This window comes from Enoplosus armatus, chromosome 2, assembly GCF_043641665.1.
Source record: "Enoplosus armatus isolate fEnoArm2 chromosome 2, fEnoArm2.hap1, whole genome shotgun sequence".
In the NCBI taxonomy this organism is placed as follows: domain Eukaryota; kingdom Metazoa; phylum Chordata; class Actinopteri; order Centrarchiformes; family Enoplosidae; genus Enoplosus; species Enoplosus armatus.
The window spans coordinates 13,214,907-13,359,085 of NC_092181.1; the positions used below are offsets into that span (position 1 = coordinate 13,214,907).

Consider the following 144,179-nt stretch of genomic DNA (forward strand, 5'->3'; position numbering starts at 1 on the left):
ATTTAAGAATAGGTAATATTGAGGTAATATATGTAGAAGATTTCCAGTCTGATTTCTTGTCACAGTGAGCTCAGGATGGACAAAAGTCAGGAGTATATATTATATTATAGGCTATACTACCCTGCCAAGCCCGTACAACAAAACCAAACACAATAAACAAATTGTAAAAAAAAAAAAAAAGGTCAGTTAACAGATTTAGAGACATGTAAAAAGTGGTGTGTTAATAAAAACTTCATCCAGAGGCCAAGATATACCCAAAATAGCCATGCTAGCCTCTACGAGCTGTTCTTTGGCTTTGAACTAAATGCTAACGCCAGCATGCTAACAGTTACAGTAACGTGCTCACCATGACAACGCTAACCTGCTGATGTTCAGGAGGTATAATGTTGACCTAGTTCACATTCATAATTTTGCGTGTTAGCATGCTAACATTTGATAATTAGCTATAAGCTCAAAGTACAGCTGAGACTGATTTTGACAAAAAAAAAGTTTACCTGTTGGTGTTGCTAGAGGGAAAGTCTCCACCCTCAGTAAAGGGGATCACTAATACAATTCATCCATTTGAAAACATCATGCATCTAATAGTTGTTGGGGTATTTCAGTCTGGACCAAAGTTGTAGACCAACAGATGACTGCATGCTGCTAGCACGGCTAAAAATGAAGAGAGAGCAACTTCCACACAAGCTTCATGTAAGAAGAATACACAGAGTTAGCCGGCAGTTGCAGGCAAAAGCTTTTACAGCTGTGTCAGAGTCAAATTCCTTTATGTATACACATAACTGGCCAATGAAGCCGACTCTGATTCTGATTCTGAAATAATAAAGGCCTTAAAAGTAGATTTTAAATCAGGGCACCTGAAGAAAAGAGGGGAGATTTTGTAGTATGTAGGTGTCACCTTAAGTCCCCCATTTAACCTTTTTTAAGCAACATATAAACATTTAGCAATTAAAACTTACCCTATGAAGACATAGTTTATATTATTACAACTGTGTTATATTATATTCGCATTCATTATCTCTTTATATACCAGCCTCCACCTGCTGTATGTGTACTCACAGGAGGAGTTATAGTTGTTGACAAATACATTAATGAACACTTATATCTCCTCACAACTACATTATAGCGTGTTATAAACCAACCTGTTTTCTAACAACAGTCAACAATTCTGTAAAAGAAAAGTGTGACAGTGCTTCCTGACTGACACTGATTTTATTTTAGGTCTGCAGTGTTGATGTTATCCTGGGATCGACGTGCCTCTCACTTGGCCAAAACTTTTTGCCAAGGAAACTCACTCTTTCAATTATGGAAATAAATCGGTGTTGTCCTGTCAGATATCCTTTAGTCGTTCCAACGTTGACCTCTAGATACATAAGACAAAAGAGATTTCATTAAAAGAACTTCGCACTTCTGTTGTCGCTGTCAGACAGCTCCACAACCGTAAAGTGTTATTTTGATTTAGGCCTTTAAAATGCCAAAAGGGCAAGAATAAAGTTGTGATGTTTAGAAAGCAGAGCAACTGGTGTATGTGACTGGATTTCATGTGTGAATACCAGTTAACATTGCTCTGGTTTACTTTACGGAAAGTGGATCAGAGATCAGCATGCATTTTACAGAGCTAAGGTGAAAGTGTTCTTAAATCATATCTACCTTGCTTTTTGTGCATACATGGCTGTATTTTTCACCAGACTTTAATTTTAGCATCTTATCAGAGACAGATTTACATCCAGGGCTAGTAGTCTTCTTCCTCAAAAAAGATAGAATCAGCTCTCCAGTAGCTACCAGTTCTTCTCTTCTGCATTTGACATGTGTCATTGTCTTTGCTTGCCTGTACATATTTGTTTGTATAATGCATGGGAATGACACACTTCAACGAGCTAGCACTTACAAAACATGATTCCTCAGAAGAGAGTTTAGAAAGAAAAAGTAACAAATGTTTTTAAAAGTTGTCCTGTTAAACCCAGTTTCCTTACTAAGCATAAACTCTGAAAGGCAGATGATGTGTTTTTAAAGGTTTTAAAATGTTGTTGCAGCGTTTCACTTGATCACTCTTTATGAGAGGAGGAAAAAGTGATCGGCAGGGCACTCAAGAACTTGAGAATATTTTTATGATTAGATTTACTATTCCTCTACAACTGGCTTTACAGTCAATGAAATACTAATAGAGCCAATCTTCCTTTTGAGGAATTAAAATTGACATATGACTCTTCATTTTGCTGGGTGCCCAGAAGTTCCCAGAGTAATGTTCCCAGAGTAATGTTCCCAGACTAATCCCCTCTCATCTTTAGGAATATTTACCACTTTGAGATTGAATTTAATTCACTTTACTTTTCTCCTTGATTTCCTGTCCCTCTATTGTGCAAACTAAACTACTTCTGCTTCACAGAGATTCAACGTCAGAGTTGTTGATACGGTTTGTAAACATCTTGTTCCATCTAACAGTGACCTAATTCCTGGTCACTATTGGTGACTTGGTCCAATTCCTCTTTTCTTCCATCATCTGCAGATGTTGCTGCCACAAACTTCCCCCACACTTTTTTAAGCCTACTTATTTTTGCATAGAAAACAACGGACTCATATGTAGACTCTAATAAACTTGTTGTCAGGACACTTTTTCAAAAGAATGCAGAAAATACACAGAAAAAACTTTTCATCCTTTGTGTTTTGGGGAGATGCAGGCCAGTTTGTTGAACTCTGCATTTAATATATGATAGTATTTAGTCTTTATTTACTTTATTGTAACAAGAAAAGAAACAAAAGAAAATCACAGAAAATGAGACAGGGCAACATTTTTCTCGCTAATGTTGAATTTAGGACAGCTTTAATTTGATAAAGGTGATAGGGGACATGTGGCACTGGATGTTGAGCATTAATGTCTTTCTCCATTAATGTGCTGACACAGAAATATTCTCATATTCTCATCATACCACACATCCGACCAGTGAGCTCCAAAAAAGGAAGTGTGTTTACAGGTTCAACTTCCCCCATTGCTCTGTCTTCAAGAGGATGTCATACATATTATGAAAACAGAGAGAGAGAGAGAGAGAGAGAGAGCAGCCCATACTTGTAGGTGCTTTCTTCCTCCAACCATTCAGTCTTCTTCTTGTGTCAAAGATGCAGGTTGTTCGTGGTGGACAATCACTTTGGATATACACTCTGCTATTTACTTCTCTACAACATTGGGGTAAGTATCATGCTATAGGTGTTTCCAAACACATTGTTTCTTTTGTTTCGTCTAACAACCAAAAAATGTCCAGTATATTTCCACTAGAAATATTTATTTACTGATAGTTTAAGTCAAGTAAACAATGGTGACATTGTCATAAAATGTATAATCATTAACAATTCTGTCTGTTGTAAATTTGTGAAATATTTACGTTGAAGGCGTTAAATATCTCTATTTCGAGTTCCATGTTCCATTTAAATTGATGAGTGTCACCACATCACAGCAGTGTTTTTACACGCCTGCTGCACAGCTGCAGTCGCTCCAGCTCAAAAAGGAACTCAACTGATTCCTGCTGCATGTTATACCTTTCTCTCTCACTACCTTGTCTAGGAAGACTATCGGCCTCCACTTTCTCTCCCCCTCTTCCAGCACCTGAACTAGACATCTATTCCAGGTCAAAGGACTCAGTGGTTCTGGTGTGCCGGGCCCCAGAGGGCAACCGTGGGCTTCAGTTCATGTTGTACCGATTCAAAGACAAGGTAATTGTTTTGATGTGTGTGTTTTCTGTTGTGTCTCATGCTACCACTGGGCTCCTGTGGTTTTATTTTTCTCTATATTGCTCTTCATTCATTGAGGTGGACTCTCAGGAGCTGCAGTCTGGTGGTGAGCAGGTTGAGTTCACTGTGAGGGTAAAGGAAGTGGATTCAGACCAACATGAACTCTTCTGCTGTCTGTACAAGGACCAGGACGGTCGCTACAGCGCGTTCAGTTCCTATTTGCAACTGGAGAGTCAAAAAGGTGAGTTATTATTATTGTTTGTATCTCAACCTATTACACACACAAAAGAAAAACATATCGCATAAACCATTATTATAATAAATAGAAAGAAGCAAGACACTGGTCTAGGCTGTCTTGAAAGTGGAACAAAAGAGTTTGTAGAGATAATCTGTTTAATCTGTACCCAGTCGTGATTCTACATGTGGTATAAAATAATAAACACTCCCATCCGCTCCTCTCCAACCCCCAAAACACACTGCTGCATGCAGGTGCTCTCTGTGGCCTCTTATTGTCCTCCGCTCTGTGGGTGTGGAGTGGTAGTTACATCCTGCACTTCATATAGAAACCACACGCCCACACACACACACACACACACACACACACACACACACATAAAACACAGTGTGTACTGGCTTCCAGTGTTGACGGTTACAGAGGGAAGTTTGGTTAGCAACTGTGGCAAACCAAGGTTGCTAGCGTTATCAGAGGTTTTACATACATGTTGTGCCAAAGAATGAAATATGTGTAAATAAAATATAGCGATAATTGTTTCCTCTTCCTTTCTGAACATCTCCAGATGCTGCCCCCACTCGCTCCATACCCTCTTTCCCTGCTCCAGTCTTGTCTGTGAAGCCCCCCTCTGGTGTGGTAAAACGTGGGGAGACGCTCTCCTTCAGCTGCACAGTCCCCACTCTTTTATCCCGGTCTCGGTCCCCATCTAGCTACAACAACAAACCAGTGACCTTCTTTTTGCTAAGGACTGCTGAGCGAACAGGGGCGACATCGATTGTCCTCCAGCCTCTGGCCAGTCTGGTATCGAACCCTGAACCCCAGCTGGGAGTCTTCACTGTGGGGCCAGTGAGGGGAGGAGAGGAAGGCGAGTACACCTGCCTTTACCAGATCACCAAAAGAAGGGGATTGGTTAATTCAACTGTCAGCAACATGGTTAAAGTCACTATTACAGGTGAGGATGTCCCACAAGACGTTTTGCTCCCAGGGCCCGCAAACTCTGGAACAGCATCAATGTTATATATCAACCTCATTACCATTGACTTCCTTTAAATCTTTGCTAAAAACGAATGTTTACACTTTGTTGTTTTTTCTTTTGATTAATTTGATACAGCTCATCTATCAAACTAGTTTTTGTTTGCATTTTTCAAAATTAAAATTAATTGTTTTGAGTTTAGGAATTAATTCAATATTGTAACTATTATTAAGACCCAGGCTGAAAAATATTCGATGTATGCATGGATAAGATTTGCAAAGGAGGTAAATGTTGATGAGCATTTGTAAACAGAATTTAATGGTTAGTGTGACAGTGTTGACAAGAATTTTGAAAATGTTGTAACTACGGCTCCAGCTAACAATTATTTTCATTATGTATTAATCTGCTGATTTTTCTCAATTAATCAATAAATTGTTTTGTTTTTAAAATGACAGAAAATAGTGAAAAATGTCCACCCTCACAGTTTCCCAAAGTCCAATTTGACATATTATAATCGATTGTTTTGTCTGTGACCAACAGTCCAAAAGTTTACTATCATTTAAGACAAAGAAAACCAGCAAATATTCACATTTGCAGCACCTTTAACTCTGGCTAATGTTTCCTGTGATTTTGTCTGTTGCCAGACGCGCTGCCAGTTCCCACCATTGTTCTCCAGCAGCAGACAGACGTGTGGCACTTGCTCTGCACAGGCTCTCCTGCATACCCCGGCGCTGCGTTTTCCCTCTACCTGGCTGATAAGGAACTTCCTGTTGCCACTCACCATGCCACCTTGATCCACCATCAGGCCATCTTCCAAGTGCCTGTCCAGGACACTCTAGTGGCTTTGTACCAGTGCCAGTACAGTGTCCTCCTTGGAGGGAAATGGAGCAACTCTGAGCGCAGCCTCCCTTTGGCTGTAACCAGAGGTACAGATGCGATTGTGCTGTATGTGTGTGGTTTGATTAAAATGTAATTTAACACAAAATGTGACTGTTTGCTTCTTTTCTTATCTTCCAGGAATTACCCCTCCATCATCATCATCAGGTAGACCTACAATAGCATGTCATTATTTCATATGTAGTTTTATCTAATGTGAATTTTGAGTGACAGGAAGTAAATGACAAAAGAGACAAAATGTAACACAATCTCACAAACCTTTTTGTATCTCACAATAATGTCAGTGTGATCTCTGCAGATTTGACGAGTGTGGACTGGCCTCTTGTTCTGGGCTCGTTCTCGGCTGTGGTATTGATCCTTTGTTCAGTGGCACTTGTGGTTGTGGTGGCACACAGGAAAGGTATTTCACATGTTACATTTACTCTGTCCTGAATGTCTTCCTTTGTGAAACGTATTATATCCTCTTTTTTTCTTCTCTTTTCACCTTTCTTTAAAGTAAAAGCAGCTGCCGAGGAAAAGAAGAAAAGGTAAAGAAAGCAAAGTTTAGTCCAGTAAATGATCACTGTCTCTCCAGAATAATTGTGTCTTCCTAAAGTTATCATAAACGAGTGAGATTTATATGAGCACTGTGACGGCCGTGACACATGAGCAACATTTAGAGGCAGTAACGCTGCCTCTAAACTGCAATATTTCTCAAGGTAGCAACATAATAAACATTTTAAAATTGCTCAGACTTTGCTGGGATATGAAATACAGTTTACGAATGTATAATGGCCAGCTGAGAAAAGTAGTTACACAATTCAGATTTGGGGTTATCAAGTTTATTTTTTTGATATAACTTGGTGCATAAAATGCATTATCGCATTGCAGCATTGGTATTGCGGTATAAACTATTGCTGCATTGAACTGTTTCAGACAGGAAGCACAGTTCTGGACTCAAGTTCATGCTAAGGACCATGTTGTTGGTGAGTTCGCGATCATACCGATCACAGATCATGTTTATAGCTAGTTAATTAATTTCCTCTAATTTATTTGAGGCAAATTTAATAGCTCTGCAGTATATTGTGTGGATATTCCAAGTAAAGAGATATGCATATGGATCCAAACCACTGCTTGACTATGTGCTTGCTTGTTTTTTTGCTGTTGCAGACCTTACACTCAGGCGGCGTTCAAGCTTCACCTCTCAGGTAGATGCAATGCTTTAATGTCCAATTGCTTATAAAAACTCTTGGATGATTTATCAACTATGATTAAACTTTTAAGTTTAAGGATAAGACTGGCTGGCTTTTTGTTATTGTCAACAAAGCCCATGAAATGACCAAAACTGACTATCTGTCTCTCAATACTGTATGACTTCCCCAAACTGTCTGAAGCACTCAGCCTCAAGCCCATTGGTTCCTACAGAATAATATTTAAAACATATCAAAAATATGTAGATTCATCTTTAAAATATTTTTCCTAAAACAGCTGGACTTGGGAGTTCCTGGCGAACAGTACTCAAATAGAAGTGTGTGTGTGTGTGCGGGATTAACTCAAAATGAAATGTAGTACAATAGTAATTAAGGAATCTGGCTTTGGATGCACAATACTTGTTAGAAGTATTAATTCATCGCTGGTTTTGTTGTTTTCATGGGATTAGTTGACAATAAGAAAAACACAGAATATCACCAGACTCATACTTAAAACATGTTAAACTTTGCAATAGCATTCATTTTGACACAGAAAAGAGGCTGTGTGTGCAGTTATTTAGACCGCCTCTTACTTCTGGTATTTCTGGTATTCCTATGGCCTCTATGTTTTTCCTGTAGATTCACTATGACAAACAACTGTAAACTGCCCTGATCCCTTTGCTGTAAACACACACACACACACACACACACACACACACACACACACACACACACACACATGTGTGCGCACACACTGCCAATCACCAAACAAACTGTCAACCCACACATATTACTCATTAGTGCTGTTGCGTAGGGTTTGGGTCCGCCTCTCATTAGTTGTAATCACTTTCATTAATTAGCTTGATGAAGGGTTCTCATTAGACTAAAGGCTCTCTCCAGGCTCTCTCTTCCTCTCTGTTCACTGTTACTGAACAGCCATCTTAGAGGACAGAACGCTGTCATCACCAGCTGACAACCAGCTATCATGAAACAGCCCCGACAGCAACTGAATATTTAACATTGGACGTGTCTCCATCTTAGCAGCAGCGATCTGGAGTGTCCTTGACTTACCTTTTACTTTAAGAGCTGTAAGAATTGTACACATTTTTGGGGTATACATTGTTTATATTTTTTTAACATTAGTCCAGTAAAGAGAGATCAGTTGGAAGAGTAAAACAATAGTCATTGAGGTTAGCAACAGAGAAAGACTTTGGTGATGTGAAGCATCTTCAGTAAGCGTGGGCCCACATGAAGATGGGAGATGGGGCAGGATCTAAATGACCTCTGGATGCTGGTGGTGGTAGAGTAGAGCCTTCATGTGGTTTCAGTTGAATCTCCTTGGACATACTGGAGGTCATGGTGGTGATGGGGAAGTCAGAAAGAAAGAATAACAGAATTGCAATGATATTTAAAAAGCAGCATCCAGGGACTGATCTGGTCTCTATGAACAGGGTCAGAAACATCATCATACCAGAAATTCACCCTCAGAGGAATAAAGGCAGAACAGAGAAAAGATCTTCCTTATTTCACTTTTGCTTAATAGTTGAGAAGTAGATTCTTTATTAGTCCAAAGACCTAAAGCAGATCTTCATCTACAAAAGAAGGATGAATGTAGACCACTCTCATGTTCTGGGAAAGTCAGAAAAAAATGTGAATAATGCATTAGGAGTGATGAAAGTGATACTAGGTTCTGAAATATATAATACCCAAGATTTGGGTTTGGCTGTATTTAGGTACCCAACACAAGGAAACTTATTTTAATAATGAAAGCTTGTGGTATGATGTGAATTATGCCACAGGAAATTACATTATGCAGAGATCTTTAACAGCTTGTACATGTCTGTTTGTCTATATTTATGTGCAGGAACGGGCCAGTGTGGACACACCTACAGAGACAGTCTCCAGATCCCCTTTATGGAGCTCGCACTCCACATTCACAGCCCCGATCCATCCCTTCCATTAGAAATGTTTGTTTCCTCTCTCTCTCTCTCTGTTTATACTTTATCTGAGTTTATCAATGTAGCATCAGTTGGAGTTACACAGCAGGACAGGAAGGGCTATTTCCTCAGTTCCTATTTCATGTGTAGCAGTAAAGTTGTACAATTTGACAGGATACGACGTTTGTTTGATCTTACATGTTACTGAGCCAGCAAACCTAAATACAGATTTGATCATTATACAGTTTGCATGTGTTTTGTGAATAACTTACCCTTAAGCTTCAGAGTTTATCCTTGACCTTGGAAGAAGCAGATCTCACCACAAGGTCCTTTTAGTCGCTGCTCTGGAGCTTTCCATTATATTACAGGATCTTCATCAGCAGGCGCAGGTTGACCAGATGACGTGGAATTTAGCAGCAGCAGCTAAATGGACTTTGAAGTGAGATTGTCAAATTATTTACTGTTTAGGCTTAACTAATATTACAAATTATTTCATAGTGCTATTTGCAGATTTGAAGTTCATCCCAGAACCACTTTACATTATGTAAAAACAAACCATGTACACTTTTTAACTCTATATGGAGCTTTTTGGATCATTTTGTTACATACTAATAATGATAATAATACATAATAAAAGTTAATTTACAAAGTACTTACTGTATCAAAACCAAGTGTTTAACAAGGAAAAAATAAAAACATACAACACATATGAAGTCATATACACATAAAACATAAGAATATAAGTTATTAATTCAAACAGACATGTTACAGACGTTTAACCTATGTACATGTAAAAACAAATTACCCTAATTATATAGGGTAATTAAAGTGTTTCGATTATAAATGCATTTTCAAATCAGCTGAGGTTCCCTAACTGCAAAAGAGCAGTTCTTTTTGGTCTTGCACCTTCAGATGGAAACAGCAAACAGGTCCCGTCCTGAAGACCTCAGACATGTGCAGGTTGATAAGGCCGGAGCCATTCAGAAATATAATCTGGTCAGGACATCATGATGTGTCTCACAAATTGAATATGTGCTACGATACAGTGTATAGTGATGGTGGAGGAGAAGAAAACACTTACTGAAATCGGCCTGCTGTAGTTTTGCTAAATGTTCTGCAGAGGGCACTGTTTAGATATAATTTACCTACAGTACAACATAAAAAACAGGTCCCGTGTTCAGTGGAACAATGTGACGTGCATGAAGCCAAGCAATCCTGGTGTATACACAGGAATACACTAAGCTCTGATAAGGGCTGCAGCTGACTTTTTACCATGTGATCATGGGACAAGCATCAACCCTTATGGCATTATGTTTAAGCCCTCATGCTGATATTTGTTTTGTTTTTCTTCTACATTGTAAGTGAATGTGCTGAGACTTCAGTTCTGTATGAAAGTAAGAAAGCAAAAGGACCCAGGAGGGCTATACTCCTCCCATGTGTTTATGTGGTTTTTATGGTGGACAATAACTCAGCAGAGAAGGGCTGTCATTGTACTTCAGAAAGCAGCAAACCAACTTTTATTACATTTTACTGGCCTCTATATGGAACAGGGCTTTCTATCAGTAGACATGCACATGGTGAATGTATTTATTAATTTCTCTTTCATACACACAGATACAAAAAACAGATGAAAGGCGAGAATAGACATAGATGAATTCAAGGCTTCAAGATGTCTAGCTCATATTCATGTCTGAGTCATAGTTTACTCTTCCTGTGTGGTCACACGCAACCACACAGTGAAGATATTCAGCTCCAGATAATGGCATTAGGCTGATCTGTTTGAACAAGAGGCACAGTAACAATAAGAGGCCTGAGCGATGTGAGTTCGACATGCTGATGAATTTAAGTGGCACCTTAATTTGTAACCACGGCACACTGGCTTGTGGCAGCCTCACCCTGCGTGTCTCTGTGTGTGCATATGTGACACACTAAATTATGAGTCAGGTCTATATCAAGTGACATTCCATCTCGAAACTCGTGATAATTGGCCTTTTAATGCCACCCCATGCTGTGTCTCCGATGTATTAGCTAAAGGAGTGTATGCAGGGACCGTATATGAAGGTGTGTGCTGAAATCTGACTGTGTGAGGCGTTGGCATTTAATTACACCCTGGAAGTTTGGGCAGACAGTTTCGGTTCATAATCTAATTTAATCTGATGCAATGCACTTCATTAATTTAGTAAGTCATGACTTATGAAGTGAGGATTTAGTTGGGTAGCATCAATCATCTCATGTGATTATTTTATAGATTAAGGCAAAAAAAAAAAAAAAAAAAATGCTGTTGCTTTGTCCATTTTTCTGACCACTTCAGACACATTAGCTCAAGGCCTTTTTGATTGTTGACAGTTCACCTGTCTCCGTCTCCACTCGGTAACATAAGTCAGACAGTCTTGTAAATAATCATTTATATTTCAAGGGCAAAAGCAAATGTGAACTATTGAGTGTAATATTTTTCAAGCAAACACACAAAGCATGAAATGTGAGCACAATCTTTAAAAGTAACCTTTTTGCCATCTTCACTAACTGAATGCCTGTATTTGGCAAAACATTCAGGCAATAACACAAAACAAAGCCTGCATTACAGTTGCCAGGAAATCCAAAGACAGCTGTGTTTTTGGCTCTTACAAGAGTCATTTTGAAAAACTGTCTGGTAAAGCAGGGGCTTTTAGAACTTTCCTCAACCAATTATTCAGTTTAATTTAAGACGCAAAAATCACTAAAACTGGAATTACAGGTGTTCTAGCAGCGGCAGTATGCAACCGGGTTAAATAATAGCAGGCTGGAAGTACCTCCAATTGTAATCAGTGATAGTTTGGGATAAAGGACTGCTTGCTGTTGCACTCAGAGGTAATCAGTGATGAATATTGCAGCTACCTCCATCTTAAGAAGTCATTTTGTTTCTCATGAGTCTGTTTGTCTTATTATACGAGTGGAATTAAGTATCATTATGGAATTAAGTATCATTTTTCCTTTTTTAAAGTTCTCTTAATATCTGGCTTGTTTAAAGATACTGGCTCTAATTACCAGAAAACATCTTCACACAAACTGATTTGGAACAGATACTCTCCACAACCAAAAACTTTTGTCACTTGTTTTAAGAAAATATTTTTTTTAGGACACAATAATTGACAAAATAATATATCAATAGACACAATGCTATGTAAAGATGAAGATGTGTGTTTGCAGTGAACGAGTATTAAATCGGTGCTCTCCTCCTCTCCGTACAATAAAACACAGACTGCATGAAATTTGCTGTCATGGATTTATGTTGATTCTCCGTGACTCAGCACTGCCATTTTGTTCCCCCTTCTCTCGAACATCAAAGCAACACAACACACACACCCACATCAAGCGTCATGAAAAGCAAACGGCTCATACAGTATGTGAGGAAATCAAAAGAATAATCTCTCAATCTGTTTTATTGTCTGTTGACAGTACACACACATATGACACATAGTGACTGGAGACTGGAGCATCAAACACACACACTGTAGTAACTGCATGAATTGTGATTGCATAGACATATGTGAAATTGGCCGATTGGCAGATAAATGAGGGTATATTTTACACACAGTTCTTGCTACAGTGTTGAGGGTCATCTAATACCACAATAAAATCACGTTAAGTCCTGATGCTTTTTTATATACTATTGGGTAGTTTAATCTACAATAATGTAGTGTATATTTCTAAGGTATTCATATATTGTGCATGGAATTTGTGATCTGTAAGGTATCTGGTAACTAATGTAGAGGAGTAAAACAGTACAGAGGTAATAAGTGAAATATTTGAATAAAGCATTATTTCTGTCCTGGAAGTTTCCTGGAAATATCTGTTATTTGATACTAATTATATGGAATATAGAAAAGGTGTTTATTGGTTACACTTCAAATGAATCAATGAATTCCTAGAAAGTCTTTTCATCAGTGTGCAGCAGGTCAGCTGAACATGCAAAGACGAGACATTTCCTAAGAGGCAATTGTACAATTCAACAGATATGAGAGGTAAAGTTTTCAATGATAAATGAATGATGAATGAATATTTTACTTGGGTTTAATTTGAGCTTTTACTTCAAGCAATACTATTAACTAGTACTAAGTATTACCAATATTTCTCTATGAAATGTAGTGAAGTACTCAAGTATGTACAAGTACCCTAAAATTATACTTAATTATAGTGCTTGAGTGAGTACACTTAAATACACTCCACCACAGTGAAGGAGAGTTTATTTCTACACACACACGACAAACACACACTCATTTGCGTGCACATGCCACATTTCATGCACTCACATATCATACACATATTACAGAAAATCTAAAAATGACACAAATGCACACACACACACACACACACACACACACACACACACACACACACACACACACACACACATCCCCTTCACCTCCTCTCGTACTTTTGTCCTCTTGACAAAGAGGCATTACAAGAGCAGCTGCTAATCCTCTGAACGCCGACTGTCTCACACAATGCTGCTGCGTTGACTTTGTGCCTGCAGGACTTTGGAAGACAGTGATAATGAAATATCATGGAAATGAGTCTGGAGTCGAGCAGGCGATTGACAGGTGTGCAGGCTTATTTGTGGGTCACCACATTTGAAAAGCAGCAGATTAGATATCAATCGACAGAGATAACTGTTGGAAAGTACAGTTGCCTTGAACTGCCTGGACGGGTTGCCATGTTTTATGGTCTTAGCATGAAAAATAAATCTTTGATCTTTGACTGACATTATTCCTCAGAAACATAACAGAAACTATACAGTGTGTATATGTGTCTCCTCCTCAGTGCCAAGCTTTGGTCTTGTAGGGAGTGTAGTTAGTTTGCTATGGTTCATTTTCAAATATGTTGAAAGGCCATACATCACTTTCTGTAATACCGAAACTTTTGGTGAGTTGCCCAGTGAGGAATGAAGCTTATTAATAATTTTGAGCACTTAAGTTGCTGCGGCTCCACCATAATAATGTAGCGGCAATGTCACTGGTCTGCGTCCAGTCAGAATGAGGTGATGAATTATTCACAGGAGATTGGGAGGTCACTAATTCGTGGTCTGCTGATCTCACCTACACGCACGCAGCAAGAGAAAGGTCCACTGGGACATTTATGCTGCTTGTAGCACAGAGCATCTTTCAAAGCTGTATCCATGGTGACACATTTCCTGGTGACCACTGACAGTGTGAGGGAGCCAAATAGAGACAGAACATAAAGCAGATAATTGTTCAGTGGATCTGTGGCATTTATGTTGTGGCCAAAACACTGTGTCGGTGCTGACAGGTCAAGCCCTGAAGGAGACGAATACAGGTAAAGAGAAACTGGACTGACATGGTCCCATTAAGGGGCTGCAACCCACCTTAACTAGTTTAATTGTAGACTGCTGTGGTACATGAGTTAGTAGAATAACACTGAAAGTATCACTGAATTGTATATTATGTCTGCCTCAGTCAGATACAAAAAAAAGAAAGAAAAGAATAAAGGAGAATAAAGGAAACAACATTAATTATGTTTATCAAGTTTCATTCCAAAATACAATAATAACTGAGTCATTTGAAAAATGTTACAAGTCTAACAACAGAGCAGCTATTACTTAAGCATTAGGTGTGTATTATGTAGCATCACTCAGCTCTGAAATCCAGATCAACTTTGCACGTTTTAAAGAAAGTGCTTTATTGCACGATAATCCAGCTTTCAGCAGCGGAGCATGAAAATTACAAAAGAAGTAGCTATTCATGGATTAAGACTGGGGCAATTATTCAGATCACTGGCCTATATACACTGAGTTACCAGTTTATCAGTAACACCTCAACAGCGTGATCAAATCCAATAAAAATGTATGAAGCTGGTAATTTTGCTGGTCTTTCTGTCTCTTCATATATATAAATGGATTAAATATTAAAGTTTTCAATGCGGTCTTATGCGACCCCAACTATAGCCTATAAAGTGACCACTAAGTTAATCAATGACTCTCTGATAAAAAAGTGAGCTACACGAAGGTAGGATTTATTGCATGGCTATTATATAGGATTGCATTAGACTGTACAGGTGTAATAAACTGGTAACCCTGTGTAAGACATCATTAAAGGCATGAAACTGGTGATGACACATTTTTTGTTTTCAGTACACCGGTATACCGTACCACTTAATCTATTTTCATCAACAAAGAATAACTCTTTTTAATCCAAAAATCCAAGAAGAAGTTCATTATGGTTTGAAAATCCAATTGTTACTAAATTTACATTTTTTCTTTTCACCAGTGCAGTGTTATTGTTATTTTGTGCCTTTTTACATTCATTAGTCTCAGAGTTTTGCAGCACCAAAAGAAGGCCAAGTGCTTATCCACTAATAGGTGGCCCTCCTCCTCCTTTTTCACTCCTCCTCGCTGAGGGATTCTTCAGGGTTTTCAGTCCACCACCAATCCTTTTCCTTGCTCCCAATCCTCCTGACCCCCTTTGTAGCCTCAATCCCTGACCTCTTTCTGGCTTCACATTCTCTCTTTCCTCCTCTTGTCCGTTCCCACTTTTCATACACTGCTCTCCTTTTTATCTCACAGTCCTCCACTTCAAAAACTAAAGGTCTCGGTTAACCTTCCTCCCTCATTCGCCCTGTCAGCGTCTCCTCAGTCGTCTTCCTCGTTGTGTCCGTTGACCAGGCCTGACTCCCAGCGCTGCACCAGTGGGGTCTTCTGTCTGGGGGACCGGGGACTCTGAAGGACCTGGATGGGAATAAAGGACAGCAGGAGTAAGTGGTGACTGCAAGGTAGAAGAGGAGGGAGGCAGAAAGTTGTATGTGAAAGTGGGAGTAGAAAAAGAAAGAGAATTAAAGAGTAGAAACATCAGATGTGTGGGAGCAGGAGACAAGACCAATAAGCCAACATGGGAAAAAGGAGCAAAAAGATAAAAAGAGAAGGATGAATTTATTTCCTCTAGAGGACATCTCTTTCATCATTAGCTCTGTAAGTGAGAGGGAGGTTAATGCGACTGATCCAAGGCCATGTTCAGTATGACTAAGTCAACAACTGGGGCCAATTTCTCCCGCAATCCTCCGTTTATTCCTGAACTGTAATCAGGAACCTGGTCTGTGCAGAGAGCAGATAACCAACCAGCAGAGAGAGAGAGAGAGAGAGAGAGAGAGAGAGAGAGAGAGAGAGAGAGACGCATGAGGCGGCGGGAGGAAAGAGAGCAAAACGTTACTAATGCTACCGTCAAACTGAATCGTGCAGCTAAAACCCAGCATATCAATGCCAAACTGAATTAAAGTGCTAAAGCCACGGAGCAGCACTCAACTCTAATCAGAGATACCACAGTTTCAAAGAGATGCAAGACCCACAAGGCAGGTAACGGAAATCAGTGGGATTTTCAATTGACTTTCCTCTTTCTCTGCTATTGACTACAAACACACACACATACACTCCCGCCCACACACACAAACCCACTCCACAGACTCGGTCTCTCCCTCCCTCTCTGTCTCAGGGCTGTTTGCCTTCTTCCCTTATCTCTAAAGATAAGCTCCTTACTGTGTGTTCAGTATGTTATCAGATGTTTGTGGCCCATATTTGGTGCAAAAGAGATGCTGACATCCTCCCAGGAGCCTTTCTTCATTGGACCCTTTACAATCCAGTGCAGTTTTAAACATGCGTTCATATTCATGCTGCTGAGAAACTAATTGAACCCCCAAAGCGACACTGCAATTCATATACAAACTCTAAAGAAGCTTTGCGATTGTGGAACCTGATATCTTCTTAGCTGCATTCGAGACTCAGGAAGGTAATTTGCCTACATTTTCATGTCCTATACCGAGTGTGCCAGACAGGTAGGGTTGGTGTGTTAATTCATAGAGCAAAAAATACTTAATAAATGTCACTATGAGGCCTGGTGTTTTCAAGCATGGTGAAATTTTCAGGAAGTTGTAGCAAGCAGCAGTATAAAGGAAAGTGTGATGTCTAAACTTCATTGCAATGAGGCGGCTGGCAACGCTGACTCACCTCTGGCCTGTTAATCTTCTCCTCTACGGCTGGGGGCCACATGCCGAACTTGCCAACTGAGTGGTGTGCTGCAAGAGAGAGAAAGAATAAAAAAGTGGCTTAGAGCACAATGAGCAAGAGCACGGTAGCAATGAAGCAAAGGTGCTCCTGTGATTTTGTTTGTCCTCGACACTGTGAGCAATAAAGCCCCCTTGAATCAAATTACGAGTGAACGTGGTGAAGCAGCAGAGAGAGATGAGAGAAGACAGAGAGGAAAGCAGAGGGAATTAAGGGAAAGAAATGTGTCTGATTGAACGTGAACATAGTAAAGTAGGAGTGAAGGAATATGACAAAGGCTAAATAACTCATTGTCTATTAAACAATACATGTTCATTTCCAAACACTAAGTCATGGTCCAGTGGTGGCACACCCTGGTCACTGTGTCACACAGTTGTTGAACCTACGATGACTGGTGAAACGTTGATTCACATACAGTCACAAAAACCACATTGGCAACCCTTCCTGCCAACAAAACAAACACAAACATACACTCAAACATACTGTACAGCAGTGGTTCCCTTCATCGACACCACCCATCATGTTCCAAATGTATTCATTTGAATTGAGTTTAAACTGGATGCTATTTAACACTATCAATTATATAAAAGCTGACATGGTTTCATACAATTCAACTGTCAATGTTTATGTCAGTTTGCTCAAGTTAGCATTTGTACTACACTTGGAGTAGCCAAGTATTTCAACCATGTATCACTTTCACTTTTATCTTTTTCCCAATTGATCCGATACTTTTTGCTGAGTATTTCAACAGTTTATTCATTACTTCATGTTGCCATTACAGTGCTTTTGGCCAACTAACTGTACGACTTCTCTGCTCACTGGCTAACTACAGTAGCTTTCACACAACATGTGTAGTGTTCAGGCTGACTCATTTGTTTAATCACACTGTAGTATAATTGTAGTATAACTATATATATATATATATATATATATACATATATATGTATTGAGGATGAGTTGGGAAACACTGCTGTACAGTTCATGCAAACAATGGCAGCAGAGTTGAAATCAACAGACACACATTAATAACTTGTCTTCTCAGCAGGCTGAATAGGCAGCACTGTATTTCACATTTGCTCTTGTTGTCATTAGTCTGTACACTGACTCTATATCACCACAAGAATTAAAAAAACAAGTTGCATGCACTTCTGAAAATTGCACTCGTCCAACGTGCTCCTTTCTTGCTGACACAATAGTGTGTCGAGATATGACTCAGGACCTTTCCTCACCTCAACTTTTGCAATTAATGTGACAGACTAGATGCTTTATTTATTGTGGAGTTACAGAATTTTATTTTCTTGTCGGCCAGCCTATGGTCTCTGGTGCAAAATTATTGCTCATAACCGCTAACAATGGTTTCCATAGCTGTTTGAGGTTTTCCACTGACCATGAGAAAAATGAAATAATGTGCTCGCTGGGCTGTTTCAGGGGGTTTTCATCATCTCACAGCAGATATAAAAATTACACACATACCCACACACAAGCATCCATACACACAAACACAGTGTCTGTGGGTGCTTGGGGGTGAAGGCAGAATCAATTATACCCTGCACATACATTTATAGCCCTAGACCAACATTCAGCACTAACTAACCTGCTGGGGGTCCAGTTACCCCCCTGGATGATGATCCAGGTAAGTCAGGAACAGCCAGTCCATTCAGTGAAGAAGAAGACAACGTGGGACTCTTTCTTTCTATGCTGACTGGCCTCCCTTGTCCTCCTCCTCCTCTTCCTCCAACCCCCCCTCCTTTTGCACCTTCCGTGCCCCCATACACACTGATCCTCTGCTTTTGAAGCTCCTTCTCCCTCTCCTGAGCCTCTCGGATGTCCTGTTCCACCTTGACTAAATTTGTTGAGGAGCGCAGCTTGAAAAAGGGGTTCTCCTTGGATGCCACCTCCTCCTGTTCCTCCTCCTTTTCCTGCTCTCTCCTATTAATCCCACCATGTCCTCCTGTCCTAGATGGTGAGATGTTAGGACTTCCAGAGTTGACTGCAGTGACAGGCTCTGCCTCTGGTTTGGCGCGGTAGAGCTTCTGTGCTGGGACACTCAGATTGTTCTCTAGGATGATGACCTGATGGCCTGGTCCTGGGGGAGTCAAAGAAGTGGAACCCCCTTCTTTGGCTGAATTTGGGCTCTGTGTGGAATTCCTCTCCACATATGAGCCTCCTATGGTGGATGTCTGTGATGAGATGTCGTCGTCCTGATTCTCCAGGGTTGAAATGTCACTGGCAGAGGACCAGGACATGACCTTACTCCTGGCTGACACAGTCAAAGTTGACTCATTGGGTTTCTGAAAATCCTCAAAAAGCTGTTTCCTCTCTTTGAGTTGGCGTACCGTGCCTTTGTCATAGAAACCTGGAACTTTACCAAGCTTGACCAGATCCAGTTCCCTCTGGACCTCCTCGTGGATCTCATGCTGCATCTTTTTGCCTGCAAACTGCTTGTCTTTGCCTTGACACTTCTCAGACTTGGCAGTTAGCGACTGGCAGAGAACAGTTTTCCTTAAAGGGATTTCTACATACTCTGGCGAAGTGGGTGGATTCGGAAGCCCTCTGGACCTTCTCAGGCTTTGTTCACGCTCTATAGCCCGTCGGATCTCTCTCTCAATGGGAGTCTCTTTAGACCCAGCTGCTGGAGTCCCTGTAGAGATGGTGGCATTGCCCTCCAAAGTGCTGCATGGGGAGAAGTCCGCTGAAACTCCACTGTCACTCTGGCTATCATCACACCAGTCACTCTCCATCCTGGCGTGTTTAGAAGACACAGATATGTATTTATCTGTCTTAAGCTCTTGTGTTTGGACAGTTTTTGAAAATTTTAACAGTCCTCTGCTGTGTTGCTGCCCAACCGTCTTGTTCCTTTCAAGTCCACACTCTTTCTGTTCCTCCTCTCCACCTGTTTGCTTGGTTTCTCTCTCTGTCCTGTGCCCCGCCCTGCTGTGCCTTTCTCTGACAGCTACAACACAACCAGAGCCTCGAGAAGCTGCCCCGCTCTGATTGGACAGCTCCATGGCAACGGTCGACAAAGGTGGAGAGCCCTGGCCTAGCACCTGTTGTGCAGCTTCCTGGTTTGCTCCCCTGGGGGCAAGTTCACATTGGCGCTGGGACATCAGCTCCTCCTGCTGCTTGTCTGAGGCAACTGCAGGCAGGGTTGAGGTTGGGTCTTGTTCAGTGGAAACTGAGATATTGGCAGAATGTGAGGGCTGGAAAAGCTTGTTTCTGATATCTGGTCCTGTCCATTGCTGTTGACAAGACATAATATCACTACTCACTTCCTCTTCTTCCTCACTTTCATCAGCAAAAGGAGGGGAGCACACAGTATATACATCATCTGAGTTGTTTCTGTCAGAGGAAGTACGATCAGCAGCTGCAGCCCCTGACATATTATTTTCAGGTTCACTGCTGTCAAAAGCATCCGGTAAGAAGTTCAGCTGTGTCATCTCCTCAGATGCTGAATCTACCTCTCCATCAACTGTCTCAGTGAGAAGAGGTGGCCATTCTTGACTGTTCTGGCTATCAGGAGACGTAAGGTCTTCTGTTGGGTCTGAGATGATCTCAGCATCACTGATCCACTCAGCCACCTCCCCCTCAAGGCAGGAAAAGCCATCTTTCTCAAAACTTTCTTCTGTCAATAAAACCCTGAGTGGAGGAGGAGGTGGGGAAGCATCCTCCCATAGATCAACGGACTCTTCAGATTCCTCTTGAGCCTGTAATGCTTCGGATAGTTGGGCAACTTCTTCTAATTCTGTCACCATCTTTTGTGCCCCCCTGGGGGTACACAGACTAATTCCTGTTGACTCCTGATTTTCCAATTTGGTTGCATCACCCATTTCGGTTCTTGAGAGTGTTTCATCTTGAGGCTCCTGGATGTCTATGTCCTCCTCCGGTTCTGCCCTGGGAGCCTTTTTGTCTTGCAGAGGGGAGTTGTGGCTAATGATTGCGGGCACTTCACCTTGTGCCCAAGACTCACTGACCCACTCGTCTGGTGAGTTGACAGGACCCTGTTCCTGCTGGGCCATGGGCTTTGTTGCCATGGTGACAAGTCGGCTGATGTAAAACCGCTTGGAGCAGTCAGGATGTTCGGCCTCCAGCCAGTCGGTCTGAGTGAAAGCAGAGGGGAAAGGGGAACAACAGAGTGATTAACGGAGTTCAACAACAAACATGGCCGCCCTTTTCATATTCCAATATTACTCGCTATGGTATTACCAAGACAATAAATCATCCTACTGTGTTTACTGTGACATTTACTGTAGAATAGTTTTGAAATGCTAAGTGTGTGTTATGTTTTTATTTCTGCTCTCATACCTCATTCAGCCTGTGTTGCAACACTACAGCTAATAAAAAGGAACTCACTTTTTAAAACAAATGAAAAAACACAAAATGAATAAAAAAATAATACAAACTTTTCTTTTCATCTTGTCTAGACAACTGGCATTTGCAAAGTGCATCCCATGCATAGCCTTGTGGTAGCCCAATACCTTACTATGACACTTTTCATTTGTCACCCATTTGTGTATTTGAGCAAAGTGTGTATGGTAGCTGGTGCAGGATTTGGAAAATCTAGTAGATATTTGTGTTCTATCTTTTTATTTTATGGAAGATACTGAGTGCTCTTCTTAGCGTTTAACAGGCAGGCTGTTCATAACTTTGTGCTTGGCTTTGGCTGTAAGGTAGTAGCTCTACTCCACTGTGCAACGTATAAAGTTTTCTGCTGAACACACCTTTCTTTAATCAGCTTACAGGCTGGGGAATGGCTGAGTACCACACACACACGCACAATCTGAAATAACAATAGGATTGTCCGCAGGGTATACTGACCAAAGGGGAGTCCAGCTCTTCTAATATCTCTTTTTCTTTAATACACACTCTCTGTTCGCTACTTCAAACTTGCCCTGCATCAATATTATTGCCCTCCCCAACCTCTCTTATACACACAAAACACCTCCATCGTCTTCTGTTCAGCCCGCATCCTTACAAACTCCCATTCCCATCCACTCTGATTCTTGCCAAGCCACTCTGGCTGGACTCCAACACCGTGACTGATCATTAAGGGGAATGTAGATCACAGCACTGGGGACGACTAGTCTCTGATGAATTGGGACAGATACGATAGATAGATAAGTGGTTAGATAGATAGTTACAGTACATTCCCCCTTCATGTAGAGATAATAAGGACTGACAGCATGACATGACTGGATGAATGGGGGACACTGTATTCATAATGATGGCAGAGCATGTACGCACCACGGCAGAACAACGTGGCCTAATGTGGGTAAATTGGGATGAGAACAGGGAACAGTGAGTCATGAGAGCTCTGACAGACACTGTTTACAACCACCAATGGTTGGTGTAGGGAACCACTCACCAGCTGCACACCATCCCTGTCTTTTGGCTGTCATTGGTACAATTGTGTGCCGTACTCCACCTGCCACGGCGGTAGGCATAGTGAAATACTATCATTTCAACACTGTTTTCTATTCGAAAAATATTTCAGATAAAACAGCTTGTTTTCTGTCCTATGTCTACACGATGAACTGCTTATTAGAGTGAACTCTGTGCCACAGACTTCATTCAGTATCCATTATGAAATGCACCCTGGCTGCTGTCAGCCGTTTCCTCGTGGGACGTGAGTGGGAGGGGGAAAGGGATAGTTGGCATTCCCACAAAGTTACCACTGTGTCTTAATGAGACCGAACCTCCTCCGCTCATTAATTGACTTTATGCATACTGCACCATTACAGATTCCAGACACAGAAAATAACTGGAGAAGACTATATATTTTCAGGTACTACTTGGGTAAACTACTGCCGCCCCTGTTGTACAATAGACCGCATGTCAACAAACTCGCTCTCATGCAATTCATAAAGGTAGCATAATATGTCACTCATTGGCTGAGAGTTCTCAACATGAAGTTTCATTGTTAAATGGGGCATGAAAATTAGTATTTTGTCACAGTGCGAAGGTGATTGTTGTAATGGTTTAAACCCTCTTAAGAAATCTATTGCAAATCTCTGCTTAAACTGTTTTATTCACCCACACCTGCTGATTCGGTCGAAAATCCTGCTGAAGACAAGCAAGCTTAGATCAATTAATACAATGATCCTGCAACACTACGGTAGTGAAACAATCCCCTCATTTATAGTGTGGCATGGTGTGGAGTGTAAACTCCGCCATGCCCTAATGAGATATTTCCCTTGTGCACATTTGCTTCAACAAACTAATGGCATTATATATCTAATATGACATGCTGTTTTGTTTTATTTTCTAAGATGCTCAGAGAAAGCTGGCAGAATTTAACCAAAGCTTGTCCAACTCTCTCGTTGGGTAAGTAAGGTTGCAAGAGATTGCGGATTAAAACTCCATTACATAACAGACTTATGTTTTGCTCATTATCTACAAAGGGGCTCACTTTATCAAAAGAACAGCAAAATCATGATCATCATTAAAAATACATCTGCGATGGGCCTTACAAATAAACTTGCCCTCCTTTTGGGGGTCAGCAGTGTCCTGAGGTAGTTTAAGATCTAAGGGCATGAGGCAAAAATGCAAATTAATTTAAATAAATGCAGCCAGCTTCATCCCTAATTAGAATTAGTTCTGTTGCTATCTAATGGTTGCTGACATAGTTCTTGGCACATTTTACAGTCACTTACTTTGATATGCTTTAGTCATTGTGGCAGGAAGTCACACCAGGAAAAGCTGTTCCCTGCAGGCTTGGCTGTTTAGAATGACTTCTGCAATACAGTTGTTTTCTATTGTAGCAATTATTTACCTGATTGGAAAATAATTGATGTATGTTTACAAGAATTTCAAGTTCAATAAAAGCAGAATAAACTAGTATATACAGTTGCACATACCTGTTAACAAAATGCTTTGAAGATGCCCTCCAAATGACAGACATACATTTCTGAGAATACAAGTCACTGATGGTTAATCATTACAAAAGGAATCTCTTTGCTCACAGCTCTACCGTCTTGCTGCCTGTACCTCCTCCCTTGTGCACACTAACACTCTCAGTACGCCGCTTGTGCACGCCCACATTTGCACACCATGCTCACACCAGCGACCATTCACTAATACTTACACGAGAAGGAGCACGTGTGCATGCCCAAACACATGTGCTCGCGGCTTACCCCATTGTTGCGGATTTGAAAATGTATAGTGCTAATCCAATTAGTGAGCAACACACATTAATTATTACACCATGCAAGTGAATGAAGAATGTACCAGCGGGATAAGAGGGTGATTATACCACTGCACGCTTTAATTTTGTCCTCTCATATCTGAGAAAAACTAACAAAGTGATTTTATTAAGCAGTACATGCTTTAACATTTTCTTTACATTACATTTTGGAGCAAAATCTATGTGTCCTGAGAAGGTTACCAAAAATATCAATTTCATTTCCATTGAGAGTTAATGGACAATAAACACAAGCGCGCCGGTGTCCACGTATTGGAAAAAACAATCACTGATTATTCAAACTGTCTTCTACTGCATTACATCAGGGGTCTGTTAAATGATTACACAGACATAAAACAGAAATAGACCTTGCAACAAAATAAATCCCATCATGCCATGCTGCTTTGGCAGTGTCCAAGGGTTGATTTCGGGCGAGGTCTCTCCATGATGAAAAATATTCATTGCGTTTATTACTCTGAGTCAGTTAGATAATTAACTGAGATAATTAGACAAATACAAGGAATGTGCAAAATAATTCAGTCTGTACAAAGCACCCAGTAATACTGTCATAGATGTTTGTCCATAGTGTGTGACTGAATATCATGTACCAACGTGCCAGAGTGCCTCAGGCATTTTGTCCCTCCGTTTTCTCCTCAATCTGAGCTGCTGCTGTTGGTTGGCTCTGGGGTTGTTCAGGACAAAGCTCCTTGGTAGGCTCCATCACAACAGGTTCAGGCTGCTGAAAACACTTCAGCTGAGCCCTGAACTCCTCCATCTCCTTCTGCTCCACCTCCCTCCTCCTGCTCAGCAGGTACAAGTCTACAGACTGCCTCCTCTTTGACCTCACGATCCACCGCATCACGACACAGTCTGGACAGGACGTGTAGAGGAAAGACCCGTTGAGGTCGAAGCGATTCCCCACATCAAAGGTGAAGGTGCTGCCTTCTACTGAGATGTTGTAGGGCAGGTACTGGCATTGATCACCAAAGCGGTTGATTTGGGTATAAGAGAAGGTGGAAGTTTCACTGGAGTTGGAGAAGTACATAGTGATGCTGTCTCTTAGTCTCAGGGCCTCCATGGATGGCAGGTAGTTGATGCTGCCTGCAACTAAAGCCCACCTGCCCTCCAAATAACGAGGATCCAGCTTATACAAAGGGTGGACCAATTCTTCACAGGCCAGAGGAGCTGTATGGCTCACAGACATCAAGCAGAAAAGAACAATGGCACACACAGGAAACATGTTGAAACTATACTGATTCTGCGTCGATTTCTAGTCTTCAACTTCAATCTGTGGTGTCGGTTGTTGTTTCTCACCAAGAGTGGAGCTGGATTAGGAAGCTTTTCCCTTTTTATAGAAGAAATTGCATAGAGAATTTCCAGTCTTACAACATATGCAGGTACAGGTTCAATACCCCTTATCTTATTGTGTATTCCATGATTGTGCAATGAAAGAAAGTTTGGTTATTAGTTGTTTTGTTTGTTGTTCTCTCCCACTTGAGATGTTGTTGTGGGTTATTTATTTATTTAAATATTTTATGGGAATAAAACTGGTATATCCAACCTAGTCTTTGCTTACAGGAATTTTACAAAGACAGCAACAATGCGTACAGTAGTTATACATAATCAAGTTCATAAACACAATAAGAGGGTTAGGGTTTTCTAATTCGTTGGATTTAGAGATAAGAAAGAGCACATGCATGTCACTTCAGGCAATGAATTCTGTGATTCCGTTAATATCATTCAAGGACTTTCTGTTGTGGAGGAAAATATGGGATGAGATTAGATTAAGACTTTGTTAAAGATATTTGCATATGAATGTGTGGATGTGTAGGCACTCCAATGATGTATGGAGAAAACATTTGAATAAGAGAAGAAAAGAGAACAGACGTCTCCAGTTTGCCTCCTTGGCTCCTAAAAATTACATTACCATTTACTGTATACACCATAACAGGTTGAAGTTACTCATAAACAGTATTAACAACTTACTTGCCAACACAGAATAACACGATAATAAGGAAACATATAGTACCGGGATAGATTTTATTTGAATTGCACACACAAGTGAAAGGATTTGTTGTTTTGTGGATTATGCTTCCTTGTGACAGAGCCAGGCTAGCTGTTTCCTCCTGTTTCCAGTCTTCGTGCTAAGCTAAGCTAACCAGCTGCTAAATATTCACTGTAATACCCAAATTAACTGATGATATTTGGGAGAATTAAAAGGAAAGGCCATTTCTCATCTCACAAAGCACCCACTGTCATTAACATACAGTACTGTAGTGCTGATTTATTTACACTATGCGATCAAATATGATAAATTAATGAACCAAAGTCTTTCAAGCCTTTTGTCCCTCTGTTTTGTCTTCAGTTGGAGCTGCTGGATCACCGGCTGGCTCTTTTGGACAAAGCTCTGTGGCAGGATCCATCACAACAGGTGGAGGCAAACTCAGACACTTCACCTGGGCCCTGAACTCCTCCATCTCCTTCTGCTCCACCTCCCTCCTCCTGCTGAACAGATACAAGTCCACTGACGCCATCTTTTCTTTCTCCAAAACCCAGTGCATCACCACACAGTCTGGACAGGATGTATAGAGGAAGGACCCGGTGAGTTTGAAAGAATTGTCCAGATGATGCGTGAAAGTACTGCTTTCTATTGAGAAGTTGTAAGACCAATAATAGCAGTGGACACCCAAACGGTTGACATGGTTGTAGAAGTAGACAGAAGTTTCGCTGGAATTGGAGAAGTGCTGGGTCACGCTTCCTCTAAGTTTCAAGTCCTCCAGTGTAAAGGGGGGGCTCATACTGCCTGCAGCTAAAGCCCGTGTGCCCTCCAAATGATGAGGGTCCAGCTGATCCAAAGGCCGGACCAATTCTTCACAGGCCAGAGGAGCTGCATGGCTCACAGACACCAGGCAGAGGAGAGCGACGGAAAACACAGCAAACATGTCTCTGTATATTCTTCACCCCTTTATTAGTTTTTATGCCTCACCAAGAGTGGAGCTGGTTTTATAGTACAACTTTCATCAAGTAATGACGTACGTTTTGCAGCACTCTCAGTAAAAAGTCCATCATTGATTATCTGGCTGTACACGCCATGATTGTGCAATGCAAAACTTTTGATTATTTTGGGAATGATCAATGTTTGGATTGCATACATTAGTCTCTAAACATGCAATGTCCAGTTGCCTGGATTAGAGAGCGTTAGACTGATACACACAGAGCAACAAGCAACAGCGTATATAGTTGTTATTGGGGTCAGGGCTACAACTTACACTATTGATTAATACAGACATTTTTTTTTGATTAATTATCTTGAATAATCTCGGCTGAGTTTGGAGACTAAAAATCTCAGTTACAAACTGGACATGTTGAGTTTAAAAGACACCATTGAGTTGTATTATTGGAAGTGGAAGTGAAACATTAGTTAAAACATGAATAACACTAAAATGCATGACAATGCATTTTTATTCAACTCTAAATCTTACAGGTTGTTACAAATGTATTTCTGGGAAACAATAACTTGCAAAGTAACAAATACAAACATGCTGGTTTGCTTCCTCCTGCATTATATCAAACATATGTCTGCTTAAATGACAAGAGAGACATAAAACACTTTCCCTAAATCAAGTCAAGCCATTTTATACAGTGTGAGCCAGAGTCTGTTAGGCCTTTTGTCCCTCTGTTTTCTCTTCAGCTTGAGCAGCTGGATCGCTGGAGATCTCTTCTGGACAAAGCTCCTTGGTAGGATCCATCACAACAGGTGGAGGCAAACTCAGACACTTCACCTGGGCCCTGAACTCCTCCATCTCCTTCTGCTCCACCTCCCTCCTCCTGCTGAACAGATACAAGTCCACTGACGCCACCTTTTCTTTCTCCAAAACCCAGCGCATCACCACACAGTCTGGACAGGATGTATAGAGGAAGGACCCGGTGAGTTCGAAAGAATTGTCCAGATGATGCGTGAAAGTACTGCTTTCTATTGAGAAGTTGTAAGACCAATAATAGCAGTGGACACCCAAACGGTTGACATGGTTGTAGAAGTAGACAGAAGTTTCGCTGGAATTGGAGAAGTGCTGGGTCACGCTTCCTCTATGTTTCAAGTCCTCCAGTGTAAAGGGGGGGCTCATACTGCCTGCAGCTAAAGCCCGTGTGCCCTCCAAACGATGAGGGTCCAGCTGATCCAAAGGCCGGACCAATTCTTCACAGGCCAGAGGAGCTGCATGGCTCACAGACACCAGGCAGAGGAGAGCGACGGAAAACACAGCAAACATGTCTCTGTATATTCTTCACCCCTTTATTAGTTTTTATGCCTCACCAAGAGTGGAGCTGGTTTTATAGTACAACTTTCATCAAGTAATGACGTACGTTTTGCAGCACTCTCAGTAAAAAGTCCATCATTGATTATCTGGCTGTACACGCCATGATTGTGCAATGCAAAACTTTTGATTATTTTGGGAATGATCAATGTTTGGATTGCATACATTAGTCTCTAAACATGCAATGTCCAGTTGCCTGGATTAGAGAGCGTTAGACTGATACACACAGAGCAACAAGCAACAGCGTATATAGTTGTTATTGGGGTCAGGGCTACAACTTACACTATTGATTAATACAGACATTTTTTTTTTGATTAATTATCTTGAATAATCTCGGCTGAGTTTGGAGACTAAAAATCTCAGTTACAAACTGGACATGTTGAGTTTAAAAGACACCATTGAGTTGTATTATTGGAAGTGTTGGCCTTTTGAATTTGAACCACATAAGGACATAATAGTCGGGATACCTTGGCCTCTGTTGCATCGAATTTGGCCTTTCTTTTTTAAAACCTGTCTGCTGAAAGTCAACCAACTTTATGTAAATGAAATGATAACTTGCTGAAGTGGCCCTTTTGTGACTTGGCATCAAGCAGAATGATACAGAAATATGGAAAGACATAAGAAGTGCCATGATCAATTTTATTTGAACTGCACACATGAATTAATTTCTTGAATTAATACATCGCAATTTAGATTCTTAATGGTTCAACTTGACAATGAATACAGCTCTATTTTAATAACAAAGGAATATGCTAGCCATCCGAGGATTGTGCAAACTGAGCCTTATTCTAAAATTCTTCTTTAAAAATGTTATTGTGAGGTTGTGAGGAAAAAAGACCATTTCCCACTTGAAAAAGCGCCCACTGACATTAACATACTGCACTTTATTGACATGATGTGACCCATACATGAACCATCATGAACCAAAGTATCTCAAGCCTGTTGTTTCTCCTCAGTCTGAGTAGCTGCTGAATCGCTGACGCCCTGCTCTGGACAAAGTGCCTTGTTAGGGTCCATCACGACAGGTAGGGGCATGTTCAGACACTCCACCTGAGCCCTGAACTCCTCCATCTCCTTCTGCTCCACCTCCCTCCTCCTGCTGAACAGGAGCAAACGCTGGAGTTCCTTTGACTCGTTGTCAAAGCGCAGCACAAGAACAAGAACCATGTTTCTGCAGTCCAGGGGAGCTGAATGACTCACAGACATCAAGCAGATGAGAGTGATGGCACACAAAGCAAACATGTCTCTGAATGCTGAAATCATATGACTGTGCATCTAGATTCAGTGTCACTTAAGTGTGTGATTGAATGCTGCTAAAGAGCCTTGTCTGGTTTTATAGTTTACTTACAGTTTCATAATACTGGGAACACCAGAGGGCCCCTTAGTCCCTTATCCACCTGTGGATTCTGTGATTGTGAAATAATAAATGTTCTAAGTACTGTGACTCATTTGTACCGGAGTTCTACTTGTTTTTATGTGTCATTTTGAGTTCACTAATAGTCAAATAGTAAAATAAATAATAAATAGTTTTCCTCTGAAATGTGTGTGCAATGTAATTTGTGATAGATAACACCGAGAAGAAATATGATTGCAATACACATTACAATGCAACAAAAACTGAATGAAGAGGCCCTCTTAAAAAATCATTTTTCATTTTGATTTATTATTAATTTACAGACACACATTTGAAGCAATTGCGTGTAATTTCATTACAAAAATCCATTTCTGGATTAATTAAAGATTTTGTGTGTAGCGACATGAGCATGCAAAGTTCAGATGTGTGGTTTCAAATACACTGATGGCATTAGTCCTTTCTCCACATCTAATTTTCTATCAATTGTCCCTTCTATTTTTACATTAGTTAAAACATGAACAACACTAAAATGCATGACAATGCATTTTTATTCAACTTTAAATCTTACAGGTTGTTACAAATGTATTTCTGGGAAACAATAACTTGCAAAGTAACAAATACAAACATGCTGGTTTGCTTCCTCCTGCATTATATAAAACATATGTCTGCTTAAATGACAAGAGAGACATAAAACACTTTCCCTAAATCAAGTCAAGCCATTTTATACAGTGTGAGCCAGAGTCTGTTAGGCCTTTTGTCCCTCTGTTTTCTCTTCAGCTTGAGCAGCTGGATCGCTGGAGATCTCTTCTGGACAAAGCTCCTTGGTAGGATCCATCATAATAGGTGGAGGCATGTTCAGACACTCCACCTGAGCCCTGAACTCCTCCATCTCCTTCTGCTCCACCTCCCTCCTCCTGCTGAACAGGTAAAAATGCTGCCGTTTCCCCGATTCTACATCAAAGCTCAGCAGTATGCAGTCGTGACAGGATGTACGGATGAAGGTTGTGGTGACGTTGCCATCGTCAAAGGTGAAGCTGCTGCCCTCTAGGGAGATGTTGTAGGATGCATAGTGGCACTTGTTATCTAAACGCATGCTGCGACTGAAGAAGATGTTGTTTTCACTGGTGTTGCTAGAGAAGTTAGCAGTGGCACTTTCTCTACTTCTTAATCGGTCCATGAACGGCAGGTGGCTGAGACTGCCTGCAACTAAAGCCCGTCTGCCCTCCAAATGTTGAGGATCAAGTTGATCCAAAGGCCGGACCAAGTCTTCGCAGGCCAGAGGAGCTGAGTGGCTCAGAGACGTAAAGCCGAGGAGAACAATGGCACACACAGGAAACATATCTGTGCAAGCTGAAATCATATTCTGCTGTCTGTTGTAAAGTTTTGCGGGCAGGTCTCAGTTGCACTGAAGTGTCTACATTATATGGTTGTTTTTCTGGTTTTATAGTTGTTTCAGAAACCTGAAGTTTCACAATGTTGAAAATACCAGAGAGCAGCGTCCCCCTTTACACCTGTGCTTTCTGTGATTGTGAAATGAATGGCTGTTCTGAGTACTGTGACTTTTGATTGTTTACACCAGGGGTTTACTGGTTGGCTCTCTCTTATCTGTGGTAAAGTTGTGGATTCACTGTGTCAATAAAATGCAACAAAACTTTTTTCACTTTTCCTGGATTGAAGTTCTGGGAAGTGTTTGTACAGGAATGATGGTGGTTCAATAAACTGCAGATTTAAGTGATAACCACTGTAAATAGATTTTTTAAGATCTGGATTTTGTAGAACACATTTAGGAATCTGCAACTTCAAGAATTGCTTCTGTTTCTCGAATAAAGAATCTCATATGAAAGTCAAAAAGAGCTGACAAGTGCTTTTCAAAATGTTTCATCTTAAAAACTCATTTATTTTTAGCTACAGATTAGCTGAAATGTGAAATACAGTGACATAATGACCTGTGCAGTACAAGACAAAAAGGCACTTTAACATCTCCACAAAACATTCACTGACACTAACATACACTTCAACACTGTAGGGCTAATTGTCTTTTCACTGTCTCTCTTCAGTTTTGTCTTCAGTTGGAGCTGCTGGATCGCCGGCTGTCTTTTCTGGACAAAGGTCCTTGGTCGGATCCAACACGGCCGGTGGAGGCATGTGCAGACACTCCACCTGAGCCCTGAACTCCTCCATCTCCTTCTGCTCCAGCGCCCTCCTCCTGCTGAACAGGTAAAAATGCTGCCGCTTCCCAGAATCTGCATTTATGCGCATCAGTATGCAGTCGTGACAGGATGTATGGGAAAAGTTTGTGCTGAGGTTGCTTTTATCTGTCCCATCATATGTGAAGGTGCTGCCTTCCAGGGAGATGTTGTAGGTATTGTACAGGCACGCGTTATCTAAAAGGATGGTGCTAGTGTAGGAAATATTGGTGTCACTGGTGTTGCTGGAGAAGTTTACAGTGGCACTATCTCTTTGTTTGAATCGCTCCAGGTACGATGGCTGGCTCAGACTTCCAGCAACCAAAGCCCATCGCCCCTCCAGATGACGTAGATCCAGTTGATCCAAAGGCCGGACCAAGTTGTCGCATGCCAGAGGAGCTGAATGGCTCAGAGACATAAAGCAGAGGAGAGCGATGGCGCACACAGCAATAAACATATTGTATGGTTTGAAGGCAGTTGCCGGGATGTACCTCTGTCAGTCACACTGTAGTGTCAAACAGAGAATGTGGCCGGTGAAGAGGTACTGGCTGGTTTTATAGTTATTTCAGAAACCTCCCATTTACACATTACAGAGAGCAGAGTCCCTTTTCCACCTGTGGATTCTGTGATTGTGAAATGAAATACTATTTGGAGAACTGTTTTTTGACTATTGTGATGTAATAACTGTAGTTTGATAAACTGCAGACATTAGGACAGTCTATGAATGCAAGCTGCACACACTCATTTTCTTATGGTATTAACTCATTGTGATGAAAACAAAAAACTATTTTGTGAGGCATATTGCAACTTTGTTAGTATATAAGTATACAACTGCTTCAAACTGAATACAATTATAATTTATTTTCACTCTCAACTTGATTTGAAATGAATTTTTCTTCATCCACATTGAGCTGTCTGAGACACTGCTCTGAAAACAAAGGACTTCCCTGAATGAGAGCTTTGGCGCACACAAGCAAACATATATCTGCAATCATGTAAATATTGTATATTGTACATGCATGGAGGTAGTGGTGAGGATGTTTACTCTCTGTTGTACCATGTGTCCAAATACCTTGTTGGGTCAAAAACTTGTGTTGCAAGAGGGCAGAGTCCCTTCTTCACCTGTCGATTCTGTGATTGCGAAATGACAAAATGTTTTCACAAATCTCGTGTCAAATCAAAGTCCAATTTAATTATAGATTAAAGATGCGCACATTCTGTAATTACTGATAGTAATGAGGAAAATAAGCCCATGTATTGTTCATGGATAAAGTCGTAGGGTATCTTTATTCATTTAGTGGGATTGAAATATCAGTCATCATACTTTAAAAAAATATTTATTAACAAGCCAAATATGGACATACATATCACTATGAACATATACATTCACAAATACATATCCACACTTTTAATAAAAAGTATATAATTAACAAACATTTCAATGTTTTCTTTGCACTGAATTAAAAATGGCGACCTCTCTCGCCCAATTTCAACTGGGGTTGGCTCTAACCCACCATGACCCTGCAAAGGATAAATACAGCAGGTGCCTGATATTGCATTTGCAAGTAAATTTGGAGCCTTTCACTGTTGCAATACAAATATAACAGTGGGTATTTTGTTAACGTTTAGCTAAACCTCACAAGAGGCTTTGACAGAGCAAAGGGTGGTGGAGTTGTTGAATGCTACACTCAAAAGTTAAAAATATTTACATCTAACATAACTTACGATACATGTGATTTATATCTTCATTACGTGTTTCTATTATAATTTTTTAAATTATCATTTATGTTTCATCTCAATTACCCAGGACAAAAAACTCAAACAGCTCATGTTTTGTAAAATCATTTATTTTTGGAATATAATACAATTGAAATGACAACAACAATTATTCACACTGTGTGAACAGACATCATATAACAAAGTCTCTTAAGCCTTCTGTCCCTCTGTTTTCTCTTCAGTTTGGGCTGCTGCTTCACTGGTAGTCGGTTCTGGACAAAGCTCCCCGGTAGGATCCATCACGACAGGTGGAGGCATGTTCAGACACTCCACCTGAGCCCTGTACTCCTCCATCTCCTTCTGCTCCACCTCTCTTCTCCTGCTGAACAGGTAGAAGTCTGATGACTTATAATTTGGCGACTCCACGTCCAAGGACAATGCCACACAGTCTGGACAGGATGTATGGAAGAAGGTCCCAGTAAAGTTAAAGGTCAGCACCTCTATGTGAAAGATGTGGCCTTGTATTGAGATGTTGCGGTAATGATACTGGCACAGGCCACCAACATGGTTGGCTTGGACGTACGTGGAATTATGTAAGTCAATAGTTACGCTGTCCCGTCCTTTTACGATTTCCGCCACTGCAGTGTCTTTCAGACTGACTGCAACCAAAGCCCATCTTCCCTCCAAATGATGAGGGTCCAGTCGATCCAAAGGCCGGACCAAGTTTTCACAAGACAGAGGAGCTGAGTGGCTCACAGACATCAGGCAGAGAACGGTTGCGAATACAGCAAACATGTTGAGATATTTATATCACGTCTCAGTTGCTCTGTGGTGTCCAACTGAAAATGTGTCTGGTCAAGAGGCTTTGTAGGTTTTATAGCTGTTTCAGAAACCAGAATCTAATTTCACAATACTGAAAATACCAGAGCAGATAGTCCCTTATCCACATGTGGATTTTGTGATTGTGAAATGAAAGGACATTTTAAGTACTGGGCTATTTATTGTTTACACTGGATGTTTACTGGTCTCTCTTACCTGTGTTCATGTTGTAGGTTCACGGTCAGTCACATATTGTTAATCAAATAAATTGGAAAAAAGTTTACGAAGTTCTGTGATAAATACACATTTGAGTGTGGAAAGGTTGGTTGATAAAGTATGAAGATTACAGTGAACTCCGGATTTATATCCCTTAGTGGATATGAGCAAAACTGAATGTGAAACAAATGTCTTTGCTGTTCAAAATATTCACAAAAATCTAAAATTATGGAAAAATGTTGACATTAAAAAAATATATATTTTTCTCCAAAACACTGTATGTGCTGAAATCATAATACACTGTTATTTGCAGGTAATAGTTCAGATTTAGTTTGTATCATAAACCTTCAGTTTTGCAAAAATAACTACTCCAGAGGGCAGAGTCCCTTCTCCACCTGTTGATTCTGCAATTTTCACACAGTAGGTAAAACACAAGTGTTACTTCATAAAAATAAATGATTTCATTATTTACACCTGTTCTTTTCCTACTGTCCTCTGTGAAAAGGACCTGTTGTGAAACTCACTGTGTCACTGTGCCTGGCCGCTGTTGACCTAGAAATAGTTACATTAGGCCTTTCTCAATAGATCACTACACACACTTTTTTGAAGACAATGAAAAAAAAAAAAAGAGACCCCTAATTTCTCTCTGATCACTCAGGTTTTGACTTTCAACTTTTTTTTGTATTTTTAATATTTTATCTTGATGGATCAGCAGAAAGGTTTTCTGAAGTACTTAATCATGAAATCTCACAATTCTCTCAGTTGCGGACAATTTACCATCTGCACAAAAGCAAACACAGACACAGTATGTATCAACATGTATTTTATTGGCTCTTCTTCAGGACAAGCACTCCCAGCTTAACGTGCCTGACCCCACCTGCAGGTGGACCATTTCCTGTCTGACGAGAAGCAGCACGTGAAGCTGGGGAAACACGTCTCAGACTCGCGGACGATCAGCACCGGCCACAAACAATGCTGGTTCACTTCTACACTGCCATCATAGAGTCCATCCTCACCTCCTCCATCACTGTCTGGTACGCTGCTGCCTCCACCAAGGACAGGTGCAGACTGCAGCGTATCATCCGCTCTGCAGAGAGGGTGATCGGCTGCAACCTCCCATCTCTTCAGGACCTGTACTCCTCCAGGACCCTGAGGAGAGCAGGGAAGATCGCTGCCGACCCCTCCCAACCCAGACACCATCTGTTCGACCCCCTCCCCTCTGGCAGGAGGCTGCGGTCCATCAGGACCAAAACCTCCCGCCACAAAAACAGTTTCTTCTCCTCTGCAGTCAACCTGACAAACACGGCCCCCCCCCCCCCCCACCACACACACAAACACAAGTTATACGTCATATTAACGTACACCGCCCTGTCCCCCCTACGTTACATTAACGCACGCACCCCCTACTGGACACTTTATTTTTGTCATTGCATTGTTTGTTATTTATCTTATCTTATTCTTTTACCTTTATATTTTTACATGCTTGTTGTCTGTCAGATTATATGTTATACGTTAAAAAAAAGCAGCACCATCAGACCACGGCAAATTCCTTGTAATGTATGTTACTTGGCAATAAAGAGTTTCTGATTCTGATTCTGATTCTGATTCATGCTGCGAACAGAAATCATTCTTTGCCTAAACATGTTCAGACACTCCACCTGAGTGATGAACTCCCTCATCTCCTTCTGGTCCACCTCCCTGTTTTTGCTGAAAAGCAACAATTCCTTTGTCTTATAATTTAGTGACTCCACGTCAAAGCTGAACACCACAGTCTGCACAGGTTGTACGGAAGAAGGTCCCACTGGAGCTTAACATCCGTCCAACCTGAAAGTCAAAGCTATGGCCTTCTAGTGAGATGTTCTGGGACGCATACAGGCACACGGCTCTGTAACGATTGGCTTTGGTGAACGTTGAGTTGTAGAAATCAATAGTTATGCTGTCGCTTGGTTTAACATGCTCTGGAGATTCAATGATTTTCAGACTGCCTGCAACCAAAGCCCACCTGCCCTCCAAATGACGAGGATCCAGTGGATCCACAGGCTGGACCACGTCTTTACAGTCCAGAGGAGCTGCATGGCTCACAGACATCAAGCAGAGGAGAGCGATGGCGGACACCGCAAACATGTCTCTGTATGTTGAAATCATTTGACTGGACGTATAGACTCAGTTGCAGAGTCTGTCTTAAAGTGGTACCAGTATAGCTGCTTGTCTGGTTTTATAGTTGCATCAGAAAAGTCCAGTTCCACAATACTGAGAGAGCAGAGTCCACCAAGTTCTCTGTGATAGTAAAATAAGAATTCATTGAATACTTGATTATTTACACTTTTCTCACACTGTCTTTCATGTAATATTATAGTGAGTTCACTGTAGTTATTGTAAATAGCAGGAAATAAAACCATCTTAATCTTATTGGCTCAGATTAACTTCAATATATGTATTGTGTTTGTTGAAATCACTATAAATCCTGATGCATATTTCTACCTACTCTCACCTGCACTGTAAAACTAAAATGATTCAGTTTCACGTGGAAAATTGTATCAGAAAGTTCCAGTTTTGCAATACCTGGCATTGTTTTTGCAATGTTGAAAGAGAGCAAAGGACGATTTCTAGGATTTTTTTAGCAGAATAACTCTGTGTATCTTGGATGTACACCGATGTTAATATGCAGCCAAAACCGCAGTATCATCTTTGCAACAGTACACACAATCTGCCCCGTTAGATTCTTTGGTTTTATTCTTCCAATTAGACTCACTGAAGAGAACTACACTGTTAAACTCATAGTCAGTATACTTTTTGGTAGTATTTATCTGTTTGGCTGATCAAATAGATTAAGAGTGGTACAGGGTATGAACTTTATGATTGTTTTCAGTAGCATTTTTCCCTTCCCTGTGCAGCAAAGACCTGGGTTTTATAGATGTGCATATAACCTTTTAAAATAGTTTTTAATTAGTGATTGTAGAAGTGTTAAGCAGAGTATGCTTCTATGAGTCTGTCATCTGTGAATAGAAGCAGCAAAATCCGATTCTTCTGTTCTCATAGTACGTTAGAAATTGCATTATGAATAACTGAAAAAAAGAGTTTTTGCCTTACAGACACGTTTTACTTCACTTCAATGTAAGAAACATTTAAAAAACATGACCAGAATCCACTTCCTGTCGAGTGTAGAGGTATTGTTGTTGGACAGGACCCCCCTGGGAGCTCTCAGCTCAGCAGGACTTATTTTTACAGTTACAGGTCCCACTGCTGCATCCCTTTCTCCAGGGTCTCAGGCTTTGGTCTGGCCCTTGACAAGCTCCATGTACTTAACAATAATAATTTTTGAGACTTGTTGCAGGGGACAGCAGGTCTTCGTCTCTCCAGAGGAATATTTACCACAACTAAAGCTGCATGGATAAAGGAATACAAGTTATCAGAGACGGACTGCATACTCTCACTCCCCTATTCTTAAGAGTGCTAAGAGAAAGTATGACAGAGAGCTGTGCTAAACCAGTAGTCTCTGATTTAGGAATAAAAAATAACATTATGAAACGAATGGTTAAACATTATCCAGTGTGTTTCTTTTGCATGAAACAATGTTGTGGTTTTGGGACAAATCCACTGTTTGAGGAACAGAGATGCCAGATGAACATCAAGTACATCAAGCAATGCATCACAAATGTCAGTTTAATCATTAAACCATTCATCAATCATTTCAAAGCTGACATCTCTGACACTCTCAGTTCCACATGTCTGTGTATACAGTATCCAGCATACATCCATGCACAGAGCTAGCCAGGAGCTCCTGTCTGTTCTCTTCTCTTCAAAAGCACATCTGGTAAAAATACAAAATTCATACTTTCAAGTATTTCAAAATAATTTCTCTTTTAAAACTGACAACAGCCCCCAAAATACACAGTTGGTACATGCTGTTGTTTATAAATTAGACCATTTCATACTATTAGTCTGTGTATTGTCAATACCTGTATTATAGAGTGAATAAAAATGTTCAGGCCCCATACTTAATTATATCTCTAATAAAAGACCAAAATCAATAAAATAAGTCAGCCTTAAAGTCATTAAGTTAGAACAACATCCTCCTTAACTTTTCCAGTTAAATCTCATATTTAGATTATGAAAATGACCCAATGAAATATAAATGTGGATACAACAGTTTAAAATAATAAATCTTCAGTCTGTTTTTGCCTAACTGCATCTAATATGTGGGTTTTATGATCCTATATAGATTGGCTGGCTCATCTGCCAACCAGGAAAATTAAATCAAACTCAAACAGCGTAAAAAAAAAAAAGAAGAAAAAAGCACACTGTATATTTTGGTCCATATTGAGTGAAGAGAATTTAAAAGTGTAGTCCTGGGTACAAAGTTCATCAAGGCACTTAAACACTGACAAGTCCAAATCCATACCTCCCCTGTCTTCACGTTGGAGAGAGCTCACTTCCTCTTGGAGTATCACAACTCAAGGAAGTGTCAAGATGAATGAGGGCAGAGATTAGGGGGAGGAAATGGAAGTAGCTTGTGGACATTAGGATTTGAAAAAAGGATGGGTGCATAAAAGAAAGAGATGAAGAAAGGAGTGTGTTATGAATTGAACAGCAGAGAGACAGACTGAAGAGGCAGAGAGGGAATGAATGTACGTTTACATGACAGAGCAGCACTGGCAGGTTTTGCGTTTGGGTGCCTCAGTCTCCTCTCCCTGGCCGGCCCTGGTCGGGCTGTGTGTCTCTGTGTCGGCTGGGCTGTTAGCTGCTGCTGGCTTTGCCTGGGTGTCGGGGGCTTTGGCCTGCGACAGAAGGGGTTCCTGCTCCCCTGGCCCTGCCTCTGTCCTCTGGTTCTCCTGGGGATCAGCCAGGGGCACCTCCTGGAACTGGCCAGGCAGAGGAGCAGGGTCCTGGGCTTTTAATGCTGCCTCAGCTCCCTCTGGTGAGATTGCAGCTTCACCCTCGGCCTCTAGCTCAGGGGTGAGAGTGGAGGGTTGCGCCTCAGAGTAGACGGGCACCAGAGCCACTATGGTGCCCTCTAGAGCATTGGCTGGGGACTGCACCTGCACAGAGGTTGGATCTTCTGATTGTTTGTCCTGCCCTTCAGCTTCCGTCTCTCCATTTCCATTTTCGTTTGTCTTTACGTCTCCCTGTATGTCTCCCTGTATGTCTCCCTGTATGTCTCCCTGTATGTCTCCCTGTATGTCTCCATCTCCAGCTGCTGGTTGTGCCTCTGCAGTGGGCTCAGCTGCCTCACTCTTCTCTGGTTGCGTGAAGGTTTCTGGAGCTGCTTCCGTTTTTACTACCTCCTCCACAGCCTCCGCTCCCTCTATGCCAGCTTCTGGATTCGACAGAGGGGTTTCCTCTGACTGCATGGCCTCCTGCTGATCTTCCAGGGGTGTAAGAACCTCAGGTATATCATCCCCTTCATCTGTGATGATCACACGCTCTGCTCTCATCACCAGAGTGCCTTCTTCCTCCTCCTCCTCCTCCTCATTAATGTTGACATTTGGAACCTGCCCAGGCTGTGCCTCAGAAACACCCAGACTCAACTCCGGTTCAAACTTCATGCTAACAACACCCTCAGAGGATACAACTGGTCCGTTGGTGGTGGACTGATTACTCTGCACTGAAGCATCGTGATTGGTGTCTGCCTCTAGGTTTCCTCCGCCATTGGTTAGGACAGATACAGTTTCACCCAGTAGTGGGCTTTGGTTTGTCTTCCCTTCACCTTCCATTGTTTCTGAAGAAAAAAACATCAAATAAATATCACTGTCAGTAAAGGAGGAGACATCTGCGCAATCGCATTCATTAGAATAGTTAGTGCTCTTCATGCATCTAAATGATATTGAGTGAATTTGCAATCAATACACCATGATGTCATTAACCCTGATTATTAGCTTTCATTATAATTAGTGGAGATGCATTGTGACTTGATTGCAATTAGAGGTTGCTTTGTCACCAATATGTCAGTGCTCGAAACAGCTAATTTATGTATTGTAATGCATTTAACAAAAGGTTCTACCATCTATGAATCTTAATGCATCGAAAAGTAATTCACGTCTGCTTTAATATAAAACACAGAATCTAATAAAAAGGACAGCACTGTTTTAGTTACAGGCCATAAACTATATACTAATCAATGGAGGCTTCTATTTGTTACAGAGCAGAATGTAACAACCAATGTACGTGGATATTTATTGTACCATCATGAGACAAGACAAGCATTTTAATCATAAACATTTTAAGGCTGTGACACAAGACGAAAGTGAGGGGCAGATTAACTAGCAACGAATAAAGAGCATGCATTAGATGCAAATTCAGATTCTGCAGTCTGAAGTCGAAGACCCTGGATGACTTAAATACAAATGGACGGGTCAATTACATTTTCAGAACTCTCCTGTCCACTTCAACAGCTTGAGCAGCATCCCTGCTGACATGTCTGTGTGCCTGCTGCCCTCTAAAAATGCAAGTTATGCACTCGAGTATCCATTAGCATAAATATATATGCAAAAACTTATTCAACAAGCGTAAATATTCAGCACAGCATGTTTGAACTTTTTGTGAAGTCTAGGGATGCCTGTGCCACTCCCTCCTTTACAATGCATATATCTTCAGTATATACAACACATACAGACAAGTATTTCTATAGGGGATTTCATGGTGCGGTAAGATGATTAGATAAAAATTACCAAGAGAAAGAATGAGGAAATAAGATATTTTCAGGTTCAAGAGTGATGAGAGAGATGTTGACATCAATGATGCTAAAGATGTGATATAATGTATGCAGGATTTGTTTCTGGATAATTGGGGTTTGCACTCCGCACGTGAGCTTTATGAGATTATTGTGGTGTGTGTCTGTGTGCATTTGATGACATATGAGTCAACTCTATACCCACCCATTCCTGATGCATTGTTTTCTCCGTTCTGCACAACAGCATCTTGGACTATTTCTGAGGAAGAAATCATTTGTATTCATTGCAACGCTAGCAGGTAGCAGTGTTTCTTTCAGACATGCAGTGTAGAAATCATGAAGAGATCATGAATTTCTGTACAATGGAGTATTAACTAATTAAGTATACTGTACCTTTAAAAAAATATATAACTAAGATGCGCCTATAACTGTATTATGAGGTTCACACTGAAGACAGAATTACAACCTGTCTTAATCAATACACCTGTGCTTCTTTGGAAGTTTAACACTAGAAGACAACAAAATCTTGGCTAAGAACATGCTTCTTTTCTAGTCCGAAAATTAAAAAAATGAAATTTGATCAATATGTACTGATGTAATTAAGTAAGAGTAGCATTAGAGGCGCAACTTTGGCTCACAGGTGGTGGCAGCTAGAAAAGCAGTGTGTGTGCACACATTGGTTTTAACATGATAAGAGTGCTACAGGGTTGACATGTATTGGACAGAACCCAGTGTTGAAAAAGTGTTGAAAAGGGCAGGCAGATGGATGAGTGCAAAGCTTCTCTCTGCACTCTGTTACATACTGTGGATGTTAGAGCTTGTCAAATTGCTTGAAAATTCTCATGTTAACTCCTCTTACCGTGTGAAATTTGCATCAATGTAGCACTTTCACTGATAAAAATAGCTCATGGAAATGCAATTTTCTAAAATGTCCACTGTAACTTTAACATTTCTCTGTGCCAAAAGGTTTATCGGATCAAACTTACCTGCTCCGGCCTCTACCACTTTCATTGCCTCCTGCGGGTTAAGAGGGACAGGGGAGAAATTAAACTTACTGTGACTCAACCGGTGAATCTGTTTGTGTTGTGTTGCCTGAATCTCAGGTGTATTTTGAAAGGAATATGAAACAAATGAAATGCAAATTCTGGAACATCACACACGCCAGAATATTTCTGAAATATTTTTACATGTTGTCTATCCTATGCTCTAATGTGTTCACTATGGATAGTCAGGATTTCTGCTGTTAAAGGGCCATTACATTCTGCCTGGTCACATGGGGGAGTGATTGAGCTAAAAAAGCCCTGACCTTTGAAAAGTTGACCTGTTTCCACACTTTGGTGTAGCATTTACTTAACTACATCAGCCCTGCATAGATTATCAGTAATAATGTGTATGTGTGTACTTTACAGTTGAAAGCCCACTTTCAAGGACCTGAACACATCATCACATCACTAGTCTCATCAGAAAGCATTAGGCTAACAAAGTGAGAAAATCTTCTTCATGTGCCTGTGCGAGTTGCCAGATTAGCTGTCACTCACTCTCTGTCTCCCCACTTCACCAAAGCTTTGCTGCCAGCATGGTTAATCGGTTGTGATAGCTATTAAAAATGGAATTCCCTGTATCTGTCTCCAGTTTACTTTAGCTGAAATCCGTGGTTAAGATGAATATATGATAACAAGGAAAAACCTTGGTAAAAAAGACCCTGGAGCAGACGGTAGAAAAGGAGGGACAACTCTTTTGTTCTACTATAAAGACCTTGAGCGAGATGAGGTAAACATACTTGCGCTTGGCTTGAGGTGAAACAATAATTCCAGAGTGGGTCAAGTGCTGAATTGTTTATGTAACAAAGCTGCTTACATTCATAAAGTTCCTGCTTTTGAACAAGAGGTGCTACATCAAAGGTACATTAAGAGATGAAATACATTATTCATGGCAAAAAGCCACAGACAGAAGTTGTGGGAAATTTTCTGCCTAATGGAAGATGATGGAGCAAGCTTGTTCAACACATATTCCAACCCCCTTTGTGTCCACAGAGTGAGTGGGCGAGTGTGTGTGTGTGTGTGTGTGTGTGTGTGTGTGGGTGTGTGTGCATGTTCCTCACCGTTTGGCCATCCTCCATCTGTTCCTTCAGCTTCTCTTCCTCCTCTGCCAACCGCTGACTCTCTGACTGCAACCTGAGACAGACACACAGTTGTGCAGAGACACACACAAAAACACATCACATCTATACTAACAATGCACTCTTAGATTATGATGCTTTTAAAGGTTCAAATTTGATGCTTAAATGTGATTACGGCCTTATTTTATGATCCTAATCAAAAGTAACTGTAACTACTGAAGGCACATTTTTTTCTAAAGCAGTATGTTTAAATTCCCCGAGAGGCCATGTGCAGTGTGTGTGTGTGTGTGTGTGTGTGTGTGTGTGTGTGTGTGTGTGTGTGTGAGGAGTTGTCTTGGAAAGCGAGGCAGAGCTGTGGACCTTTGCAATAATAAGATTGGGATCTTGGGAGTGTAGTCTTCAGGGACTTGACAACATTGTCCACTGCAATAAAGAAAAGTCTCATCCTGTCTGGCAACAGTGCTGCTGTCTGGCAACTGTGCAGGCTGGATCACTCTCTGCCTGCGAGTTCAGCACTGGTGGAATTAAAACTCAACTTTGCCAAAGCATACATAATGTACGACAGCAAAAATTACAAGAAAACAAAAATAGAAAATGCAATGCTGCAACGATCAATTATCCATGAAGTTTCAACAACACAAATACAACAAAAACGTGACACTTCTCTCATGCTCTGCCAGCTCTGCTAACTGTCTCAGGGAGTGACAGTCTCCTTGTCTCCTAGCTCTAACTTGCGCACACAACCTCACACACTGTGGCTGTACTTGTCAATGTGCTTTTCGGTCTCCTGGGCCTGGGAGCCCCACAGAGGGGAGCGCGGGCTCTCGGTGTCCGGGGAGGTTCGGGACGAGGTAGCTCCTTCCATCAACCACTGGTCTCTCAGAGACTTCCTCTAGAGTGGGAGAGAGGAGGTGAGGAAGACGAAGGAGGAGAGAGGAGAGCGAGTCAATTTTCAGTAGTATTGTATTGTGGTGATATGATTATGTTTTGTTATGCAAGAAAATTTGAATTAAAACATACAGTATACTGTGAGATGCTACAAATGTGTCAACCGTTACAGATGTTGCTACACGGTGCTGTTTATACCACAGTAGCTTTCTCTAATATCTCTGGTTGTATTAGGCCGTTGTGGGCAGCGCTGCAAATCAATGAGCAGAAGTGCTTATTGGCAATATTGGACTTTTTATGCTTTTTGCATCACTGTGATGGACTTTTGTGATTTGTGAGGTACTTCATTTGCTGGATAAGCCAAAAACAGACAGACCCATTTGTTTATTTTATTCATGAACAGTTTATGAATCGATTTTCCAGAAAACTTACTATACAATGATATATTGATATCAAGATATAAAATTACATATGCAGTGGGAGAGGATTTTATCCTTAATGCCCACTCACCAACAGTGGAACAAACTCTTTGAACTGAACATCAATTTGATTGTTTCACACGCATATTTTTGTCAGTATCTTGATATTGATTACAACTATATCAGTGTAGGTGGTCTTTTTTTTACTGGGAGCAGTTGTGAAACTGTAAAAACAGTTATTTGATAAACATAGCAAGTTCAATGACAGCTTGACCAGTATTTCATTTTTGAGGCTCACAAATATCGATATTTAAGCTGTAAAAAATCTGATAACAATATTCTGGCTGGATTTGTAAACATAAACACATAACATAAACATAAAAGTTTTTGATAAGGATCCTTGAAATGTGTTACTTTTTTATTATGACATTTTACAGTTGTAAAATAATTCGTCAATGCTCTCTGGTGGACAAACTATGTAATGTTGATAATGATATTAAATTACCTTTAGCATTGCTGTAAGTTACTACAATTTCTGGTTACCTATCGGCAGATACAGATATATCTTTGATAAGCTAATATCGTCCGATAATATCAGCCCGTAAGGCTCTAGTAACAACACACAAAAAAGAAATACAATAAACACTTTACAATAAGAAATTGTAGCACCGACTTGAATTACATTTGTTTTTACAATGAGCACTTGAAATGATGAAGGCACTTGCTACCTCTAGAAAACTTCTGGAGAAAAACTATAAATCTAGTTAACGTCCACAAGAGAAATAACATACAAACCATCAACAGTAGGCCAACAGTAAATTAACAGTAACTTAACTAGGATGTTGAATTAGGAACAGCCAGCTAAGCTCGCTAACTAGTTACTACGGTTTGGTTAGCCTGGTTAGCACTTGGCGTTAGCTGATCAGAAAAGCTCACTTAACTTGGATCGAAAAAATATAAATATCATAAAGGGAGTACCTACAGATGATGTTCCAAAATGGGTATTTTAAGAGTAGCTAGATAAAAGATGCCTGTGGCTAAGTTAAATGAAGATAACAATCTCAGTGCAACTCCAACTGCTATAGAACTGTGCCAGTAGTGGTTGCTACTAGCAACAGAATGTTCAACTGAAACCAACTGCTGAGAGAACTGTGTCCATAATCACTCCTGATTTGCTAACTAGAGCACTATGTTTCCCCTCTACCATTTTATTTTAGTGTCCAAAGTGGTCTTGAGTTTGTCACTTTTCCAGTAATAAATGAGTGATTGAGGTGGTGATTTTGGACACAGTCTCAGAGAAAGAGTAAGAGGTGGAGAGAAACAGGAGACGTAAGATGCATGGAGCAGTGACATGGCCAGAGCGAGGACTGAGATGGGAGAGGTAAATGTGCGAAATGTGGTTATTTGAGGGTGGTGAAGGTGAGAAAAAAGGTGAGAGACAGAAAGTGAGTCCATGTCACCAGTCTTCATCTCACCTATGAAACAGAGAGAATGCTAGCATGAATCTATATCATGTGTGCACTTTTTTTTATTCTCACCCTATTCCTACACCACTTCAGTAAACAGACGTGACCCAGTGAATGAGTAAGTGAATGAGTAAGTGTATTTTATGCAGATTTTGGCAAACTTTGTCATGTTTCCCTGAGCTGGACTAAAGCAAGTAAATCAGTCTACATGTACAAAGAAAAAGGTGGAAAGTTATTCAGGGTCAACGAAGGTTGGACATATTTTCATGCTACATCCAGAAATCAAAACAAAGAAATGTGGTACAACCTGCACAACCAGGAAGAGGACCCGGGAGATGAAAGTGACATGAAAATAATATTGTGATGATAGTGGTTACAGCGCCATTTGTCAGGCTTATCAAACCAAGCCTGCCATTATTTACTCAACAAATGTGTTTCCATTGCTATTTGCAGAACTTCTTCACAGACAAATAAATTACACTTTAAGGATTTGCTAAAAATGAAAGGAAACTATTTGAACCATTTGAAACTCTTCAAATGGTTGTGCAATGTACATATTAAACACTTCATTGAATTGGAAGTGGTAAAAAATGCCAAGAAGGAGAAACATAAAATAAACCAGTTGTGTTCCCCTGTACGTCAGGACTAATAACAGTGACTGCAGGGTGTGGCAGTCAGTTGACCTTGCTGAAACGAGTTCAATGCTTGTTTCGGCAAGCATCTACGCCGCTAAAGTGCCCTTGAGCCAGACAGTATTCTTGCCAGCTCCAGGAACGCTGGTCTGTAGTTGACCCTGACGAGTGGAAATAAATAGTCTGTCTGCAGGGAACTTTTTAGTAAATCTAATCTAGCAAAATAGCCAGGATTATCATTTCTAATCATAATTATGGGGCTATATGCACTGTAATCCAGTACAAAGCACTCACAGCAGCTATACTTTCTCTCTTACTGTGTAAAGCCAGGTGATGTCTGCATGCTTCTCACTTACTACTGAGGTGAAAGCATCTGAAAATCCACACCAACATGGGGCCATAGCTCCAGTCTATGGCCCCATGTTTTCAAAATCTGGCCACTGTTAGCCAGTAGCTACCTACTTAACTATAAGCGTCACAAAAACATCTCTGTGTTTTCTCCTGCAGCGCAGAACAAGCCCTGCTCTGTTCCCCTCCCCATGCCTTTGGCTGGCTGGGCCCAGCCCTCTCTAAACTTTCCTGCGGGTCAGGAGCTGTGTATAAACTGCTGCTCCCTCCTATCACATCCTTACATCTACCCTGAGGTTGGACTCAATGTCAAAGCTAATGAATGTACGAAGAGCTATGATGATATCGCCTCCTGTGAGACAGCAACTATTGAAATAATCATTAAAAATTAATCTTTGAAGCCTCTTGCAACTTTTTTTAATCTCATAAATGTCATTCATGTTTGGTGCATTCTGCACAAACTCACATGCACACACAAGTGTGGAGAGCGTATGCAGATTAGTCTCTTGTATGACAACACCAGCACACACATGCATACCTGTGTGCACACAAACCCAGGCTGCACAAATTTCACACAATTTGAGGAATGTGCCCCTGGGCAGCGTAACACAGTGGAGTAGGAAGTGGGAACGCCAATCTGGAAATGATGTGAAAACAATAGAGCAGCTCTGTGACTTGCAGAGCATGTAAACACGCACATAAAAACTGATTTCAGCAAAGGAAGGCTTGCCTCTAACCTTGCGAGACACTGACAGAACCAGGAAGTGTGAAAGGTTGTACAGTTCATCTGTGTGTGTGTGTGTGTGAGAATAGGAAATAAATGTGTCTATCTGCCTGCTAACAAGCTCGAATGGGTCTGCAGAGGATTTTAGCTGAGTTAAATTAAGGCTGCGCGAGTGTGTGAGTACATGTGTGAATGAAGGAGACAGGTTAGATCATGCTGTGCATGTTTGTCAGACCTTGAGCTGCTGTAGTCGGAGCTTCTCATCCTCCATCTCTCTCCTGGCTCTGTCCTGCTCCTCCTGCAGCCGACGCTTTTCCTGACGGAGGAGAAGAAGGAGGGAAAGAGGCAAATTGCAAAGAGAGAGAATGAATGTGGACACACATAGTTAGTGGTAGTTTGGTAGAGAGGGTGTGAGAGCAAGAGGAGTGCAGTTTTATTCAAATAAAGACAAGGATAGACTTAAAGATAACACACACATAAACAAGCTGGTACAAATGAATAAACAGGAAAGAAAGGGAAGAGACGGCAGTGAATAAAACATCATTGCGAAAAAGTAAAACAGGGACACCTGGTCAACCATCTGTCACAAGGACACTGTCACCATAGACATCAGGTACACTCTATATCCCATAATGCTCAGAGCAGCTGTCCCCATGGCAACCTTGCGTGGTTTTCGTGGGACCAGGCAGGGACACCACATTGTACATTCAATCAATTATTTAGGAGTCATGGACAGCTGAGAGAGCTTCGTCTCTTTACCCTCTCTTTCTCTGTAAAACTGCTCACCGCTGACCGTGATGAATGCAAACTTGCTTCACAGCGCAACATACACGTCAGCCGCTGGATTTGTCTATATGCAGATAAATGCATGTGTGTGTGTGTTTGTTAGTGCATGGAGACTCACAGCAATGGCCTCCAGTCGCTGTTTGTACTTGTCTGCCTCATCCATCCTGGCACCTGTGACACAACAAGACAGTTAGGGTTAGGGATCAGAGGTTAAACAAATGCTGAATCCGAGATGACTGTGTTGACTGGTTTGAGAGACTGAGCCCAGGCCATTATTTCAGATATATCCTCTGCACTGCGAATGTAAAAGTTGTCTGTGGTCTAAAGAGTGTGTGAAGAAGAGAATCAAACAGCATATCTGCATTAGTCCCCAAACTCCTTGAGTCCCATCCCTGCTACATGAAAGGATGAGGAGGCAGCTGATGAGTAGCAACTTCAGCCTTTGCTATTTGTGAAGCATGTAATTGGACAAATATCTCGGTAGCATGTTCCTATGTCTGCAGAGCCTCCATGACCCACAATCCTCCACACCATTCCCACCCTCACCACAAAAGTCTCCCCCACACCCCCATTAAGCCTTTTGTGTCTGTCTTGACACAGCCTCAGGCATCTCGAAGAAAATGAGCATAGGCATTTGTTTTCCCCTGCAGCTGACACTAAATGGGACAATATTTGAGCTCCACAAAACTCAGAGATACATGAGAGAGCATAGACTAGTCATAGCAACCAGCTCAGAGCAACTCAGTCATTAGTGAGTTCCTGCCATCACAAGGCATAACTTTTATAGAAAAACCTTCCTCCTTTAAAAAAATAAAAACTTCTCAGGAGAGAAACAACACTTATTTTGGTCCCACATGTAATTCTGCACTGGGTGGGTTCAATAAAAAAAAGGCTTTATATGATAAGAATAATTATTGTGAAAACACTGTTATTGGAAATTGTAGGTTTTTACGCAATGACAACAATAATCTTCCAGTCACTGACATTCCCAAGTGGTGTGTAAAGACTTCTGTCCTACACCTAAAACACATTAAGCCATCACAGCAACTGAGATCTCACATTTGGGGAGATCTGAGCAATACGGCGCCCTATTTCTGTAACAAATGCTACGCTGTCACAGGCGTTGTCGCTAATCGCCATCACAGAGCTTTGAAGCGCAAAACGTGTCCTTAACAATGCACACACACGCAGAACACTTTCCAGATGCATAACCTGCAAAACCTCAAACAAGCTGATGATGAACGCCAAGAGGAAGGTCAAACTTTAACGGCGAGCTCACCTTTTTTTTTAAGATTATTTTTTGGGCCATTTTCACCTTTATTGGACAGTGTCAGACGGGAAACATGTTAAGAAAGAGGGGGTATGACATGCAGCAAAGGTCACTGGGCAGAACTGAACCGGTGACACTGCAATTATGCGGCATGTAACCGCTCGGCTCCCAGGACGTTGTGTGACCTCACCTCTTACATAGAAATCCAACTGTACATTGACACTTTGGAGAAAAAACATCACGTGTAAACTTCCAAAATGAGCTTTGAAACATCAACCCTCAGCCACATTACTCATCTCTCCCCTCCCCATCCAACACTCACATACTCTACTACAAATGAGGTTTCTCATTTATGCCTGAAGGCACCTCAGAAGAGCTGATGCTATTGTTGCTCCTTCAATATGGTAGATCTTTCATGGCCTTGAGGGTGTTAGTTAACATTGTGAGAAACTTCTCCTTACCAACACCTAAAGGATCCCTTCGACGCCCTCAAGGTGAGGGGTGGGTGGGTGGGGGGGGGGTCACAGGGGAAAAGGGCCCACATAAAACAATATAAAAATGTAGGTGTACTGTGTATGGAGGGGAAAACAAAGGGATGAAAGAGGAAGAAGGAATGTGAAAAAATGTGATGGAGAAACAACCTCTAGCATGCCTTTCATTACACTGGAGTTCTCTCAAGAACTGAGGTGGAGAGACAGATAGGAAGGATCAGCTGAAAGACACATGAGAATATATATATATATACACAGAATATATATGGAGAGATTGAGAGACAAGAGAGACCCTTCAAGAGAAACAGAGGTGCGAAGAGACAAAATCTCATTTTGGCAGTGTTTTGAATGACTGGAGGTGCAGTGACAGCTTACAGTATAAGCCTCCGTAGGGAGTGGAGGCTTGTGTCTCATCAGGGCTCCAGGAGAGCGCCTAGAATAGCAGCCAGAGATAAACAAGCAAACACAAACAGAGGCTTTGATGAGGAGGTATTGAGGAGCTCCCCATAGACACACACTGACTTCGATAATTAGACATGATACAGGAGGGTAGAGACGGGAAGGCTGACAAAGTCAAAAAGTTAAGAGACAGACAAAGTCAAGATGTTTGGAGAGAAGAGCGGCAGAGAATGAGAAGACGAGAGGGGAATGAGGTGACAGCAACTGTAGCAACTGGTTTGAGATTCAGATCCCCAAATGTCCAAAAAACAGGGGACAACTTGTGACACAAACGTTACAACAAATGTTGCACCGGACAGACAGAAAACAAGAGATTGTTCAAGAATCAGAAGTACAGAGAAATTATAGATAAAAATGTACTCTGTTTCCTTTAAGACCCTGATCATTTTCAAGCAAACTCAGGTCAATCTGCTCTCAGGTAAAGCCAAATGTGATTTTGCAATCTTGGATAGTTTCATTTAAAGGATTGTCGAAAGCCCAAAGAGCCCAAACTACACAGCTCTTCATTTTAATAAAATATATATTGTACAGATCTTTCTTATTTTATCTTTTTATATTTTTATTGCAAATGTTTCTATTTTCTACTTGTATTCTTGCTTTTTACAGTACTTGATTTGTATTTCTCTCCACCGTACTTATTCATGCACCAATATACAATATAACCTTGTATATGAAAACCTACTTGGCAACAAACCCGATTCTGATGTTTTTTTTTATTTCTTATTCCTTGAATCATCTTGTATCCCCCTCAGACTTTTCTTGGGACCCCCTGGAAGGAACCTCAGGAAGAGCAACAGAGGATATTTAAAATCATTCAGGATTTGCTATAAATTTTCTCTTCTTTATTGGGCAGTGTCCACATTACAAAACCAATCAGAAGTGTTATAAATGTGAAATCTTTACTTTAACCAGGAATCTTTGCACCTTAACTGTGAATTTTCACACGACTCCCACAATCCTCTTGTGGTACTCAGAAGGCAGAGCAACCCACAAACGTCCCAACATGGACCCAACAAAAAACTGCACTTGTTCACTGCACTCTTGCTCCTGTTAATGCACAATACATACAATAATCTCAGAACCAGCTAAACAGCTGTAGTAAAACACCAGTATGGCACATGGCCATGAACACAGCACAGACACTGGTTCACCTGTAACAAATGTTAAATGCCAACCCAGATGGATGAAATGACTGAAGCCTCAGTTCCATTGAAACTGACAGTTTCTTGATTCTCAAGGCAATAATGTGTGTCCTACACAAACGCTTGCTAGTTGAGCAATTGTAGGCTGTCTGACCTCAGTGGTATGACCTCCCAAACACTAGTCTCTCCCAGTTTACATCTCCCAGTCTCTGTCTCTCCCTCCACATACCCCACTCACACTTAGTTACACGATGGACTGAAGGTGCTACGGCCAAAGACAAAAGAGAAGAGTAGAATCAGGAGGAATGGAAGAGACAAATACATTGTATATTAGTGCTGCAATGATTAGTTAATTAATTGATTAGTCAATTTGCATACATTTTAATTTGTCATATTTGGTGTAAAAGCACAGGTGTTAATAACATTAATGGTGGCTCTGTCCCAGTAAGCCGGGACAGTGTGACGGTGAGCCAGCATGTACAACACCAGGACCCTGAAACTGAAGCAGCTAAATGGAATTTAGCCATCATTCATTTTTCCTACTGGGACATGTCAAAATGTCTTCTGTGAAAAACACCTATTCTCAGGAAGGCCTTTTCCAGTATTTTCAAACATGTTAGACTAAACAATTAACTAATGATTATTTTATTCTTTTTTTTAACAAAATGTCAGAAAATAGCAAAGGATGCCCATCACAATTTCCTAGAACCCAAGGCGACATCTTCACATGGCTTGTTTTGTACGACCAAAAGTCCAAAATCCAATGAGATTTAGTTTACGATCAATTGAAACAAAGAATTCAGCGATGCATTCATAGAACACTGCCGGACTCACGATAGACAGTTTAAAAAATACATCTTAATAGTGTGTAAAGGAGGGTCAAGGAACTTTTTACTAAGTCCAGCTGCCTCTCAGTCACTCAGCCTTACCGCAGACTGTCAGCATTGTTTCTTTGCACACATTCCTCTTGCCTGGTCCAAATGTATATTTGCCTTCGGTGTATATTTGCATGTTTATATAACAATGTATATTTGAGTAGTGGGGTGCCATGAAGGCTATATGCTGAGTGCTGGTGTAGTGACATTAGCTCTGTGGGAACAGATGGAAGAACAGTGGGGTGCCTGGAATGAAAAACTATAAGAATCATTTAGTATCACAGCTCACTGCTAGTGGATTTCTCTGACACACACACACACACACACACACACACAGTGCACAACTGACTGTATATAAGAATGAAAATGGGAATCGTAAGCACTACTACAACAAAATACCAACAGACCTTCTCCACAAACTGTTTTGGAGTTCAGCTAGATCCAAATCACAGTGTGTGTAAAGTCTTCATTATTTTCAAACTGAGCAAAATACCACAAAAGCCAAAGCATTAGCATTTCATTTTCTGAGGGCTTAAAAAGAAGGTCCCTGGAAAGACTGTGGGTGAGGCAATCTGTAAAAATCAGTGTGATCTGATAGGTAGCATTTACATACCACCAATGCCTGTTTTGCTCTGTATTACCTGGCATGTAGAGCATATAACATCAGAGGCGGCATACAGTAGCTAAACCAGATGAGAGGTAGATATGTTGTCTATATGCAAAGCACGTTTCAGAAATTTAAATCCTATTTCACAATACCCGACAGTATGGAATCAGGAACCAGCTTTTAAAATACAATATTCCAGCATGGATACGGGTGCCCATGTTGTTAGAAAGGTACAGGGTTGTTGACTTTGACTTCACAAGGAGGGACAGGGGCTGCAGTGGAGCATGAAATCTGTGAACTGTCGGTCATGAAACTCTAAGTCTGTGACACAGGGCACCTTTCAGTCCATTTCCATCGATTAATTGGTTCATTGCTTTGTCTATAAGATGTCCAAGTAAATAGTCAAAGTGCCTGTTATAATTTCAGCCCAAAGAGATCTATTCAAATTGCTTGTTTTATTCGACAAACAGTCCAAAAGATATTCAGTTTACTGTCATGTGTGACCAAAAAAAATTAAATTAAATAAAAAAAAAAAAAAAAAAAGGGAGCATACAATCCTCACATTTGAGAAGCTTGAACAAGCCAATGTTTGGCATTTTTGCTTGAAAAAGAAGTAAAACAAGGAATCAATTATCAAAATAGTTGTCGATTCATTTCCTGTCAATCAAATAATCTATTCATCTGGTAATGGTTGCAGCTGTAATTTAGATGCACTTAAAGTCAAGAAGACTTGTAGAATGATCAAAGTGCAACCGCCCTCTGAATTGGCAGATTCTGTAAATACTGGCGACTGAACACACAATGTACACAGAGTTGCTAAAATAGCTTCAGGTCTGTAAGGGGTGGGGGAGGGGGCGGAGGAAGTCATTAAAAGGCCACCCAGTGACATTTTGTTTTTGTGTGATGATGCAATTACATTGCTGTTAGACCACTGGCCACCCTGCTCCTCTGCACTTTGAAGTTTCTGCTCCATTTCTTGGAAAGACGAAGCAGGGGGGGGGGGGGGGGGGGCACGCAGAGGTAGGGTTGGAGTATCAGATTGTGTGCCCACAATTACATAGTCCTGTAAGCACATTTGAGTACGAAGATTAATAGTTTTATTAAGTTCTAATACCTGTATTAGTGACACTATGCCGGAATCATCTTTGCTTTGAAGTGCAGTTCATCTGCTTGAGGCTCGTTTACAGTGCTTCTATGTGTCCTATTATCCTGCTTCTATTCAACATTGGTGGATTTTCAACTCTTTTGAAAAGAGTACGGCACTAGAGTTTAGCATTTAAACTGCAGAACTGAGAAGAGTGCAACTGGACCAGATAAGAGAAGAGAAGGAGGTTTTACTTTTACATGTTTCATATTTCCAGGCCTGTGAGACAGGGAGAAACAGAAAGGGTATTCCAAGGCCACTGCAAGTTGGAAATATCCTTCCACCCATGTGTTTGGGAACAGGATGAGTACAAATATCGCTGTCCTCCAGACGATTAGAGGCAGAACACGCAATCGCAACAGCCCTGATCTCTGAACTTATGCATCCTCTGCTGTCGTCACTGGCCATTGCTCAGGAAGAGCATGACTTAAACAAACGGCTAACTAACTGTAAAACAAACCTAGATAGAACTTCAATCGGAGATGGGGCAATCAAAGAGGCAATCGCTCTCTAGCTGGAGGGATGGACTGAGCGGATTGTTGTAAAGTGCTTTTTCATCAGCTATTGATTTTCAGTTGCTTTACAGACTCTGCAGCAGCAGGAATTGCATTATTGAGGTTGGATATCCTGCTTATTTACATAGAAATAAATCTGACATACAGTGGGAGGGTGTGGGTTTGTGTGTTTATGTGCATGTGTGTGTTGTACGTACGTGTGCGTGTGTTTGTGTGTGTGGGTGGGTGGTATGGGTGGAATTTGTGTAGCTTGGATGGTGCTGCCGCAACAGCACACGGCCAAGTTCCTCTGATTGACAGTCCAGGTCGGGGGAATGAAAACACTACATTCCACTACTGTGTGTGTGTGCGAACGCGTCAGTAAAGGACAGAGGGTTAATGTGTGATATGCGTGTGCCTCCTACGTCACAGAGCTAACAGTGTAGCAGACTTCGGAGCGTGTTGAGGATTATCAAAGTCAACAACATACATCACAGATTTACTACAAGTCATTTATCAATGCTGCACTTCACACAGGCACGACAGTCCTATTTCAGCCTAACCTCTGAAGTAACAAAGAGGATCTCAAATAATGTGTGTACTTCAAAAGAATCAAAAGATGTCATGAACCTACCAATCCCATATTTATCAGGGCATTAACTTTGCAGATACGTACAGTTATCTTGCACAAATGATCACAACGGAACACGCTTGAGAGCATCAAAGGCATCACTGTGAGAGAATATCAAAAGAAATCTTCCCGGTGTTCAGTGCTTAGACTAAAGCAAGTTTAATGCACTGACAATTTGACTAAATCATGTTGAGAGAAGAGACTATAATAAAACAATAACACCTCAAAGGAGCAAATTCCTTTGCTCTCATTTTGTCTCTGTGTTACACAGGCATAAAAAAAGGGATTGAGGGGGATCAATGGTATTCTGTCAGGTACCACACACACACATACACACACACAATAGAGTCTCTGTTCAGCAGGAGGTAGGCTGGCCTCAGCCTTTGCCTGGCTCTGCCCGCAGTATCCCAGTGCGGTAAGGGAACACATATACACGCCACACACCCACAGCACTCCATCTGATCTCTATTTGGGCTGATCCAGACAGTAATGTGACATGGATGTTTGTAAGTTTAACTGTCAAGGTTGAAGGGGCTCCTAGGTTGCTTTCACGCCTACAGTTTGGTCCATGTTTGCCTCTTAGTTCTTCTCTATTGACAAATGAAAGGTGTCAAAAGGTGTAAAAATGATGTTGCATGGACTGACAGGTAAATCGTTTATTTGGCAGTGATGGACAGCAAGTCATGCTGCACTTCAGAGGGCTTTCCAGAATCTAAACATGCCTGCATGGTTGTTTCAGGTACCAGTGAGACATGAAATATGATTCAAGTCCAGTTTGAGGAACAAATCACTGAGTTTGAAGGCGAATGAGACACCAAAACACTGGCCACATCACAGTGCGCATGATGTGTTTGATTAAACGAGTATTAATAAAGAGTATTATGAGTCGAGACAAACGGACCTCATATAGATCCCTGCAGTCACGTGCTTACGTGTTACCATAGCTACCAAACAATTAGCATAATTATATATGTTGCTTTTTCAAATCAGCAGTTTAATTATGTACTGTCACAACATCTTCTGAGTGGTTTGCTTTGCTTTCACATTACAGACAAACTTCACCAATTAACTGGACAGAGACCAACCTTTATTTACTCACCTTTTTCTCATTTCAGATATCTAATCGGGGCACCAGTACAGTGCCTACTGACATATTCTCTACCGTCAGAACAGTTTGTGCAGCCATTATCTCATTAGCCAAACACACAGATGGTTGACATAAAGCTAAATATTGTATATTGCTGCCTACTGCTTGATATTGCCCTCTGAGTGGTTCCCAATATGGGCAAGCTTCTGATCACTAGCCATGACCAAATCACCATCTGCCGCACACATTTAAAATATGAAGTCTGGAAGGATTTTGGGTGAGAAAAATCCGTTCCACAGCCATTAAGATGAGCAACAGATCAAAAGTGACAGCATGGTGAAGACTTTGTAAAACGTTGTCATCCACTCATCAAATCAGCAGAGGGGCTACAGAGATTAACACGGTCATCCGGAACATACATATGCATGCTGAAGCTGAAGAATAATGTGCCATGCAGCTTGGATGAGTCATCTTGGCTCACTGAGTATGATTAACATGCAGGATTATCTATTTAATCCGGCTGTGAAGACGTCACATTGTTGCATGGATCAAACTGTATGCATTTCCTAGAATGGCTCAGTTTTGACAGTGTCAATCAGTTAAATTAGACCTGCCTGTTACATCACGCTTAGGGAGGGGGGAGAGAATTTGGCTGAACTGACCTTTCAAACCGAGAAGCATGCAAGATCATTTTTTTGGGTTTTGTTTTTCATATGGCAACAAGAATCTATGTGGTTATGTGTACAGCTCAAAAAATAATTTAAAGTGAAGTTCCCCTTTAAAAGGGAAGTACGTGAATTCAAATTTCGGGTGTTGGTTACTGTTGTTTTTGCAGTAAATTTACATTCAGTGTGTACATATTATTCAAATTGATAGTCTACAGATGGAAGGTATCGCATGTTGTACAGACTGTAAATACCCCTGAGACAAATTTGTCATTTTGAGCTATTTCAATAAAAAAAAAACAATGCTTTGGATATATACATACACAATGAGAAATGAATACAGTTATAATCTTATATATTAAATACGATCTGCTGGAGGTTCAGATTTTACTTTGCATTTTAAAGGGGACAGTAGGGCAAGGAGGAATTGTGATATGATTTGATATGACTTATTTAACAAATGCGTTTTGTATATATTAAAGTTACACCGAACCTTGTTTTGATACCATTTATGGTGGACATTTTTTCAACAGGAGCCATTTAATGTATTTACATTCTGTAATTACCTCTCTACATAGCAGTTTTCATCATTAGTCTGCCATTCATACATGGTAAAATATTGTAAAATACCGTTACCAATATCTTTTCAATCTCATCAGCCAGACCTGGAAGGGAAAACCGTTAAAAGCACCTGGAAAGTTTTGTACGGATCATACCAACATGACAGTATTAGTAAATTGTTGGTTTACTGCCCAGCTCTACTTACAGGTATTGCACACAGTCATGACTTGCATGACATGCTGGAGACAATGGGTTATCAACTGTCACCCTCACGCTGCAAGAATGACTTAATCACTGTGGTGAACTCTTCAATCTACAGCTTTATCTCCTCAAACATTGTGCACAGACAGTTGAGGCACGTATTAGCGTTCATGATAAGGGGAGAAACACTGGTTTTTAACCCTGAGGTGGAATTCAGAGTGTGTGTGTGTGTGTGTGTATCACACTTTGGAGAGGAGTGAAGATTACAGGCTGGCTGAGGCTTCATAGGAAACAGACACAGTTTGACTGAGGGCAGAGTTGCCCTGAGCCACTAACTGTATGTCATTATAGCCTTTTAACAATATATTTGAGTTTGGTAAAGCCAGTGTCATGTATGGCATATGCTGTATATGGAATGTCTCAAGCAGTGTTGTACCTGTATATGTAGGGAATCTCAGAAAGTTTGAAATAAGTCAAGTCTCTGTGAGATGGCATCAAAGGACGATGACATTGGAGAGAAAAAAAAGATAAGTAAAAGGTCAACACTGTGGACTTATTCATAGAGTCTCTGTTCAAACAAAACCCAGTGCAAGAACCTGGACTGACACAAGACTGAGTCCTCATGACCTCACCTGCCTTACAGCTGACTAATCATGAAGAGCAGAGAGAAAGCTTCAGAAATGAGAAAACGTTGAGGGGAGAATGAAAGAAATGAACACTGATAAGACACAGAGACATCATATAAATGGAAAATCCTGCATGGGCCCAGAGGGTGAAATGAATGAGAGAGCACGAACTAGAGGAAGTGATGTGCAGAGGGGGACCAGAGTTAGCGACACCTGTTCTGACAAGTCCTGACAAGACACTTGAGGCTGTGATACAACATAAACATTCTGCCTGCATCTCCGCCAAAACCCAGCTCAAAAGACACACATCAAGTTCACACTGAGACACCTTACAAAACGTGTCAGGCTCCATTTTGTCTCACATGCTGACACATGCAGGAGTTTTCACAAGAACCACGGTGTGACATTAACTTAAACCGCAATGGTGCATCTACAGTCACAACCTCGTCAATGCCATTTCTCCCAAAAGAAGAGAAGTGATTTTGCTATCAGGTCATTAATTATTGAATATCTGCTGATACTTATCTCTATCCAATATAGTGGATACTGTTCTACATAATTGAGCTGCACAGCAAGCCCTTAGGTCAACCTTTAAAAATGCGTAAACTCAGTCGACTTTAGATATGCTTGATAAGAGAATACAACCAGCATAACCACTTGGCTTTACTGTACTATGGCGTTAATTATTCAAGCAATTATTCAAGAAAATTAATTGTCACAATGACAAACATTTGCTGTTCCAGCTTCTCCACTGTGGATATATGATGCTTTTCTGTCTTTGATGGTAAAAAAACAAATAAAGACAACTGGATATCTTTGGTATTTGGACAAAACTAGCAATTTGTCACCATGGGGGCTGGGAAAATGTGATAGGTGGGATTTTCACTATTGTCTGACATTTTATATGCTACGGAATTCATTGATTAAGCATAAAAATCATTGACAAATTAATGGATAAGGAAAATAATTGTTAGTTGTCTTTTGTAAAGCGTCACTGTGGAGCTGCTGTGACAAGATTTGGATGCAGCTCGTCCCTTTCATGAAAAAAGTGTGGTTTTCATCCAACGGTAGCAATTTAGAGGCATAGTGCACCTGCAAAATGCCACTGAAATAAAGGCAAAGCAACCTTTTTTTCAACCAAAGTGGCTCTGCCTCCTGTGCTCACTGACGCACGCTGTCAGTGTGGATCGTCATTGAAACCGTTGGCTGCAGGTTATTCGTTGGTGCTGCTCTGTGGTTTAATCACTCACCACGCTGTGCATTAGGAAGAGGTTCGACTGTGTTACTGGAAAGCAGGTTTTGACAGGTGGCAGTCCCACAGCACAATGGATTACAATAAACAAGGTGTGTGAACTGGATCTGACCAATTAATTAAAAAAATACCTTGTTTGGCGATACTGGTCTAATAGTGCTGAAGCAGCACCTATAAACCACATGGAAACTCACTCATTGAGATACTTTTCAATGATTTGGCCTCTTTTTGATAGAACTATTTTTGCATTTCTACTAATAAGTTGTCCAACCCCTCATACACTCACATGCAGACACTTCTTGTTGTTAAGTGTTCTCTTTGCACTTTGAACAAGCGTGTGTAAGACATGTATTGGCTTGCTTCAGTGATTTCACTGTCTGTGTGCGCAGGATTAGTGTGTGTGTGTGTGTGTGTGTGTGTGTGTGTGTGTGTGTGTGTGTGTGTGTGTGTGAAACAGGTTTGGAGAGGAATGCAGGACTGGCGTAATCCGGTCTCGGTTCATTTTTGCTATTGTCATGGAGTCAAAAGCCTGTAGGCCTGTGTGCCTCGGGGCCTCGTAGCTCAGTCACGATTACACACATCATCTCACATAACACAGTGCAGCCTAAATCAGAACTAAAGCACATCAGGACATCAAAGAACAACGTAACAGATACAAATACATTCGTAGGTACATTCATTCTTAACAGATATGATTTACCCTAAAATGTCTTGCTTTGAGAAACAACAACTCATTCACTACCAGCTCACAAGACCTTGCAAAGTTAAGCCATAGATATTGTGTAAATCTAAGCGGCAAGGACGTTCAGTCACCTTGTAAATGTCTAGTCAGGCAGCGTAATGTTTAACTTCTCCTCCTTAGTCATTATCACTGTGGACAAACAAACTGAATTCCAGCCCGTCATTAAAGAAATTGGAGACAATACGCTTGTCTTTCAACCCGCAGCTGTTCACAATCTCTGAGATTATAGTTGACAAGGAGGCGATGAAGGATGAATTCACATCAAAATGACTTGTGAAACATAAATGTAGGAAATGTTTATTGCAGCAGTGATGACACTGAGGAGTATTGATTTAAGAGACATAATGTAAACAGTATCAGTGCGATGATTTGACTTTATCTCAATGTCAGTGGGGCAGAGATTTCTCTTCTTTAGGCAGCAAACTCAGGCTTTTGTTACCATATAAATGAGAATGCCTGTTTGATAATTTATTTAAATAAAAGTATCCTTCCTGACAAGCTCAAAGGGGTGGAAAAAAAATCATGACTGCTGCAACCTCTGATTAATATCTTGCAAAAGTACTCGAAACTCAGTTAACTTATCTCTTTGGCAATTTCTAACGGAGTTATATTCCATTTCAACAGACCTGATGATCTCTTTATATTCACAGTTTTTATTAAAATATTTACCTCATCATTCTCAGGTTTGCCCTCTTCCTCTGCTCTTTGCTGTCTTTCATTTCTCTCTCAATTACATCTGCTCTCATCCATTTCTCCCATTCTCTCTTTAAAAAGGTGGTGTCTTTGTTAGTTTTGCAACAGCCCTGTCTGTAACTTTCTGATTTTCTATTGATTTAAAATCTTACCTTGTTAAAGTAATATCTGACAGTAATGCCAGCCTCTCACAAATTAAGTACAGAATACGCAGCAAAATGTGTTCATGATACATCCCCCTCTTATATATGTAAAAAACAGCAGGAACACTTAGTAAACTAACTAGTAAATTTGTCAGATGGACAACTTCATATCGAATCTTCCACGGAAGTTTTAAAGTGTCTGGGACGTTATACTTAACTGATTCAAATACCTGAAATTATTTATCTAATATAAATTTTTCACCCATGTCCAGTTCCAAAGCCATTTGTAGCAGGGTTAAAGGTCTTGGATGGTTTCCTGGACCCAACACTGTGGGTTAACCAGGGGTCAACAGGCTGGTACAGAGGAATGCTTCCTCTCTCTCTCTCTCTACAGCAACATAATGTGTTCTTCAGGTTTTAGTTAACATACCTAAAGGTCATAAACACATCAAGTAAACTCAAGATACACTCCCTTGACCTGGGCAGGCAAACAATATGGCCAGAGCATCACGACTGAAAAAGGACATTCAGCATTTTACTAAATCACAGATGCAGAATGAAGCTGACAGCAAGACTAATTTCCTGATGCAGGTGATGATGCCTGGTGTACAGCTAGAGCATGCACACTGGATTTGGATATAATACTGCATACACCGCTTAATGAAAATCAAACAAAATAGGACAGGGACTGCAAACAGTGTTCAAAGCACACTTCAGGATAACAGTGGGCATGACGCACACGTTTCTTAACCAACCCATTCACTGTCTTTAAAAATCAGTTTATCAAGGACACTATTATACATAGAAAATTGGGCTATAGCAACTTAAAACATCATACTGGTCCTTAACTAATGCAAAAGAGTGATCCTAAACAGTCTGACAAGGCGACATCTTAATGTGGCAAGGCTTCCAAATATGGACTACTGCTCCTCCCTGGGTACTTTAATGTGTGATTGACAAATTCATTAATGAGATTGTCAGTCTTGAGAGAATGGCACTGATAAAGCGGCAGTGCAACATGAGTTGGGATATTTTGTTGAACTGAACACCAGACAAAAAGCATGCCTGTAAGAAAAGTATGCCTGTAAGCAGCAAAAGAAATGGTTAAGAAATTTCAAGCCTCCTTTGATGATGAAAAATGTTGTTTGTACTGTATATGCGGTGTGCATTTCTGCCAGGACTGGCAGGACTCTGCTACCAAAACCACACAAACAAAGCAGGCTTGGTAAATCAGTTGATTTGATTTGTGTGGGATGTAGATCTGTCGTTGGCATTTTGAGCAATTCAGCAAAAGGTGAGTTTCTTCCAGATGAGTTGTGAATTGGCAGTGACGAGACATTCTTTTTTCCCATTTAATTGACTAGGCAAAAACATCACACATTAGCTGCAGCTTTGGAGGGACGTGTAGGACATTAGACAGCTTGCTGGCATCGCTGAATTGTGACAACACCTCCTTCTCTTCCTCTACTCCCACCGCATACATACAAACACCAAAAAACGTGGGCCTAGTTCTGCCATTCATTAATGGTTTGCTGAGTTCAATCAATTTGGTGCATGTAACATAAAGCAAATCCCATTTATCATGTGCACTCATGCTTTGCCAGCATTTAAAACACATACCCACACATCATTCAGGTAATTGTTTCCTACAGTGTGCAGCAGTGGCAATCTTCTGTAACCTCTGTGCTATGCTCTACGGCTAACCAGACATCGTAACCTAGTAACCGCAGCCATGTGGATTTGTTTTTGTGGGACATCTTGAGGTTGCATTAGTTATGTTGTCTCCTTAAATAGGATCGTAGCATGTGGATGTCCATCAGAAAAGCCAGACTAAACTATATGCTGGTTTTCTAACATTTTATTACGAATTTATTTATAAGATTAGAAATCTTACCTTTATGACGGTTATAATGTCCAGTTTTTGAAACTTACTCATATTCACAAGCCTCTTAAGTGCAAGGAACAGACTGCAATCTTGGACTAGACTTAAAAAAAAAAAAAAAATTAATGAGAAAGACGTTGGTAAATTCTGGGAAGCTAAGAAGCTAAAATATTATCCTGTCAGAGGCAGCTCAGGTGTTCCTTGAAGTTATCTCCTCAGACCATTACCTTCAAAACCATAACACATTACTTAACCGTCTAATCCTTGTCTGCTTGATTAATACATTGTTGCTGGTGTCAAAAGAAGGGCATGTGTACTGTGTACAACAGACATAAAGTAAACGGAAGACGGTAAATGTTTTTCTATCCTCCTCCTTCTCTCACCAACTGTCAGCCGAAATTTCTGAGAGGCTTTAAGTCAACAGATTATTGCAAATGAAAGGAACACCACGCACAGGCACACAAGCAGAATGATTTAAGCAGCGCCGTCTAAAAACCGCCTTCTGTGTCTAAATAAGACACAAAGACACAGGAAAGAAGGACGGACAAAAGGACGTGTCTGTGAAATTCAGACTATAGTTTAAACTTGAATGTTGGGGCGTGGCTGGTATCTCAGGTATGTTAGGACTGACATGGTGACATAATGCAGGAACCTGCTGTAGGTAAGACGAGCCTTTTGTCTCAATTTCAATGTTTCTCAATATTGAAAATGAACCCATCGCACATTACGCTAACACAGACTGCAATACTCCGAGATTAACCAATTTAAAAAGTGGCACTCCACCTATTTAACACATGAATATCAGTTCACTCATCATTGTGAGTACAACACAGTCAGATACAACGGTTGTGTGGTTCGAGAGAAGCTTTCTAGAGTCAGAAAACAACCCTGGTGATGTCACTGGGGTGTCACCAGGGTTATCTCAGCTTGGGCAAAGAGACGACAGGCATTTACTAATGAAAGAGGCTATCAAGTTGCATTGTGGGAAGTGTTGGATGCACTATTTTTGGAGCTTGACCCATTCAAGCGTCTAAAGAGATATCTCTGCCTCTGGTGCATTTTGAGCTTTCTTTTTTGAATCTCTCTTCACATGTCTCCCAATTTTATAGAAATTCAATACTAAATTAGTGGAGTAGCTCTTTAAGATGCATCTCTGAATAACCCTAACCAGAACAAAGTGATAGTTAGAACAAGCCTAGAGTTGCAGAATATTCCACATTTAGCTGCATTAACACAAAGGATGCTACATACTGTACACATGAAACCATGACTATTGGAGTTTTCTTAGCATTTGGTGCTGAAGTTGGTCCCCTAAGAACAAACTACTATTTATCACTTCCATTGTTCCTTCACTTGAACGATGAGATCTCTCTACCACTAAAAGGAAAAATAAAACTTTCTGTGTGGCCAGTGTCTGAGTGATCTGTTGTTTCCAGGTGAACCATATTTGTGTATGCTCTGCTGTCTGAGTCTAATCTTCTGCACAGCCATAATAATAACAGCCTGAAGCATGTTTGTGCAATCTGCACACAAACAGCCAGGGCAGTGGCAACATGACATAAAGAGAGTAAAGTGTGAGGGAGAACTGTGAAACTCTGACATTGTAACGTGGGGGCATCATTAATCAGGGTATGTTTCACAACCCATGTAAACAGTTGATATATGGAAACGTACAACAACCGATGACTGCTGATCTATTCTGCTTGATTAAATTTGCCTTCGTCTTATGCTCTGGCATCCGCGGCCTTTAATGTGAAAATATAATTTTACTTAAACATTACAGCCTATAGGCTACTCTTCTTCAATTGAACAAAATAAATCACATTGAGATCTTTGCAAAGCAATAAGCTGTAAAGACAGGCTGAACAGCTGTACAACACTATTTAAAAAAAAAAAAAAAAGAGTCTGATGGTGTCAGATGAAGGATGGCTCTGCTTGCAGCCTCCAAATGAACAAACAGGTGGGAATAACATAATTATGCTATTAAATGATCAGGGTGCACAAATGCACATACAGTTCTAGTTCTCAAATATGATTTATGAATTGACGTTGCTTTTCAGCACGAATCAATCAGACAGCAACCACTAAAGGCGGCTTCATTGTCATTTTGTCGGAAATCAGTGCAAAAAGAATGCGCATAAGATGACCCGACTCTGACTGCTAGTTCCTATTTGTGCATGCTTAGAATTGCGCTTTACAGGTTAATTATTTACCGGGTTGAATTTTCAAGGAGGCAGACCATTAAATTAGCAAAATAAAATGACAAAACCGCCAAAAACAAAAAACCAAACACAACCAGTGATGGACTCAGCAAATCGTGATAACCGATATCTTTGTCCAGTCGCCTAACCCTAAAAACGTACTAAGAGTCACAGTGGAGTTCTGATGACAATGCTACACTATGGAAGTGGGGAAGAAATGTGAAAATCCAGTATCACTTAAACTGAGGATGGACAGACAGACAGAGAGATATGCTGGGGGCCATGTGGCAGTGAGGAATTTCCCTCCTGCTGAAAACTCATCCATCACCCACTTTGCCAAGCAAAGAACTGGTGGATTTCATCACTCCCAGCTACTCTTTTGTCTCCTCCCCTTTATCTTTTTGTTTTTTAATCTCCCTCCACGTTTTCAAGAGTCTGGCTCTCTCCTGCTCTCTTCTACACGATTTGAAAAGATAAAACTCTTGCTGATTGGTGGTGCTGACGACCACACAGTTTCTCCTGCCCTTTTATCTGTCTTTAACAGCTATCTCGCCCACTCCCGTTTCCTCTTTGGGTAGATTTTTGCAGATTCATATCAAAACCAAACTGCTTTGCAAGTGACTAGCACATCAACATCTATGCTACATTTTCTTTGCACCAAAGAGAAAAGATTTTTCAGCTGAACAGCAACAATCAGGCCAGCAGATCAGACAGAGACATTACTTATTCTCCTTGCACAAAGCAACACAGGTGTTGGTTACACATGGAATATCTTCCATTTGATTGTTGCACTAGAGAGATATGACCTCAACAAGCTCTGGGTTACACTGCATTCAAGACAGCATTTTATTATAGCCTGACAGGTACAGGATTTGTGAGGTTGATACTGATGTTTGAGAATTTAAAAAACCTGATAATGACAGATGATTTACACACGATTTACACCGGATGTTGCACAAACTTGTTGCCGTTGCTCTCTGGTGGACTGACTATAGAACGATGACACAGATTCAAAACATATCTTTGGCATTTCTCTACTGACACATACACAAAAAAACATCTGCAATGAGCTAATATCGACCAATATGTATTGATTATATATATGTTGATTATAATGTGTTTTTATTTATACAAATACATTTCATATATATATATATATATATATATATGTATATAGCATCTCTGACATGGCTGTTGTGTCTTTTCTTTAAATTTGTATACATCCTTAAACTGAGTGTTTTAGAACCGGAGGGCTTGTCTGAGGGTGACACCAGCTAAAGTTTATTTCATACTTTTCCTAGGACAGTGGTTGTCCTAGTTATCGTGTCATAAGACAGCAGTGCTGATCTGTAATCAGCTTCTTTGGCTGCTGTGACATTTATATTTCCATGTATCCTGTGCCATGATCCTTTATGTGCAACTTCTCTTTGAAACCTAAGGCGTACACACGCTTGTTAACAAACCCTCAAGAAAGTAACTCTTTCCTGAGACTCAAATTAAGCCAGAGGTGAGTACACCCCCTGGATATGGCCTCAAGGCCCTCAGCTCCTCAGCCTGACAGAAGAAGAGCCATGTCAGGAGCTCCTGCTGGGATCTCTGCTTGTAAATCAGTATGCTCAGCTGCATGCTAAGCAGCTTTTGTTTGATGGGACGTAGGGTAGAAATTGGCTTCTTTTCTAATGAAGCTAAAGTACAGATCTAGCATAGTGTGGTTAAAAGTGATGAAACAGCAGTGTGTTTTACCGTTAAGTAGATGAGTCATACATGTGAGAGTTAGACAACAAATGTGTGGTTGATACAGAATGTGAGATCTTGACTGTGTGTTTTGTAAGTGTGTGGGGCGTGTGTGGGGCGTGTGTGTGTGTGTGTGTGTGTGTGTGTGTGTGTGTGTGTGCACGCGGTGGTGGTGAGATGCAGCTGCAACAGCAGCTAGGAAAGTGTCAAAACGTAGCCCCACTATCTTAACCACTGCATCATAAAACTGGTGTAAATGCCCTGCAGACTTGAGGCTTTTGGACTTTATTACTCATAAAACTTGGTACTGACAAAAAACCCTTGCAGAAAAAAAGTAGCGACAACTACTCTTACACTTCATGCTGAAAGAAATGCAGCACCTACGGGCTACTGTATACACATCATGGCATATCTTTAAAGATAAAAACTACAATAACTATGATAAGGTGGTTACTGTAAACTCACTGTCTGTACCCAAGAGCAAAATCCAGTTTTTAAAAAGGTCAGTTGAGGATTTAAGAAGCCAAGGAGTGTCAGAAAATATCAATAGTGACGTTTGACCAGTCAAATTATATTTCAGAGGGTTTTTAATCAATAAATAACTCTTTGGTTTGCAATGCTTGACAGAGGTCAGACAAGTCACCAGCTGCTGGGGCTGTCCAGCTCCGGCTGGGCTCACTTCCACATCTTGGCCCAGTTTCAAAAGGTGTCAACCGACCACGTAGACCGAAGTTGTGTTAAAATTCATGCAGAAAATAAGCCAAAATACACTTACCTGTTCAAACTCGACCACCTGATGTTTTAAAGTCCAAAAAAAAAAACTTTTGAAGGAAAACGAAACCAAGTAAAAACGTGGAGCTACAGGACACGCGACAAAAAGAGACAAAACCTCCTTCCAGCTCGATTAATTATGTGGCGAGAAGAATAAAATACGACACAAACTTCCCCGTGAACACCTGAGTCGCCTCTGCTCCGGGCCAGCTCCCAAACGCGACGCTCGTCACATGAACTCCGGGCGACACGTTGTTGCGTTCATCACACTTTTACAAGTCTGTTAAGTTGTTGTTTCAGAGAGAAAGTCGCGGCATAGTTTGTAAAAAAAAAAAAAAAAAAAACGAAGTCAAACTGTTCCGGGAAAGCCGCTCTCACAGCCTCCCCTCGTGTCTAACGCCGTCCGCGAGGAGGAGTAGGGTCGGTCTGTCCGGTGGTTACCTGACTCCAGTCATTACCGTGAGGCCAGCCCTCCAGACTGCAGCAGCAGCAGCCTCATGTTTCCTGTTGTTGTCGCCCGGAGTGACTACAGAGCAGATAAACAGCTTTCCTCAGGAGCAACAGGTTGAGATGCATTCTACTCACCAATATGACATGCCATCTGGTGATTTAAAACAGTGTTGTAGAGAGAAACTTAAAAGTCACTGCAGCATTTACTTTTCTATTTTGCTCCTTCAAGCTGTAAAAACAAAGATCAAACTCAAAGTATATTTGCACAGAATTAGTTAAATCGTTATGTTTTAATGATAGACTTCATATTCAGGGCATGTTTGGGTGCTCAACCTTAAAATTAATCTCAAACATCAGTCTCTCCATGTGCTGTGTTTCTTGCAGTTGCTGGAGGCCATGTCATGTAGTCAAGTGATTTTGATTAAATGAGGCATCCGTGCAAAAAAAAAAAAAAAAAAGGTAATATTTGCATGGAACCTGCTGCACTATGTCTCACGAATAAAAGTCAAAGTAGATTAGGGGGTTAAACTATTAGATGTGATGTAACGTTCCCCAGAATGACAGCCCTTTCATTCACCCTTCAGAAGTGTAAAATCCCTTTCAGCTCAAATTAAGGATTCCACGTCCTGCCTTTTAACATGAAAGGGGAATATGGGTGTAAAACGATTGCCTTACATCTCTAATAAATACAGTGCTTTATGGGGTCGATCTCTTGTGTTTTTGTCTGCCTTTCTACACTTCTGAAAATGTCACCCATTTTAAAAACAATAACAAGCACTGTTAGTTCACCCTACATTCATTTTTCAATGGAAATTAAGGAGTCTCAAAGGTTTAAAACACCTCTACATCACTTTAGAAGACAATAAAACTATATATTGGATTCTAGGCTATTAATGACTGGAGGATATTAATTATTGATTGTATCTGCTTATAGCTGGATGAAACAGTTTAACCTCTGAGTGAATGTCAGATGTAAACAGCTAACTAAAAGCTGTGCATTTAGTCGTTTTCTGGCATATTTTGATGAAAATATGAATGGCTGGTTATGAATTGACAGAAAAGAAGAGATGCAGTGTCACTGTTGTAAATCCAAGTTGGCTACTGTAGTTGACCTCTGTGAAGGAGCAAGCTCCAAAACTATAAGTCCCACCTGTCAAGCTTTATGCTGGGCAGATGTTTGTCATATTCTTAAAGTAGGTTATTGTGGAGTATTCCCTTTTTTTTTTTGCTGGGATGCAGGATTTCAGTTCCAAATGTGTGTTTTTTCAGTATGCTTTGTTGTGTTCACGGCTTTGCTTCCTCGAGTTTTATTTGCACAGTATGTTAAACCATTTAGTTTTGTGAGATTAGTTAGATATAGGTAGGCATGCTCTCTGGAAAGTCCTTTTGAAGTTTGTGATTTACAGCTATACAGTGCATTAGCATGACTTTCTGTGTTTGAAACGTTTTACTGTGGTTACATTTACTCACGCAAATCCACCCCTCTGCTTATTTTACTTTGCATTCAAGACAAAGAGATCACTTGCAATATTTATTTAGAATGAATTTATTGGTATGTTTTGTATTTTGCATGTAACTGTAACCATACTTAGGCAAACCATACAAGTTTACCTTTATACTATTCAGACCCAAAAAAGGAACAATTTCTTATTACCGCATGTTACATAACACCTTCGTTGACCCTGGAGTGGGAAGGATAAAAAGTTTTGTCCATGAGTGGCAGGAAGGACAGACCAAAGGCACCATTCAGCTACTCTATAGTGTAGCTCGATGAAATAAAACTAGGCCAAGCTATTTTTATGTATATTTCATTATAGCTTACTCATATTTCATTTATATCACAATATACTTCAGGCTCATTTTCTGGCGATTAATTGCTTTTTTAATATGCCCAAATCTGGGGTATGAACCCCTGAAGTACTAGCGTAACAACGTCTTTAGAGATGGTCAGTATTTTAGCCACATGAATTACAGCTTAGCTGACCTCTGCTGTATCATCTTTATAATCCAATTTTGCTAAAAATCTGATTAATTCTTTATGGCTGAAATTCCCTAGCATAGCAATTTGAAGCGAGAATGTCCTTGGCTGTGATCCATAGTGATGGTGTATGAAATGAGCACATCCACTGACTCGGCCTACTTCTGATTCCCCAAGACAAGAGGGAGTCTTCACATGAACAGCCAGATAGTGGGAGTGCACAGGCTCATATCACACGGTTTTCCCTAAACAATATGGCCACACAGTCTCACTGTCTTTTGTGTGTGTTTGCAGGGGGGGTATTTGTGAGTATAGTATCCTTAACAATACTGCATGCATGTGCTTTTTGTACCTGTGCATTCATGCACGCGAGTACCAGCACCTTCTAAACACTGCTCTTTTGTTATCTTGTGTGTGTGCTTGTATGTGCTTGTGTAGCACACTATAGAAAGAGCCCCATTTATGCCTGTGCGTTTGTGTGCATACAATACACATGTAAAAAGGGGACAAGATTAGTGGTTTCTGATGTGAGGTGAGTGAAAATGTCACAGAAACCATTAACAGTGCAGATGCTTGTTGACTAAAGGGCCATGAGCTTGCGTTGACCAGCTAAAGGACAGTTTGTCTAACCACTCAGCCACCCCAGTGCCATATTAGTGAGTGTGAAAATACTTAATGTGAATGCTAACTTGTATGTGTATGGTTGTGTAAGGAGGACTGCAACCCTATGACCAGTCAAGAACGTCAATATTGGACGTTGGACTTTGATTTTACAAGACCTCGGGTTACGTTCGATGCCAATTCTTTTTATCCAATCGCAACGATTTTGAAATTCTCACTTTTACGATACCTACGCATGGCAACTATGGTACAGTATGGTTAAGGTTTGAGAAAAATCGTAGCAATGGCAACTAGAAAGTCTCCTGCCTGAAAGTAGGATGTGCCATATGCCAACCCACAAGCCCAACCACCACACCCTTGTGCCTCATTTCCACTCCATGGTACGGCACGGCTTGACCCAACTCGCTTGGAACTGTTTCCACCTGTTTCCCAAACCTTTTTGGGTTTCCATTGTCAAAAGTTGTGTATAGTACCTGGTACCTGGTATTTTTTTGGTGTCACCTTTGTCGAGGTTCTAAGTGAGCTGAGCTGACACTAAATGGTGGAGTTAAAACACTGCAGATGCCTGATTGGTCAGAGAGAATCATCACCAGAATCAACACTTGCGTGACACGGGACATCCTACAAAAACCCTCCTACCATCAATAATTGCCGCAGTTAAGAATCCTGCCTACATTGAGGAGGTACTACTTGCAGTGGAAAACGAAATCGAGAAAAGTACCTGGTACCAAAAGCGAGTCGAGCCGTACCATTCAGTGGAAACAAGGCTTTAGATTCCACCTCACTACACATGGATATGGGCACAATATTTACTGCATTGGTATTGGATGTAGATTGTGAGATGCAGAATTGTCCAATATAGATGTAAATCCCAGAGATACTGGGCTGATAGGAGTGTGTAAAAAATGAAAGTCAAGAGAGGACAGGTTTACTGCGTGTGTGTGTGTGCGTCTAAATGTTAGTAGGCTACGCATGCCCACCTCTGTGTACTTGCTCTATTTAGTCCTACAGCGTCTTGTTTCCCTGTTTTGCCCTTGACAACTCCTCTCTCTCTTTACATTCTTATAATGTATGAAGCTACCTGAGTTATTCTATTGCATGCATCACTCTATAAGACCAGACAGGCATATCTAAAAGGCATCAACCATCATGAAAGAGATGCTACTGAAAGCTGCACACCTCCAGAGTAATAAGAGTTAAAGTGATGGGGCGGATAATATAGATGTCCTTTGGGAGGCTGTAAAAGACAGATATTAATATAGTCACTGAATTAGACTGCAGTTGTTTCTTTGTCCTTGCAGCAACCAGGTGCTGTTGTTACATAAAAACCTTGTATCTGTGGAAAATTATCTCATGAGCTTTTAAAGGCCTTCACTTTATTAAAACTGTACAATGGAGGATGACATTAGTGGGTTTGTTCAAGTGGCAGTAAGAGGAACGGACAGAAATTACAGCGCCTTAACTTGCTTGACATGATACTGCCTTGATATCTAAGTTTTGAGCGTTTGATCACAACGTCAGTGATTAAAAATCACTGAGTCGTTTTATTTGACATTTTTGCTGTTTGAGCTTATATTCTTTTATGTCGTCTTTGTCAACTTCTCTACACTGATTTATTTGTCCGCCTCAGACAGCATTGAGTCCGGCTAGTTACACTTAGGTGTGTTTTTGAGAGAGTTTGTGAGAGTGTCATTCAGGTATGGGAGTTCAATGGTTTGGAAGCAAGGCCATTTTTAAGAGGGACTTGTTTCATCTGCATTGTATGTGCACTATTAAATGTGTAAGAGTGTGTGTATTTCCGCACATGTGCATTTCCTCGCTTTTCATTCCACTCTATGAATGTAGCGAGTTGCCATGGGAACTATGACATCTGTGACACCACGTGATTTTATCATCCTCAGAAAAAAAACACTTTACTGTGAGTGGTCCGTGGTCCCTCTCCAGCTGTGAGTGATTTGTTTGAGTGCAGCAAAAGGGTGGGCAGTTTTTTTTAATGCTATAATTTGGCTAAATATCCTTTTACAAGAAATGTATTTGGACATTTGTATTGGCAAGAGGGATGCCGTACCCTTTTCCATGTCCACCCAAGCTCCTGAGATTTAAATTCTGTTAATGGCATACTCTGACTTTTTACTTTACCATAATAGCCCCATCAAACTAGATCAAATGGATGGGGATGTTATGACCCTAGTTAGTTTGTTATATGTTTTGGGGTAAAATATGAGAGGAAATAATATTTACTTTCCTAAAATGTTAAATAGTTTTTACGTTTTGAGATTTCCCTCATGTGCTTTCTTGCTAAAAGGTAGATAGAATATGTATACCACTCTCATGTCTGTACGGTAAATACTACCTCCAGTTGCTGGGTAGCTTAGCTTAGCATAAAGACTGCAAACAGGGAAACAGCTAGCCTGGCACTGTCTGTGGTTTTAGGGGGGGGGTTATGTGCTGGACTATTGTTGTTGTCCAGCTGAGACTCCAGGAAATGACTGCGTCTGGTCAAGAAAAAAAAGAGTATGAAATAAACAAGCAAGATAATATGCTAATTGGTGCTGGTAGGCAGATTTTTGTTATATAGACAGAGTCAGGCTAGCTGTTTCCCCCTTTTCCTAGTTCTAACTGTCTGCTGGCGGTAACTTCATATTTACTGATTTTCTTATATAACTCGATAAGAGGGCGAATAAGCACATTTCCAACAGCGTCAAACTATTTAATTAAATTTGAATAAATTTCACATACATAACAATATTGAAGATTATAATATGTGCAGTAAGTGAGATACTTACAAGCAATTTGTGGACAATGTTATGGACTTGCATATGTTCTTATGTTCCAAGGATAGACCTGTGTGGCAGTGCCTGAGAGAAATGTCCCAGTGTCCAGCAGTCCACTGGTGCCATTGTAACATGTCCAAACATGTACCAATACACATCAACACATACATGTATACACATGTACAGGAACACACACGGTCTTTGTGTTAGCCCTGAGGGAGGCAGAGAAAACCCATGCAAGTATACACCAATGCACACACACACTCTTACACAAAAACAGCCAAAAGCTGCTGGTGAGCATGCACCTGGGGGCCTCTGACCCACATAGGGCCATGTGCAGGATGCGTCCCACTTTTCCTCTCGACGATGCATCATTAACCCACTGTCTGCTGTCCAAAGGGCTGAGCTGGATTGTGGTCCCAGCTCACCTGAGCTCACATCGTCATTATTGTCATAGAGTGTCACTGCTCACAAAACACTGACACCATACCTTCACATTACTCATGGCTTTTTATCTCCTGCTCTGGATTTCCATGATCCCATAATTGCACACACACACACACACACACACACACACACACAAATACAACAGAAACATACACCTGTGCACTCACACTCTCCCAGAGCCCGTGGTGTCTGCCAGTATCAAAGTGGTTTCCTGAGGTACTAAAGTGCACAGTGTCTACCATTTTAGCCACTGTGTTGCCTCAGCTTCTGACACACATAGTCCCTCCCCCCTGCCCCCCACCCCCTTTCTCTCTCTCTGCATCTCTCTCTCTCTCTCTCACACACACATGCTGGCTCCTTTCTGCTCTCAGTCTCCACTCCAGCTGTCTCATTCTCTTATTCCCTCTTCCCACTCTCTCTTTTTTCCTCTTTGCCTCTTTCCTTCTCTTGCTCTCACACACAAGCATACAGATGCACACACACACGCACACTCTTTCTCCTCCTCTCTCTCTTCCTCTCCTATCCACCGGCAACTGCGCTGAGGAGCCTCCCTCACCAGCCTGTGGATCCCTTCACTTGACTAATTAGCCTTGAAGTGCTGTTGAAGATCATCATATTTAGCTTAGCGACCTAGCGGCAGAGTGCAGACAGATATAGACTAGGCTGGCTGGAGGCTGGGTGCCTGGCAGTGTGGCAACCTCTCTCTATCTCTCTCTATTCACACTCAGTGCCGAGGGCTTCTCAGTGGCGGAGCGGCGGAAGTGAGGGGTGGTTTTTGCTTTGAAAGAGACGAGAAGGGGGAAAAGAGGAAGAAGCGAAACTGAGACCACAACGCAAACCACAGAATGGGAGTCCGCTGCAGGAGCAAATCCTCCTAGAGACGGAGAATCAGAGGAGGCAGCGGTCACTGTGCAGCAGCACTGCTTCCAACATACAGAGATTTAAGGTGAGAGTTTTTCAAACTGCACTGCTTTCTTCTGCTTCTTTTGGGAACTGTGTTCCTGAATGTGTGTGTGTGTGTGTGTGTGTGTGTGTGTGTGTGTGTGTGTGTGTGTGTGTGAGAGTGAGATTGTGCATCTCTATGACCCACATTGTTGAACCTGAGGTGCAGCACAGCAGGGATTTTGTGCAGGATGCTTTCTTTCTTTCTCTCATATTCAAATTCAAACAAGCTTTAGTGGCATGACAGATCAGAAACCTATATTGCCAAAGCAGTACTAGAAAAGTATTAACATAGGGGATTACCAATGAAAATACAATAATATGCAAATATCAACATGTCGAATACAATATAATATAGGCATTAAATAACAATTCAACTTATGACCATACAGGACAGAAAAGTTGTCCGTAATGTATGGAAGGAATGAGCAGATAGAACATCTCTGTGTCACACTCACACACACGCACACACACACACACACACACACACACACACATAGGCATCAGCTGTGCAGCACCACTTGTTGGACTGACATCCAAGTTGACATGAAATGAATGCTGGGATGATGGTCTCGTGTGTGTGTGTGTGTGTGGCAGCGAGATAGTGAGTGGGTCTTTTGTTGCCGTGGTGCCAGAGCGAGGCTTAAGGATGCACATCATAGTGAACGACATGGACAGCAACACAAGAGACAATCAGTCATGCCAACCTTACGCCTGATCGCTTCTCACTGCTTTGGGAGATGGGTACATAAAGGAACACCCAAATATTGTATTTACAGCGGACAACCTCCTGTGTGTGTGTGTGTGTGTGTGTGTGTGGGTGTATATTTACAATCATTTCATCTTCTGCAACAACTTGTACAACCTGTTCTCTCTTTGCTTAGCGTCAATGAGTGCTGTTTCACCAATCAAAGCCACTTCATGCTGTAGCTGAGGCTCGACTGTAGTGGAAGCATGTACTTATATTGGAATAGTGGGATAGTGTTTCCCATGAGGCAGACAGGCGATAGTGGAGGAAGAGGAGTGAAAACGAGTATATAGCCACAGCATGAATAATTAACACACTTAAACTCAGTGAGCGTAGGCTGTACTGCTGTGTGTGTGTGTGTGTGTGTGCGTGCGTGTACATGTCAATCAGCCAAACATTGCACGACGCGTAGACAGAAATACATGTGTACTGTATGTGTGGCTTGTGCAAATACACATAGCGAGGTTTTTGCAGAAAATGTTTTTAGATTTCAACCATTTTGCGGCCATAAACAATGTCTCATGTGAGGCTATAAATAGAGGGCCATGATGATAAATCTATGACGTGGACCAGAAACTGCCAAGAGGGACTTCATTCCAAGATAATTGAAGTTCAAGTTAGTGGACAGCACATGAGTGTGTGATTTAGCAGAAATTATGACTTCTAATCCCTCTAATCCTGCATGTTTAAATTGTAGGGACCATTACTCACTCGCTGTGTGATACAGACAGGTGCATACCTGGCGTGTAGGTAGCTTTACATTTGTATTCACACTCTTTGAGTCTGAGCTTGTCGCCGGTTCAGAAGTCTCGTAATCTTCACCAACAGTTTTCTGTTCCAGATGAGAAAGCTTTAGGTTTCAAGGAGCATTACATGTTTAATGCTTTAGTTATTAATGCATATACTATAGAGCTCTTTAAAACACGTTCCAGCAATATTTGATAGGAGTCTTTTCCCGTTCCCTTTGCATGCAAATATACACTCTGTATTTTCATTGCGAACGTCAAGAGGGCATATTTGTATGTGTTTGTGTAAACAGGACTTAATCATTCAGCATTTACTTACTCTTTACTGTTCAAAATGTGCTTTGAAGAATTAGACTCATTTAAAGAATTAAAATTTTGGTCCTTGTTTCAAATGTAAAATTTTACTATATCATTGATAGGTGTTCAGGTGCACTATGAAAACATGGACGCATTCCAACCTTATGAAGTGGCTTCCTCCCCTCTCACTAAAAGCGACCATTGGCTGTGGAAAGGGCTGACACGGCAGCAGAGATTTGCCCTCAGCCATAAAGTCAGCGAGATAATTGTTGTCAAGGAGATGAGCGAACAGGCTCGATATCTGAGAGGAGAACCAATTGGTGTTTGAATGAAAAAAAAAATGATATTGAAGACAGCTGAGGGCATTTGCTTTATCATTGATAAAATCGTGATTTCAAAGTTCCCAGTTCTTAGAAAAATGGCGTTTGCTGTTTGATTCGAGCTGGATATATTTGAGGCATCCCTACACTTAAAAGAGCAGCAGCTGACATTATTTAGCATGAGTGCAGTCATTTGCATGTCAGAAAGCCCTGAGCATATCATAAGCTGGCCTTCTTGCTCTAACTTTCCTCACTATCTCTTCCCCTGTTTCCTCCAATTCTCACTTTGGGGACTGGAGCTGTTTTTCTTCAACTTCTACCTGTTATCCCCCCAATCGCTATTATTTCCCATTGCTGAGTCTGCTAGCTTTCACCCCACCCTCTTTACTTCTGAAGAGTCTCCGAACGTCTGCATCATGACTTTGTGTCTCTCTTATCTCTTTCTGTCAGGCTTTTGTTTTTGATCATCGCTCCTCTGTTTCCACTCTACTTCTCCTCCTTTCAACCTCATTTTCCCCCACCATCCTTTTTGATTGCCTACCCGTACTGGTGTGTGCATGTGTGTGTGTACCTGTATGTGTGCATTTTTGATGTATCATGCAGAATGTATCTTTGTGGGCATCTCAGTGTACGGGTGAGTGAGTTTGTGTGTGTTGTATGTATAAGTGTAGGTGTGCGCATAAAAATAGATGTTCTTTGACAGATGATTCCATTTTTGTGCTCAGACATGATTATCAGTAAAATTGAACACTGAAAATGAAGCACACGGGCAGTGTTGAAGGTCCCTGATTCATTACTGGATGGGTGGCACATCATGAACTCCAGGTGTAAAGAGTACTCATTATGATTCAAAATCATCATCAGAGCTTCTATTGTTTTTGTGAAGGTTTGATTCCACATGTGAGGTGCCACATCTGTGAAGGTTAGGAAAAATCTTTTAATTGCAGTGGTGGAAGAGGTATTCAGATATTATACATAAGCAAAAGTAGTAATACCAGAGTGTAGAAAATACTCTTTTACAAATAAAAGCCCTGCCTTTAAAAGTACATTTTACTCAAGTATTAGCATCAAAATATACCTAAAAATACCACATTAATTTTGTAGCTAGTAATGGTGGGGCTAAATGTATCTACTTAAGTACTACTGGGTAGCTTCATCTATAATAATACTGTACATCATAATTCATTAGTTGATTATAATTTGTATTAATACTGCAAAGTAACTAGTAACTACAGCTGCCAGATAAATATAAAGTAAAAGTATAATTGGTTAAGGAACATGGAAATGTACCTCTAAATTGTACTTCAGTACAGTACTTGAGTAAATGTACTTACGTTTCACCATAGCTTACATGTAAAGTTGTAGGTCTGAGATGGGAATTCTTGTCTTGCATTAAACTGAATGTGCTGCTCACCTCCGATGTTGGCTTTGGAAGTTATGCAACGCATGCAGTCGACTCATCCAATATGAAAGTAATTCATACTCACAGCTGTGTTGCCCTGCATCAGCTGAGAGATAGGAGCAGCACTAATGTAAAACACATGGAGTTTAAAACGTCTTTGTGTGTTACTTACAGAGGTTTTACATACGTTTCTTTTTAGCTAGTAGCACATTTTGAGACATACTCATCAGGTGAAAAGGTAATTGTTCAACAAATTGTTATTTACCTATTTTCTGTGACTCAACAGACAATAAAACCCTCACCCTAAGATTTACTCTAAGCCAGGCACTGAATACAAATAGACTACTACAGTCTTGTATCATCTGGAAGTCAGACGACTGTTTAGTGACTCACTGTAGTCACAAAGTTGAACACTAACAAAGTGACTAAATCGAGGTGCCAGTCAGGTCTCTTTCCTTACTAATAAGTCAAGCCAAGTAATATACACAGCCAAACTTCTAGTTCAGTCTGACTTGGATTGAGTTTATTATACTTTATTATCTAAATGGCCTGAATTTTAGTGCCTCTCCTGTGTTCTTACGTATTGCTACACCTCAAAATCACCCAGGCTGCTCTCACAGTCTCAGCAAACACTGCATTTATTGTTGAGTGTTATGAACATATGCAAAACATTAAAAATGATCGAAAAATGGTCCACAACTTCATAAACTTTCATCCGCATCTTTATGAACTTTACAGGTGTGTCTGTGCTTGTGTGATAATATCTTTTTTTTATAATGTCAAGGTCAAATTTGCAAGTTTAGCTTTTGCAAAACATGAAGTAGTTCACTCTACACCCAGCACAGAACAGAGTAAACTAAAGCTTTGCAATGACCTTTGACCCCACAGATGATTGACAGTCAGCTGTTAGCACAGAGGAGGGCGATGAGGAACCTTCCTGACGACCAAGGCCAGCAGAAGACCAGCACCTACATCGTGCCCTGCTTCCTCTTTGTGGAGGTGAGTGTTTGGACATATACAGCACTGTGGTCGCTTGTTGCGCTCATCAAACCTGACTCACATTGAAAGTCATTTTGTTCTTTGCTTTTGGTAGTTATAAACCTACAGCTGCAATATTTGTGATATTTTGGCCAACTTAACCTAAATGTAGAGTCTAAAATCTCTAGCTTTCATGTGCTGATCTTGTACAGTGGGCAAAGTTACGTGTAAATGCTGCATGGTTGTACATGAAAGTGGACAGAAGTGAAGACTTAGCGGTGTACTCTGCAGGCGTTGGAGGTTTTAGAAACCTCTGGGAACTTTGAGTCACACAGAGCAAACACATTGGGCACATTTTGACACATCTTACAGTCTTCTGACTGTGAATGTTCTCTTCCACGTCTCCCCCATCTCTTTCTTCCGTCATTTCACATGTTTCTCACGGCAGATTAACAACAATGACTGTCAGTTGGGGAATTAGCAGGCTCTGTTTTCAATTCACTGACTCCATAAAGAAGTGATTGATTTGTTTAAATTGTCACAAATGGGTAATTACCCTGAGTCCATGAATCACTTAGTGATAACATTCAGTGAGAGGTATTCTCGCAGCAAAGGCCCTCTCAAGTGACCTTTTTGCTCATAAGCTCCTTGATTCCTTTCCTCCACTCCTCTCCTCTCCTGTGTAATCCCTACATGACCTGGTGGAGCGCTCATGGCCTCAGCTGCATTTCTTAATTAATTGGCCTAATTAAGAACGGAAACCCAATTAGCCTGTGCCACCGCTAGCATGGTCCAAGCCTGCAGGTCCTCTGAGCTACAGCTACGAAAGCTGAATTAGCTGTTTTTTTTGCATTAAAATACAGTCTTTTGCTTTTGAATTCACCCTAAAAATGTGATGTTGCATTCCTACACGGGTTAAAATATTAAAGTTTTGGGTGACTGGATAAGTCACAAGTTCAGGTTTTGCAATAGTAGAGAGAGCCCACAGGCAAACATGAGAGCTAAGGATAGATATGGGCATTTTTCTCTCCCTGAGGCTGAGACAAACTTAAGTAAACACAGATCTTGTCTAAAAACTGGTCTCACTCAGGGTTTGCATTAAAAAAAGAGTGTAAACTGTCTTTAGCACACTGCATCTTTCGTCAGTGCACCTGCAGTAGCACGTCTTCTCTTCCACTGAATCTCCTGAAGGATTTTCTTCATACTCGCTCCCCTTCTCTTCCTTTGTACTCATTCACTCATTCACAACATCCTCTTGAGATCATACTATAGCTTTTTCATCTGCTCTTTGTGCCTCATCCAGCAGATGAAGCCTACACTCCTTCCACGTAACAATACTCTTCAACACACCTCTGTTGCCGCTGCATCTCTTTATAGCACAAATATCCCCCAATCCCAGCGCGGTCTTAAGCTTGCTTTTATTTTCTTTCATTGTGCTTTTGGTATTGGCTCATTCTCGGCATCCTCTGGAGGACTTGTTATAATGATTTTCCAGCTTTCTAATTTTTTCATAGTGCGTCTATAATATCTCTAGGCTTATATCTGTCAGTGGTCCTCCCCTCCTCCTGTATTCTCTTTGACGGTCTCTTGAGTAGTGCCCAGTCACTCTTCATATACAGATCCTCTACATCATTCCTCTCCAGCACTTATTCCCTTGAGTAATTACATCTTTTGCGCCATGGATCTCTCCATTATTCCCCTTTACTTGTAAAGCTTCATCTCCTCCTCTCACGCAAAAGCCTGTCTGCTATTGTCTCCTCAACGCTTCTCTCTTCAGCTCCATATTTCTTCATGGGCCTCCATCGTTTCTTCTTCCATTATTTCTTCTCTTGTTTCTGTTTGCCCATCAGTAGACCTTGTCTTCGTGTTCACTTCATGTCACAGACTGGAGGGTCTACAGTCCTGTGTATGGGGTGTTATGCGCAGCTAATACCGTTTCTGCTTTTTGCAGTTTCTTCCCATTTTGTCACCTTAATCTGCCCTTTCTCCAGGGGTGTTTTTATTTTGTTCCAACACAGCCAGAGGTGGGGTGATGTAAATCTAGTTTGACTTTAATCACTATATATGCAGCTGAATGAATCTGTGTACATTGCAGTAGTTTAATAAAGGGCATTTTTGAATTCAATTCCCCCCTCTGCTGTGTTCATATTGAAGAAGCTTGCTGTAGCATAGCTCCCCCCGGAGGGCACTCACTCCTTTGTTGTTACATTAGCATCTCATTACCCACTTCTTCTCAATTCAAACGCCCAGTCTTATTCCTCTTCCTCTCTTGTGATCTTGTTGCTGATTCCCCCTCTCTTTCCCACTTTTTTCTCACAATCCAACTCTCTGTCTCTCATGGTTAGGTTCTCTCTCTGTGTTTCCTCTTCCTTTATCACTTTGTCTCTATGACGATGGCCTTTTTCAGTCCCCACTGTGAGTTCAACGCTCCTTTTATCTCACGGCTCGTCTAGCATCTATAACTTTGATGACTGTATCTCTTTTTGCCTCTGTTCCCACTTTCCATGTTTCTTCATTCTACTGTCTTTCCTCTGTCTCTCGCAGTCATTGTTTTCTTCTTCTACTAGATTAAAATGTGAGAACTGACCTTATCCGTTTTCTATACAAACTGAAGATTTCACACAATTTCACTTGCATGGCATAAAATCAACATAATGGAAAGCGGATAAGTCTTCCTCTCCCTCTCTCTCTCTCTCTGTCTCTGGATCTTTCCCTCCTCTCTCTTGTTTTCGCTCCATGCTGCTGCTGTCACTGTCGTCATGCTGTGAAGCCACACAAGGGACTGGTCTGGGTCCTAACAGAGGAACGGCTTCAAAGGACCCCCTTTAAAAAGTCATTTTGATACAACTGATTCCTGACTTGCTTGAGACACTGGTGGGTGGGAGAGGGGGTGTGAGTTGGTGTGATCTAGGCGAGGCAGGCCTACTATGAAAATCTGAAAAGCTGAGTTACAAAGTACTCAGAGTGACTACAAGCGGACTCTTTGAGTAGATCCCACCGAACGTACAACAGCCAGTGAGAAGTTGTGTGGTTTCAGCTGTAACAATAGTAAGATGTGATAATCAATCAATTCAATTCAGTTTATTGTCATTTTACCAGTTCAGTATAACAAAAAATCCTAAAAAGTCTCTCTCTGGTGCAAGATAAAAACATAGTGCAGACACTGACATAGTAATATACACTGTACTGTAGCTGCTAACTCATGGCACCCAGCCTTTGCAGTGCGTTTCCTGGCTTTCCAGCTTTGCTGTTCAGCCTCGACTGCCAGCTCAGAGTCGTGGAGCTTCCTCCTCTCCGTTCCCTCCTCATGCCTTGTTGGCTGCGTCCTCCTGTGGCACAGCGAGTTCTGTAAAATAAACAGACTGCTGAGCATCGGACCACATAATGTTTCAGGTCTACGGCCTGTGCTGACTCTGATGATACTCTAAGGTGTTGGTTCATGTCTGCTTGCATCTCTCATTTCCTAGCTTCCCTGTAGATGCCCTAATTTGTGCCTGCTCAGGAATTTCTGCCTAGTCAGTAGAATTTTTCTCATGGCTTTATTTGCTTCATGTAAAAATGTGATGCATAGGTTTCTGTCTCTGATTGTGTACTACTACTGCAACAGAAAAAAGGTTTTGAAGGAAATGTAATTTTGTCCAAACTACATTTTCTATCAACATACTGATGAGACGTTGATAAACGTATCTGCCAAGTCCCAAAATGGTAATATTGTAATGGTAATGTATCTGCAAAACATTCACTTACACATTTGTTTTCCCTACAATATCAGTTCTTGCAATAGAATATCCAGTTTACACATGTCTGTTGGTCTTGGGGAGTACCACTGCATACTGTATGTTAGAACAGTTGTATAGGGAGTCTGAGAAATTGCCTCAAGTGATGTCACTTGAGTCAGCGTTGGTGTGGGCCACAAGTTTGTAAATCCAATAATCCCAAAAAAATTCTGGGGGTGTGGAGTTAGAAAGAAGTGAGTTTACCAGACCTCTGTAGCCAGCTCCTCATCCCTACTTGAGGCTAGCTGATCAAGGCTACATTAGCCACCACTAGCATAGGATATCAGAAATTCGGGCTGAAGTGTCGATGGCCGAGTTGCATTGTTGATTAGGAAGAAGAAAGTGTGGGATAAGAATGACGATATCTCAGGTTGTGCTGCAACAATTTTAATCCTTTTTTAAACTTTCCACGGAGAGTCTGAGCATGTTCGGTGGAGCACTCCTTAAATGTTAGGGAAAGACTGTGGTCTTGGTTAAATATTGAAAATGTCTAACCACACGTGGGTCTCTGGAGTCAAAACTCCTCGTATGCAACATACTGAGCAGACATTGTGAAACATATCTGGCAAATCCCAAAATGTTGATATTGAATGTATGTGATCCTGACCAACTCCCTACAACTCGTATGTGATACACAAACAAAGCTTTTCCTTCATTTGATAAAGCATTGCCACTGAACATAATCCAACAAGGCAATTACATTCGCTACATGACGTATTTGGCTAAATGAATATGTACATGATTTCTAGGAGACAGAGTTGCTCCTAATGGTTACAGCTGTTGCTGATCAGTGGCTTTTTTTTTCAGTACTTGATTTTGCTGCCAATTGCATCAACTTCAGGAAACCGTTGCGTTGCTTGTTTGACAGCATATGCGTGTCTGTGTCAGAGCACGGACAGCCTCTGGCATCACTGGTTTTTGGTTTAGGTGTGAAGGTAGCGCAGCATAGATTGCTCCAATAATGAATAGCATCCTAAATGCATCAGGCCTACAGTTCCCTACAACAAAGCTCCTTTCTCTCTGCATGTGCTCCCTTCATCCACATTCCCTGCTGGGTTTGACACTGCCTCAGTACATCTTCTACCTTCAAGCAACGCATTTGTTGTATGTGTTTACTCTTTTCTAAAGATGCTTTGCTCCAGACTGCTTTACTGCCAAGACCAAGACCAAGACCCCCCCCCCCCCACACCACCACCACCAAACTGTACTCACAATTTCTCCATATCTGAGCACCAAATATGCTTACTAAACTACTCCATTAGTGCTCCTTTTCATACTAACTCCAGATTTATTTTACAAAGTTAAATTCCCCTGTTAGACTAAATTTGATGCAGAGGCAGCTCAGCTTCTCACGTATCAGCCCTTTAAGCCATTTCCTGATATACAACTAATGATTATCTTTAACTTCCTCTTCATGGGCAATTTATATACCATCAACATCTCTTATTACCACATAAGAGTGGCAGTGAAGATACGTGAGAAAATAATTCAGTTTTCATCACATCCCCGAACACGTTACCTTATACTACAATATCTTATTGATTAAGTCTCTGGTTTTATTTTTCATTTCATTTCTTTTTCTTCTTTTTTTTAAATGCTCACACAAATTCTTTTCATGTGTCCCCTCCCTCTTCAACACACACACACACACACACACACACACACCCACAGAGACACAGTAACAGCTCATTCTCACATTATTCTCTCCCTAGTTTCCCCCTAATTATCTCCCAGACTCCATGAATAGCACCTGCCCGCCTGCTGCACTGGGATTTCTCAGCCCTCCGAGTGGATGTTTGAAACACTTGTTAGCTGGCTGCTTCCAACCTGTTATCACTTTAGGGAAGAAGGGAGGGATGAGAGACCCTGTGTATCACAATATAGGCTCATGTCATCTGTGAATATTGAAAAGAGTGGCCGCCTATCTAGGCTGCAGCGCCAAGGCCAAATTATGTTATCAGAAATAGAAATATAAGATCCTTGCTGGTCTCTAAAATAAAATTGCTTACGTAAGATCGTGTCCCTCGCTCTTGCTTCTCTCTGAGCTACATGCAATTTTAGGATTCATGAACGCAGACTGATTCTCACTGCTGCCCATGTTGCACGTTGCTCTGAATGAGGTCGGCTAAATAAATTGTAACAGCGTCTAATTCCCCAAATCAAGATAGTCACAATATATGAAATTGGCATCCTTTCAGATTACATCAAAGCCAAACTTGTTTCCTTTGAATTATTTCCTTGCCTGTGCTGCAAAAAACACATTGAAGAGACATTAAAACAGATGCTCTTTATTTCTGGAAGAAAATAGGAATGCATTCCAGACAATAGTTTATTCTAAAAATTAATACATGTTAATTCTTGTTTATATATGTAAGTAGAGAGCTTAGAAACCTTTAATTTTGCTGTAGGGTTTTATTTGGGGAACATGTTTGTATGTGTGAGCCTGCATCTGCTTTTATTCTTCCGCTTGTAAGATGCGGGGGCATGTTTGCTTGAGGACTGGGGATTTTGTAGAATTATGTGATTGTTGCTATAAAAAGAGGGAGACGTGAAAGGGAGGAAGAACAGGGCGAAAGGGAGTTATGGAATGAAGCAGATGCTGTAGATACAGAGAGACAAAGTGCGCTCTTGAGAGAGCAGATACAGAGTTTTGACAGCGAGGATGATTGAGAGACATGGGAGGAAATGCAGCAAGAAGGGGGGGGGGGGGGGGTTGGGTGACACGTAGAGTGTGGGCTTGAAAATGGTCGAGGAAAGGTGTTTTTTTTTGACAGAAAACGGAAGAAAAAAAACAGATGACTTTAAGATAAACAAGGCATGGTGATAAAATACACGCAGTAATCAGGCAAACAAAAGAGGTGGAAGAGGAGAGAGAGGGAGAAGAGGGGAGGGCATGTGGCTGCCCTGAAGATGAATGCCTGCTTTGATCCTCTTCCTTTCCCTGGTTACCTCTTTGTATTTTGCCCTTCTCTCCTCTTCACCCTCTTCCAGTCTCTCATATATCCTCATTTACTCTATTTCACCTCCTCTCCCCTGTTGTTTTCTCCTCTTTCTGCTGCCTTCCTCAGTTTTATTTCCCAGCGGCACGCTTCGATTTGCCCCGGCACGTTCTGTGATATACTAATGTCTCATTAACTGTTTTATCCGTCTGTTTATCTTCTTCCACTCTCCCTCTGCCGCTTCTCCCAGTCCTCTCTTTAAGGCTCTATCCCTCTGGCTTGTCCACTGTTTTCTATCAGTCGGCTCATCTATCTTGCACTTGTCTTGCTCAGAGTGTTGCAATACTATTCAGTGACACCAGGCGGCAGTCAAGCCCATTCATTTGCCTGTTATCCATGTCGATTCTATGATATGCCTTTGTAGTTTATTTTGGCTTGTCATTTACATGTGATTTATGCAGATGAGTGTGTGTGTGAGTGGAGGACAGTGTGTGTATGGCTTTGTTCTTTAATGTACAGTGTTTTGTGTCATTCTGACTGTGTGTGTGTGTGTGTGTTTGTGGTCTGAAATCAGACCTTGGCTTTTTTTAATCATCTGCTGAAAATTCGACAGATGAAACCTGTGAAATTTTCACTGGCTCTAATAACACGTGACCGAGTGATTACGTGAGCTCATCAGGAAACCAAATCACACGAAACGGAGAGGAGAGGTGTTGCAGCCTCATATCGTGCTAATTTACGGAGCTTTTTGTGCTGAACGCTGTGAGGGCAGTAACTCTGTGAAGCCATCTGAAGCCACATGAAGACACTTAACGAAAATGGTGTTGCTCCTGATGATGCCAGGTTTTTGGTCAGAGGTGTTTATTTCACCGTGCTGTTGTGATGATATGTTTTCCATTTGTCAATTAATTTGGTGTTTCAACAGATAATGAATGACAGCCGTTTTAATAACTTAAATTGTCTTCATAGAATTGTAGAATTAATAAACATATAAAAATGTCTTTATATCTGCTTACAACTACATTATGGAGTGTTATACAAAAATATTTGTGTACTGCTTGTAAATGCTAAATGCATAAAGGGGGACTTAAAGTTTTATTTTCTATTGTCCTTTTCACTGTGAACTACACAATACTGTGTTTAGCAAGATAAAAACAGAAATTGGTTTTGTAAATATGGACGATGCACAAAGACATAGTCGGCTGTTCACATATGAAACATTTAAATTAGCCAGTTCCTTGGAGGAAAATCAGGATAAACTTTAGCCTTGTAACACATTTTTCTTTCTTCTGCTATTCCATGTACAGTTTATTTGAAGATGTTCACATGTCATTTGAAAGTATATAGAGGAACATATAATGTGTTTTTTTTATTTGGTTTCTTATATGAAGAGGCATGTTCTTTTGATGTTTGATAAATAGTCTTGTAATCCCATGTGGGACTGGCCAAATGTTTGGTATGACAAGGAAAGATAAATTAGCTGTAACTGAAGAAATCCATCAAAATGTAGGTGTTGCTTTTTCTAATGTGTCTCTACTGCTGTGTGCAGTGACACGACTCTCACCAAAGTGTAAAAAAGGACACATCTAAACAAGTACATGTATAGAATTGCTCAGCCTGGACTCATTCATACTATAGTTTGTACTCATTCAAAAACACATCAGACATTTTGAGAGCAAAACGAAGCAGCATGCCTCCAGTTCATCCTGAGCAGTGTGACATTCGTTTTCTCACAGCGGGGTGCTGTCATCTCAACACCAGCCTCCATCCACACATTCTCACCTTCTGTAAACATGTTTGACTTTATCAGTTGACTTTTCTGCCATCTGGCCACTCCACACAGGCCAAGGGTAGACATGCACCACTTATGTGCAAGCTCACAGTCTCACCCCAGGAGACGTTAGCGATGCCCAAATCTATTTTCACCACCCTTTTCCCTACATAACACATTATTATTATCACATTTTGTTTCCCCCATTTCTGGTTAAAGGGCTTTTAAGAGCAGGAGATTTTGCTCTGTTTCTGTCACATCAGTGCCATATTAGTCTCTTTGATTTTCTTGCTTTTACTCCCTTTGCAGAAATTTGAGCATTAAGCCTTCATTACACGGCCTGATGACTCCCTTTAGTTTACTGGGTCAGCCAGAAAGGGGTCATCATCTTAAACATGCCTTACTTTGTAAACTCTGGTTTCATCCTGTGGCTAAATTTACGCTGACAGATTTTAAGAGGTAAATCAAATTGGGTTTCATTGCATAACAGTGTAATCCCTCATTTGTCATTTCTGTCGGTGAAACCACCCCAAAATTTTTTATTTATGACTTGGCAATACCAAATCTGCATGAATCATTACCCGTTCCTACCTTTGCTGTGATATAAAAAGGTGTAGTTAAGTACAGAAAACATCAAGCATGTACAGATTGTGTGCATTTGAACATTTCAGTTAGTGTCACCAACATACTTCTGGTCAAAGAAAAACATACGACTGTAAAATTTATGTGTCATTTTTCACATTTCAGTTGAATGTTTACAAGGCCGTTTGTGTTTTGAGTGGGAGTTGTGATCCATGAGCCTTTCAACCCTCATTGTATGCTGTGCCTTCAGAAATGCATGGCGGCTTTCTTTTCTTCATTCTTGAAAAGTATACTTCTTAAGATTTCTTTTTTTTTTTTCAAACATATGTGTGAACAGAAGCCAATGTCTTTATATTGCTGGACTGGTGTACCGCTGATTTCAAAAGGAAAAGATAAGAGTGTGTGATGTGCTAAAAGAAGAGGAGACAGACAGTGTTAGTCTCTGATGTTAGTCTCTCTGTAAGGTCTTAATCGCAAACTGACAAATCTCTTGAAATGAAACAGAGGGAGAGCTGCGGGGCAAAGTCTTGTATGTTATTAAAAGAAATATGACCTTTCACAGGAACAGACGAACCACATTTATTGCTCACACCACTGAACTATTCCCATTAATAATCAGAGTAAGAGATGACAACAAATTTTGTGTCCTTCGTTTACCTTATCTCGATACAATTTTGTGTTGGGAAGTAGTAGGCTTGGGAAATTGTCTATATTTGTCAATGTGCCCTCAATGAGGACGGTGGGGGGATCACCTGTGATCTCAGCACACTATCACATCTCAGCTGTTACACATGTACTGCATATACAAGGACATGAATAAACTGGAGACTTACAGTACCACCACCATCACATGATAATCAGTCAGCTCAAGCTTGGGCTTGTGTGGGCTGGTGTGCCGGGAGCAGCTGTCTATGGTTTTATATTGAGTGACAGAGCTTCTCATCTATATAGACTTGAGTATGAAAACAACATGCGTACCATGGTCAAAAGTTGCACAGAGCTTCAGGGTGTTGGTTTTCAGTGTGATTAGCAGTACTAGCAACCAATCACATTAGTCATTTGATTCAGTGTTGAAATCAACAATATCACCTAATAGAGCTGTAATATTTAAGATTAGATTACCGTTTCCACCTACACTTGTATTTCCTTTGCATTGGAAAGAAAACAGAGCCCTCCGACAGCCAGAGTAATTATGAGGAAGGAGGAGGACAAAGTCTGTAGAGGAATGAGGTCGGGGTGAATGGATGGAACTATAACTAAGAGTAGGCATCTTAACCCAAACCTTAATAAAGCTGAAAGCTGAAACCTAACCAAACATTAACCATAACATTGTCACTTCATATTTGTAATGTTTTTTGAAGGCACAGACCGATGATGCAGTCATGCTGATAGAAAACGTTTTTATGTGTTGTTCTAGAGGACATGGACAAATGACATATTTTGTTGTTTAATTTAACTTGTCACATTGTATGGATGTAACTCTGATGCTGGTTTTATCAATTGGCAATTCTATTAGATGTGGACATTTGTTACCATAGGTGCTTCGTCTTAAACCCTGTCTGCAGGCCAAATGATCACTATAGTTTTTAATTGAGTTGAGAGATCACTGAGTGGCCAGTACAAGTTTGATTTAACTAGAACAGTAACATAGTACTACTACTGAGGTCTGAACTGTGAGGGATAATAAGGAAGGAGATTGATAGAGTCAGGCAGACGAACAAGGTGAACAGTCCTCTAAGCGGAGGCGACAGGTGACAGACTGGGGCTGATGGCTTATCGGACAAGAACGTGGAAACCCAGATCTATATTAGCACCCAAAAATCCTTTATGGCTGGACTTCATAAGTAATTGGAATGGAATCAAAAGGTGCAAGATTGGGGACAAAAAAATAACAAATAAATTTGCACCGGATGTAGGAAATAGTTTCTGTGTGAAATTTAAAAAGTTTGTACTTTCTCTGACTTACAAACACCAAACACAAGGTAGCTGCCGAGTGACGGCCCTGGGTAAACAGCCTGCGTGGAGATGACTCAGGTGACAGAGTGATGTCGTTTTTCAGTAGTTTCACACTGTACATGCACACGATGCTTTAGGAATATTTTTTTATGCAAATGAATTTTCCAAGGTGACTTGTGCAGCATGTGTCTCTGTGCTAATTAGAAACCATCAACTTAAAGTTGCTTTGACCTTTATTAATATTCAGACAAACTAGCTGTGGCTGCAGAGTGTACAGGAAGTTGGTTATTTGTTCATGTGGGAGTGAAAGGAGATGAAATGTCATATAAGAGCTTTAAGTATTCAATAGGGAGGCTGTACTTTGCTGTTTGTGTTAATGAGACTTTATATGACTCCATTTACTGGAACTTTTGTCTTTTAGTCAAAGTGAATTTCTTTACTGCGGTAATCTTGTTTCAGAATTAATATAAAGTGTTGTAACTTGAAACTCGTGCCGCACACATCGTTGTTAGGTCCAGACTGACAGTATAGTCAATAAGCACAGCAGATTTGAATGCTTATGTTGTGCAAAAGTAGATGCACAATGACATGCACAGTCTCCCAGGGAGGGAGGTTTTCTGCAATTGTCTTCAAATGTTTGTTTAAACTTTGATGGGTGTTCACAGACCTCCCTCGCTCTCTTCCTCCCACCTCTCTACACCTCCCTCCCTCGCTCCCTCCCTCAAGCCTTCTGTAGCTCGGCAAGAAGAGAGGAGCGGATGATGGAAAGAAATGTTCAACACAGCGTGCCTGTGTCAGAGTTCCTCCTCAGACATGGGAATGCACCCACATGCCTGCAGACATATTCAAACACACTCTGCACATGGAAACACACGCTTACACACTCACCCACTCACACACACACACACAAAGCTCATGTAGAAGGAAACAAACATGGAAAAACATGGAGCTGCTTGATATTCTATATATAAACTACAAGCTGGAGGTGTTTAGTTTGCCAGCATGTGTGGATACGTGTGTGCATGTGTGTGTGTGTGTGTGTGTGTTTCTGTGTCCTTCATGATTATGCTTTTAAGGGCTTCAGGGCATGTGTGTTGTCACTGAATACATCGTCCCTCCTGTATGACGCTCTCCTCACTGGGGACCCTCAGTGTAAAGACTATGACGTCTCCCGCAAACAGATTGAAGTAGATTACAGTAACTTTGCACATTGCCATGGGAACGTACAGATCAATTATTTGATTTTTACAATTCATGTCGGGAATCATCCACAGATTTTCAATGACTGTAAAGGAAACAGGAAAAGGAAACTAGCAGATCTGACAGTGGAGCATATAACATAAGGAGTTTGAATTCGATCACCCTCTCTCTCCCATGTTTATTGTCACCCTTCAATGTGCAGTAAAGCTGACATGTGTTACGTGTAGCGAGTCTCCCCTTCCCCTCCCTATAGCATTAGTCCATGTGGGTCCTCTGCCACTTTGCTGAAGAGGATGAACCATGTTGGAGGAGGTCCTCTCAGTGATTTGTCACTTGTTCAGCCATCTGCCACTGTGAAACCTTTCCTGTTTAGCACTGTAAAGCACAAAGAGGATTCTCAGTTAAAACCTTCAAAATCAAATTTTAAACAAATAACAAAATCAGCACCAAAGCAGATAACATACATGACATTTTGTGTGACAAAGGTTTAGGCAACTAAAGCTACTTTAGAATATGTTGTAGTCACATTAAAAGCTAAGAATTAGAGGAATAGCGTGACATTTTGGGAAATATGCTTTTCTGCTTTCCAGTCGAGCATGAGATGAGAAGATCGCCCAGCACAGTGACTTCCTAGAGTGTTGTCGTCACTGTGAGGTTGCCAGGCAACCAGCGTAACTCCCCATTAAAACACCACTTGTCTTTTTTACGTTTCAGTGTGTGTACAGATTAAACAAACAAGATCTATTCTGTTTTTTTAGTGGTCTGGTTTTTTTTACCCATGGACAGAGTTAGGCTAGCTGTTTCTCCCTGCTTCCAGTCTTAAATGCTTACCTAAGGTAATTGAATCCCGGCTCTAGCTCCATAGTTAATGCACAGACATGAGAGTGGAATTGATTCGATGTGACTTATGAAATGATTGTTGAGTTTGTAAATGCCCACCTCTGGAAATGACAATACAATAGTGGGAAAACTTGTAATAAAAGAGCAAAAATTGAAACAACATTATCAAGAACTGCATGAACGGCATGTTTGTCATTAGTTTCTAAGTCACACTGCCAGAGTTTTTACACACAAGAGACAAAAGTCTCTCCCTGTGTATTGACAGTGAACTTGAAAGCAAGATGGGCTTCTTCACATTTTATATCTGACTGATGTTGTTTGTGGATGAGCATCACCTGTTTGTCTTTTCCTCCTTGTCAAAACACTGAGCATCGTAGACTTAACATGTTTGGGTTTTTTTCTGTCTGACAAAATTTTGCTGACCTGAATCTTGATAGCCTAGCATCCATGAGAGCACCTCTTGTTCCTTTATCGTTCCCAAATGTCACAGACCTTTTTTCACAACAGACATATTGACCTGTCAAAGCATGAAAAGCAAAGGTGGAACTAATAACATACACGGTGTCTCCTTTCCAGCAATTATCGCATATCTCATTTGTCACACCTGTGTTAGACAAGCCAAAATGTCTGCTGTAAAAAAGGTTTATTCAGCTTTAGTGTTTAGTTTTCAGCCCACCGCCTTGTTTGAGGTCTGGCTTTGACATATTAGCGAGCACCAAGTCCTCCACTGCTTTTTTTTTGGTTTAGTCAATAATGACTCTTATTAATATGGTGATTTACAATGGTAATGTTTTATTAACCTTCGAATACTACACATATTGTAACGCCTTTAAGGTAAAAGAAGAATTTGTAACAGCCACCAAACTGCTGTTTCTTTCCTGCCTCATGTCCCTGAAGCTATAAACCAGCTCAGCCTGCCAGTAGAGGCTCCTCATGTTTTGCTACTGATAAGTTTGTCCTTCACATACAATAGAAGTTAATGGAGCAAACATTCAGGCTGCAGATTATGATGAAACTAATCAGCAGCTTGCTATATTTAAACTCGCATTCCTTTTTTTTAACTTGTAGCTTTTGTTTCAGGCCTTTCCCGCAAGGCGAACCTGTACTGCACAAACCTCCAATTTTCAGTTACAGATTTAGAGAGACTTACTATGCAGTTGTAAATGGGTTTTTTTTCCCCTGTAGAGGAGTTAGCGTGCTGCTTACTGGAGTATGAATGAATAATTAGTACTCGTGCATCTTTGTCGTCTGTGCAGAATAGCATGCTTGTTTTTTTTTCCTAAGTTCATCATCCCCTGTGCCTCTTTACTCCCTGTCTCCCTCTCACACATACAATCTTTTATGAATTGCTAATGGATTTTTATCATCAAATTCTTCTTTAAATAGTTATGAAGGTCATATTTTATGCTTCATGGCTTGTGCTTTGCATGGTAGTGTGGTACAATAACAACTTAAGTTATGCAGAGAGTCACACACACACACACACATATATACATAATTCCTCTTGTCCTACCCTCTGCTCTTCCCAGGGTTGTTTCTCTCTTCTTGCCTCCTCTTGTCTTCTCCACCGCTCTGCTCTGCTCTTCTCTCACCCCATCTGTGCCCCCCCCCCCTTTAGTTCTTCTTCTCTTCCCCCATACATCGTTATTTTCTTTGATCGGTCTCCATTTGTTTCCTTACCCTCCCACTCTGCATACTGACACTGCTGAAGGGATGTCTCTGTCTCGCTCTGCATCTCTATCATTGCTCTCTCTCTTTCCCCCTCTCTATCTGTCTTTCTCCTTATTTGTCTCCCTCTGTCTCTATCTCTACCTCCGTCCCTCCCTCTCCCTCTCATCCTCATCCCTCACTATCTCTCCACGCACACTTGATTCATTTTACACATTACGGAAGCATCCATCATTTTGCTCTGAGAAGGAAAAAATCTCTCCCCTTCTTTTTTTCTTTATCCGTTTTTCCACTTCTCTCTTTTCCGGCTGTCTTTTCTTTTCCCAACTCCTACACTCTCCTGTGGATCAAATCCTAAAGCTGGAACCAATATGTTTTATTTCCAGCTGGTCATCATGGCAGGGACAGTTCTGCTGGCGTACTACTTTGAGTACACGGACACGTTCCCGGTGCACATCCAGGGCTTCTTCTGTTTCGACAAAGCCTACTCCAAGCCGTACCCAGGACCAGAGGACAACAGCAAGGCGCCGCCCGTCCTCGTCTACTCCCTTGTCACTGCCATCCCCACTGTGACGGTGAGTCTGTGTTCAACTTGTAAAAAAAAATGTACTTCCACAGGTGCTCATCATGCCCAGGCACATCTCACACGAACAGACATGACAATCACCTACATACACACACACACACACACACACAGATAGTGTGATGTGTGTGTGTGTCCGCATCTACACGTGGTGTTCGTGGATTGAAAGAGGAGAGAGGTGTGTAGGTGTGTATCCTCGTGGTCTCACTGCTCTGTTTGTGTGGATGCGTTCTCTGTCATAACCATGGCAACGGGCACTATATTTGTCCGCCATAGAGCAGTCAGAGATAGCTACAGTGTGCAGAGAGTCTGTCCTTATTTCAAGACTGCACGCTTCTGAAACAGAATAAAACATCAGCTCTAAATGGCTTCCCTTATTCGTGCAGGCACAGTTTCGTTATTTTCACCAGACCGTCTTCATCCAAGACTCAAAAATGCACATTGAAGCCCCCTTAATATTTAAACATCCATACAGACTCGCAATTTGTAGGTCATGTATTCTTGGCAACATTCACATTTATGCAGCAAATCAAAAATAAATATCCAACCGCTTTATTTTCGCCATTCATTGTAGCAATGCATTTTCACTGGCTCTAAATCAGTTTAAAATGAATATTGTAAGGCACAGTAATTGTTGTTATTAGTCTAGTTACAGCGGCTATACTTGTCAGTACAGTGGGATATTATTAATAATGAAACATAGCTTCACATCCTCATCAAAGCTCTGTCTCCATGACTTTCTGTCTTGTCCCCCAGGGCTTGTCTCTTTGATGTCTTACAGTTAAGTGGCATTACGACATGGCTGCCTCTGAGCCACATATTGGGACAGCACACATACACACACACGCACGCACGCACACACACACACACACACACACACACTCACACACACAAATACATGTACAAGCATAAACACAAGAAGATGCACATAATAACACACATAGATAACAGGCAGTCCTGGGTCATTTGCTTCTGTACACCTCAATCCCCTCCTCTGTCACCTCGGCTCATCATTATTGAAAGTATTGGCCTGTTTTACGCCACGCTTCAAGCATTATTATTATTGATAATAACAACGATAATTATAACATATTTGTACATGTTTCCTAGGGTGTTATTCTGAGACTTGTCTGGCATAGGGGGTTCTAGTTCTGCCTCTTGAAATTTTGTTGTAGCATCATCCTTTTGTTGACATTTTGGATCACAGATAAATAGATAGATAAATATAGATAACACAACTGCACACACTGGCACATACTCACACATATGGCAGATGCACAGGTGCACTTTGTATGTGTGTCTTTGTGTGTGTGTTTGTTTGTTTGGAGCCTAACATGCACTGGAGTGGATGGGGGCTGCAGGCACTGGGGTACGCGAGCTGTGCAGAGTGGGAGCGGAGTGGCGTGATTTTGCCTGGAGTGTGAAGCGGCTTTTTTGAAAGTCAGAGCATCTGTGTTCTCTCTCGCTCCAAGATACCGCTTCATCCCACGAGCCTCTGTTCAGATACAATAAAAAAAAAGAAGCATAGTCATCTTACTTTTCTCTCAATTTTTCCTCAGACTCTCAGACAAACGGAAAATGGACGAATTCCTCGACTGACAGCACAGACGTTTGCTGTAACAACATATACCGACTTTGTTTGTACGGATTGTGTCTGTGACAGCTCCAAATGATTTTTAAACTTACCAGAAACTCCTCCACAGGTTTCCCTTATTTTTCCTCCAGACTTTTTGCTGCTGTCTCTTTTTATAATGAAGGGTAGGCATACAACTCAGGATAACTGCAATTTCTTGCTCAAGCTAAATCACTGCAGCAGAAGCTGAGATATCCTGACCTTTATACCTTAGTGTGCTTGATCCTACACTTCCCATGATGGAACTCTTTCATTAGACCCTCCCAGCCTGGTAAACATGCTCTAAGTCAACACCCCCAAGAGGGTTGTTGTTGTTTTCTCAGACTTGACAAAACTCCCCTCAGAGGCAGAGAAGATATTATACAACAGTTTTCACAGTAGTCTTTTATTAGTATCATGTTACAAAATCTATATCATCAACAACACACTGAACATTATGGAAGTCATCTTAAAGGTACCCTGTGTGGTTTTGGACCTCTAGTAGGGCTATGGAGCAGTTTTTATGGTTGGGTCCCTTTTTTGTTTGTTTTGTGCACGTATGTGTGACACAGGACACATTTCCTGCCAAAGGTTTTAAACTAGCCTGACTCACTGGACGTAGGTCTGCCATTGGCTGACTATTTCAGTTGGAATTCTCCTCCCCTTCCGCTATCTGTGTGTTACCGTTTTGCAAGGACACCGTCGCTGCATCCTGGGCTTAGCGTCGCCCAAGACGATTGTGATTGGTTTAAAGAAATGCAAACAAGCCATTATCATCAAATGTGGAGATAGGCTGGCTATGTGAGACTAGTCTTACACTATTCCACTGATTTACAGGAGGTGGTACTGTGCCAAGATACACAGCAATGCACCAGCAAAGGCAGTGTAGAAGAAGACTGCAAGCTGACATGGATGTCAACCAGTGGCAGCTGGTGACTCAAAAAACTGGGGAGGACAGGAGGAAAACCAACCTAGTGTGACGAAATGACGGTAAAGCGATAGATAGATTCATAATTTCATACAGTAGAATATTAGAAAATAAATTATAATGTGCAAATTGCAAACTACTTTTAAACACATCACTAAAAACTGTTTTTCAAAACACTTGTCTTAGAAGCGGTGTGTAGTTTTACCTTTATAACAGGTAAGTTTTGGATTGGATTCAAATTTAGATATCCCACCATTTAATTTGATAATTTCATTTCGCATTTGTGGACTAGATTAAGCAGCACTAAATGACTCGTATTGCCAGACCTAATGTCAATGATCCGCATTGTAAACATTACACATAGAGGAGGGGCAACCTCCTCTGCCTCTATGGACCAGCCTCCTCTGATGTAAACAAATCGGCTTTGCAAATGTTTTGTGAGGCAGGAAATTTATTCAACACATTTGTTAAAGCTCAAGGATACACTCAGCGTGTGTTGGTAAAATGCAAACATAACTTTTGTTTGTTTACAAGAAAACTCCACAGGGCACCTTTAAGAATCATTTGTGATTAAGATGTTATTTATTTGTTTCTTCATTTTAGTATCAAATTACTTGTCCTACTTCTTATCTTACTTTTTTCCCTTTATGCATTCATTTAAACTTTTTTTGTGTGTGTGGAGTCTCATCCTTGAACTTGGTTACACATATCCCTGGTAGATTTTATAAATTATATTCAGGTTATACCACCTGTCACCACATGACTGTTACTTAGATCATTGGATGACACCTGAGCAAGTTCCATTCTCTGAAGAAGGTCGAGGGATGTGGTCAAAAGCTCTGGGAATAGCAAAGTAAGGGCACCTTGCGTTTAGAATATTTACCACAAACATTTTTTGTGATTTCTTGTTTTGGCGCATCAACTCCTTCATACATTTTGGGTGGAACAACCATGATGTCATTGTCAGCAGTGATAAGATATTGGTGATGGATGAAAGTATGATCATCCACTACGATGCGAAAAGATAAGGAGTTAGATTCAGCCGCAGAGTATGACACTCATAGGCCATGAAGAAAATCTGGGTTTTCATATAATTTCATAATCATGAAAAGCTGCAGAGCAGGTTAAACCCGAATTCATCACGTCTCTGGGGTCTGATCAAAAGTCTGTCTTCAAACTGACAATGTTGAAAAGCGGCAGTGATCTCGCAGGGCTTTCATGTCAAACTGAACCTGTAAGATTTGAACAGCACACACCAGAGCACATTGACCACATTTGAGTATTGATGTGGTTCCTCGATTAGAATTAGAGAAGAATACTGTGTGTGTGTGTGAGGCAGAGAGAGAGAGGAAGCAAGAGGGTGAGTGAAATAGAGGCACTTGTGTGGTACTTGGCAAATATGCTGTAAGTTTCAGTGCATCAGTGAAGGTAAGTGTGTGGGTGGATGACGGCGCACATCTTCTCCTCCACTGCCACTGAAAACGGATTCTGCGTGTGTGCAGGTGGGAGTCGATGTGTGCATGTGTGTGTGTGTGTGTGTTTGTGTGTGAGAGTCTGACTAGTGCTGGGATCTGAGAACAAGTCAGAGTGGCTACAGGCGATCTCTATGACTCTCCACCACTAGCACACACACACACACACACACACAAACACAGTGCATAGCCTATATACAATACACGCACCAGACGCAGCACAGGTGACATTTCAGCACTCATGCTAATTGTCATGCCAGGCTAGCTGAAAGAGCAGGGTAAAGTGCTATTTGAACCATTAGCTAATTTTGTGTGTGTGTGTATGTGAGGGTGTGTATTGTGTAATGTAGACCGATTCATGTGCCGATTGCACACTACAACCCACCCATCAGTGAATACAGTTAGGCTGTGACCAATCACAGGATCAAATAGTAATTGTAGGCTTAAGATGCATGTGGCACAGTGTGAGCCTTCACAGCACGTGGAGACTCATACTGCGCCACACAAACGCACACACTTGTAAGCTCAGGCAAGAGGCCGTGAATGAATGAAGTTTTGAATGTAGAGGTTTATTTCTCCACCTTTTTTATGTGGGTCAGAAGCATAATGCTAAATACTTTTGCCCTGGAGAGCTCCTCTCTAATGCTACTAAATATAAGCCTCTCAAACAGGACGGGAAGGCAAAGCGAGGGCGCTCTTTGAGAGGAGAGACAGCGAGAGTTCAAAAATGCAGCAAACACCACACAATGTGAGGAGGAAGAGGGAGAATGAGGAACACAGGAAACAAAAGGTACCGCAGAGAAAACAAGAGAAAACAAGAGAAAACAAGAGAAAACAAAACCAAGAAAGAAGACATAGAGCAGCTGATGATGAAGAGTTAAGGAGAGGAAAGAGGGAACAAGAGAGTCTGTCCGATGCCATTCGGTGGCTGCTTGCTTCTCCAAGTTTTGTTTGCTGCTGTCTGTTAAAGAGCCTTCATGCATAATGCAGCTCCATGTGACAGAAAGACGGGGATTGGGGCGAACCATGGAGGCAGACCATATCATCCAGTCATGCCAGAGTTTATTAAGGGAGAGCTCTTGATTCACGAAAAAAACTGCATTGTGCTGTTGTTGCCGTCATATCTTCAAAAACAGATGCTGGATGTGGTCAAGGCCATATTGTGTTTGGACGTTTGAATAGTCTGTATGCGGTCCAGCCTCCGTGGGAAGAGATGAAGAGGGACAATAGTCAGAGTTGAAGAGGAGGACTGGCAGAAGCCAAGCAGATGCAGATTTAAATAAATGCAGGGTGACGATTCTCTTTGCCTTCCAGAGGTCAGAGGTGAGGGTGAGGTACAGGAAAGCATGCCTGGATTTTTGGTTCATCTTTTGTCCACAGATAACTGGTCAAACATAGATGACATGAAGTCTTTTTGCAATATTGCTAGAGCTACTACAACAGAGTTAGCCTGCAGAAAATTGTTTTGATATTTATGACATTAACAGGAAACCTCAGGTTTTCTCACGTGTAGTGTGATGCTGCTTTGGACCAGGTCTATTGCTCTGTTGCTTCTCATTCTGCAGAGCAGGATTATATAAAATTGAATTGTGTGATACATCTGATACGATAGCTACCTCCATTATGAGCTTTCTAGTTCTCTCTGTTCGCAGCACTGTTGCTGTAGGTCAAAGGTGTCACCAAAGTTTAACTCCCTGTTTATTTCACTTCAACTTTAGCTGTTATAAATGTGCTGTCACTGAACCCTAAGAGTAACCAAAGGTAGATTTTGCTTTAAAGTCACACCTCCTCTCTAACCACAAGGCTACCCTTCCAGCTGTGGTTACATGCAGCAATATCACAAAATCCAATCTTCTTGATTAGATCTCCTAAATAAGATGGAAATGTCACATCTACCTGTAGCCAGCAACACTCTCTTTTCTCTCTCTGGCATAAACACTTGAATGTGGAAATTGGTTTCCTTCTCTACTCCTTGCTTTTGTGTGTGAGGTAGACACACATAATTCAAGTGGTGGGAGGCTGTAGGTGAGCCCTGCTACAGCCTCTTTCCCCTGTATTAAGATGGCTCCCATCATGCCCCCCGACTGCTCTATTGTTATGCTAATGTTTAGCAAATTATGTTGTTCAGAAAATCCGGTCTTTTCCTGTTCTCATTTTTCGCCTTTCTCTATTCTATATTTACCTTCTATTCTTATTGTAATCAGAGTTGTCATCTTTGACAGGCAACCGAAAAGAAATCTGCTCACACACACACACACACACACACACACACACACACACCAACGCACATAGACGTGCAATCACACACTTACACATATTTGCTGTAAAGTATAGCTGAAGTAAGCGTCCTCATAGAACTCATGCAGTTTATTCGTGCAATCATCCTTTTTTTCTGACATTTTCAAGTTGATTGCAGTTGTCATCGGTCTTGTGTTTTATCACACATGCTGGGTACACACACACACACACACACACACACACATGCACAAACTCCTTACACACACATCAGTCCGATGCCCATATGCAAATTGGCCAGAAGTTTGCATACTGTTAAGCCTCGGGACAATCCTTCATGAATAATGGAGTCACATATGACGGACAGAAGAGGATTGGGAAGAGCCATCGAGCTGGAGAAAAGATTTGGGTGTCGCTCTGTCCCACACAATGGATTGTGAGAAGATCAGTTCCCTTCATGATTTCCTCTTCAGGGAGGACGTAGGAGAGAGCCACAAATTTGGATAAAGTGATTTTGGTGCTGATGTGAAATGTGTTTGTTGCTGCGAAAAGTCAATCAGTATAGATATCATTATTGACACTGCATTACTTGTGCATCATGCTTTGCCACTCATCACAATGTATGACTATCTTGCCTTTATTATGCAAACAGGAGCATAGATATTTCAGGGATCCCTGGAAGAAGATTGTCTGTGACCCCAACCTTTTTTTTTTTTAATGAAATACACATCTGAATTTTAGCAGCATAGCTAGAATTGTCCTTCTTTCACCTTAAAGATTTGTAAGACAAGTTATGATTTTTATTTGGATGTCATACCAAGAACACGGAGCAGTGTCTGTCATGAGGTCACTCCAAACAGGCAAACAAGACGAAAGAGCTACGCAGGCAAATAGTCATAATAGGCAGGCAGAGAAGGCAAAGCACATAAGACAATCTGCAGGAAACGGAGGAAAGTGGCCAGTATATATACTGATTAGGGTAATGAGGGGCAGGTGGAGATCAGGTGACTGGGGAACAGAGGGAACCTCGAAGGACAGCTGCTGGAAGTTGAGGGAATGGGTCTGAAACTGCAGGAGAAGTTAGTGACAGAAAATGAGCCAAAATAATGAAACAAACTATGTCAGGTGTTCAGTTTGTCTTGTTCTTTCTTGTTCTGTGACAGAAGTTTTAATTCTCAAAGGATGATTTTGTGACTCTCATGATTGCTGGCATCAGTGTGTTATTATAAGCTAATTTAATACCCATCCTAACATAGAAAATGCCATGTTTGATGGTATAATCTGTTTTGCTATTGACCATCACCATCTGTCTGTCCATCCATGTCCATCTCTTCTTCTGTGTGTGTGTATGTGTGTGTTTGGATGTCCAAAAGAGAGACAGACAGAAAGCCAGAGACAGAAAGAAAGGCAGAAAGACAGATCAGAGTCAGCAGTCGTGCTTATGAGACGGAGCAGTGACAAAAGGGCAGGGATAATAAGGGATAATCGCGGCTTTATCCTGTCTCTGCCAATCACACTGGGTAGAGGATTGAGAGATGAAGACAGCAGGCCATGTAGCCCCATGTCGATACGCCTGACCAGCTATCCGCTCCCACTGTGATAGCCAGACAATAAGACATGCTCTATCCCATAGATGAGAACCCTAATCCAGCAATACACTCACACTCAAACTCTGATAGATCAGCTGCAAGGTCTCTTCCCACACGGATCCAGGATCCCTCTGCATCTTCTTAAGGAGAGAAAGAAAAAAACACAACTTTAGGAAGAAAAGCAGGATAAGGACAGAGAGCGAGAGACCGGAGGAAAAAGAAGAAAATGCAAAGAGACAAGAAAAGAAAAGTGGGGAAAGCGGGGAGAGGAGAAGACGAACGGGGTCATACCTCAAACTGCAGTTAAAACCTTACTGAGTACAAACATGATTTGAACTGTGAGAGAGCGAGCAAGAAGGAGGCAAGAAAAGACAATTTACTTTTGAATCAGGAAAGAACAAAAGAGAAATAAACAGAGAGAGAGAGAGAGAGAGAGAGAGAGAGAGAGAGAGAGATGTTTCTGGTAGCCTAGTTTCTCTCCTCCACAAAGACATGGGAAAGCTGCCCGGCCATGAACGAAACACAGAATAAAAGCAGAGTGAAACAGAGAGAAGGAGATGGATGGAGAGAGTGTGGGTGATGATGAAGCTGAAGCAGCTAAATTGTCATGGTTACCATCGCGGGTGTGTGAGAAAGGCTGCCTGCTTATGTATGTGTGTGTGCGTTTGTGTGTGTGTGTTTTAAAGTAGAGCACTGGGCTTGCAATGTCAACAAATGTCATGTGATATTTGCGGAAGCTTTATGTCGACTTGTGCGTAATCCTCATGAAGGTTTCTCCTCACAATAACTGCCGAAGAGCAGCTTTCAGTCAGTATTGCGTCATTTTTAGGAGGTGCGTCAGCGTAAAGGACTTCCACTGAAACACACATTATATTTCCATAAACGTAGATTAGGAATTTAACACAGCACCAGCTATGATTCACTGTGTGGCAGTTCATGGTGTAAATGCGTAGATAAATGTAGTGTTTCCTCACAATATCCCCAAGCTGTTAATGATAAACGAAAAAAATCCCAAACACATCTGTAAAAAAAGAATGCACGGATACATTAGCGTACATTTCCACACTCCCCCTTAAGCTTAAGTTGCTTTTTATATGTGGTGACGTCAAACCGGCATTTAATGCTGCATCACTTGTTCCTGTTCTGATTGCTGTTCAGTATTACTCATCGTACACGGTGTGTATATCATACTGTTCTTAGACACAGTGAAAGTGTGGATCTCTCTGTGTTTTGCATGCAAGTTTGTGTCTATGTTTTCTATGTATACATCCCTGTATGTGTGGTGAATATGTCTGTGTGTGTGATTTGATGTCTTTTTCAAAGTGTATTTGTTAAAAAAAAAAAGATCCACCTGTTTACAGTTCCTGTCTGTATCATTAGATGCCCCATTGACTTCTCTATTGTCTCACTATTATTTTTCTGTGCCCTTCATGTGTTTTGATCTCCATTTCAACCTTTTGTTTCTTTGTGTTTTTCTCCTTTTGATCCTCATTGTTATCTTTTGTCAAGCAAGACCACACACTTCGGCACACACACTGTTTGGAGTCACGCTCAGAAAAGCAAAAGAACACCCTACAATCGACTGTCACCATTTCACAAAACGTAGAAAATCAAAAGAAAGCCAATTAAGACCCACTCAACCTCTGGAGTTTCTCCCATCACTCTTCCACAAAAACGTTAATGTGCCGTTCTCTGTGCCACCTCTTCTCCCACAGACAGCCTTTCAATTTATCTATATAGTTGTCAGAGTTGAAAAAACGCCAGAGTTGCAAAGTCTTACTAACAGCTTCTATAGTACACACACACACACACACACACACACACACACACACATGACACACACACACTCACACGTACTTTCTCAACAAAGGAGGCCATGTGATCTCTGCTCTCTGAGGCAGGAGAAGACAGTTTGTGTCAGTCATCCTTCATCTGCCTTTTTCTTATTCTCTTTTTTTCCTCATTTTCATCAACTCCTTCATTTTCTCTTACTCTCTCCTACCCTATTTTCTGTTCTCCGTCATCTTCTCTCTGTCTTCTCATTCCCTGGCTGCATCCCTTTCTCTCTCTTCAGGTGTTTACACACAAACGTCTGCTTGTATCTTAATCATACCTCCTCTGACTAGTTGAGATCTCTCTTTATCCCTCTGACTATCCAAGGATGAAATAGATGCGGCCTAAAAAAAAAAACACAGCAACTGCCTCCAGAACACAGTCAACATCTGTTCAAAACTAATTGGCTGCCAAGTGATTTTCACCTTGCTCCAGTTGATTTCCAGTAGAGTATAAAACTTTACCTTCCACCAAGTTTAGGTTGAGCCCATTGGCAGGTCTCACATACCCGCCTCGTGCACTTAGCTGTTAGGACAACACATTGCTCTGGCTACTTGCATACTATCACAGCACTTTGTCTTGCATATTCTTATCGAAGTTTTACTCAGAGTGAAGTGTCGTCATGTCAACCAGGTCAACACTGACTTTTTCAGTGTTCTAGTTCACAATCTGGTGACTCATATGTTTTGTGTTTTTATCAAACAGAGCTGGGATCATAACCCATTTTGAGTTTGTGACTATTTTCTAAAAAGCTCTGAGAGACATGAAGACTTGCTGATTTAATTCCAGGTTTCAGCAATATAACTGACACAATATTTCAATTAAAATGAGTTTAGATGATGGGAGAGAAGCAGTGGAGGGATAAAAACCATCTCCCACACCGGCAGCCATGCTGTTAATGATTTCACTCAAAGAAGAAGAATCAAATAAGTATATAGCTAGAATATTTTTAAAGCATTACATTTATTCAGTTCCATGAATGCACAGGGATGGATAGGAGGGTGTATTTTGCACTATAATCTGCATTACTCTGAACCTCAAAAATACTTTCAAATTACCCCACCGTCCTCCAGACTAATGCAGTGGCTTATCTCTATAATTGTACTTCCTTTCTCCACACACACACACACACACACACACACACACTCATACATGCGCAATATAATTTATTTATTGTCTTCTTTTTTTATTCACTTTCTATTGCATTCAGTGCGTGTGACCCTTTGTTTGTATGTCAGAACTTTCTTTGCTTTGTGCTTCTCTGCCAGGTGTCATATTGTTAGGTGGTATTGAATTTGTGTAATTTCACTTCTTTTTGTTTTGCATAGGTGTGTCCTTGTCCATGTCATTTCTTAAAAACAATGTTGGCAAAAATACAATGACATCTATGGATTGCAGTTGTTGTATTGTAAATGTCAAATGGGATTTACTGTAATTGCTTTGACATGTTCGCAGCCGTTCTGCTGAAATGAAAGCAGGCAGACAGAAAACCACACTGACAATTTAGGCGAGATGGTCTCTTAATGTCATGTTTGATTTTAAACCAAGTTTTCAATATGAGCATTCAGGGTCTCAATGTCATAAATTGTCATAGATTACATTAGAATGTATGTTTAGGTGTAATTTGCAACACATTAGCTCCTTTTTCAAGACTTTTTTTTATCACAATATACTCTGTTACATCTTTTTGACTGTATGTTAGCATAAACACCCTGGCTACAATCAGTCAACATTAGTGGTACAAGTGTTTTTTTGAAGCCTTAAAAATACATAATCAAAACTGGCTTTAATGAAATTCTTTGGTCACTTGGGGGCAGTGCAACAAGCTGTAATATTTTCACCATATAATGCTGTTATGACAGGGAGCAACATTAGCATTCTTTTGGAGTCGTATTTCCGCCCACCTGACGAACGCAAGTCCAATATTCACTCTCCTTTTAGCTCTGTTTTGGTCTCCACCAGCCCAGGAGGGAAATATCTGTCTCATTAGCTGCTAAATGCTCCACTGTGTTCGCCAGCTAGTCTCTAACTTTGTCTGTCTGTTGGCAGGTAGTGTACAGTGTATTAGCAGAGCTTTGCTTTGCTAAAAACAACACTGCAGAGAGCAGTAAGAGTGACCCAAACACAAACCAAAAACAATGAGTTGAAAGACACTGAAACTCTCCGTAGAGCTGAGAGGAACTGCGGAGTCGGGTGATAATTCCCTGTGTGTCCATCACGATGAGTGACATCACATTGTATAATCATTTATAAAGTAATTTGATTCATTGTTAATAAAAGAATAATGATTAGTACAGCTTTAAATGCTCACTGTGATGCACATTAAGGTGTGTTCTTATCACATCTCAAACAGATGTGTGTCTGTGTCTGACTGCACTCATTAAGTATGCAGCATCCACTCCAGGAAATGCTTTGTAAGCTTTCCACTGAGACATCAGTGAGATTTCTATTTAGAAGTGAAACAATAGGAATCATCTCTTGTAGATGTTATTCTTTTTCAGGTTCTCTGTCTGTTAAACTTTACTAAGGTGGTTCAGACGACATGTAGAAGTGTGCATGAACAATATGAGTTCAAGGCATTAGTTTAGAAAAAAAGTGCGAGCTTCCAGTCCGGCCTTTATTCTTTCTGTTGAGTGTTACTTTGATATCAAATTAACCACAGAGCTGCCATGAAAACGTCAGTTAAATATCTGCAAGACCAACAAATTATAGCTTCTGTGATTTCTTTGCATGTTTTACTGATTACTGTACAGAGACCTCTGAATTAGAAGCTGCTGGATTGAACCATGGTTACTTCAAATCTATCAACCAGTCTGAAAAGGCATTAGTATTGGCACTAGATACTTTTGAATATATGGCTGTGGGAGAAATGTAGCATATAACAACTCAGCAGGAGCCCATCACCATCGAACGTCGATGGGAGCACATTAGCTTGGGAGTTGTGGAAAAAAGTAATTGAGCGAATGATAAAGGAGTGCACTGCTGGCAACTGTTTCCCTAATGGGGATGTAGACTTCATTCTCCATCACAGTGAGAAGCAGGGAGAAAACATGGCAGAGGACCATTCAGTGTCCAATGTTATTATCTGTAGCTGTTGCTTTATACAACACAGCACAAGCTCTAAAGCAATGAACAGCACTGCTGTCACACCAGAAATGAATAATTCATTCAAATGTTAAACCCTCAAATACATGTTTCAACAAGTCAGCGCCCGAACCAGGAGCTTCTATATTATTAATAAACACGTGCAGACGTCTCTCCCTCTCTGTTCCTACATGCCCTTCAGTCTCTCTGAATTTGATTCCTTTGGTTTGACGTTGCCTTCAAGGAGTCATCAAGGGCTCCACGTTGTTGAATCCAAAGATGGTGTGAAAAGTATGAAAGTCAGCTCATTCTTTGAAAACATTTATCGTCACTGTGCAACCGGACAATGTCGTCAAGTCGTCAAAAGTCTGTAATGAGTGTCATTGTTTGTACCTCTGTATGTTGCAGCGTGTTGACTGAGACATAGGTAGAATGAAGCAGGTGTTGCCAGATTGGATGAAGTTTTGTTGGTATTTCACAGAAATCAGGATGAAGCTGTTTATTTTAGTTGATGAATTGAATTGAAATTGGCTCCAGTCTCCAGTGCCATAAAGATTTCACAGCAGATCCAGATATAATCATTCAGTCCCTTTTAGTTTCTTTTATTTTCAGGTTTCAACCTCACTGCATTTATGCTTTGGCCTTTGTGTGTGTGTTCGCATGTGCTGCAGTCGTTTAGTACATGTATGTGTTTAGCAGGTCTGTGGCTGCAGCAGCCATGTTTATTGCCCTGCAGAGACGTCTTCCTTTTTGAGGTTGCGCTTGTGGCAACTCTTTTCAACTCTTTTTATTGTGTGCATCTTCCTGTTGTAATGCACACCACTTAAAGTGACAAACTCCCTGGGGTTGCTGTAAAAGAAAAACTTTACCACGCTGCATTGACAGCTGTTGAAGCTAATTTGGCAAGTTCAGAACGAGCCTTTGATAGTTTTAATTATGTTGCAATCAACCTCTTTTCTTTAATCTGTAATCTCAGTTTCACGGTGGTTAATTGGCCAACAACACCATTTACAAGTCTCTTATGGCTTCTGCCCCTTTGGCTGCTGGCTGACTATCATCAGTGGCTGTTGTCTCCTCCACTCCTCTTCTTCCTCTTTTTTTTCTCCCCCACACTCACTTCACGAGAGCGTCTCTCAGAAACGCATTAGGACAGTAACAGTTTATTCAGCACACTGATGCCAGAGTTTTAACATGAGCCAAGAGTCTACATAGTTTTCTGTTGTAGAAACACTGCAATGATACTTTCGTCATGGTGTTTGAATCTTTTCGTGGTTCGTCTTGTTCCCTGAATACATGATCACCTCACTGCGTATGTTCTGGCACAGCCCACAGATGTTCTGATTCAATTTTATACCGCACCTAAATCCAGCTCAAAGAGTGAGGGAAGACTGCTTTCGTTTCCTCTGAAACAGCTTCTCTGAAAATCTGAGGGCTGAGGAAACCTCGTGTTTCAAGACCTACCTTTTGTAGTGTTGCTTTCTCAATAGAACTGATTGTGACCGTTCTTCTATGAGCACTGACAAAGCCATCAAAGGGCACTATAGGTTTGAGCCACCCTCTGAAATGTACATGTACTTACTGGGACAATGGGGACCATTTATTCCACAGTACCTGCTGTATGTATATATATATATATATATATATATATATATATATATATATATATATATATATATATATATATATATATATATATATATATATATATATATATATATATGTATATATACAGTGCTTTACAAATTTATTAGACCACCACCCAGTGTAAGGTGTTTGCCACCGCTGCCCTAACAGCCCTTAACAGTATTGCTGATTACCAAAATACTTTATGTTTCTGTAATGGTTAATCCACCAGTATGTGCAAGTCAAGCACTTTAATCAAAATTATAGCTTTGATGCTAAAATATAATTGTTGTTATTCATGAATTCTCAAATTTACTGTTTTTCAAAAAAGCAGAAAAAATAGTAAGCACATTATTATTTTTTGATTGAGATGCCAAATTACAGTTATTTACTTGCATTCCTGAACAGAAAAATTTGTTTTGTGGTTGCAAGAACGCAATCTGTTATCAGGGCCAAAGGAGGTCATACAAAATATTAAGATTTTTGGTTAATATATGTGAATAAGGACTATTTAGTTGTTCCAGTTTGTTATTTGCTTAATAAATAACAACACAATTTTTTCGACAGATTTCTAAAATATTTGTGTTTTCTCGTTTTTATGACAGGTGGTCTAATTAAGTTGTTAAGCACTGTATATATATATATGTGTGTGTGTGTGTGTGTGTGTGTGTGTGTGTGTGTGTGTGTGTGTGTAAGTAAGCAGGAAGCTTGCCCTGTGGGGCTGATAGTGTCACCTCACTCTCTGCAGGAGACATTGCAGGAGAGGATGAATGGACTCAAATCTCTCCTTGAAACCAACCAAACCAAAAGTGATGTTGATTAACATACGTCCAAACCTGATACCCATTCATTTAGTTATTTGTAGGGTTTTCAGCCGCACCATTGGTGGGAGTGTGGTGTAATTTTCATCACGGGTAGTGGGTGATGTGATTTTGGAGAAGCCTGGAGGTAAAAATGTGCTACATTTAATCCAGCTGTCTAATCTTTGGCGCCCACCAGCTCTGCCAAAGTGCCTGCAGCAAGGTACCAAACTTCCAGCAGCTCCAGGGATAATGATTTATGGCTGACTCTACACACAAACCTCCCTGCAGAAATTAATAAAGCGTAGTCAAACTTTGTGAGGAGAATATTCTAGCAGCTGTACAGTTCTTGTACAAATTTTATTTGTAGTTTTTTATTTTTCTTCAGAGGGTTTGCTGAGCTTTAGCAGTATTACCCTGTTTTACTTTTATTCTGGTGACACAGCCTCACCTCGAAGCTGTCCAGTAATAGTTGACCTGCTCAACGATGTCTTGACAGTTGTTTAAACAGGTTAAAATGTTACCCATTGTCTCTCTTTACTTATAAAGCCCACTACCATGTCACATGCTCCTAACAGAATCAAATTAACTCACCAACATGAGCCTTTCCTCTGCCTTCGAGCTGCCCCCTTCTAGCCTCTTTATGTGGTGGGCCGTCATCCAGGAGGAGCCAATCACCTGCGGGAGCCAGTAACGGGGAATCAATTTTCTTCTTGTCCCAGCACACAACTATTTTTATAGACCCACACACACTGACACCTTCAGGCACCCTTGTCAGAGAGATACATACAGTTGCAACAAAATATTACCGCATCGTCGTAACACATACAAATGAACCAAAAAATCAGTGTGCAAGATTGTTTGGTTGTTTCGCAGTCAGAGTTAATGATCCAATGCACTTGTCTATAAGACTTTCTGGAGGGCAAGAACTTTTTAGTAAGTGTTACTGTGAATTTATACAGAAGCCTGAAGGTGAGCAGGGCACTGCAAAAACTACCACACAGCCATCATATCTTGAAATGACGTTTTAAGGAAGTCAGAGCCCTCTTTCCCCAGCACACATAACCTCAGGGCTGCATAGCTTTGCAGCACTCAGGTCACGTCATCCTCCAAAGGCATAATTTATGTTGACACACACCTCCCTCCATTGGAGGTTCTTGTCCATGACATCAGTGCTAGTGTAAACCTCAGCCTTCGTCTGTCACACCGAGTTCAGTGAGCTTTGGTGCATTAGCGTCGTCCCACGCTCCTGGCTCTGGGCCATGCATATTGTATGAGCATGTAACCTACATCTATCCACGCTGCTGTCAGCAGGGGTCCCCTGATCAGACAGGTTCAGTATGCAGGGTGTAATAGCATCCAGGAATGTGTTACGAGGTGTTTAGTCAATCTTTTCCCCTGTCAAAAGAGATCAATGTCCTGCTGATTTGACTTGGTTTTGAAACTCTTTAAATGCCCCTCACACACAGCTGCCAGAGGCTCGAGGTGTATGCTCTTTAAATGGGTGTTCAAAATGTGTTAAGGCTGTAATAGTAAAATATAATGGAGGTTTTATTGAGGTCGGATCAGGGTGGGATAAAACATTAGCCAATACATTTCAAATATTTCATGAAAATAGTATAAGATGTGTTTGATTTATGTTTTCTGGCAAACCCAGCACTCACTTTTGAGGTTATTAACCTGTGTGACATTATTAATCAAAGTATAGTCGTGGTTTTATGGAGCTGCAGTAAATCAGTACAGAAAAAACATAGATAGAAGGTCTAGGAGATATTGAGGTTGACAAACTCCCACTGATGAGAGTGAATGGGAGGTGTTAATGTTGGGATTTACTAAAGCATCATAAAATCAGCCAAATGTTGAGGAAAATATAAAGCAGGCTGGCCAAGGAGAAGTGTAATCGTCTGAGGGAGGAACACTCATGAATAATTTTGCTGCACAACACATTTAACTGACAGAATATTCAGTGAACCTCAATCCTTAACCACATGGTTTTAGCTTTCTGTTTGACAAAAATGTTTGTGGTTTCTCCCCGTCTCTCTTTCTGTCCCAGATTCTGATCGGGGAAGTGACCAGTTTCTTCGTGAAGACGGAGGGAGCTCAGGAGAAGACCATAGTGACCGCCGACTGCTGTTATTTCAACCCTCTCCTCCGTAGGATCGTACGATTTCTGGGTTAGTTATAGTCCTAAAGATCAGAGGTTCCTTGGCTTTGACTAAACAGAGCCCTTGCACTCTGGGATCAAGGCTCATTAAGACTTACACCAGTACTCCTCTGTCATAAGGCCAGAAAGAGACCTTATCCTTAGTTAAGGTCTCCTGTGGACTCATTTCACTTGCCCGTCTCTTCATGTCCTCCTCTGTTGATGTTCTGGGATCTTTTTCATCATCTCTGTAGCCTGTATTTATCTAAGTTATGAATCTTTTATAGTGATGGACTGTAGATAAGAAGCATAAAAGCAAAGGCTATGCCTGTCTGGACTGTCACTCCCACACAAATAGCAGTCAGCGTAACCATTTAATTCTTATTTAAGTGTTTGTTTCTGACTCTTACCAGTCTCATTGATTTGCTTATTTTGAGTTTACATGCGTACACCCTGCCTCTCTCTCACTTTGTCCCTCTTTTTTATGCAGGTGTCTACTCCTTTGGCCTCTTCACTACCACCATCTTTGCCAATGCAGGTCAAGTAGTGACAGGAAACCAGACACCTCATTTCCTGTCTGCCTGCAAGCCCAACTACACAGCTCTTGGCTGCCAGTCTCCGCTGCAGTACATCACAGAGCGCCGAGCCTGCACAGGAAACCCATACCTGGTGGCGTCTGCCCGCAAATCCTTCCCTTCCAAAGACGCAGCGCTCAGCTTTTATTCAGCCATCTACACAGTGGTAGGGAACTTTTTGGGGGGTAATGGGTGAAAGAGACACACTGGGGTAATTGTGGGATACAATGATGTTGTGTTGGTCAAACAAAAACTGGAAAGTGTACTTTTGCTTTGCTAAAATGTTTACTAAAGCAGAAGTAAAATAGCTACTTCATTGTAAGGAGCCCCATCATAAAGGGTTTATAAGTTGTAGCCAAGGGGTTTATTAAAGGTTAATAAATAAATTACTAATTCTTTATATGTTAGTTATGAGCCATTAAAAAGAACAACTTTTGGGTTGCCAGATTGTAAAAAACACACACAACCTGGCATGCCAAAGCTTTTTCCTATTAATGGCTTATGATTGATCATTAGTAAATTATTATTATATTATAATAATTATAATTATTATTATTATATTATAGTTACAACTTATCAGCCCTTTATAAAGGTGACCTTATTAGCTCGTAGTACCAACGTTTCTAACCCAAGATGACAATGTTACACAATACTATTGGACCCTAAAATGAAGAAAGGACAGGAATGAAACTAGATTCTTCCAAAATGAAGGAACCTCTTAAGTGCTGATTTCTGATTGGTCAGTTTATGTAATACTTTTGGAAAGCATACAAATACAAAACCCAGAATTGCAATTTAATATAGAGAAGAACAATACAATACAGAATTCAAACTATTTAATGATGTAAGGTACTAGACAAAACAAGTTACTACTAGACTAAAGACAAAAAAACTGTTTATTGATAAACAATTTTTTTTCAATCAACATTTCCTTCTGTGATAGTCATCACCTGTTCTTAACACAAATGACCTTCTTTCCAAGGGTAAAACATGTGCGCATGTATGAACCTCTAAAATAATAAACTACATTAGTAGAAACATCCAGTTATGATTTAACTACTACTGAAAAAACCTTTAATGCAGCATTTGTTCTCTTTTTAATGACGGTGCCATGTTCCTGTAAATTTTTTAGAAGCATTAAACCAATCATGGCAGTGTTTTCACGGGGCTTTCTTTTTATACCTCATCAAACCCTTCAGCTGCTCTAAAATCACTGCAGAGTGCGGCCTCTTGTGGCTTGTTCAAGCTATTCAACCTATTAATCTATTCAAGCTGTAGCACTGTTTGAATTATTTCAGCTGGCTGACTAAAGACCTGCGGATTCAACACCTGGATTAGCTCACCATGAACAAATATCGTGACATTTTTTTGTTGAAAATTTATTTCTGTCTTCCAGATGTACGTGACCCTGGTGTTCCGGACCAAAGGGACCCGTCTGACCAAGCCCACCCTGTGCCTGGTGCTGCTGTCTCTGGCCGTGCTGGTGGGGGTGATGAGGGTGACTGAACACAGAAACCACTGGAACGATGTCTTGGCTGGATTTGTCACCGGAGGGGCCATCGCTGCCTTCCTGGTGAGAAGGAGAGGAGGGAGATATGGGCAGGGAAAGCAGGGTGGAAGAAGACATGGGTGGAATTTCAGGGATCAAACAAGGATGGAGGAGAAGAAGATAGTGAGAGATGGATGGAAAAAGTGTTGAAAGACAGGAGGAAAAGACTAGAGGAAAGGATACTGACTTACAAAGGCAGAGAACAGTAACTACAGAAGCAGAGAAGTTGACAAAACATGATTGGTTTCAGGCTGGCTTGCAAACAGTGTAACTGGTAGTAAGATGTCTTCAATATATGCTGTTTTAGGCTGATTATCTTACCCCAAATCAATGCCATAGAATAAGCTATATAATACCTAAAATACTGCACTGTTTTATCATCTCCATGGACAGTGAGGGGAAAACATATTATCTACAAACAAAATGTATTCTTTCACCTTTCTTGCCCATTTTTTAACTTTAACTTTATTTTGAGTATTTACACGTCATAGGGATTAAGTAGTAGCATCTGTTTTGCTAGGTGTCTGCCTGTCTACTGCTATATGTTTTTATATTTAAATCGGTATAAAACACCAAATTGCATAGATTTCACGAGAGTCAAAAGCTGAGATATCAGTTACAGCTTCTCTGGACATTAATGTTAGTTACCTTTAGCAGGAGTTCTCTCCATTTTTCTCTCCATTATGGTTGAATTTAGCAACTGCCTCATTTCGTCATGTGGAATTACTAACTGATGATGTTAATTACAATGGATACTTTTTTTCAATCACAGATAACAGCTGGAGAAATAATCTTGTCATGGCTATCTCCCCAGCTAGCTTTAACTTGATGTAGCTTAGCTTTCTTTGCTTTAGCTCTCTGACACAGCATGTAGAAAATGCAACAGCGGCTTCGAGCACAGAGATTTACAAACCAAGTTGCGGTTACCGACGTTTGGTTTTTAGCTCTGTTTTGTAGTTACTGCTAATTTCACATGCTGTTTTCATGGAAATGATACCTTTCTTTGACTAAACACGTAACTAGTTACTGTGTTGTGAGGATAGTATAATGAAGGGAGAGGGGAAGGATTGAATCAGGGAAGAATGCAAAGCGAGAGCAGTGTTGGCGTGATGTGGGTGCAGGAGAGCTGGTGGGAGGATGGACTGATGATTAAGGCGAGCTTGAGACGAAAGAGCCTTATTGCCTGTGTGGTTGAGGACACACACGCACTTCTACACTTATGAATGTCAATACACTGATCTGAATCTTTACCTTGGTGTATTCAAATGTCATGGTTGTTGGACCTCTTGGCCTAATCAATTTTCTGGAAAAACGTGTAGGGTCGGTGTTAAAATGAAAGATCAAAGTGCTCCCTGTGGTGCATCCCTACGACTGTAGCTTTCTGTCCATACCTCCTCCCATATTTCTTTCTTTCTCTGTCTATCTTTTATCTATGTCTCTCCCTCTCATACTGTAAGTGTCCTCTTCAGTATCTGCTCCCATGGACACTTGGAGCATTTTGCACACCAGAAAATCGTCCATTTCTGTGGTGCAGTGGAGCAAATCTCTCCGCTCCTTTATTCTTTTACCACTTATTTTCTCTGCTCTCCATCAGGTGTCATGTGTGATTAACAATTTCCAGCAAACCCAGATTGCATTGCCTACTCCTCCACCTCCACAGCGTCCAGAGCCCCCCATGGGGCTGCCTCTCCTCAGCCTGCCCCGTGTGGAGAGTCCACTCGAAAAGTTAAGTGGCTTCCAGGTAAGGGATGGGGGAAATCATTCTGGAAGAGCATACATATAATAGTTGAGATCATCAATAAACTGCACAAAGTATCACAATGTATTTGGTTTTGACTGAAAGATGTCTTTTGGTGAGGCAAATACTTATTGGCCATGGCATGGCTCTAGGAATGGCAATGGCAACTTTTGTTGGTTTATTTAAAACAGGGACAGTGTACAATAAATGTGTTGCACCAGCACAATGCCATGTTAAGCAGTTGGTCCACTTTGGTCCAAAATGAAATATCTCACAAACTATTGGACATTCACGGTCCACAGAGGACGAATCTTAATCATTTTGGTGATCCCCTGACTTTTCTTCTAGTGCCACCGCGAGGTTGACTTTTGTAGTTATGAGAGAAATATCTCAACAACTATTGAGTGGAATGTCATAAAATTTGGTACAGACATTCATGTCCCCCTCAGGATGAATTGTAGTCACTTGGTAGACACTGGTGATCCTAAATTTAAATTTAAATTAGTTTTTTGTTATATACTTTTGTTTATGACCAGATACCTGTAAAACTGAAGACATCATTCCAATCACTTTGTGTTTAGTGATGCTAACATGCTAAACTATGATGGTGAACACGGTAAATATTATAGTTGCTAATCATCAGAACTTGAAAATTGTCATTGTAAGCATGTTAGCATTTAGCTAAAAACACCAAAGTACAATCTCACAGAGCTGCTAGCATGGCTGTAGACTCTTAGTTTTGTTTTTAAATGTGTATGGGGCTATCTTTGACTCTCTTTTGTCCTCTCTGATAACCTTGGTTGTTTCCCAGCTGCTTCTTTGTCTGATATCTCTCTTGTGTACACTCTATCACTTGTCTAGACATCATCATTTTGCATTCTTGTCTCTCGCTGTCTCAGTCAAGTTAAGTTTATCTGCTCTATTCCCTCAGGTTTTAACTTTCCAAATGTTTTGAGATGTTTTATACTCTTCACTTCTCTCCCTGTTCACCTCTCCTAACCTTCTCTCTGTCCTTTTCCCTCCTGTTAGGCTCCAGGGCTACCGTATTCTGAGATCACATGACCATCAGCCAATCCCGTCCCCCACCCCTCCCGATGTGCTCCTCCCCTCACGGCGTTGCCTCACCAGCGCAGTCTAGACCTGCCCACCGAGTGCCCCCCGCCCTGCCGTGCCCACCCCGAAGGACGACATCCTCTCCGACGAGTCAAATCCACACAGGTCTGAAGGTCCATCAATCACAGGAGGCAGAGCAGCAACATGAGCACATTGCGAGCATGGCTGAAACCTGTCATCCGCCAAGGACCAATAGGAGATGGATACATGTCATTCTGTCCTGTTCTGTCCTGTTTGTCCTCCAAGATGGCCTCCTTTTTCTTTCAGGTGTTAAAGACCGAATGAAAGATTCGCCAAAGCCAGAGCTGTTGAAGCAATACTGTGTCCCATTACCTTGTCCTGTTTTCCACAAAGACCCAACAGTGACTCTAAAGACTGTTGGCTGGTGATGACTTGATAAAACACTTGATCAAATATAATAACTCAGCAGAGCTGAGGGTTTTTTAATGATCGAAGAAAATCCCAATCACTGGTGGATCGTCCTCAAAAGACCATTTTTTAATACTCAGGACAATACAATGGAAAAAATCGACAAGATTCAAAACAAAGACCTTTATGTAATCAAAATGCAGGTACTGTTGAGTATTATGGTACAGATTTTTTTTTCTGTCCTCAAAACTAACTAAAGAGACGCTGTCAAAGAGGAAAGCACTTTTGTAAATTATAGCACAGATGAACCAATTCAGTGTTCAGTAAACTGTGTTGTATCTTATTTGATTTGGGGGGTTATTGGTTTGATCTCTTGCTGTATATTGTGTGAAGTGACAGAAGAGAGATTTATACACACTAGAGCTGTGCTTGTGATACCACATTTGTTTTGGGGGCCTCAGATAATTCATCCCTGAAGTGAACTGAACTAGATTTCCATCATCTTTCCAAATATCTTTTATCTACTTATTATTCAGGTATGTGTTTATAAATGTCTGTAGGTTCTACGTCCATGCTGTGAAATATTTGGAAAGTTTTATCATTTGACTTACTTGCCTATTCCCATGTGGAGTTCTTTGTTCGTGTCCGTTTGCATAAAAGCCTCACCTTCCCCTCCCCTTACCCCCTTGAACACGCTCATGCCTCTTCTTTCTTTCTTTAAACGACATGTATCTAAATGTTACTGTATTTGCTCCCTTGGCTTTCCAAAGTGAATGTTTTATAAGAGTAGTATGGCATCAGTTGTTGATGCTGCTGTTTATCCATCTGTCCTGTCCAGTCATTTCCAGATTTTCCTGCTTCAAACCACCATCCTTTCCTCACACTGACTTTAGAAAACCAATGGCACAGACCAGTGTGTAACACGGAGGTAAGACCTCTGAGTTTTGTATAGTTTTGTACAGTATATAGGTTTCTTTACACAGTATATACAACATTATCCTTACGTTTTAAATTGTGTGAATAATGTGAAGCTACCTGAAGTTGTCTTGTAGGAACATGAGTAGTAGCCGGATCTAAAGCAGGAATGTAGCGCAGTGGAGAAATGTGTGAAATCTAACAGCATACAGCCGGTGTGTTTGGCTCACAACTTGCTTTGGTTCTGCTCAGTTCAAAAGGACACTGCAGGCAGGTTATACTAGTAGGAGAGTACGCAATGGGTTATATAAAGAAGACATTGCTATGGTTTTATTAAGCGTGTGTGTGTACGCGTGTGTGTGAGTGTGCTTACTGGGATTTGTGTGTATGTTTATAATGAGCACATTGTATGGCAGCATAACTGTTAATTTGGCAACCTGTTTTCTTAAGTTAAACTGTCAAAAGTAGCTGCTATAATTACACACTTGTGCTTGTGTGTAACTGCAGGCCTTCAAAGGACCCCTGCCAAGGCGTCCTAACAATGCCTGTTATAGCAGAAGGTGCTCATTATAGCTCTGAGATTACGTATAGTAAAACTTTTCAGTCTGAATTTTTTGTAAACAACTGAAGAGGTAGAGAACACCATAACTGTCCAAATAATGTTATTTTCATGTTAAAATGTCTGTTTTGTATTTATTTACCAAAATAAATTGCAATTACCACACATTGCTGCCTGAATTACATTTTTCACTTGATTTGTTGTAATTCCTTGCACACTTCAGTAAGGATATCTCTTTGCTGTTATAACAGCTCCGTTTGTTTACTGCTGTCAAATCATCGACATGCAGTAGCCATGAACGCTGTGTGTGAAAGTATAAACACACATGTGTGGGATTTTTACCTTAGTCAAGACTAAGAGCAATGGCCCTCTTTCACAGCAGACATTTTGACTTGTCCTCTTAGGAAAAGCACAGGTATAACATTTAAGTGTCTCAGTAAGCCATGGCAGTGTGACAGTGAGCCAGCATGCACAACACCAGGACCCTGAATCTGAAGCAGCTAAATGGAATTTGACCACCATTAACTATATTATTTACACATGTGCTTTTACTGTGACATGTCAAAAGGTCTTCCACGTAGAAAGACCTACCTGTGCTGGAAGACCCATACACTGTAATCTGAGGAACTAAAACAATTTCACATTACTGTACAGTACATACTAATTGTATACAATACACTCAAAATCAAGCAGAGTTAGTGAGCATTATGGCATTTTAAGAATACTTCATTTTTGCCATCTTTTCAAATGTAAACACACTAGAATCAGGAATTGGGAAAGTACTGCCCCTTAGTGGCCATAACCCAGCTTGTTCCTAGAGATGTAGTATGCGTGTAAACGGCAGTGTGTATAATGAATATGTGTGATTGGTTGATGATGTGATGGAAAGCTCTGTAAAGATGTATTATAACAACTTTCAGCATGACAGGAGATGTGTGGATTTACTCCATGAAAACCTGCACAGACGTGGGACCAGCTCATCGGTCTGTCGTCGGGCGCTGTGGACACACGGTGGCAGTGTTTACCATGCCAACCTGAAGAGAGGGGAAACCAAGAGGGAGGCTTTTTAAGAATTCACCAGTTTTAATGTTTGTGAAATCAAATGGCACATTAGGAATGTAAAAATATGCTAAAACAGAAAAGAGCATTTTAAAAATGTTTTTCGCTAGAGACCTCAGCTGGCCCACATTATGCATTAGTCATCAAGCTAATAAATGTAATGTAATGGCACAATTACTACGAAATATAGACACAGGCAATTTCTCTCTCTCTCTTTCTTTCTCTCTGAACTGCCCCAATCTCTCCCCGCCCCGTCTTTGTGTTCCTTTGAGTTTGTGTTTGCCAGTCTTGTTAATGACAAGGCACGCGCGCGCGCGCGCGCGCACACACACACACACACACACACACACACAAACAGAGAAGTCTCTGCACTCTCTCGACAACATTATCTTTTCCGGAAATTGCTTCTCAAGCACAGCCGGAGCCCCATTAGAAAAGAAGAGCTCTACGCTGTAACCTTTTTAAAAAGCCATTAGTGATGCACCTGCTTCTCTCCCTCTCTCTCTCTGTTCCTATTTGTGTGTCCTATTTGTCTCTCTTGTTAACACTGACACACACACACACACACAGTTTCTCCATCCTGATTGCCAGCTTCCTCGTTCCCAATCCTACAAACTGACTAGTGAGCAGCACTCGCATCCTTCCACTCCAATTAGAGTATGAATCACTGACATTTTAAAGTTCTGCCTCAGAGTGCAAAACCACTCAATTTAATAATTTACGTGTGTTATTCTAATGGCTTGTGACTGTTGAATCAGTGTTTTTGGACATGAGTAATTCTCTCTCAAAGCTACACACTGGGAAAACAAGATATTTTAGAAAATGTCATGTCACTGCAGTGATCAGGCGGAGTTTACTCCGTCAGCGATGAATGAGAAACTCATTTTGGTGATTCATGCAATGTTTGCCTAAATTTGAGTATATTGTACAAATGAGCTTTTAATTATAAATGCTGCTCCCACTTATAGTGATTTAATGTTTTTTGTCCTAGTTATTTGATACTTTAAACATTCAAAGCCATTACTCTGAGACACAAGTGATTTGTATTTGCTTTGGTCGCCACCACATTAACATCTGTGATGGGAGTTACATGACATACTGTGTATGCAACATGTATGCAAGCACTTGTCACTTGAGTCAGCATCGATTGGTGCTGAAGACTTCAAGTTTGAACATGAAAACAAATCTGCGGGTGTGGAGTTAGAAAGAAGTGAGTTTGCCAGACCTCTGTAGCCAACTCCTCCTCTCTGCTTGGGGTTAGCAGCTCAAGGCTACATTACCACTACTAGCATAGCACACCTGAATCTCCGACCCAACTGTCAGCAGTCAAGTTGCTTTGTGGGCAATGTAGGCACCATGTTTTGACGAGAAACAAGCATGTGTGGCATAAAAAAATTCTATCTCTGGTTCTGCTGCATCGATTTTGACCCTTTTTAAAAACTGTGTATTGTGAGTCTGATAATGTTATAAGAGTGCGATGCTAACTGGAATGAATACTGGAATAACCTTTTAAGCATTACACTTTCTGAGAAAAAGCATTATTTCAAGATGGCAAAAAAAAACCTTCATGATTCACCCCCTAACCAAACTGTTCTGAGACATTTCATTTATATATTAGAGGGTGATATGTGAGCGATTGTGTGTGGCTTTGCTTTCGTGTGTGTACCTGTGATTTCCTGTGATGAGCTGAACTTTGCTTCCTGGCTCAGTGTCTGTCTGTTTGCCGTAATGCTCCTGACCCCGAGGTCACACACTGTCTGGGGCTGAACCACTGTGTGTGTGTGTGTGTGTGTGTGTGTGAGAGAGAGAGAGAGAGAGAGAGAGAGAGAGAGAGAGAGAGAGAGGAAGAAAGAAAGAAAGAAAGAAATAAGAAAGACATGCAGAGAAAAAGAGTGAGTGAGAGAGATAAAAAAAAAAAAAGAAAAAAGTATGTGGATGAGTGTGGTTTATCACATCCCAAAACAAACCAGCAGCCACTGGGTAATAAAAATGTACTATCTGTCATAGTAAATTACAAATATTGGTCTTCGCCTTGCTGCAGTCTCCTGATTATGCTCAATGGTCTGCCTCTGACAATTATGAAGCCATTAACACTGTGTGCGTGTGTGTGTGTGTGAGAGAGAGAGAGAGAGGGGGAGAGAGAGAAAGACTCTATGGCTGCTTATTTGAGGAAATATGCTATCGGTTTTTTATGGCCTTGAAAGCTCCAGTGGCATACAGCATCAGGCTTGTGGGTTCTCAAACATCAAATTTACATGTTTGCTGTCTGTCTGCTGTTGTGTCTCTGACGTCTCTGACCAAAATAAAGAGAGCAAAGAGAGAAAGACGAGAAGAAATGGAGGAGTATTAAAGATAAGTTATAGCAAAGGCAAAAGCCAATTTAGTTCTTGTGTGGAGCTTGTGTGGATCATTACAGAACATTCAGCACTCACACACACACACACACACACACACACACACACACACACACGTTTTGGGTTTCGAGGGGCAGCTCCTTTACAGGCCACCAGATGAGGAGAGGATTATAAAGAGTCTTACCACCAATCCCATCCAGCATGTCTGCTAAGGAAGACCATCAACCGGATACAGAGGTCCCAGGAGACTGGATTAGGAGTAGAAACACACACACACACACACACACACACACACAGACACACAGACACACACTCACCACAGGCTATGTAGAAACCTCTGTTCAGACCCTGCAGGAACACCATTCAGGACACGCATTTCAGTCTATTATGATTTCAGCACTAATGACTGACAGAGCTGTGGTTTTGTCTAACATGACGAGAGTGGAGACAACAACATGATTAACTGTAAAATACTAATAACAACAATAAATTATTTTACAAAGCAAGAAAAGACAGATGCAGGAAAGAGGAGCATACAAAAAATAGCAAAAGTATTTTAAAAAATAGAATTTAAAAACAATAAAATTAATTGTTAATAAATGTAATGCTAAATTGTATTACGATACAGCAGCCCATCAATAAATCCTTAAAGTTGTGTCAGGCATCTGTTGGTTTCTATAGTGTGTGTTGTTGTGAGTCTATGTATTCTTATTGTGTCCACCTCTTGGACAAAATAATAGAAACAATGCAACTATATACTATAGCGTCGTATTATATTGCTTTACATTGTAAGTGCTTTTTGCTAACTTACCCTTATGGTGTAAACAACACAATTCAACAGCACTACAAACTGTGACCACGGAGTTGATGTAATATTTTATAACATTATAAGCCTCAAAAGGGCAGCAGGCTTGGCTTATTTATTGCATGGCTATTGCACAGGATTGCATTGCATTTTCCAGGTCTGTCAACCCCCATTATTAAGAATATTATATTGTAAGAGTCACAAAACACAATGGAGGCACTGTATAAATGCAACACAAGCCACCATAAATTAACATTTTATATCATGATGTCATCCTAGGGACATGAAAACCAACATGGAACAGGTCCAAGCAACACAAACACACTATAAGTCACAAAACACCTAAAACAGGCAGAAAAAAACAAACCACAGATCCTAAAGGTTTTGTCTCAAGGCCCCCATCTGACAAGATTTTTCCTGCAAGCTTCAGTACTTCATAGTAAAAAAAAAAAAAAAAAAAGAAAGAAAAAAGAAGCGTACTATTTGTGCATTCATTATGCTAATCCCAAACTCTATCTTTAAATTCTTACTAGCGATTACCAGGGCTCCATCGTGGACCCACTGAGGTCCCCGGACCCCAGCTTGGCAACCGCTGCACTATAGGGCATGCTCCTCGGCGTCAGGGCTGGATGGAGGCATGGACAAGAGAGAAAGAGAAGAGGAGGAGGAGGAGAGCAGAGGAGAGGTGAGAGGTTGCAGCTGAGTTGCATGGGATGCTGCTGCATAGGCTCCATCGCTCCATCCCTCCCTCGGAGAGAATGGAAAAAACAAGGAGTGGTTATGTGATTCCCCTACAAGCGGGAGGAGAAGCGCACGGGAGAGAAAGGAATAGCAGGGGAGGGGAGGGGAGGGGGGGCGTTTCCCTGCACAGTATAGCCCATTCTCACACTTCAGCATGGATACAATGTATGGCATATGGAGCGGCTTCTTCTGGGGAGCTGACGTGAAGGGTGGACATGGCGGTAAGTTGAATATTTTTCGCTGGCATTTACCATGAAAAGCGTTTTTGGACACAGTTCACAGCGCGGCGTTGCTCGGGGTCCCATCACTTCACAGCGTCCCGATATTTATGAGGTGTTTGCTGATAAATCCCTGAAGTGAAGAAAACAAGACTTGTGGATTTAAGCTTTGGGAGCCTTGTTTGTAGCACGGCGTGGCATTGGAATTGACGCCCGATCAATTTTCTCGTTGGCACGCTTTGTGATTTGCTAACTAAACAGGTTGGTCCCATCAGCGTCGCTCCCCAAGTTCCTATCAAAATGACTTGATGAGATTTGCACCTGCACGCAGCTTAATGTTTAACCAACAGCATGTCAGCGCGCCTTCCTCCTTTGTAGCCTGTTAGATATAAGGCGGTTAAAAAAAAAAAAAATCTCTTTCACACTCCCTGCAAAGGGTTAAAGATTCAATCCACGCTTGCCACTCTTGAACTGGGTTCTCCTTGTCAGTGGAAGCGGATGTATTTACAAACAAAGAAAGCTTAATACCCAAGCCTGTCACGTAGAGGACAGGTGCTGGCTATCTGCAATTGTACAGTGGTGTGTGGTTGTCTGGTTATCTGGGCTAGTAGGCCAACTGGAGCCTATATGCATTTAGGCCCAGCAAGATTAAGAAAACCAGAGTGTCTCTGTTAAGTTTGTCACTGAAAGTTTGGCCAAAGAGGCAGAGAGGGTCGTTTCTTTATTCTGCACTCTAGGCTGAATTTGTTGCAATAGCCATCACCGGGTCATTTATATATTTATTTTTTGTCTGGGTAGTGACTATTATAGAGTCCACAGTGTAGCCAGAATGACTGGAAAGATTTGCTGTTTGCAGGCATAAGCATAAACATCCTCATAACAGCGCCTTTAGTTCCAAGCAATTAAGCAGTAATGTGCAAGCAGCAGCCCAGTGTCCGCTCAGTCTCTGTCTCCATCTCAAGCCTGTCTTGTCTTTGCCTCTGGCACAGCCACTTGTGATTCTGCATCCAATCTGAAACACCAGGTACATTAAAGGATTGATAAGTCTGTTGCGTCAGACACAAATATGAAACACAGACCGATTGCCTTTCATTAGGCCCTCCAGCTGGAGCCAGTCCACTTTCAATCCAGTCAATTCAGGAAATGGATTTTCTTATAAATGCAAACCAGATGTCTTCCGCCACGAAATAAAGTTCTTATCCAGTGTATACAGCTGTTATTGGGAATAAAGGTATAGTTGTAAATATGTGGACGGTCAGATTATTTGAATATGAAAGTAAAACTAAGGAGACACAAAAAGGCCTGGTCCATACATTCAAAACTGACTCTGCAGGCACACCCACTGTATGTGAGAGTCATTCTCTCATAGCTTGCCCCCCCCCCACCTCCACACACACAGCTAAAACTACACCGAAGCATGTCTTCAAATTAGATGGAGACATTCTGGTGACACCGAGCAGACACAGACGGGTCCTGTGTTGTGAAGAGGGCAGCAGCAGGGTGTATTTTTACACCAGATCTCTGACACCTACGTACATCTCTTCGCAGCTCTTGGTGAGAACAGAAGACACGTCCACTTGAGTTGTCATCATCAGCAGCCCAGACATGGACAGTTGGCATGGAGGAAGAGGCAGGAGGCGAGTAGAGAGGACTAGAGGATTGTAGGTAATGAGGGAGACGAGTGTCAAGATCTTCTTGACGTGATGGCTCCAACTAGTTTTGGCACTTCCCTTGCAATGACAGCGGGTTAGGATGTAGACTATCACAGGTGTGAGTGAGGCTAGAGGATTGTCAGTGGCAAATGGGAACTTTCCGGGAGTGTCAGGTCTCATGGTGTGCAGCTTTGATAGACGAAGGGCTACAAGAGAAGAGGAGCGTGTATGGTTTATGCATGCGTCTGAATGGATAAACAAGCTGATCTGAGGATGAGAAAGTAGGGACGAGAGGGGTAAAAGGGTAAACACAGATGATTAGAGAGGAAAGGTTAAGGGGGGGGGGGGGGGGGGGGAGAAAAGAGAAAGAGAGAAACAGTCATGTCATGTTTGTGAACTAGCCTGAGTTTTCCAGGGGGAGCTGTCTGTGGTGCTGATGCAACCCCCACCCCTCCAGTCTCCCCCACCTCCCCTTTTCCCAATGACTCTCCTTCTCTCTTTCTCTCTCCTCCTCAGCCGTTGATTGACAACTACTGTGTCTCTAATTGGCAAGTGTGGATAAGGAAGAGTCGGGCACTCTCCATGGGACAGACCAAGGAAAAGAGAAACAGAGTGTGTGTGTGTGTGTGTGTGTGTGTGGAGGTGGGGGGGGGTTCTTCCAACAGTAAGTGAGAGAGGAGAGGAGACAGAGATAGGTAGACGGAGATAGATGGGGAACAAGAATGACGAAAATGGAATGAAGGAAGGCATGAGGTGAGGAGGAGGGGATGGAGGTGAGGGCTGAACATCTGTTTGGTAATCAGTCTCTCCCCTCAGTGCAGTGTAACACACACTGACACCTATTTGATAATTGGTGAGCCTGCCCTCTCCCTCAGCGCTTGGCTAAACGGTTGCTTGATACCAGGGAGAGCAAAGGGACTAGCTGTTGGCACTGCAATCTGTTTACTTGGTGCAGCTCAGGTAAAGATGCATAGCAGGCTGTCTGTGTGTGTGGCGTATTGCGTAAAAGCTTACAATCGGCTTATTAGACTAACAATGTACTCACGACGTGACTTGAAGCGTGCGTGAAATGTGTATTATGACCTCAGAGAAATGCTGCTGCATTGTTATTCAAGGATAAATGGTGTCTTTTGTCTTTCTTATCCTAGGTGCAGTCCTTAAAGATTTGCCTCCACGCAGACCTCCTCCTTCCACGCTGCAATCTTATTCAGAGCGCAGGATGAGCTGAAAGGATGCACACAGAAAAGGAGAATGAGCTCCAGAGCTCACAGGAGAGAGAAAGGAATGGAGGGGAGGAGGTGGGCCTCTTTGCTCCGGTCTCGACCACGGGTATTCTTGGGTTGATAATACAGATGTGGATGTTATTGCTTGAGAATACGCGTAGTCGAGTGGAAGCTTTATCATCTACAGTGGACCAAAAGCAGAACTCTATTCAGTAGAGTACAATGACAGAGACCAGGCAGACACATATAAATGTATAGCCAAGCCGAGGAGGTGACACAGACATGGGGTGGTTTTTAATTGAGCATCCAGAGGTGACTTTTTATGGGAAAAAGGCTTATTTTGTTCAATCAGAGAGGTTTTTAAATAGAACGCAATCAGGGCTAGCCAAATCAAATCCAGCCACTGAAAAGGTTTTTATCATCGTAGGTTTATCAACCATGTCACTCTTCACACCTGTGGAGGAAATTAGTTTGTGTCGCCGGCCAGATTCAGCCTCTCCTGCAGAGGCGCTGGTGGGGTTAGACTTGCACCATGCCACTAAGCTAAACCCCCCAGGCATTAGTTCAGGGAGCTTAACACAGAAGTCTTCATACTCAGACGTTAATTCCAAACCTTCTTGATTACATACCCTTGTCAGTCAGTCGTGCACACAAGTGAGCCCATAATCTTATCAGTTGATGAGGGTCTTTCACAGCTCTTCACACTCTGTGCCAAACGTTTTCCTCATACTGAACAGGAATTTGAAGTTTGCAAAATTTGGTGCCGAAAATGGCTTTCTGTGGGTCCCCGGACGTAAACGATTGCGATGCCCCGGGATGTTACATTTTTAACTGCACATAACCATCATCCCACTGCACTACCGACTACTCTTGCACTCCTATTTTTGACTCCCCGGCTCCTGCTAAAAATGTGTGCGAGTTTGATGCCTTTAGCAGCAACAGGAGACAGTAACACATGAGGACATGTCAAGGCTTGCACCCGTTGCTGACATTTCAGCATTCGGCTCAGCTGACTGGCTGTCATGATGGAGACTAAGAGTCACACACACACACACACATATCAACTGCATGAGGGTCCACATGATCTACATGCCAGTAGGGAAATAGGCGATTGATGGATCTTATGAAAACAAGCATACAGATAGATCCCCATATATATTCATGCACACACATTGCAGCCAGGTTCACTGGGTCCATGTGCCAGTGGGGAAATAAGGGATTGATTGATTTTATGGGTAACTATTTTTAGTCAGAATGATGGATGTTTATGTCTTTTATTGATCAAGTTGAAGTGTGGGTCTGAAGAATTCTTGCACGTCAGAGCACACTGATTAATCAAGGTAGCAAAGGTGTTGGAATAAAACATCCTGAATTACATTTTTGGTACATTAGCATTATTGCGGAGTATTATAAATTAGAAAATCATTGCAATTTCAGCAATATATTAGCATCTGTTTGCAAATGTGCCCATGATAAACTACACTCTTATCATTTACTAATCCATGACTTCTTACTACTGCGTAAGCAAATCTCTTATTTATTAGCCCAGTATGTAATTATAATTTATAAAGGATTTCACACTGACGTTGTGTAAACTTGTTGATTGTGCAAAGCCGTTTCTTTGGTTTTGTGTGTATTTGTGTATGCATGTGTGTGCTTCTAAGCAACAAAATGACTATTGTGAGCACAGCTCCAGGTGCCTAGCAACCGAATCGCTCTGTTTCCTTGGCAACAGTTGCCTTGCACTCACTGTGTGGGTGATTGGCAGCCTTGACAACAGAGACGGAGTGACACTTGACCTCGCGTGCTGAATGGGAGAGGAGAAAGAAGGAGCGAGAAATAGAAGAGAGGGGGAGGGAGTGGGAGGGGACATGCAGAGACAGATGAGAGACTAAGTGATAATCATTCCCCATTGTAATCATCTTCCAGCATGTTTCATAAGGCGTCGGCAATACCTCTCCAGCTGGGGTCCATCATCAAACACAATACACAGTGCAGTGCGCGCATGCACGGACACACTCTTCCTGGGTGGAGAGCCCAGGCAGGCACTCCACATCTCATCTATTATCACTCAGCCCTGCCTGGTGCACAGCCCTGCTACACTGTGTCTTCTTTCATTTGTGATCTGCTACATCCTGTGCTCTGTGGGAATGAATGGATACTGGACTCCTAAAAATGTGTCACGGTCACAGATGCCACAGGAGAGTAGATCAGAAGCTGTGCACAGAGACATTTTACTTTGAAAGTGTCTTTCACACCTTTGAATTTAAGCGCTGTAATTACCAAAATGTGCTTTTGGTGGTTCTCCATCCGCTCAGTATCTGATGGTGTCCCAGGTTGTCTTTTAATCAAAAAGCACACTCTTCATGGCTGACTACACCTGTGTATAATGATAAATCAAAACTGGAACAGTGGAAGAGTAGAAGCTCAAACAAAAACCCACATTTGACTTCAACTTTTGCTATTAAGTCTATTTTATACTCCACACCAGTCAAATTGTCCCAGTACTGACAGTACTTGCACAGTAAAGTATCTGTGGATACGTTTTCTTAATTAAATCTCAATTTCTTTGACAGTTCATCAAATAGCAACTGTAACTCTGAGGTTGTTCCTCCATTTGTCACCAGCTGGTGGTGCTCAGTGCTGCACAGGATGTTAGATGCCCTGTAAGATCAGATCACTGCCTTTGGTTTCATATTCCCTCGTAAAAATAAATAAGTATCACGTTTAAATCACATAAAGGTTACACAACCACCCCAAAAAGAAAAGAATAAAAAAATTCCAAGGAGGGTGTGTGTCAGGTTTTTAAATATTTCGCTCACTGCTTCAACGGCAATCCTTTGTGTAACAAATAAATCATCTGATTTCAGCGCATTTGCTTCTTTATGCAATAAAATGAAAACCAACCAACATTTACTGATATCAAGTCTTATTGCTCCTTTATTTCCAAGATCACAATTATCGAATTCATTAAGTTTAAAAAACAGCTTGTTTTCATGCTATTCAACACTGGTGGCTGTTGCATAGGAAACACTTAATATCAACACTTGATTTCAGGATAAGATCACACTGTTCTCTGTACATATGCGCTGAATAACAAACATCATTTGTACTTGAAAATGTTTATTTCTTGAACATGTAAGCTAAAAACATACAACCAACTGAAAAAAAAAAACTGAATGATTTAAGAATGTATGTATGTATGAATGTAGCAGCTAAGCGTAAATCTCACATTTTCATTCCTCTCTCCAGTGGAATGACCTAATGTTGTGACACAACTGTCTTTAAGAGGATGAGGAGAGCTGTGGGTAATTATTAGCGAACACAACCCGTAACATCAAGCCTGACCTGTGTTGACATTCAACCAAAGAAGAAGTTCACTCCTACCTACATTTTGTTAAGTCTGGCGGTGCAGCCTACCTGGAAATGAACCTCTCCAACTACAGTAGGTCCTGCTGCTCAGTGTCAGAGTGTACGATACAGAATGAGTGTGTGGAAAACTCCCTGTTCTCTGTTTTCAAACTGTTTCTGTCAAGATCCACATATTCACACATCTCTTTGTCATCATAACCAAAAAGATACTTTTTTTTCACATCAAAAGGATGGGAGCCCATTCTCCTACACTTCAGGTCTCTGGTGTAAAATTATATTTGTGCAGCTAATAATATCTAGCAGTTATAAACAAAATAAAAAGCAGGACACATTTGTTCATAATCATCAATAACTACTACTTAAAAAAGGCCTACACTGCATCTAAAAGATCTTTGCAGCCCATCCAAAAAGAAAACAAAAATTGAAAACAGAAAGTCCCAGGTTGCACTGCAAATAACAAATGATGCAATAAATCTCAACAGTCAGAGCTGGAGTTGTGGCTTACACAGAAAGAGAAGTCAGAAGACAAACGGAACGTTTTAGAGCCGCTTCGTGCTGAATAGTCAAACTGCTGTTCACACATCTGTAAATCTCAAGTGACCATATGGAAACCTGAGAATAATAAAAGTTTCATAAATGTCCTCTGACCAGCTTGATCGTAATGGGCCCAGGACCGCCAGCCACATCCTCGTCCCGTTCCTGAAAAGACATCCAGCTCCATGAGGGCTACTGATTGGCTGCTTCACAGGCATCTATCCAATCACTGTACACGTCAACTGGCTCTGACAGATCTGAAGAGCGATGGATTAAGGATAAAACGAACTTGTCACGTAAGAGTAAGAGAGCAGGATGATAGGAACTTTGGGACTCAATCCAGAAGAGGAAACAAAATATAAACGCTTGCCAGAAAAGTAACATAGTATAGGATTATAGGAGCAGGAGAAGATCAAATGGAGGTGACAGTCTGTCGCCTGCACACAGGTAACTAGTTAGGGTTGTGTGGCAGTAAGCATAACTTTCTGTCGTCCGTGACTTTCTCTGTGATCGCATATTTTAAATGTCGAAATAGCCGATCACACAGTTATCTTCATTAGTATGTATTTATGTCAATTTTTTTCAAATGATATCGCAAAATAATTCGGTCAGCTGGGATTTACGTGTCCCACTCCTTACCAGATGTTGGCTGTGATTGCAGTTGTTGTTGTTTGCCAAATGAAGAGTGGATGAAGAAGTTATGGTGTTAGCAGAGATCTTTACGATAACAACCTGGAAAAGACGGTGTGGATGCAGTTTTTACGTGAAAACAGCATTTTACAGAGTAGACGCTTTAGTGTATATGTAGTCTGAGCCACCTCCATGTCAACTGGGCAATATTTTCTGATGAAGACTATGGGCCTGGGTATATCAGAACTAGGTCGTATGACGTTGGAAATCAAAAGTGTTAATACCTGTTCTGAACAGCCACACTCAAAGGAAGGAAGGAGCTGGTCGTCATGAGGGAGGGAGGGGGGGGGCACAACATTGTTTAAATAGTCTATGAAAGGCATTCATAGTGTTGCACTTGGCTGTTCACATGAAAAGTGACAGAAATAGTTGTGTAATGAATGAAAAAAGAGAGCTGGAGAAGTTCAAACCATGACTCCTTTGTCATCTCCACAGCTGGCCCATCATGGCATGTAGTGGGTGTGAATGACGGCTTCGGAAAATTACAGAAATGGTCAGACACAGCACCCCCCCCCACCCCTGACATCAGAAAGCTCCTTATGGGATCCGGCTAAAAGCACCTGAACAACCTAGAAAGTGGACAGTTTACAATATTTTGTTTAACTACACCTGGGATCGGCTCCAGCCCCCCCCCCACAACACCCACTACTATTGTTGAGACCAAGAACAAACTTTCACTCTAAAAGCTATTAAAAGCTATGGTATGTTATTAGTTAAAATGAGAAGATGTTCAAACTGTTCTGCAGTTCTGTCATTATTATTTTGTTACTGCATGAGAAAGAGAAAGTGGTGATGTTGTCTAAAACTCATGGGTGAATAAGGATACAGGTAATGGGGGTCTGGAACTCCTCCAAGCAGACTGTGCATGATATTATCCCAGTATTTCTGCTCCTCTCCCTGTTGACAGAAAAGACAGAAGAAAAGTTGGCAACAATCACGAATCAAACTCGAAGCAGTTGTCTGGGGATAGGTACTTAGTTAAATGTGAAGTACATTTTGACATCACACGACTTCTCGTGGTTGCAGAACGGACAGGTGAACTGAGAGTCCAGATCTCCCGTCATCTTCTTCTTCGGAGGTGGCTTTCTTTTGGACTTGCGGCGACCCATTGCACGCAAAGTGATTCAAGTCTGCGTGAGAAAGAGACAAAAACCAGGCAGCTTCAACAAGGAGAACACGTGCGATGGGTGAACACCACCAAAGACAAAATATGCGAGAATACTTGACTCGAAAACAACTCCAGTCAGCAGCTGCTACACCATATTGTTGTCGACCAAAAGTAGCAGGCTAACGTTAGCATGTTTGTTGTTGGGCTCCTGTACAACATAAATCGCCTTACGATAAAAAAGACGACTCAAATGGACATTAATACGTATTTGATGATTCCTTGACTGGCCGCTGCTAGTTAACATGTCGTGATTGTCAAATGCAGTCTAGTAAAAGTTTGATCTTGTTTACCTTTGGTTGTACAAAATACACGTTGCGGTAATGAGGAAAAGGCTTCCACAAGACCCGGCACCGGTAACTGTTCACGTTAAATGATTGGAGCACTCACGAGCGCTTCACGGTCACTCATTGGCTCCCTGACATGTCAGTTAAGTTGATTGGCGATGACGAGACAACGTGTGACACACAGCCCTATTCCCGCGTGGTGGCGACAGAAGCTAACTCTTAGGTTAGTTGTGTTAACTCTCATACATCTCGGCAGCTAGCGTGGTTTAAATTGCGTTTTTGTCGTAGCTTGTCTTCTTTCCCCCGTGTTTGATGTTGATGTGGTATGTTGACGTTACCAAATCACTAGCCAAAAACTAGACAACACCGGTTCAACAATGTTAGTTTAACTAAATGTAGTTTCTGTCATGCTTTATTTGGTTTAGCTGTTCTGCTCAGCACTAGCTACACCTCATTTAAATAGCTCATTTTGAACTTTTGCAGTCAGGATGTGTCTTCGTCAACAGTGGTGTTAACAGTGATGGAAGTATACTCAGATAGCAATACTACAAGTAAAAGCATTAGTATCAAATATTTTTAAAGTACCAACAATTATGCAGAATGGCCTTTTTCTGAATAGTATATATTGGATTATGGTTGTTGATGCATTAATGTGCAAGCATCACTAAAGTTGCAGCTAGGAATGGTGGAGCTAATTTGAACTACTTTGTGTACTGCTGGGTGGCTGAATCCATAAAAATACATCATATTTTATTAGTTGATTATATTTTGTATTAACAATCTGACTGCAAAGTAGCAAGTAACTAAAGCTGTCAAAATAAAGGTAGTGGAGGGAAAAGTAGTACCTCAAGTACCTCAAAATTATATTTAAGTACATTGGTAAAAGTAAATTGTGTAAATTAAATAAGTTACAGTTATAGAGGTTTCATGCAGAGTTACAGATGTATTTGATATACATGATATTAGCGCTCCAAATGCTGATTATTTTCATCACTGATTCGGTTTATCGTTTTTGTCTATAAAATGGTGACAAATGCCCATTACAAAAAGTGACATCTTCAAACAGACTACAACACAAAGATACAAAACTTACAAAGATATAAAATAGTGAAAAACCTGAAAGTCTTCAAAATTGAGAAGCTGGACGAATGGAATAATCAACTTGCTTCAGCACAACAAAACACATTCATGTGCAAAACAGATCATAGTTTACTGTTTAATAAAAAGTACTCACAGAAGCATTTTATGATCATATATAAAGATTAGAAAGTTTACATTATGCTGCATGTTTGGTTTTAAACATTATTTTGTCATGAGGTAATTGTCAGTGATGTGGACGCTGAAGGTGGTCGGCCTGGGTGTGGTGGCCCTCGCTCTCAGTCTGGAGCTGTTTGGGTGGCTCCTCCGTCGCCTCAGGCCTGCTGGAAGAACCCCCAATGAGGTCCTCTTCTTTCCCTCAGAGATTGCCTGTGTGGAGCACATCTTCACTCCCTCTGCACCGCAGTAAGTGAAACATAATCGTTGTATTGAGTAAAAAGAAGCTGTATATTATTTTCTCTGTATCGCTGTCAAGCATGTTGTGATAATGGCCACTAATGGCAAAAATTCACAGCCCCTAGATTTTTTCAGTAAGTGGATTTAGTCTGTGCAATTACCATTCCTCATCCTAATCGTCACTGAACAGGACTATTCTTTTATCTACTGAATACGTTTTTCACATAAAATTAGACCTAGAAAACCAGACTTAAGTATGAACAAGACCGCAGGGTTTTTGTATTTTTGCCAGCTTGAAAACTGTTCACAACTGACTTAACAACATGTCTTGCTATATAGAGCTATTGTAACCGGACAACTGGGTTCCTCACTTTCTGGACAACCTGGGTGAGAGGTGGAATATATAAATGGAAAACAGCATGGAGGATATTTAGTATTCCCTGTGGAAGATCAGCAGATAATACAATAAGTAGGCACACTCTTATTTTCTCTTGTTTTTTGCTCTTCCAGTTCCTGTTTTTGCTCGTTGCCTCATGGTGTAGAGACCTCTTTCTCCCGTCTTCTCCGCCACATCCTGTCTGCTTCCTCCTCTCTGGACTTGTGTATCTTTTCCTTTTCCAACATGGACCTGAGCCGGGCTGTGCTAGCGCTGTATAGCAGGGGCGTCGCCGTCCGAGTCCTCACTGACAAGGACTACTCCGCCATCACTGGCTCCCAGATAGGGGTCCTCCGCAAGGCCGGTGAGGGAAACAGATGTGTTTATTTTTTTAAATCATCGTGAAGTATAGTGCCGTGTGACTTTTAACAGTCACTGTGATGAAGCATCTTTATGTAAAAAAAAATCACAAATACAGACTGCATATTTAGCCCTTTACATAGATATTATTTGTTTAAAAAAAGTCACACAAACCTCTGTGGGGTCATTGTTATGGACTAATTTCACTTGAAATACGGGAAGGATGACTGGGGTCTTACTCAACATAAGGTGCTCACTCTGTGTTCTCGGACTACCAGTGTCATTGTCAGTAAGTCTCACAGGGTTCCTTAGTGGTGAATAAAGAGCTGATAGGAACTGTCTGGGTGAATGGAGGTTGCCACTACAAGCCCTCCTATGAGTCAGAGTAATCATGCTCTGAAAGCTCGGTGTCACGTGACAGACTCACACCGTCTCGCTTTCTCTCTCAGCCCTCTGCATTTAATAAATTACTGCCACTGCTTATGGTTAAGTAAGAATTAAGTAAGTAAGAAATTGGCAACAAGACTGCAAATTTCATTAGGCAGAGTGTTTCTAAGTGCGTGTGTATGTTGACTGCAAACCTCATGAGGACCGCTTTGGTGCAAAGGCCAATCAACTCCTCTTTTCATACTTTATCTGTTACGTTTTGTCATTGTCTGCAAAAAAAAAAACCTTTATCCTAAGCACAGTGCTGTCACTGGTTGGGGTAGTCCAGAGCTTATAAAATATTTCGCTCATAAGGGAGATATTCACTGATGCATGCAGGCTCTGAAAGGTCAGAAAAAAATTATGTTAAAGGGACGTCCTCTGGGCCGTCTGTGTCCTGGGGGTCAAAACTGGAAAGACATCGAACTTTTGCATTTACAGCTTCTCACCGTTCTTTCTGGCTCTCTTCACTAAAAAGGCATTTCCACTGAGCAATTAGAGGAGTCATGTTCCTTGGATGAGAAATGCTCAGAAAATTGACTATTAAAAACACATCTCTGGTAATTGTTTTTTTTTTTTTAAAGGGGGCATTCACTTAACCTTGCATATCTGATCTCCCTCTGAGTTTAGTCTGCAGTCTAATCTAAAATTATTTTGTTTGTAGCTACTTGGTTTATGTAAAATAGCTATTGCAGTTTTTTGTGAAGTTGCAATACTCAACAATAAGAGTAAATGCACATCTTTTGGGGTTTCAGAAGCTGATAGCAGTTTCAGTAAAAAATGATTTTGAGCTTGGCATGTTATTTTGTTGCGTAAGAAAAAGTCTGTGAGAAATCAAGTGAAATATATATGAAGGCCTTGGTTCGAAATTGTTTGTCAGATTTAATAGCTCCTTCTCAGGTTTTGTGTTGCACAATTTTTCCAGTTTTTCTTGCCACAAGATTTCTACTGCTCATGCAGAGCGAAAAACAACTGTCTTATGATTTCAAGGAGAGGATGAAAACATTCATGTGACCTTAAAGTGCTGTTAAGTGCTGCGTTGTGTTATAATCTTTTGATGAAATGGTGTTGCAGTGGCGTTGAATGGTGCACGTAGTGAAAGTGCAGAGTTTTAAATTAATCTCCTCTTCTACATATATTACAGGTCAGGTCAGCACTGTCCATCTAGAAACTCTTCTATTGGTGTTTCAATTTTAGAGGAGCTTCCAGGACTAAAGAGCATTATCCTTTATGTATTCACACAAAACACTGTATGTAGTATTTAACATCTCCATATTCTCATTGATATGCACAACCCAGAATTGTATAGCATATACTGGAGAAGAACAACACATCTCAAAGGCATTGAAGAACATTCTCCACCCTCCTCTCCATCTATCCTCTGCTCTGCAGGGATCTGTGTGCGCCGCGACGGGGGCTCTGTGTACATGCATCACAAGTTTGCAGTGGTTGACGGCCGACTGCTCGTCACCGGCTCCCTCAACTGGACGCTGAAAGCAGTGCAGAGCAACATGGAGAACATAGTCATCACTGAGGAGCCAGACCTGGTGCAACCCTTCATCAAGGAGTTCCAAAAGTTATGGGTGCGCAACGATCCGGCCCGATACCACCGCTCAAGTGACCAAAAACCTGCATGATGAATATTGAGAGTCAGAGCTCATGAACCTTTGAGGTAGAAGGTATGCATGTAAACTCTGGTCAGTCAGCTTCGCCACAAAATGTCTACAGAATTTAATTTTTTCTTGTTTCTTGACTTTGGAAGACTTGTTTATGTTAAAGCGACAATGTCACTGTTCAAGATGGAAGTTTATTTTAAATATGTACCAGAAAACTTGTGAGTTTGAAGTTAAGAGTTCCTGTTTGAGTCTCTTTTTTCTTCTATTTTACTGTTTACAGAAACAATGGCCTGTAGTAGTACTGTTTGGCACAGGCTTGAGGTCCAGTTTATGTCTTATTTTTTAATTCAAGTCTCTGTTTTTGATTTTGTGTGTCACTGGTTGACATTACGCAAGTACAGTTGCTTTTTTGAAACATCTCCACTTATGTGATCAAATTAATCTTCTTTCTTCATGCTCATTATGTAATCAGTAATCTATTGCATGATACGCCCCGCCCCACCCCCCCAGAAGTTAAAAGATTAGTTAAAGATTTGAGTTTAATGCCTTTATTTTAAACTGTATAACACAAAATTACACTGGCTGTAAATCAGTGTATTGTTTAGGGTGTGCTGCTGCACTATGTTTTGCCATGCACTATTAAAAACCCTCTTTCACGCTGCAGTTTTGGCAGGTCTGTTGCATCATTGCCCTGCAGCTGTAGTTTTTCTCGTGCTCCAACATGATTTACTCTCAAATTCACAGAAAAGCCTTACAGCACTGACACATGCAGCTATTTTCCATGCTCAACAATATCATTCTTTTAGGTTTGCAAACGCAAGTTGGGTTTAAACATGATTAATGTGCCTGGTGGTGCATGACTCCCCTGCATTGCTCAACAGTCAGGCCGATGCTTGTTGATTAAGGCCGGAACTGGTTTGTCTGACAGCAGACTTGTAATATTTCAGCAGTTTACATCTTGAAGTTCAGCGTACTAAATGGGAATGTTAGACTTTGCGAATCAGCTGCTATATTTTATCCACGGTATAGTGACCAATTTAACTGAGAGGTCATGAGTTTGGATGCGTTACTAGTGCGTAACGCCTGCGCCATTCAACAAACACTACAGCAGGGCCGCCTGAAGTTCACTATTGAAGCTGCGTCAAGTAGCTAGTGAGGGACAGAATAACACCGGAAATGTGGTCCTATAACCTTCAAATTAAAGGTTTGGCAGCACAAATGATCATGTAACGTGTCAGGTCAGTGGAGCACCACGCTGCTTATGCCAAAACAATTAGTCGATCAAACAGATGGTGTATTGACAGATAAAAAACCTGTTTTGATAATTAAGTAATCACTAAAATAATTAGCTGTTCCAGCTACTTAATTGAAGAGCATTAGTACCTGTCCTTGTTTTGTGTTTTTATTAATTTGAATATCTGTATTTTGAACGGTTGGTTGGTCAAAACAAGTTATTTGAAAATGTTACGTTGGACTCTGTGAATATGTATCGGGAATTTGTCACTAGTTTCCGACAATTGTAATCTCGATGATTAATCGATTCAACCAAATAACATATCACTTTGCTCCAAAGTTGCGTAAACAAATACCTTAAAATGTCATATATTTGCACTGACATATGCGTTTCATTTGGTTTGAAGTTTCAGAAGTTTAAAGAAAACTAGTTTTATTTTGAAAGCCTTCATAGGAAGTGTGTGTGTGTGTGTGTTCTGGCTGACTTGACTGCGGTTACACGGTGGGTGTCCCGGTGACAGGCACATGCACAGTCTGGAGATCCGGGAGCGGAGCGCCTAAAGAGGAGCGCCCGACAGCAGCGCACACCCATCGGCTTTCAGGTAGAGGGGGGAAGACCGCGGGAAGGACGGAGGAGACAGACTCACAAACAACATCCAAGGTAAATAACATCCACACAGTTTTCAGTAACGGCACAGGGTTTGTTTAAATGGCATCAGCTTGTAGTTGAGCTACCGTATGGTAAGGCAGTGTAGGCAAATTAGGCTAACTGTTGCAGAGTTAGCCTACATCTCGGAATATAATCTCTCTTTTATCGTTTATCAGTGTATCAAGCTGGTTTATATAGAAATAATTAGGTTGATTGTAAGTGTCAACAAGTGTCAGGACCCCTTGCGTGCTCATACAAACTGTAGCCTGGTCCTGCGAGGTGCACACCCCATTTCCATTAACTTCAGCTAACTTTAGACCAGATGTCAACATCTTGTCAACAAGTCATATCTTGCATAATGACGCGAAATGACCTGTTTTATTCTGTTAAAGTGAATGCATCCAGCGTCATAAACCTCCACACACCAGTTTGTACGTATTTGCATACTGATGTGTAGGCGCATGCGTGGACCTTGGTGCTTTGCTGCGTGTGTGCGGCAGCATGCCCGGCCAGTCCCTCTTTATGGTCTTTGGAAGCGGTAATGCTGAGCTGGTCTCCAGAGAGATCTCAGCAATCAGGGAGGAGTATAGGAGTCAGCTCAGCCTCTCTGACTAGGGAGGGGGAGGAGGAGGAGGAGGTGGGAGTGGTAGATGTGTGGATGTTCAGCCTCCTCATGATGCAGAGAGATGGAGGAAGGAGAGAGTGTGGAGTGGGAGAGAGGGCGAGATATGGATGGATGATGACAGGAGGGATGCATAGATGGATGAATATGAGAGAGAGTGTAAAGGATGATGAATGGGTGTGTGAGCGCGTTTGTGTGTGTGTTTAAATGGGTGTGTCAGCGGGTCGATGAATGGTCAGATGGGTGATGGATGAACAGCTCGTGGAGGAGAATGTATTGCCCCTCGACCCCCCCCCCCCCCCCCCCCTCCACCCTCCCCCAGCTCAGCATCCACGGATCCCATAAGTTTTGTAACGTGAGTCCATGTGACAAATGGACAGAGAGAGCAGCCGGTGACTGATAGAGGGAGAAACACCCTCTGGCCGTGATTCATAGCGCAGGGATGAGAGCTAGGAGGGATGAGGGAGGACGACGGACCATTTTTTAAAACAAACTCTCACATTTACCAACGTCAACATCTGCTCAGCTATAAGTGTGGATGCATTTCAGACATGCGAGTGTTTAACCTGAATTCTCAAATAGCTGAGATTCCTCACTCTGACATTCGAACACACGAGGACTGTCTCACCAATCTTTAAATAAGCCCGTATCAGCCAGAGATCGTACTCATTACTCATGTCAAATGCTTCTTTTTTTTTTTCAGTCCTTTTTCCTGCATGTTCTTGCCAGCATAAGCGATTTATCATCTGAGCACATAGTTGACATATTTTTTGCATGTTGCAAATAGTACACACGTTTATACACTGGTACAGGGGTAACCCCGGACTTTGCAAGAGCAAATACTTGTCCCAACTGCACAATTCACATTTCATCTCTTTTTCAGTTGTCATCATTTACATAATTCAAATAAAGTAAACATTAGACCAGAGATTGATACGTTGGCTCATCATTTGCCGTTGATTTGATTTCTCAGAAGCTATTCACTAGTACATTTCAGTGTATTTAATTGTTAATAATCACACTATTAACTTTCCCTCGACAATTATCTCTGTTGGATCAAAACAAATTCAGTTTATGGGAAACTATCATTACAGTGTGCAGATCTTTTGTCTGACTTCTGCATCAACTTTCACCACTGTAATGACATCCTTTTCTCTAGGCCTTTAAACTGTTTTGATTTACTTATTATTTTCTATTAGGGCTGCAACTAAGTGTTGTTTTCATTATCAATTTATCCTCCCCTAAAATGTTAGAATCTAGTGAAAAAAATCCCATCACAATCTCCAAAAGCCAGAGTTCATGTCATCAAATTGCTTGTTTTGTTTGAACTGTAGTTCAGAAGATATTCAGTTTACTGTCACAAGACAAAAGAAAAGAAGCAAATCAATTAGAAACTGAAACTAGGGAATGTTTAGCATTTTGCTTCAAAATATTATTAAAATACATAATAGAAAGATTATCAAGAAAATGTCGAAAAACAATGAAAAAAATAGCCCAAGGTGACACCTTCAAATGTCTTGTTGTGTCCGACCAACAGTCAGAAACCAAAAGATAGTCGATTTACAAAAATAGAAAAGCAGCAAGTCCTCACACACCACTGGAACAACAATTCATTAAATGATTAATCAGTTATCATTGATGACGATTAATTTCTGCTAATCGGTTTAACTAATGGTTTGATGGTCACAGGTTCTTTTCGAAACATTTCAAAATGACGGTGGATACTTGATTCATGGATGAGTTTCACAGTCTTATTCTCGAAGTTGGAGGTCTGACAGACGTTTCCTCTCCTCTTCTTCTGCCTCTTTTGACAGATGGCACTAGCCAGAGAGCCAGGGACGGGCCCGGAGCAGAGAGATGCGGCCGACCAAAACTTTGACTACATGTTTAAGCTGCTGATCATCGGCAACAGCAGCGTGGGGAAGACCTCCTTCCTGTTCCGCTACGCAGATGACTCCTTCACTTCGGCCTTCGTCAGCACAGTGGGCATCGACTTCAAAGTCAAGACCATCTACAGGAACGACAAGAGGGTCAAACTTCAGATCTGGGTGAGATGGAAAAATACACTAAGACATTGTTCTTTGAAAAGGAAGGTTAATTACTTAATTTCAGTGACATATAATTCAGCGATGACACAAACACATCTCTCATAACATAGTTTTGAAATGTATTTACTGTCACTGCGTTCCGTGTGCCATTTATGAAAGTGTAAAATGAGGTGTAGAGCTGTTCAGGAGCACACTTTTTACAGATATTTTCTTTAATTGGACTACATACGAGTGTAAAAAAGAAAACTAAATGAAATGGAGAACAAGAGTCAGTAGAAAAAGACAGAAAAATAGCCAGAAACAAAAGTAGTAATATTGTCATTATTCTGCATCCTAGTAAAGTGATGTACAGTATAAAACTCCCACTCTCCAAAAGTTAGAATAGTGTTAGAGCAGTCATTATACTTTAATCGTTTGTTTCTACTCATGAGTAGATCAAAAGACAAAGCTATGTGGCTCTTTTAGTTTATTGTAGTTTAAAGCAACATATTTAAAATCAGTAGAATAATAGGAACTGGTTTGGACATTGTTCGCTGTAGCAAATTATTCTGGCATGAAAAAGAATCAGCTAATAAAAAAACTTTCCTTCACCTTCCTGCTTTCGAACTGTTTGGTCTGGTTTCTCCTCTGCAGCAGGAAGAAAGAGTGGAGGTCTGGCAGATAAGACCAGTACAAACTGATAGATGTTTGCTCAGCGCAGAAGCTGAGAACTAAAAGCTGGCAGACAGTGTTACAGTTTGACCAGATTTAACTCTAATTAATCTGGCACACAAACATTTAGAGAGAAAAAATGTGAAAACCTTGATACGTGTAGTTTCTTTTTTACCACTCAGATTGTGATATTTTTTATTTTGTGCTTGTTTTTTAACTGACATCACAAAGGCAGACAGCTGGGAAAATGAGCCACCTTGTTTGGCCTCCAGTTTATAGCTCATTTAATGTCTGCACCTTAAGCAGTTAGCCCGGGGCAGGTTCTGTTGGACCAAAGCCAGGTATCTGCAAACAGACACTTTTAGGAGTCATGTGTGTCACTGAAAGTGGATGACAACAATAATATTTTTGCATTGAAGGTGTTAGTATTTGCATATCTTTACTGTATATTTGACTGTGTCCATGCTCCTGAAAAATGGAAGGTGTCGTGGGAATTTCAGGAAAAACAGAAGACTGGCAACAAGGGAGTAGTTCTTGTGGAAGGCTTCAGACTTTTTTCTAGAATTATAATATTTGCAGAATTGAAAACAACATGGAGACCTTGACGCACAAAAATGTTGTTTTAGGTGGGTTAGTGCAGAATTGGCCACCTCTCCCATTCATTACAAGGGATGTTATTTTGTTATTTTGGTTTTACAGATTTTACAGACATTTTCATGTATCTATGTTTAGGAAAGATGGCCAAAATTGACAGACTACAGTATATCAGTGTATGGATCACACTCTACTGTCCTGCAATGAAGCATAGAGACGTTATTCTCTCCATGAAACCCCCCAAAAGCCAACCCACTGACGGCTGTGTTATCATTCAGTTTAACAAGGATAAAGAAAAGGACCAAAAATGTCTGTGTTGGCCACCTCTTGACAAAAACAAGACTGAAAAGAACAAAAATGTCCCTAGATGAGCCGG

General features: G+C 41.1%; 8 protein-coding genes and 1 pseudogene across 9 annotated transcripts in view; 3 read left to right on the plus strand and 6 right to left on the minus strand.

The window, feature by feature from the left end:
* Nucleotides 1-24,777: 24,777 nt before the first annotated feature.
* LOC139290272 (uncharacterized) lies at nt 24,778-25,392 on the minus strand. Its single transcript, XM_070912001.1, has one exon. The coding sequence runs from the start codon at nt 25,390-25,392 to the stop codon at nt 24,778-24,780; it is 615 nt and encodes a 204-aa protein (XP_070768102.1).
* Nucleotides 25,393-26,485: 1,093 nt separating this feature from the next.
* LOC139290289 (uncharacterized) lies at nt 26,486-27,094 on the minus strand. The gene has a single exon (XM_070912019.1). It carries the CDS (start codon nt 27,092-27,094, stop codon nt 26,486-26,488), a length of 609 nt encoding a protein of 202 aa, XP_070768120.1.
* Nucleotides 27,095-27,811: 717 nt separating this feature from the next.
* LOC139290294 (uncharacterized) lies at nt 27,812-28,420 on the minus strand. Its single transcript, XM_070912033.1, has one exon. It carries the CDS (start codon nt 28,418-28,420, stop codon nt 27,812-27,814), a length of 609 nt encoding a protein of 202 aa, XP_070768134.1.
* Nucleotides 28,421-31,859: 3,439 nt separating this feature from the next.
* Nucleotides 31,860-32,462, minus strand: LOC139290312 (uncharacterized). The gene has a single exon (XM_070912056.1). It carries the CDS (start codon nt 32,460-32,462, stop codon nt 31,860-31,862), a length of 603 nt encoding a protein of 200 aa, XP_070768157.1.
* A 5,939-nt stretch (nt 32,463-38,401) lies between these two features.
* palm3 (paralemmin 3) lies at nt 38,402-68,865 on the minus strand. Its single transcript, XM_070925643.1, has 8 exons — nt 68,484-68,865; nt 48,927-48,979; nt 48,258-48,338; nt 44,310-44,437; nt 43,528-43,600; nt 42,413-42,443; nt 41,632-41,685; nt 38,402-40,475 (listed from the first exon to the last, which is right to left on the minus strand). Exons 2-8 carry the CDS (start codon nt 48,969-48,971, stop codon nt 39,391-39,393), a joined length of 1,497 nt encoding a protein of 498 aa, XP_070781744.1. The 5' UTR covers nt 48,972-48,979; nt 68,484-68,865; the 3' UTR covers nt 38,402-39,390.
* A 480-nt stretch (nt 68,866-69,345) lies between these two features.
* LOC139297635 (phospholipid phosphatase-related protein type 5-like) lies at nt 69,346-117,816 on the plus strand (annotated as a pseudogene).
* A 12,792-nt stretch (nt 117,817-130,608) lies between these two features.
* Nucleotides 130,609-133,794, minus strand: LOC139297314 (transcription elongation factor 1 homolog). Its single transcript, XM_070919937.1, has 4 exons — nt 133,741-133,794; nt 133,276-133,412; nt 133,109-133,179; nt 130,609-131,849 (listed from the first exon to the last, which is right to left on the minus strand). Exons 2-4 carry the CDS (start codon nt 133,389-133,391, stop codon nt 131,785-131,787), a joined length of 252 nt encoding a protein of 83 aa, XP_070776038.1. The 5' UTR covers nt 133,392-133,412; nt 133,741-133,794; the 3' UTR covers nt 130,609-131,784.
* Nucleotides 133,795-135,061: 1,267 nt separating this feature from the next.
* pld6 (phospholipase D family, member 6) lies at nt 135,062-138,027 on the plus strand. The gene is made up of 3 exons (XM_070926588.1): nt 135,062-135,237; nt 135,739-135,968; nt 137,783-138,027. Exons 1-3 carry the CDS (start codon nt 135,065-135,067, stop codon nt 138,025-138,027), a joined length of 648 nt encoding a protein of 215 aa, XP_070782689.1. The 5' UTR covers nt 135,062-135,064.
* Nucleotides 138,028-139,784: 1,757 nt separating this feature from the next.
* rab3da (RAB3D, member RAS oncogene family, a) overlaps nt 139,785-144,179 on the plus strand; it is a 9,199-nt gene continuing 4,804 nt past the window's right edge. The window contains exons 1-2 of one of the 2 annotated variants that reach the window (XM_070911952.1): nt 139,785-139,900; nt 142,325-142,558. In XM_070911952.1, the coding sequence (XP_070768053.1) occupies nt 142,325-142,558 (234 nt within the window). In that variant the 5' untranslated portion in view covers nt 139,785-139,900. Of the gene's footprint in view, nt 139,901-142,318; nt 142,559-144,179 lie in introns of those variants that run through there. The other variant, XM_070911962.1, reaches the window with a different exon arrangement.

Bases quoted from the DNA above. Each gene is read 5' to 3' on its own strand.
- LOC139290272 (XM_070912001.1), bottom strand. From the start codon at position 25,392: ATGTTTCCTGTGTGTGCCATTGTTCTTTTCTGCTTGATGTCTGTGAGC.
- LOC139290289 (XM_070912019.1), bottom strand. From the start codon at position 27,094: ATGTTTGCTGTGTTTTCCGTCGCTCTCCTCTGCCTGGTGTCTGTGAGC.
- LOC139290294 (XM_070912033.1), bottom strand. From the start codon at position 28,420: ATGTTTGCTGTGTTTTCCGTCGCTCTCCTCTGCCTGGTGTCTGTGAGC.
- LOC139290312 (XM_070912056.1), bottom strand. From the start codon at position 32,462: ATGTTTATTGCTGTGTGCGCCATCGCTCTCCTCTGCTTTATGTCTCTG.
- palm3 (XM_070925643.1), bottom strand. From the start codon at position 48,971: ATGGATGAGGCAGACAAGTACAAACAGCGACTGGAGGCCATTGCT. The intron at 43,601-44,309 runs GTACAGCCACAG...TGTCTGTCTCAG, and splicing joins ACCGAAAAGCACATTGACAA to GTTGCAGTCAGAGAGTCAGC. The intron at 42,444-43,527 runs GTGAGGAACATG...CTTAACCCGCAG, and splicing joins AGATGGAGGATGGCCAAACG to GAGGCAATGAAAGTGGTAGA.
- LOC139297314 (XM_070919937.1), bottom strand. From the start codon at position 133,391: ATGGGTCGCCGCAAGTCCAAAAGAAAGCCACCTCCGAAGAAGAAGATG. The intron at 133,180-133,275 runs GTACTTCACATT...TTCTGTCAACAG, and splicing joins AAGTCGTGTGATGTCAAAAT to GGAGAGGAGCAGAAATACTG. The intron at 131,850-133,108 runs GTATCCTTATTC...ATCGCTCTTCAG, and splicing joins GTTCCAGACCCCCATTACCT to ATCTGTCAGAGCCAGTTGAC.
- pld6 (XM_070926588.1), top strand. From the start codon at position 135,065: ATGTGGACGCTGAAGGTGGTCGGCCTGGGTGTGGTGGCCCTCGCTCTC. The intron at 135,238-135,738 runs GTAAGTGAAACA...TTGCTCTTCCAG, and splicing joins TTCACTCCCTCTGCACCGCA to TTCCTGTTTTTGCTCGTTGC. The intron at 135,969-137,782 runs GTGAGGGAAACA...TCTGCTCTGCAG, and splicing joins AGGGGTCCTCCGCAAGGCCG to GGATCTGTGTGCGCCGCGAC.